The sequence below is a fragment of the Microcaecilia unicolor genome, chromosome 9 (assembly GCF_901765095.1).
Source record: "Microcaecilia unicolor chromosome 9, aMicUni1.1, whole genome shotgun sequence".
NCBI lineage: Eukaryota > Metazoa > Chordata > Amphibia > Gymnophiona > Siphonopidae > Microcaecilia > Microcaecilia unicolor.
In genome coordinates this window covers 32036174-32159545 of record NC_044039.1, presented here as the reverse complement: position 1 = coordinate 32159545, position 123372 = coordinate 32036174, and the positions used below count along the sequence as shown (strand labels likewise).

Sequence of the window (123372 nt, the reverse complement as noted above, 5' to 3'; positions counted from 1 at the left end):
CATAAATTGGTTAACTAGCTAATCAGTGCTGTTAACTGGATGCTAAGAAGCAATTATCAGCACTAATTGGCATTGAGACTTATGTGCATAACTCGCTAAGCATATTCTATAGTGTGGACGTGGTGTGCCTAATTTCTACATTGCATGGTGGAAAAGGAGGCATGGCCATTTCTACAATCTATGCGCATTATTGTAGAATACTCCCGCTCTGCGCCTAATTTAGGCATTGGGATTTACGCCAAGTAAAACACGACCTAAATGGTTGCGTTGTGAGCTGCTTGGTGTATTCTATATACCTCACGGAAATTGAAGCCAAATCTAAAAAATAGGTGGGACTATAGAGAATACGCCTAGGTGTATTTTTTTTCTGTGCGGATTTTTCAGGCGCCATATACACAATTTCCCCCTAAGTGTGATTCTACAAAAGATGCACGTACTTTATAGAATCGTGCTCAGAGCCGATTCCCACACCTAACTTTGGGCACCAGACTTACACCTAATGAAACCTGGTGTAAACACTGGCGCCCCAGTTAGGTGCACTGAGGCAGTATTCTGGAATGCCTGTGACATACGCAAGGCCCCACCCCATTTTCAGTTATGCGCTATTATTAGGACCATGATTTACAGAATAGCATGCAGCCAGACTTTAGTGGGTGCCCATTAATGTCAGTGATTAGTTGTTAGCACCCAACTAACAAATAATAACTAATGAATCAAAACTTAAAAATAATTTTTTTTTAAATTACTTAAATATTGTTTAGTATGTGCTCAGTTTTTTTGGTGTACATACAAAGACTCAGGAATTAAGATGTGAGTCAGCACCTTTTTAACATCATTGCACGCCCTACCTCCACCTGATGATAACACTCTTCAAATAATCTTTTTTTTTTTTTTAAACCGATACAAAATTAAGATAACTTTGGACTGTGAATTTATTTTTATATTTGAATTGAGACTTTCACTGATTTGCACTGAAAAAGTACTACACTGACCAGGAATTACTACTACTACTTAACATTTCTAGAGCGCTACTAGGGTTACGCAGCGCTGTACAATTTAACAAAGAGAGACAGTCCCTGCTCAAAGAGCTTACAATCTAATAGACAAGTGAACGGTCGGTCCGATAGGGGCAGTCAAATTGGGGCAGTCTGGATTCACTGAACGGTAAGGGTTAGGTGCCGAACGCAGCATTGAAGAGGTGGGCTTTAAGCAAAGACTTGAAGACGGGCAGGGAGGGGGCTTGGCGTAAGGGCTCGGGAAGGTTGTTCCAAGCATAGGGTGAGGCGAGGCAGAATGAGCGGAGCCTGGAGTTGGCGGTGGTGGAGAAGGGTACTGAGAGGAGGGATTTATCCTGTGAACGGAGGTTACGGGCGGGAACCTAAGGGGAGATGAGGGTAGAAAGATAGTGAGGGGCAGCAGACTGAGTGCATTTGTAGGTAAGGAGGAGAAGCTTGAATGCTTCACATATGCACGTCAAGCACTACTTAGCTTGAGCAGTGTGGAGTCCTGTTCATCTGCTTAATGTGCATATGTTAAAAAAAAAAAAAGATTATTTGAAGAATGTTATCAACAGGTGGAGGTAGGGCGTGCAATGATGTTAAAAAGGTGCTGACTCACATCTTAATTCCTGAGTCTTTGTATGTACACCAAAAAAACTGAGCACATACAAAACAATATTTAAGTAATTTCAAAAATTTTTTTTTTAAGTTTTGAATTATATGGATAAATAATACCTTGGTTTCTGAGTAATTATACTAATTGATATACAAAGAAACTGATCTGGTAGAACACCCAGTGTTTGAATGGTATAATGCAAATCTAGGTGCCATATGCAGAATCCGGGGGACAGTACCTTTGAAAATGAGCAGCCAGCAGACTTAGGGGTCCTTTTACTAAGGTGCGCTGAAAAATGGCCTGCGGTAGTGTAGGCATGTGTTTTGGGTGCATGCAGAATTATTTTTCAGCGCACCTACAAAAAAAATGCCTTTTTAAAATTTTTGCCAAAAATGGACGTGTGGCAAAATGAAAATTGCCGTGCGTCGATTTTGGGTCTGAAACCTTACTGCCACTAAAGTCTTGCGCAGTAATTGGGCAGTAATGACCTACGCGCATCCAATGCCACTTGATTACCGCAAGAGCCATGCGGTAGCCGGGTGGCAACTCCATTTTGGTGCACGATGGGCACTCGTACAAGCTTATGCGACTTAGTATAAGGGCCCCTTATACATTTAGTGGCTGTAGGTAAAGGTATAAGTCCTTTTTAATACTGGGCCATAGATGGAAACTTTGCAATCAAAGTTGGGCTATTTCTTTTGAAAAATGAAAATGTTCACAACTCTTCGTTATGAGGCAGATTTAGAACTCAGTCCTAAAAGCTCTGCTGATAGGCAATGGAGAGAGGGTGGGGGAGAGGGAAAGAGAGCCTGCAGAAGCGAGTGATGAAGGTGATGGGGTGGAGAACATGAGAGGGAATGAGGTGAAAGAGAGACAGACAGGGGGAATGAACTCCCCACACACCACTGACTAGAAAACTTTAACGGAAAGGGTCATTATAACAAGAAGAATCCTTCTTACATGCTGTTTGAATTCATGCCATTGTCCGTGATCTCCTTTATACTGCCAAACGAGCCTTCCTTTAATATTCAACTTTTGCAACGATGTGCTTCAAAAGAGAACAATATATATATATATATATATTCATGAATTCTGACAACCACATGCAACAATTCATTACATACTACAGGGCCTATTTACTTATAGGTCAATTTTCAGAAAAATGTCTGGAGAATAATTTGAAACGTCTAATTTATATGTTTCAAATCATTCCTATATTCAGCGGCACTATATGGGTGTACTTGTATGCTCCATCCAAACACCACCCATGAACAAGCCTCCTGCAATGTACACACCATCTTTCGCTGTTCACACCTAAGTGGCCACTAATGCATGCAAATGACTAGTATACTGTATTCGTGTCACCTAAAAGTAGGTGGCTCTTTACAGTATTACCCCAACAATATATATATATGTATTAATATTTTAAAAAGTACAGAATTGTTACATGTTATAACAGTTGAGTTCTACAGAATAAAGCTTCCTTATGGATGTCTCAGCTTTGCCTAAGAAGGTATGACATATTAATGTTATTAGATATCATAGTCTTAAAACATACTTGAGTGAATCACCCTTTGTAGCGGTGAACAATGGGCGGCGTCTTACACTTCGACGTGTTCCAGTGGCCGTGTTGACTTGAGCCATAGCTAGGAGCAGATATTTCCATGTTAATTAATTTTCCACACTAGCGAAAAAAATTGAAAATACGAGGTACATTTTGATAATTAATAATGAGAAACAAACTTGCCTGAAAAGCAGATCTTGTATTGCTTTTGACCAATGGTAAATTGATGGGATCCTTTTCTAGTTCTCTGGTAGCTTTTCTCAATGTCTTCACTGGTGACTGGTGATGGATTGCCTTTGGAATCCTTTGGGTAGGAGAAGACATGAGAATACAGCAACACAGCTTTAGAGCTGGACAGAAAGACAATGACCAATGAGGCAAAACACCAGCAGATCTCAGGGAGAGGTATGATCAGAGGTGAGCAAAACAGCAGAGGGAAGGGACAGGCACAGTGGCGGTCAAGACTCATTTCAAAGTCCAACCAGATTTACAGCAAATATGAGGCATAAGCCCTTTCAGCAAGTGCCCTGGATCAAGAATGAGATTCACTGCTGTCATTGGTCCAGAAACAAACTAGATTTAGAAACCAGCCAGATCCATGTTGCATCAGACCTAGAAAATCCAAACCACATCAGTCTTCTAGTTCAGAAGTTGCTTGCCTGAAGGGACCTACTTACTAACTCTTGCTAAGGTTCGCAATTAGCAGGCAATAATTGTCAAATTAACTGAGAGTAACGGCAAAACTTCTGCATTAACTGTTTGGGGGGGGGGGGGGGGGGTTGTCTTCCCAGCATCTTCACATTCAGTTAAAGCAGAGAAAAATTATTTACTTCATGTTCATTGCATAGCACAGGGGTAGGCAACTCCGGTCCTCGAGAGCTGCAGGCAGGTCAGGTTTTCAGGATATCCACAGTGAATATGCAGGTGATAGATTTGCATACCATGGAGGCAGTGTATGCAAATCAAGTTCATGCATATTCATTGTGGATATCCTGAAAACCTGACCTGCCTGCGGCTCTCGAGGACCGGAGTTGCCTACCCCTGGCTTAGCAGATAATGCGATGCAGTTATCAAAGTGGTTGCATTAACACCTAAAAAAGCTTAGTAAATAATATGACCACCCCACCCTAGATTCATTGTATGCTAGAAACCCTAACTTATAAAATATTTTTACCATTTAAGTTCTCAAAAGATATGCTTTAGCTGATTCGTAGATTTCGCCCTTTTTGAAAGAGGAAAAATCCATTTCTGTAGCCTAATGGTTAATGCAGTGGGCTGAGAACCGGGTTCGATTCTCAACGCAGCTCCTTGTGACTCTGGGCAAGCCACCTAAACCTCCATTGCCCCAGGTACAGAAACTTAGGCCACTAGGAACAGAGAAAACACCTGCATATAACGAATGTAAACCGCTTTGACTGTACCACAGAAAGGCGATATCCCATTACTCCCTCTTTCTAGTCTATTCTTAGGCTTATATATTGCCATATTCCATTGAAAGGGGACCCAAAGAGGTTTATGTCCTTAAAGATAGAATACATCAAAACAGCACAGTATAATACAAAGTAATTTAAACAATCCCGCGGCTTGTGATCTCAGCGGGCCTGACGGTAATACCCTGGCTCCGCCCATCTAGGAGCCGCACCCGTAATGACATCATTCCCTCCTTGCTAAATCTGCTGCTGGAGTGGCGTATCGCATATTTTGTCTTTTTGCTTTTATCTCTGTGTTTATTTTTTGTTACATTTGTACCCCACGCTTTCCCACTCATGGCAGGCTCAATGCGGCTTACATGGGGCAATGGAGGGTTAAGTGACTTGCCCAGAGTCACAAGGAGCTGCCTGTGCCTGAAGTGGGAATCGAACTCAGTTCCTCAGGACCAAAGTCCACCACCCTAACCACTAGGCCACTCCTCCACTGTTGCTACTATTTGAGATTCTACATGGAATGTTGCTATTCCTCTAGCAACATTCCATGTAGAAGTCGGCCCTTGCAGATCACCAATGTGGCCGCGCAGGCTTCTGCTTCTGTGAGTCTGACGTCCTGCACGTAAGTGCAGGACGTCAGACTCACAGAAACAGAAGCCTGCACAGCCTTCTGCATGGAATGTTGCTAGTGGAATAGCAACATTCCATGTAGAATCTCCAGTAGTAGCAACATTCCATGTAGAATCTCCAATAGTATCTATTTTATTTTTGTTACATTTGTACCCCGCGCTTTCCCACTCATGGCAGGCTCAATGCAGCTTACATGGGGCAATGGAGGGTTAAGTGACTTGCCCAGAGTCACAAGGAGCTGCCTGTGCCTGAAGTGGGAATTGAACTCAGTTCCTCAGTTCCCCAGGACCAAAGTCCACCACCCTAACCACTAGGCCACTCCTCCACTGTTGCTACTATTTGAGATTCTACATGGAATGTTGCTATTCCACTAGCAACATTCCATGTAGAAGTTGGCCCTTGCAGATCACCAATGTGGCCGCGCAGGCTTCTGCTTCTGTGAGTCTGACGTCCTGCACGTAAGTGCAGGACGTCAGACTCACAGAAACAGAAGCCTGCGCAGCCTTCTGCATGGAATGTTGCTAGTGGAATAGCAACATTCCATGTAGAATCTCCAGTAGTAGCAACATTCCATGTAGAATCTCCAATAGTATCTATTTTATTTTTGTTACATTTGTACCCCGCGCTTTCCCACTCATGGCAGGCTCAATGCGGCTTACATGGGGCAATGGAGGGTTAAGTGACTTGCCCAGAGTCACAAGGAGCTGCCTGTGCCTGAAGTGGGAATCGAACTCAGTTCCTCAGTTCCCCAGGACCAAAGTCCACCACCCTAACCACTAGGCCACTATTGATTGTGATCTGTTTATACCTTCTCTATCTTACAGACCTGTGGCTTGTGATCTCAGCATGCTTGACGGAATACCTTGAATCCACCCACCAAGGAGCCATACCGGGTAGTGACGTAATTCCTCCTTGCTAAACCTGCCACTGGAGTGACGTACTGCAGCGCGGGTGAGCACCAAAGGAGCGTGCCCAAGGAACAGGACATGCTCCTTGGGCAAGCTCCATGGGGCGACTCCTGGGCGATGACTAACCATGACTGTTTTGTTCTTTTTATGATTTTTTTTTTAAATGTTTGGTTCTCTGTCTCCTTTTTTGCCATGCCTCTGGAACATCATGCTGTTTTTAATTGTTAATTCCCCTACGTCTTGCCCCATCCTTGGCCACCTTTAAATCTAGACTGAAAACCCACCTCTTTAACATTGCTTTTGACTCGTAACCACTTGTAACCACTCGCCTCCACCTACCCTCCTCTCTTCCTTCCCGTTCACATTAATTGATTTGATTTGCTTACTTTATTTATTTTTTTGTCTATTAGATTGTAAGCTCTTTGAGCAGGGACTGTCTTTCTTCTATGTTTGTACAGCGCTGCCTATGCCTTGTAGCGCTATAGAAATGCTAAATAGTAGTAGTAGTAGTTTGATGGGGCCACCGACCAGCACCGTTTCATCATTCATATAACTCAACGAGGGTAAGTTCATTAATCCTTTATTCTTCTGGCCTTAAATCCCATAGTTTTTCTTATCATACCGTTCCCTCCTGTTCTCTCTATTCCAATTTCATTTCTGAACAGTAGGCCGTTGAAGTCACCGGCTAAATTAGCCCCCAATATTCAGTGCCGGGTCATGTCCAGGTGCCAGTGCTGAATACTGGGGGCTAAGCACGGGTGGGCAGGTTGCCAGAGCTTGTGTGGGCCCGGCTGATATTCAGCCAGGCCCGCATAAGTATACTTTTGGCTGCCTCTTTCATTTTTCAGCAAGATTTGAATAACGTTATGAAGTTTTATTTTCGTAATTGACAAGCTCTTTTTTATGGTCATAAAGTGTGGATTTATCCTGATGTCACCAAAGCCTTTTTAGCCTTAAGACGGGAAACGCTTAACCTTGGAGCAACTTTTACTTTGGTTTATCCTTGTAAATGTCTGGTACGATTTGTGGGGTGGGGGTGGGGGTCAAAATATGTTTTCTTTTTTCTCCTAAACAGTTAAAATCTTTCCTGGAACTTAAAAAGTTTACTTGAAATTGCTTATACTGGTTAGTAATTGTAAAATCTATGCAGGATTACTGTGTTAGGCCTTTTCTTTTAAGTTTTCTTCTTAGGATCTCCTTATATTCCTTTTGTATCACTCTCATCATTTTTTTTTTTGTGGTCTAAGGAATAATGGAAAAATTTTTCTTTGTAACTTTAAATAATTATGGTTGTAATTTTTCTTTCTGTTTTGCTGTAACAAGTGGATACTTGTGAGTTGTTTGTTAAAATTTTTGCATAAATTTAAAAAAAAAGCTCCCGATCCTCTTGCTGGCCTCTCTAATACCCCCTCCTACCCCCCTACTGCTATTTCCTAAGTCCCTCACCACCCACCCGAACAAACTCGTCAACCCCCTCCTGATGTCTAGGTAGGCCCCCCCTGGGCCTACCTGTCTCCCTGGTGGTCCAGCAGGGATCTTTAGGGTCAGAAGCGCAGTCCCCCCCCCCCCATTCCTGCTCCCTCGTGGCTGCCTTTTGGCTTTCTCTACAACCCATCTGCTTATTGTGTCCCAGTGGAGAAGTGTAGACGTGCTATCCCTAGATGAGATCAAGGTTAAACTAAGTACTATCTGTGACCAGTACAGGCCGACTGCCTTACATAGCCACAAATGGAAACAATTTTGAGAAATTTATTTATAACACAGTTTATAGACCGCTCTATCCTATATTCTAGGCAGTTTACAAAAATAAATCATAATAAAATTAAACAAGGCAATATCTTCCTTACAAAAAAATTACTAAAACAAAAATCTAAAATAAACAACTTTCCAGTCAACTGACACCACTCATCAGCAATTAGCCCGAGGAAAAAAAATTAGCCTTAAGCAATTTTCTAAACTGCAGATAGTTCACAACCCTTCGTAATTCAATAGGTAACTCATTCCACAAATGAGAACCTTCAATGTAAAATGTTTTAGATCTAATATCCTCCAATCTACTCTTTTTCTAAGAAGGGACAGTTAATAACAATTGATCAGCAGATCTAAGAGGTTGTGGTGGACAATAAATTCTTAAAGTTGTAGCCAAAGGGCTAAGAGCTTTATATAACTCTGAAAATCAAACTCAAAAGCTTTAAACTGAACTCTCCACTTCAACGGTAACCAATGTAATTCATTCAAACCAGAGAAATGTGGTCAAATCTAGAAACTCCTGAAATTAACCCTATGAGGAGAGGTTAAGACGGCTAGGACTCTTTAGCCTGGAGAGAAGGCGGCTGAGGGGTGATATGATAGAGGCTTACAAAATAATGAGGGGGATAGAGCGGACAGATGTGAAGTGTTTTGTATAATTATGGTACAGCCAGAGACCCCCCACTGGAATGGTGGCGGGCCCAGTCATAGAGCTCAGGCCATTACAGACCTTGGCTGAGTCAGAAATCTGATGGCTGACATAACTGGGAGCTTACTGGAAAAGTATGACCTAGTTTGTAGCCCAGATTGAGGCCTAAAAGTTAGGTAAATAGATATGGAAACAAAATGGAGGATTTCAGCACAAAATGGAAGCCCGTATCTGTTACAAAGTGGAATTTTCTCTAATGTAAGTTAGAAAAACAAGTTGAGCAATGAGTGAGTCATGCCAGGTGCAGAGAAAATAGGGAACTAGCTGTCCAAGAGAGGAGGGAGACTTTCCTGTGAGCAGGATTGTGGTCAGCTGGTGTGAGAAAGGAAAGGCGTAGCAAGATAGAAGCTACTCATTAGCATGAGCCAATCAGTGACAACCATGACATTAGCATAGATCCAATCAGGTATATCTACTGTCATATTACCCATATCCTGAGGGCACCTATAAAATCCGGGTATTTCCTGGTTTGAGTTAGAGAGAAAAGGGTTGGCACTCTCTCTCCAAGGGAAACCAATGTGTCCAGCAGAATTGACAAATTACCTAATTGCTTTCCCTTGTAAAACCTCTAATTGGTAAAAGAAATTATAAAACATTAGCAAATAATTAACACCTGTTTGCAGCTTATTATATTCCTATAATTAATTGATTGTACATGCCTGTTGTCAATCACTGATTTGACTTATACCTTAGCAAATAAACTCCTCATTCCAAATGATGATTTGTGGGCTTCACTTAATGATGAAAGGCTGTAAGTATAAATGCTTTTGCTATATCAGGCTATCTTTCGCGGCATTGTATAACTTGTAACCTAAATCCAGTTTGTCATAAGGCTGGTATCTATTCCTTGCCAGTGCTGAGAGGCGGACTAATGCGGGTCCCTTAGACCTAACGTCTCTCTCTGTGGCAATTCCTTTTAGAACCTCATAACTCCTGGATTACCCCAGTACTAGTGTTATTTAGAGATGGAGTCAGATTAAGGTCACTTCAGCCTTCTTGGGGGGGCTCGGGACCCCTAAATTCTCGACAGTTTGTTTACACTTTCTAACGATAATAAAACCAGGGGACACAAGATGAAATTAGAATGTGGTAGGTTTAAAACAAATCGGAGAAAGTTTTTCTTTACTCAGCACGTAGTTAGACTCTGGAACTCATTGCCGGAGAAGGTAGTGACGGCAGCTGGCCTTGCTGAGTTTAAAGGGGGTCTGGACAGATTTCTGAAGGAAAAGTCCATTGATTGTTATTAATTTTGGGTTTTTTGTCAGGTTCTTGGGGCCTGGATTGGCCGCTGTCGGTGACAGAGTGCTGGGCTTGATGGACCTTTGGTCTTTTCCCAGCGTGGCGGTGCTTATGTGCTAATCGGGTTGATGCATTCTGAGCTAACTGCAAAAGGTTGTAACAAATAAAGAAGTAAACCCCAAAACAACAAGTTACAGTAGTCAAATAAAGGGATCACAAGTGATTGTACAACTGTCCTGAAATTCAAACTCGAGAGCAAATCCTTTAGTTAATGCAACATTTTCAACTTATAAAATATCCTTTTCACTAACATATTAATGTGAGACTGAAATAAGGTTGAATCTAGTGTCACCCCCAAATACTTGATCTCAAGCATGATTTGAATAGTATCTCCACCTATCTTAAATTTGGGAGGAAACTCCAACAAGGAGAAGAAAGACAGAACCAAGATCTGTGTTTTTTGATATATGCAATTTCAATGTATTGGCGTTCATCCAAGAGTTCATAGTTTGCAAACGTAACTGCAGAAAATCTAAAACGTTCTCCAAAGAGCCAGAAATTGGTATAAAAAACTGAATCTCAGCAGCATAGATCACTGACAATAATTTACAGAGAGAAAGCATATTACCCAGAGACTGCCTTAACCCAAGAAGAACTATCTCGCTCCACCTGTCACTAAGAAATGACATAAACCACTTCAAAACTTGCCCCAGAATTCCCAGTGATTCTAATCTTTGAATCAAAAGGCCATGATGGACAGTATCAAAAGATGAAATATCAAGAGTCACCAGGAAATATGATTCACCCCTAACAAAACCAAATATCACGTACTGAAATCAACAAGGTTTCTGTTAAATATTTTGGCCAAAACCCAAATTGTCCTGAATCTAAAATCTGATGTTGATCCATAAAATCCTGCAACTGTTATAAAACAAACTTTTCCACCACTTTAGCTAGAAGTAAGGAGACAGGACGACAGTTCTCAACTTTACACTTGTTTAGCGATTAATTTAACAACAAGGGATGGACCACAGCTTTTTTTAAAATCAAAGTGAGGGAGTTAACTTCAACTAGGAGTATAAAGAGTGGAAGATGGGGTAGAGGGGAAGAAAGGAAATGAGGGATTTGGTGGGGGGGTTTTCAAGGGTTCTTTTTAGGCTGTTTTCAAATAATGTTACTTTTTAACCATCTTTGCCTAAGAGAGTGGATTTATTATTGTGTGTTTCTATTGATGCGCTTTGATATAGTAGAATTGGAAAAGGTGCAGCGAAGGGCGACTAAAATGAAAGCGGGGATGGGACGACTTCCCTATGAAGAAAGACTAAGGAGGCTAGGGCTATTCAGCTTGGAGAAGAGACGGCTGAGGGGAGACATGATAGAGGTATATAAAATAATGAGTGGAGTGGAACAGGTGGATGTGAAGCGTCTGTTCACGCTTTCCAAAAATACTAGGACTAGGGGGCATGCGATTAAACTACAGTGTAGTAAATTTAAAACAAATCAGAGAAAATGTTTCTTCACCCAACGTGTAATTAAACTCTGGAATTCATTGCCGGAAAATGTGGTGAAGGCGGTTAGCTTAGCAGAGTTTAAAATGGGGTTGGACGGTTTCCTAAAGGACAAGTCCATAAACCGCTACTAAACGGACTTGGAAAAATCCAAAATCCCAGGAATAACATGTATAGAATGTTTGTACGTTTGGGAAGCTTGCCAGGTGCCCTTGGCCTGGATTGGCCGCTGTTGTGGACAAGATGCTGGGCTCGATGGACCCTTGGTCTTTTCCCAGTATGGCATTACTTATGTTACTTATGTTATGATGGAAACCGTTACATAATTCCTTGTTTATCTTCAGTAAAGATACAACTATAATAATAATAAAAAAAGTCTGGACAAGCACAGATCTCTGAGGGAGAAGGGATTGTAGAGCTTGGTAGTTGGTATGGATGGATAAGTCGTATGGTGTTTATCTGTCATGAAACGCCTAGCCACCCGCCTGGGATTACCCCACGGCCACTTAGAGGGTCTATCCCCAGCACAACTCAGGTCCGCCTGCGCCTGTCACATGTCCCCGACATAAACAGGAGAACTATATGGTGGATTAAGGAGTTCAACCACTGAGCACATAGCACCTGTATTTTGTTGTACATAGATGGTTTGATGTGTTGTATTCAAGCAGTTAACGGAGCGTACGCATACACACTGTGTTTACACTCTGGAGACCAATCACCCAGCATTTTTTTTATATATAACGCGTTTACAACAGCCTAGCGGAAAGCGTGGCGCTATATGGACTACGATTATCGTGCTGGGAGGACTGATTTATGATTTTTTTGTATGACACAGGGTACAATTGGTGTAAAATATAAGTACAACCAAGGAATAACATACATTTGTTGTTTAGAATGTAATAGTGATGGGTTTACACTTATATTTAGATACAGGTGGTGCATGGTGAATGAAAGAGTGAGTGAGTGGGGTTTTAACATTAGGTAGCATTGTCGCTTGTTTTGGAGTGGCACTGCAATGCAATGTAATGCAATAAATAATCTTTTTTTGTCACACTGAAAGAATATTGGAGTCTTTTTGTAATAGATGTTAATATAGACTCTGGGGAAACAAGCATTATCCCCTAATTAGTAATAATATAATATGGAAAAATATTACAATAGAGCAAAAAAATCCCAGAAGTTTATACATGGTCCATAGCCCAGCTGATTCCAGTTCCAATTAAGTTGGCAGCCCAAAAGGAGCAGAAAACAATGTCATACCAAAAACAGTTCCTCTGGGTGTTACCTTTTTTCCAAATTTAGTCCAGTGACTGTCGCTTCGAAAATACCAAAGCCACTTGTCATTTTTCCCGGCCTTGCGTCTAACTCGGAGATTTTTCTCTAGGACTTTCATTCTGTTAAAGTCTATGCAGATTTTTCTAAAACCAAAACAAAATGATATTCTTGTCAGGATCTACATGCATTAGAATTTAAGAACACAAAATGTTGAATCACCAGTGCAGAGTAGGAATGGTCTGAAAAGAATGCTCAGCAGTGTAGGTAGAAATGCTTAGGTTAATAGTCATCCTCTGTGGTCAGAGGTTTTATAAACGTTGGCCGCAACAGTTAACTATAACATTGATATTCAATCTAAGGGGTTCCTTTACCCCTCTTATCAATCCTCTTTGTCCCCTTAAGAGGCAACCAGGGTAGTACACGTGGAGGGGCATAATCGAAAGGGACGTCCAAGTTTTGCTGAGGACGTCCTTGCAGAACATCCCGGTGGAGGGGCAGGGAAACCCGTATTATCGAAACAATCTTGACATTTAGGTCATCCTTAGAGATGGCCATCCCTAGACTTGGTCGTTTCTGATTTTCGGCGATAGTGGAAACTAAGGACACCCATCTCAGAAACGACCAAATGCAAGCCCTTTGGTCGTGGGAGCAGCCAGCATTCGTAGTGCACTGGTCCCCCTGACATGCCAAGACACCAAATGGGCACTGCAGTGGATTTCAGAAACTGCTCCCAGGTACATAGGTCCCTTACCTTGTGTGCTGAGCACCCCAAAACCCACATTTGTACACCACTACCATAGCCCTTAGGGGTGAAGGGGGGCACCTAGATGTGGGTACAGTGGGTTTCTGGTGGGTTTTGGAGGGCTCACAGTTACCACCACAAGTGTAACAGGTAGGGGGGGATGGGCCTGGGTCTGCCTGCCTGAAGTGCACTGCACCCACTGAAACTGCTCAAGGGACCTGCATACTGCTGTGATGGACCTGAGTATGACATTTGAGGCTGGCACAAAATATTTTTAAAGATGTTTTTTGAGGGTGGGAGGGGGTTAGTGACCACTGGGGTAGTAAGGGGAGGTCATCCCTGATTCTCTCAGGTGGTCATCTGGTCAGTTCAGGCACCTTTTTGTGCCTTGGTCATAAGAAAAACAGGACCAGGTAAAGTCATCCAAGTGCTCGTCAGGAACGCCCTTTTTTTTCCATTATGGGTTGAGGACGCCCATGTGTTAGGCACGCCCAGGTCCCACCTTCGCTATGCCTCCAACACGCCCCTGTGAACTTTGGTCGTTCCCGCGACGGAAAGTAGTTGGGAACGCTCAAAATCGGCTTTCGATTATACCGATTTGGGCGACCCTCTGAGAAGGACGCCCATCTTCTGATTTGTGTCGAAAGATGGGTGTCCTTCTCTTTTGAAAATGAGGCTGTTAGTGAGCATGATACCATAGTTACCACATCGGATGAAGGTTGTTTTACTGGAACGCTTCAGGTGTTGGACAGTGCTGTGCAGCATGGAGCAGGTAAGTGGTCATTTTGATATTTTGAATTTTTGTATTTCTATTAAAGTTTTAGTCATATTTTTATGCTATTTTAAGCTTGATGGTGTTGCATAACAAACGGAGCACTTATGTTGGTCTTCGGATCTGAAACAGCTGGGGCTGTAAGAGATCCTATGATCTATGTTTATTTTACCATGTTGCTGAACTTCTTTTTCCCTCTTGCATTACATGGTTGGGTAGGGTTGTCCATAACTCCCGTACATTTAGAAAATAGTTAGGTATTGTGGACCCGAAATTCAGCTGGTGGTGGGCAGTTCTTTTGCTGTACAATGCTGGCATTAAACCCAGATATTCAATGCCGGGCCCTTTTCCGGTGACTGGCATTGAATATCTGTTTTTTTTATTTAACTGCTAAAACGTTAACCGACTATGCCGATATTAATCCCTAACCAGTTAACATTTTAGCGGTTAAAGATAGGACAGCTAGGAGGAAGTGATGTCACCGGAGAGCATGGCTGCCTAACTTCTGTGCTCCCGAGTACCCGAGGTGCAAAGAGCGCTACCCGGCACTTACAATAAGCAAGGAGGGCAAAGAAAACGGCGCCACTTAAGAACGAGGAGCGGAGGAGGCCAGAGACGTCCATGCAAAGGCGGTCTACGCCGCTAAACCTGTCAAAATTCACGTATAAGAAAGGCGTGACGAAATCCAACATGGCGGCCAGAGCGAACGAAGAAATGGCGGAGCGAATGGATGCGGAATTGCAACCATCGGGAGACATGTTCGCATCGCAGACCCAGGGAGAGCCTGAGGGGGCCGGACTGCCGGAGCTATGCGCTTGGATCCAGGAAATCCGATCGGATCTAAAAGCCATGAGGTCAGAGCTGGCGACGCTGGGGGCTGACCTGAGAGGGGAGATAGCTGAGCTCGGACACCGGGTGGAGGAGGCGGAAGGCCGAATAGATGACCATTCGGAGTCCCTGGGCTCCCTTGAGAGGCAGATCGCAGATGAGCGAATAGGTCAGCAGCTTCTCTCTGAAAAACTGGAGGACCTGGAAAATAGGAGCAGGCGCCATAACATCCGCATTCGGGGCTTGCCGGAGGTTTCAAAGTATCAAAATAGCGAGCAAGTGGTCCAGCAAATTGCCAGCGATATTCTAGCGAACACAGAGGATCCGATTCCACCAGAAAAAATAAACTTGGACAGAGCACATCGGGCCCTGGGGGCTAATAGAAAGAACTTACCAAAAGATATTATAGCATGCTTCCAGGACTTCAAAGTGAAAGAGCGTGTCATGGCAGCGGCAAGACAAATAAAGGATTATAAATGGGACACCAATAGGGTGGAAATATACCAGGACTTGGCGGCTGCCACCCTGAAGAGAAGGGCTGAGTTGAAGCCGGTAACGGCAAAGTTGCGAGAACTGGATATTCGTTATCGCTGGAGATATCCGTTTGGACTAGCATTCTACAAGGATGGGAAACAGCACATGGTCAAAACCTTGGCAGAGGCGCAGAGAATACTGCAGGGAGACTATCAGATGGATATACCCTCGGCAGCGGAGCGCCCATCGATGGCAGCGGATCCCAGGACCCACCCCAGATGGCAAAGAGTGGGTCAGAGTCGACTTCAGCGCCAGAAGTCAGCGGGACGCCTCACCTGACTTTGCATGGCAACAATGGGAGATAAGATCCCACTTGTTTAACAGGATGCGCCCTTGTGGCGAGTTTACCAGGTGCCGTGGACTTGGAGAGCGGCAAGCTGGCCTGGTCGAAAGTTATTGTTGGTTATAAGGTGCAGTAGGGTAATATAGAACATTGGTTTAAACAGGGAGCAAGATAAGAGTTAAGTTAAAGATATTAATAGCTAAAAATGTGAAGGGGTACTAGTGAGTTACAACACCTCCGTGTTGCACCATCCAGAATATGGTAAAGGTGCTAAGGTTTTGGGGAAGGGAAGGGGAGACTAGGGGGGGAGGGAGAAGGAAAGGAGCGGAGGAGGGAGGGGTGGGGGAGGGAAGAAGGGTGGGAGAGATGGGTGGCTAATATTGAGATATGCTATAATGATGCTTATAACTGAAGAAGTTGTCTATCTATACAATGCTTAAATGTGTGACTATAAATGTGCGGGGCTTGAATACTCCGCAAAAACGGAAGCAGGTATTTAGGGAAATGCAACGCCAGCAAGCCGATGTAATGTTTCTCCAGGAGACCCACCTTAGAAAAGTCCATGAATACTTAATGAATAATAAGCAGTACCCATATATAAGATGTGCATCAGCCACAGAGGTTCAGAAAAAGAGGGGAGTTTTGATAGCTCTATCCCGGTCCCTACCCTGGCAGGTGCATACAACGGTCAGGGATACAGCGGGCAGATATATATTGATGGTGGTCTCCCTTGATAAGGAATATTACACACTGGTATGTGCATATGCACCCAATGAGAATCAGAGGATATTTATGCAGGAACTGGAGAGGATTTTACAAAAGCATGCTAAAGGTCATTTGGTGATAGGGGGCGACATGAACTTGACACTGGACCCGAAGCTAGATAACTCAGGGGGGGGTGGCAAAATACGCACAGGGAGATAGAGTAGCCTTCCAGTCCTGGCTGGCAAGGTGGGGGCTGACTGACTTATGGAGAGACACGCATGGGACTGAAAAAGATTTTACCCATTATGCCCCCCTCCACAAAACCTACTCGAGAATTGACTATTGGCTGGGCGATGCGATGGTGAGGAGGCAGGTTGAAAGGGTGACTATCGAGCCCTGTAGTTGGTCGGATCACTCTCTGGTGGTGCTAACGCTGAGGATGGGAAGAAGGCCTATAGGCCGTCCCCATTGGAGGCTAAACGAAGCCTTACTCCTAGAGCCACAGAATATAGCTGAATTGGAAAAGTACATAAAGGAATATATAGAGCTTAATGATAATGAAGAAGCACATCCGACCAGTATTTGGGAGGGAATTAAAGCGGTATTAAGGGGTCAGATTATAGCATGGCAGGCACACATCGTCAGGGATCGTAGGGGGAAGGAGGACACAGTTAGAAATAACATGGAGGCCAGTGAAAGACAGCATAAAGAGGATCCGTCCGACACGCAAAAATTGCAGGAAGTGCAGCAACTCCGAGCACAGCTTAATGATCTCCAGATGACGGAGATAGCAGGGCAGCTTCAGCGGGTTCGGCAGGAGCATTTTGAATTTGGAAATAGGGCTGGCCGGCTATTAGCAAATAAATTGAAAAAGCAAACCCAAAGAAATTATATTGCAGGGGTATATAATGCATCAGGTCAGTTAGTAAACAGCACAGAAGAGATACAGGAAGTGTTTCGGGATTATTATGGCCAACTATATAAGTCGGACCTGAGGGGCACAAGGGAAGAGATTGCACAATATCTACAGGGGATACAAATGCCAGGCCTATCGGAGAAGGAGGTGGAGGAGTTGTCCTCCCCCATAACGCTTGAGGAGATAGAAAGGGCAATCGCGAGTTTGCCAAATAATAAGGCGCCTGGGCCTGACGGATTCCCAGCGAGCTTCTATAAGCTGTTCTCCAAGTGGTTAGCACCATTGCTGTTAAAAGCAGTCACAGCATTTGACAACATGGGGGAAATGCCTTATTCGTGGAGGGTGGCAGAGGTAGTCTTGATACAAAAGCCGGACAAGGATCCCCTATGTTGTGGATCATATAGACCCATTTCCCTATTAAATGTGGACTATAAAATTTTCACTAAAATTCTAGCTGCGAGGGTGCAGAGGGTACTCCCGAGAGTGGTTCATGAGGATCAGGCGGGCTTCATAGAGGGCCGGCAGACGTTCGACAATATTAGGTGCCTGCTCCATGTGATTCAGCAAGCTAATGAAGAGCCAGACTCGGTTCTACTCCTCTCGGTGGATGCTGAAAAAGCGTTCGACCGGGTGGAGTGGCCTTTTCTGTTTGGGGTCCTAAAGCAGATGGGACTGGAGGGAAGAATCTTAAAATGGTTCAGCTTGCTCTATACTAATCCCCTGGCAATCATAAAGATAAATGGGGCTTATTCGGAGCCGATAGGGCTGGGTAGGGGGACGAGGCAGGGGTGTGCGGTATCGCCCCTGTTGTTCGCAATATCCATTGAACCATTAGCACAGAGGATTAGAGAACACAAGAGTATACGGGGGGTGGTTAGAGGTAAGAGGGAGCACAAGATTATGCTGTTTGCGGATGATGTATTGCTGACCTTGGCACAGCCTAAACAATCGCTACAGCAGGTTACAGAAGTGATCTTGCAGTATGGGGAGCTCTCGGGCTTTAAAATTAATACCACTAAGTCCGAAATACTTAATCTTACGGTACCGCAGAGGGAGGCCCAGGAATTGCAGAAATTATACCCATTTAAATGGGCAGCGAGGGCAATAAGGTATCTTGGGGCTATGATTACCCCAAGAATAGAGCTTTTATATCAAGAAAACTTCCCTAAGAAGGTCAGGGAGCTTTTTGAAGAACTGGATAGGTGGGAGGGCCTCACGATTTCGTGGTTGGGTAGAATACATGCGGTAAAAATGATGCTCCTGCCGAAGCTGCTTTATCTATTTATGGCGCTTCCAGTTCCCATACCGCGTACCTTTTTCCAACAGTTGACTAAAAAGGTTTTTGCATATATTTGGAGGAAGCGGCCACCCAGGGTGCGAAGAAGTGTAATGTACCAAAGGCCGAACAAAGGCGGCATGGGGGTCCCAAATGTTTTTCTCTACTACCAGGCAGCGCAACTGCGGGTATGCGCAGAATGGTACCCGACCAATACCAAAAAGTGGCTTCACTGGGAGCGAGCATGGATGGGGACTAGATACACAGGGGACGCACTCTGGAAACCGAGAAAGGAACTCTTAAAGATAATTGAGAGGGTTCCGTTGGGCTTGAGCCACATCTTACATACCTGGCTTCAATTAAGAAAGCGGGCTTTCCCAGAAAGAGAATATTTCCAACAGATGGCAATACAAGATGCACCAGGGTTCCCCTTGGGGAGGGAGGAGAGGGTATTTCAGATCTGGGCCAAGAGGGGTCTTTACCAACTGGGGCAAATTTGGGTCAACGGGGAGATGCGGTCATTTGAGGAGTTGCAAGATGAGTACGGATTGGAGGAGAGGGACTTAGTTTATTATAATTGCATCAGAAATTATATACTTAAAAGAGCTAGGGATGAATTGGAGTTGGCAGAGACGGAGGTGGAAAAGGCAATGAGACAAGGAGGGGGTAGGGGTGGCATAACGAGGATATATAGAGCTCTGCTTCTGCTCTCGTCCCCACTGGGATTCTATACTAGAAAATGGGAGGAGGAACTACAGGGTAACTATACGGAAGAGTGGTGGACACATAGCTATAGACACCTATTGAAGCCCTCCATTGCCCAGCCTCTGGCAGAGAATGGGTATAAGATCTTATACTGGTGGTACTATACCCCAGTTAGACTACAGAAATTCTGCCCACAAATGTCGACAAATTGCTGGAGGGACTGTGGAGGGAAAGGCACATTTTGGCATATATGGTGGGAATGCCCAAAGGTTCAAAAATACTGGACGGAGATCATGGACAGGGTGAAGGAAATGACTGAGATTAGCTATCCGAAAACGGCAGAGAGTTGTCTTCTGCATGTAAGACCTAGTAAGAGCCCCATACATAGTCACAAGCTGGTCATCCATGTCTTAGGAGCAGCAAAATTGGCGCTCGCTCGGGCCTGGAAGCAGCAGGAGACCCCAGCCATGCAGGTGGTGATGGGCAGGTTACATCACCTGTATCAAATGTCAAAGTTGACGGCATTGCGAAAAGGTCAGCTTCAAAAGTTTCAAAAAGTATGGGATGCATATGAACAATGGAAAGGAGTGGAATGAGGCAGGATGATGTACACCCGAGGGGGGGGGGAGGGGAGGGAGGGGGGAAGAATTGAAGGGGAAAAGAAATGAGCATATGAGCTGTACGATCTGCATTGTTTGTATGTAGTTGATGTAATAAGTTTACCAGAAGCTTGTATCAGTAGAGGTTGTTTATTTTTGAAAAACCAATAAACAAATATAAAAAAAAAAAAAGATAGGACAGCTATTTATTGGTCCTATTTCACTGCTAAACTTATCTGGTTAGGCACTGAGCGGTCGTTTTACAAAACTGCGGTAAAAAGGGCCCTGCTTTTGCCGCGCGCCAAGGCCCTTCTTACCACAGCGGGTGAAAAGCCCCTAAAAAAGACATGGCCATGCGGTAAGATTATTACAACGTAGCCATGCGAGGGGGGGGGGAGCACTTACCGCACCCACTGAGATGATGGTAAGGGCTCCCGCGGTAACCCAGCGGCTACTGGGCAGTGCACGGCGCTAGAAATGACAGAATTATTTTCCGTAGTGCCAGAAATGGCGCGTGCTCGAGGCGGAACTACCTCCAGCAGCTGTGCTGGGCTAGCAGTTGTTCCGGGTGGACACGCAGCACCCTTTTTAGTAAAAGTGCCCTTGAATAACAGTGCCTAACCGGAGAAGTCATGCAGTATAGCCAGTTATGTGCTAACTGGCAATATTTAGAGGAGATAACCGTTCATCTCCTGCTGAGTATTAAGCTGTTAGGCAAAGATATGCTGTGTAACCACTCAGTGACAATGTGTGACTAGTTAAATAGCTTTGAATATCAAGCGTATTTTATTCTTTACTGCAGAATTATACTATCTTTTTCATAGTGTGAATTCTGATCTCAACATTTTATGTAAAATGGGTTTTTAGAAATGTTCAAAAATATAAAACTGTACTTACCCATATTTAGTATTATAAATATTTATTCTTTTTGCTCCTGGTAGTGAATATTGTCCTTCGAGCAGCCAGTCATGGGCAATGTTCAGCCACTTTTCCCCATTCGATACTTGCCACTGGTATTCAGTAGATTTAGGCTGGTCTTTATCTTTTGTTTTACAGACACGAGAAAGAACGTAGGGACGTCATGAGCCGAGCTTTTCAAAACTGCCTTTTCAACATTAAACAACATTTTTCAAGAAATTCCAAGGGATTTTATTCTTTGCATATTTCAGACTGAGATAAAATCAGTAGAAGCAATTATGTTATCTAGGAAGGCTATCACATAACGTGAGATTAATATCAGAAAATGCAAATACAAAGTATTTAAGAAAATATTACCTCATTCTTTACCAATTCAGTACCACAAAGAGGAATGCAGTTTCCCGTGGAATCCCATATAGTGCAGAATGTTCATAACAGGAGTAATCTAATATAATAATTTGCTCCTCCAACATTCCAATGTGTCTCACTGGGATCGTAACCACCTGCTGACGTCACTCCTCCAACGTTCTCCGTCCCCCCTTCCTCCCAGTTCCATGGGACCCTGTAACTGGGAGGGAGGGACGGAGGGGGACACGAACTCAGAGGGGGGAGAGAGGGAGGGGGGGCCTGAAACTCGGAGGGAGGTGGAGGGGGCAGGGGAGAGATACTGCACATGGATGGATGGAGGGGGCAGGGCACAGAGGACGTTGCCTGCATATGGATGAAAGCAGGGGAGAGAGCATAATGCAGGGGAGGGAGGGGACCCTGAAACTTGGAGGGAGGCGGGGAGGGGACAACCCTGGAACTCGGAGGGAGGGAGGGAGGGAGGGGACGACCCTGGAACTCAGAGGCAGGGAGGGAGGGGGACGACCCTGGAACTCGGAGGGAGGGAGGGAGGGAAGGAGGGGGACGACGACCCTGGAACTCAAGAGGGCGGGAGTGAGGGGGATGCCCTGGCACACACTCTCATGATCACACACACGCTCTCTCTCTCACAGACACACTCACACCCAGTCTCTCTCTCTCTGTCTCACACACACACACTCGCACATTCACTCTCTCTATCTCACACAGTCACTCTCACACACACTCTCTCAAACATACACACTCCGAGGAAAACCTTTCTAGCGCCCATTTCATTTGTGTCAGAAACGGGCCTTTTTTACTAGTAGCTAATACAGGGCTTCTCCGACCTCTCCTGGTGACCCCACAATCAGTCAGGTTTTCAGGCTATCCATAATGAAGTTTCATGTCATGAGTTAAATTTTCATGCGCTGGAGACCAAGCATCTCCAAGTTTAGCTCACGTGTGCTCATTATGAAGTGGATATCCTGAAAATCTGACTGCCTGTGAGGTCAACGGCACAGGCTTGGCAATCCCTGAGCTTATATCATATGTAGTTACATGACTATATTCTACCTAAATTAGGGGTATGTTTACTAAGGTGTGTTAGGGTTTTTAACGCACCTTTAAAGTTACGGCACGTTAAACGCTAACGCGCCTATACATTTCTATGGGCACGTTAGCGTTTAATGCGTGCTAACCATGCTAATGCACCTTAGTAAACATAGGCGTTAATCTTTTGTTGTTTCCTCTTCAAGATCTTATTTTTAACATACAATGCACTTCATAGAGGTGTCCCACTGTACCTAACATCCCTACTGACCTCCTACAAACCTGTCGCCTTCACTCTTTTATGGAGCTTCTTTTATCACACCCCACTCCAACATGGGCATGTTTAGGATTCTACCTGCAACTCAGCATTGTACTTCCTTGCTGTAACCCTATGGAATTCATTTAAGCAGGTCACTCTTCCCTGTTCTGTTTTTCTCAGCTCTGGTCCCGAGCTGAGAAAAACAGAATAGGGAAGAGTGACGTGCCGAGGCTGCATGGTTTTCGCTTCTGCTGCTGCCCCGACTACGTAAAATTACTTAGAACTCAGAGGGAGGGAAGGGGATCTCGGAACTCGGAAGGGCATCTCGAAAGTCGGGAGGGAGGGAGATGGACGGACGGACCCTGGAAACGGGAGACATTCGGACAAGACGCACCAGAGCACCTAGGCTGTAGAGGAGGAAAAAGGTGCGTCATAGTCCAAAATATTTTTTTTTCCTTTTTCCCTCCTCTAAAACCTAGGTGCGTCTTATGGTCTGATGTGTCTTATAGTCCGAAAAATACGGTAATTTTCTGGTGCGCGTCAGCTATGTGGTGCGCATAGGTCATTACTGCTCAGTTACCGCGTGAGACTTTACCACTAAGTCAATGGATGGCGGTAAGGTCTCAGACCCAAAATGGACGCGTGGCAATTTTCATTTTGCCGCACGTTCATTTTCGGCAAAAATAAAAAAAGAATTTTTTTTACAGGCAAACTGAAAAATAGATTGGCACGTGCCCAAAATCCGAACCTACTCTACCACAAGCCATTTGTCAGGGCACGTTAGTAAAAAGACCCCTATATTGTCTAACATGAGTACTGACAATGCCATGATTTCTTTTCTGCTAATTTCTTCCTCCTATCCTGTCCTGTTTATTTTTTGTGTTCTTTTCCATTTCTATCAATTTATTGTGATTGTAAACTGTTTTGCTGTACCCACTAAAGGTAGTATAGTAAATATTAAGTAGACCATAAACCACTATTATGCAAATCAAATAATGCAGCTTGTGCTCTGCACGCAGTGTTATTTTCCCAGGCACCATTTTAAAGGGATTAGCTCTGTGAAAAAGGTGCATGGTTTGGAGGATCTCTTCACTGAGTGAAAATCTCCACGATATATCCAACATCCCCAGAATTCCCTTCCAGAGACATAGAAGTCCAGACCTAATGTTTAAATTTTGACCCCACTACTGTTGGCTCCCTGGACCGGCCCCCCTGGGCCCGTCTATAGTATTCATTGGTGGTTCAGGGAGGCAGGAGAGAAGTGATCCTTAGTCACTTCTGTTCCTGCTGGCTCTGGGTTTCAAAATGATACCTGTGACCTCTAGTGGTAGTCTCGTGGTACTACTGCTAGGAGTTGTAGGGCCTTTTGCTAGAGGCTGCAGCTTTTTTTTTTTAAACTGGGCTGTATTTTTATGTTCTGTTTGTAAGGGCCTACAATCAGTAAGCCTGCGGATATAGGTCGTATGAAGACAGGTGATATGTGACTATCTCTGGGAAAAGGTGACTAAAGTAAAAGATCCAAAATGTTTGGAATGGATGACTCATGTCATGGGTTCGTAAGCAGTCCAAAAATGTTACATGTTTGAACTTCTGTAACTTTTGTATTTTTTTTCACATAAAAGGATGGGGTTTGGACTGTCGTATTACAAACTGTTTGCTCTAACGGAATTCATAAAAACCTCATTTTGTTTTGTTTCTTGACACTTTTAGAGGGGCATAATTGAACGGGGCCGGCCATCCCATAAAGCGGCATACCCGACCGCATTATCGAAACAAGATGGTCAGGGCTGGCCAAATCTTAACATTTGGGCCGGTGTTACAGATGGCCGCCATCTGTTCCCGGCGATAATGGAAACTAATGGTGGCAATCTCAAACCCGGCCAAATCCAATGCATTTGGTCGTGGGAGGAGCCAGCATTTGTAGTGCACTGGTCCCCCTCACATGCCAGGACACCAACCGGACACCCTAGGGGGCACTGCAGTGGACTTCAGAAAAAGTTCCCAGGTACATAGCTCCCTTACCTTGTGTGCTGAGCCCCTCAACCCCCCCCCCCCCCAAAACCCACATCTGTGCACCACTGCCATAGCCCTTATGAGTGAAGGGGGGCACCTAGATGCGGGTACAGTGGGTTTGTTGTGGGTTTTGGAGGGCTCCCATTTACCACCACAAGTGTAACAGGTAGGGGGGGAATGGGCCTGGGTCTGCTTGCCTGAAGTGCACTGCAGTACCCACTAAAAACAGCTCCAGGGACCTGCATAGTGCTGTCAGGGAGCTGGGTATGACATTTGAGGCTGGCACAAAAATGTTTGAAATTTGTTTTTTTGGGTGGGAGGGGGTTGGTGACTACTGGGGGAGTAAGGGGAGGTCATCCCCAATTCCCTCTGGTGGTCATCTGGTCAATTGGGGCACTTTTTTGAGGCTTGGTCCTAAAAATAAATGGACCAAGTGAAGCCGGCCAAGTGCTCGTCAGAGCCGGCCTTCTTTTTTTCCCATTATCGGCCGAAGCCAGCCATCTCGTAACCACGCCCCTGTCCCGCCTTCCGTACCCTGCCGACACGCCCCCTTTAACTTTGGCCGGCTCTGCGACGGAAAGCAGTTGAAGCCGGCCAAAATCGGCTTTCGATTATACTCATTTGGCTGGGCTTAGGCGATGGCCGGCCATCTCCCGATATGTGTCAGAAGATGGCCGGCTATCTCCTTCGAAAATAAGCAGGTTAGTCACCTTTTCTCAGAGATGGTCACGTTAGGTATTGGTGTGTGAATGTATGATATGCTTTATAATTATATTTTATGTTATTTATAAACTGTCTTGCAGCTTATTGGGGGAGACAATATATGATAAATAAATACACTTCCCCTATTATCAATAAACCAGATTCACCAGGAACTTGGATTATTATTATTTTTTTAAAAACAGCCAAGGTTGAACCAATACTGGCAATACGAAACATAAACACAATGAACCATCATCCCTTAGCCTTTAAAACTATAATTATAAAATCAGCTCTGAACAATAAAAGCACAACAGTTAAATTGCCAGCTTTAAATGCGATTTACATCTTCAAGAGTATATTTAAAAAATAAAGGACTGGATTTACTAAAAGGTGCTAACGCATTGCCATGTGCTAACATGCATTAATGGATGTTTTCTACTATAGATCTCATTTTATGGAAAGAGGCCTAATTACTAACAGTGCACATTAACTCCCAAATCCTATAAACGGAGCTTAAAACTGCAAGCGTAAACTTGGATGTAGATACAATTTGCGCACAAAATTTAATTGATTAATGAGCCTATTAGAACCAATAATTGGGTGCTAACAATCAATTGGCGTTAACTGGCAAAAATCTGGATTTACGCATGCATCTTGCTAGTCACTATTCTATAAAGATGCGTAGATGTTTAAGGGGACGTGGCCATGAGAGAGGCATGGGTGGGTCAGGGGCACTCACTACAGATGCGAGACGTATTACAGAATTTGGGGGACCCACGCCTAATTTAGGTGTGAGGATTCACACCAGGTTGCAGCAGGTGTAAATCCTCACGCCTAAAATCTGGGTGCGGATCCCTGCGCTACACGCTATTCTATAAATGGTGCCCAACTTGGAGCGTCATTTATAGAATGGTGCTCAGCGTGCATTTTTTTCGGTGCCCAAATCTGGCCACCATTTACTGAATCCTGCCCTAATCGCACTGGCATGTGCTGACACGCTTTCGGAAATCTAAGCCACCATTTACTCTTTACATGCATAAATCATATGTGCCAGCTTGCACTGTGAATACTTATGGACATAATTTAATTTTATAAGACCCCATTTTCTGATTTAGTCACAAAAATATATTACAGAATTACCATCCACATGGTCAGAAGAATGTTCTGAATTTGCACTTAAGACCCTGTGATAGAGTGCCTGGAGAAGTCTGGGTTTTCTTAACAGCACTCCCTCACTGGGCCACCTTAAAGGAAGGAGAGCCAGCCTGCCCAGCCAGGAGGGCGGAGCTCAGGCTGAGAGAAAGTTAAAATCTCTAGAGTGTAATCAGAACAGGGAGGCCCAGAACAGGGAAGAAGGGTTCTCCAGGGGTTTCCAGGAAAGGCTGCAGTGTCTGAAGACAGGCCCAGGGAACTGCACCGCCATTACATGTGTGTAAGACTGCTAAAATAGGAACAGTCTTTTCCATGAAAGTCTTGATTCTGTATGTCCAGGCCAAGTTAGGTCTGGGACTGTTTAAGGCTGTCTCTGAGCTGTTGCATATTGGGTTTCAGCCTAGCCATATGCCAGCCTGTGCATTACCAGGTTTTGGTATATTTGGCTGACGCAATAAGGAGTTTTTGGTTTATCTTTATATCTCTTTGTTTGGCTGTTTCTGTGGAGGCTCAATGTTGCTGCTGTGCCCATGTTACCACAGATCAATAAAAACAGCCAAAGCGAATGACTAAAATTGAGGTTTGAAGTTCTTACCTGACTTGGAGTTCTCATTGTCAGAGTCTGAACTGTCTTCATGTCTGTATTTGCAGTGGGACCCGTACTTGCAGTTCCCACTCAGATAGTATTGGCACACATGTAGGTATTCACAGTCTGTTCCTTTCTTGCACTTTCCCTGATTGTAGTACTTGCAAGCCTGGAGAAGGAAAAAAAAAAAGATCCAGTTTACAAGTTAATGTAAGCTAAGATCTGGGCAGGGGTGATTTTTGACCAGGTCAGTGACCTGGAGCCTTTTGTACTATATAGAAATCTTTTGCAACTTGCTTCCTTTTCCTCATTGAAGCCAGACTAGAAGGTGGATCTGCCAGTGCCTCCAACCTGGTAACAATCCTTGTTTCAAAAACTTATGGTTAAAAGTAGTTTACCACAAAGAGAAGGCATCTAGTTGTTTCTCTGTCCTCTGATCTTTTTTTCCACCTATTTCTTTTCTCTTTCTCGTTACCATACACATTCTCTTGATAATCACTTTCCAGCTAGTCCTATTGAGCATTATTTCATAAAAGCCTTTTTCATGTTTATTACACATGTAAAAGCCCTTTTATAAAAAATGACCTCAGACAATGTCAAAACCACGAGTACTTTTACAGATACGGCTGTAGCCATGTTCAGGGGAGGAGTTTGGGCAGAGTGCAGGCAGATTGATGACGTATGCATATATTTTATAAAACACTAGTAAAAAAAAGGCCCGTTTCTGGAGCCAATGAAACGGGTGCTAGCAAGGCTTTCCTGTGGCCTCCCCCCCCCCCCCCCCCACCGAATGCACCTTGGTTGTTAGAGACGGCATTGCGCCGCCGTGGCCGCTGTCGATGTGTGACTGTGGCCCCCCCACCCAACGCACCTTCGTCGTCAGTGGGTGGCCCATTGCGGCGCCATGGCCGTCGTCGATGTGAGTGAATTGCTCCACCTCCGCCCTCAACGTCATAACGTTTGACGCGAGGGCGGGGCCCCGAGGCTGTGAGTTTCTTGGCTTCAGAGCTTCGAACTTACGAACCTTGGCTTCAGTGACGTCATCCGACAATAGAACGTTGAGGGTGAGTTTTATATATATAGATATGCCCATATGTTATTATAAACATTTCTGCTTACGAATAGATGTGAATGTCCGTGGTTTCAATCTTGGCATGATTTCTGCCACTTTGGCGTTAGTATTTTTTAAAGATATATATACAGGCCAATATTCAGTCCATGGCAGTTAATGATCTTAAAGGCGCTGACAGTTGCAGGAAGAAAATGACCTGGATATTCAGTGCTGGGCCTAATCCATGCATCAACACTGAAAATCCAGGCCTTAGCTGGCTGCTGGAAGTTATCTGGGTGCTGGATGATAGTCATACTGGTGCCTTGATAATTTGCTGGATAAAGTTAGCACAGCCTTTTGGTAGTGCCCTGAGGCCACTGTGAGAGGCCGCGGCAGCCATTTTGTTGAAGTAGCTGCTAAGGGCAGGAACGAATGGGGTTTGTTCCTCCTCCACTGCCCCCACTGGACCACCAGGGATCTTATGTAGGCTCGTGCACGGGGATCTACCTTGACCAGTGGGAGGGAGTGTTTGTGTGTGGGGGGTCTATTCTTGTCAGGGGGGGAGAGGGGAGGGTGAGGGGGCTGTTCTGGAGGACTGGGAGGGGATCAGAAAGGGGGATATTCTGAGGGTGGGGAGGGGTAGGAGGGGGATCAGAACGGGGGTGGGGGCAGCCTCAAGCCTTCCCTGCTGTTATCCAGAGGTTAACCAGGAACCAGCCAAAAATCAGACCAGTGTCTGGTTAACCTCAGCACATAAAAATTAAGACAGCCTTTTTTCTGTTCTATTTTTATGCAGTTACCTAGCCAGTTAGAAGACTGAATAAAGTCACTGCTCTACCCTCAGCCCACCTCTAACCTCACTGGTTAATGGGAATATTTAGCCGCTGGATATCCCCCCTTTGCCCCAGACAAGTAATTTAAACTGCCAGGAGCCTCATACAGTCCGTCGTACCAGGGGCGTATCTGGACTTCAGCGGTAGGGGGGGCCAGAGCCGAGGTGGCACATTTTAGCCCCCCCGCGCCGCCGACCTCCCCGCCGCCATCGCTGACCCCCCCCCACCTCCAACAAGTTTGACCCCCCCCCCTTGACCCGCCTGCCATCCATCGTCGTCTGTACCTTTGCTGGTGGGGGACCCAACCCCCGCCAGCCGAAGTCTTCTTCCTGCGTTTGATTTCTTCTGAGTCTGACGTCCTGCTGCACGTACAACGTGCAGGACGTCAGACTCACAGAAACAGAACGAAGCCTTGCGATCTGCAGGGCTTTATTCTGTTTCTGTGAGTCTGACGTTGTGCACGTTGTACGTGCAGCAGGACGTCAGACTCAGAAGAAACCAAACGCAGGAAGAAGACTTCGGCTGGCGGGGGTTGGGGTCCCCCACCAGCAAAGGTACAGACGGCGAAGGCGGGTTGGTGGGGGGGGGGGGGTTGAGAGGGGCGTCGGCATGGGGGTTGAGGGCCAAATTTACGGGGGCCCAGGCCCCCGTGTGGCCCCATAGCAGCTACGCCCCTGCGTCATACTATGCCATCTGGATTACTGTAATGGAGTGTATGCTGGATGTAAACAGCAACTAATTAAGAAACTGCAGACGGCCCAAAATACAGCGGCCAGATTGGTTTGTGGAAAGTCCAAGTTTGAGAGTGCCACGCCCCTCCAAAAGAAACTACATTGGCTTCCTGTCAAAGATCGTATCACCTTTAAACTCTGCTCTCTAGTTCACCAAATCCTATATGGTGAAGTACCTGGCTATATGATAGATCTCATCATCCTACCTCTTCGGAATACGTTTCGACTCTCCCGTTCATATCTTACCCTTCATTATCCAAACTGCAACGGCATCAAGTACAAGTCCACGTATGCTACCTCCTTCTCTTTCATTAGCACTCAGCTTTGGAATTCTTTGCCGAGGACCATAAAAACCATCACAGATCATCTAACTTTCAGAAAATCTCTGAAGACCATGTTATTCAGAAGTGCTTATCCCACGGCCTCTTCTTGTGTCTCCACTACTGGAAGCGTATCGATCTAGAGACATTTGGACACATCCCCCTTCCCTCAAAGTTTCCCTTCACCTTCCACCCATTCCTACTCTTCCCCATTATCTCTTACTACTACTACTACTTAACATTTCTAGAGCGCTACTAGGGTTACGCAGCGCTGTACAATTTAACAAAGAGAGACAGTCCCTGCTCAAAGAGCTTACAATCTAATAGACAAGTGAACGGTCGGTCCGATAGGGGCAGTCAAATTGGGGCAGTCTGGATTCACTGAACGGTAAGGGTTAGGTGCCAAACGCAGCATTGAAGAGGTGGACTTTAAGCAAAGACTTGAAGACGGGCAGGGAGGGGGCATGGCGTAAGGGCTCAGGAAGGTTGTTCCAAGCATAGGGTGAGACGAGGCAGAATGAGCGGAGCCTGGAGTTGGCGGTGGTGGAGAAGGGTACTGAGAGGAGGGATTTATCCTGTGAACGGAGGTTACGGGCGGGAACGTAAGGGGAGATGAGGGTAGAAAGATAGTGAGGGGCAGCAGACTGAGTGCATTTGTAGGTAAGAAGGAGAAGCTTGAATTGAATGCGGTATCTGATCGGAAGCCAGTGAAGTGACCTGAGGAGAGGGGTGATATGAGTATATCGGTTCTGGCAGAATATGAGATGTGCAGCAGAGTTCTGAACAGATTGAAGGGGGGATAGATGGCTAAGTGGGAGGCCGGTGAGGAGTAAGTTGCAGTAGTCTAGGCGAGAGGTAATGAGAGCATGGACGAGAGTTCGGGTGGTGTGTTCAGAGAGGAAAGGGCAAATTTTGCTGATGTTAAAGAGGAAGAAGCGACAGGTCTTGGCTATCTGCTGGATATGCGCAGAGAAGGAGAGAGAGGAGTCAAAGATGACTCCGAGGTTGCGGGCAGATGAGACGGGGAGGATGAGGGTGTTATCAACTGAGATAGAAATTGGAGAAAGAGGAGAAGTGGATTTTGGTGGAAAGACGATAAGCTCGGTCTTGGACATGTTCAGTTTCAGGTGGCGGTTGGACATCCAGGCAGCAATGTCGGATAAGCAGGCCGATACCTTTGCCTGAGTCTCCGCGGTGATGTCTGGTGTGGAGAGATACAGTTGGGTGTCATCAGCATAGAGATGATACTGGAAACCATGAGATGAGATCAGGGAGCCCAGGGAAGAGGTGTAGATTGAGAAGAGAAGGGGTCCAAGGACAGATCCCTGGGGAACACCAACAGATAAGGGGATGGGGGTGGAGGAAGATCCATGAGAGTGCACTTTGAAGGTGCGGTGGGAGAAATAGGAGGAGAACCAGGAGAGGACAGAGCCCTGGAACCCAAATGAGGACAGTGTGGCAAAAAGTAAGTCATGATTGACAGTGTCAAAAGCGGCGGATAGATCGAGGAGGATGAGGATGGAGTAGTGGCCTCTGGATTTGGCAAGGAACAGGTCATTACAGATTTTAGAGAGTGCTGTTTCTGTCGAGTGAAGAGGGCGAAAACCGGATTGAAGTGGATCGAGGATGACATGAGAGGAGAGAAAATCAAGGCAGCGGCTGTGGACTGCGCGCTCAAGTATCTTGGAGAGGAAGGGTAGGAGGGAGATGGGGTGGTAGTTGGAGGGACAGGTAGGGTCTAGTGATGGTTTTTTGAGGAGTGGCGTGACTACGGCATGCTTGAAGGTTTCGGGGACAGTTGCAGTGGAGAGAGAGAGGTTGAGGATATGACAGGTGGAGGGGGTGATAGTAGGAGAGATAGTGTTAAGTAAGTTGGTGGGAAAGGGATCAGAGGAACAAGTGGTGCATTTTGAGGAGGAAAGAAGACGGGCGGTTTCCTCCTCGGAGATATCAGGAAAGGAGGAGGAGGTCTGGGTTGGTTGGTTCAGGGAGAGGGTTGAAGGGTGAAGAGGAGGAGGTGGCTTGTAGGTTTTCTGCTGTATTAGCTTCATTTTACTGCATTGGCGTCTGCCTCTGTGGTGCATTGTAAGCCACATTGAGCCTGATACTATGGGGTACAAATAAGATAATAAATAAATTTAAACTTGTTGAATATTTACCCCTACAGCACCCAAATGGCACTTAAACTTATGTGACCTGTTATAAAATGGGGGGATTACTGCTGCATGTTCGCTTCTTTGTGCTGTGGATTCCCTCTTCTCTGCTGTCTTATAAGGAAAATTCAGCAGCACTATCTATATAGTGCCACTGTATATCCACAGAGAGCAGTGGCTAACGGCACTATCTGGATAACTATTGCACAATGTTTTTAGGCCTCCCCCCTCCCCCCCAAGACAAGCATCATAAGGCTTCTTTTCCTTCAAAAAATGAGCTAAGAAAATAGAAGCAATACCTCCTGCTTTGACTTCTTAGGTCCAGATCCATCGCCAGCATCATCCTCACTTTCACTCTCGTTTTCCTCTTCTGACTCGGTTAAATCCAGGTCACTCTCTGAGCTGTCTGAATTGTCTCTTCTCTCTGCATCCTCTTCGTTCCATTATGAAAGAAGAAAGCATAACAGACAGAAGAATTACAAGACGAAATAACTTTCAGGGTTTGGGAGGCTCAGCGAATGGCGCAGGGAAGCAGAGCCTTTTACTTCTAGACAGGAGTTCAGCTCAGGTCAGTGGGGGTTAGTGTTGTTGGACACAGTTTGGTTCCCTGTGAACAGATGTCTGTATCACTAACGAAATTAAAAACCTCATTACAAGTGGCATTAATTAGCGTCATTATTGTAGTTCCAGCAGAGATGTAATTTATTACTTATTTCATCTATTTAGAAGAATTTATAACTTGCATCATCTACAATCCACGAGGAGTGGCCTAGTGGTTAGGGTGGTGGACTTTGGTCCTGGGGAACTGAGTTCAATTCCCAATTCAGGCACAGGAGCAGAAGCCTGCGCAGCCACATTGGTGATCTGCAAGGACTGACTTCTACATGGAATGTTGGAATAGCAACATTCCATGTAGAATCTCAAATAGTAGCAACAGTGGAGGAATGGCCTAGTGGTTAGGGTGGTGGACTTTGGTCCTGAGGAACTGAGTTCAATTCCCACTTCAGGCACAGGCAGCTCCTTGTGACTCTGGGCAAGTCACTTAACCCTCCATTGCCCCAGGTACACATAAGTACCTATATATGTAAGCCACATTGAGCCTGCCATGAGTGGGAAAGCACGGGGTACAAAGGTAACTAAAATAAAAAAAAAAATTCTGAGCAAGGAACAACATTCATACAGGTGAAGTCCTATTTTAGATAGAATACCAAAATCAGAATTGATATGTCTAGTTTGGGATGTATACAATTCTGACACCCCTCGATTTTCAAAGCCATTTAACCAGCCAGGAGTGGCACCTACTACTACTACTACTTAACATTTCTAAAGCGCTACTAGGGTTACTCAGTGCTGTACAGTTTAACAGAGAAGGCCAGTCCCTGCTCAAGGAGCTTACAATCTAAAGGACAAATGTACCTGGCCTGTTAAATGTCACTTAACCAGCTATGTAGCAATATTCAACAGGAGATAGCTGGTTATCCACTGCTGAATATTCCCAGTTAGCGCCATGAATATTCAATTCATATCCGGCTATGTTAAGCGGCCACATCGAGCCGCTTAAATAACTGGTATATCTTTAGCCAGTTTAAAGTTAACTGCCTATCTTTGAATATCGACTTAGCTGGTTAACTTTAAACCGGCTATTCGGTGCCGATCACCGGAAATGGACTGGCATTGAATATCTGTGCTGACCGCAGGCGTTAGCTGGGCTCCCTCCCGCAGTCTGAATATCGGCCTCATAGTATTTTAGAAAAGGACCTGCCAATAAAGACTTTTCTAACAGATATGCAGATGTACACGTATTATTTGCTGCATGTGCAACAGGAACAGCCATTTTCAAAGAGAGATGGTGAAAAGCTGAATGGCAGAACTCAGCAACTTACACATGTAAGATAGGTGTATGCCTATAATTTCACAAACCCACACGTATATATTCTGCTAATTAATAACAGAGGCTGCAATCCATATTGTTATTTTGGAGGGGAAATGAAGCAATGGGGAATTAAGGGAAAGGGAAATGGGACTTGATATACTGCCTTTCTGAGGTTTTTGCAACTACATTCAAAGCGGTTTACATATATTCAGGTACTTATTTTGTACCTAGGGCAATGGAGGGTTAAGTGGCTTGCCCAGAGTCACAAGGAGCTGCAGTGGGAATCGAACTCAGTTCCCCAGGATCAAAGTCCACTGCACTAACCCCATTAATACCGCTTGTAAGGGGCTGCGCCATCCCCACCAACTTACTTAACACCATCTCTCCTACTATCACCCCCCCCCCATCTGTCATATCCTCAACCTCTCTCTCTCCACTGCAACTGTCCCTGACACCTTCAAGCATGCTGTAGTCACACCACTCCTCAAAAAAACATCACTTGACCCTACCTGTCCCTCCAACTACCGCCCCATTTCTCTCCTACCCTTCCTCTCCAAGATACTTGAACGCGCCGCCGTTCACAGCCACTGCCTTCATTTTCTCTCCTCTCATGCCATCCTCAATCCGGCTTTCGCCCCTTACACTCGACTGAGACGGCACTATCTAAAGTCTGCAATAACCTGTTCCTTGCCAAATCCAAAGGTCACTATTCCATCCTCATCCTCCTCGACCTATCCGCCGCTTTTGACACTGCCAATCACAATTTACTTCTTGCCACACTGTCCTCATTTGGGTTCCAGGGCTCTGTCCTCTCCTGGTTCACCTCTTATCTCTCCCTCCGTACCTTCAGAGCACATTCTCATGGTTCTTCCTCCACCCCTATCCCGCTCTCTGTTGGAATTCCTCAGGGATCCGTCCTTGGACCCCTTCTTTTTTTCAATCTACATCTCTTCCCTGGGCTCCCTGATCTCATCTCATGATTTCCAATACCATCTTTATGCTGACAACACCCAGCTTTCTCTCTCCACACCAGTCATCACTGCGGAAACCCAGGCCAAAGTAACGGCCTGCTTATCCGACATTGCTGCCTGGATGTCCAACCGCCACCTGAAACTGAACATGGCCAACACCAAGCTTATTGTCTTCCCACCCAAACCCACTTCTCCTCTCCCTCCACTCTCTATCTGTTGATAACACCCTCATTGTCCCCGTCTCATCTGCCTGCAACCTCGGAGTCATCTTCGACTCCTCCCTCTCCTTCTCTGCGCATATTGTTTATTTTCTCTGAATCTGCCTTTGCTAATCAAGCAGCGGAAGCAGTGGCCCGTCTCATCTTTCTCTGGGCAAAGTTACATATGCCCTCCAAATATCTAGCTTTCCCAACTTTGAATCTGCTCATGACAGGCTTACACCATCAGGCAGTATGGACTCTTGTAATTAGAAAGGAACCCAGTATGTAGTAGATATAATAAGATAGTTTATTACAATCTTACCAATGGTAATACAGGTAGGTTAAGCATTCACATAATGGAACCGCATATCATGGCACGTCCTCTCTCTCTAGCCTTCTGGAGTCTCCCTTCTCTGTTCGTCTTCTCCTCTCATCTCCTTCTTCTCGTCTCGTCTGAACTAATACTCCTCAAACTGCTGCTTATATATAATTTTGGCCCTATTCATTTCAATGGACCCCAGCTGTCTCAACTGGGCTCCTAGTCCTTATCAGTTGATCAGAATGACTTCACATATTCCCAAACCTTCCTGTAGCCCCCCCCTTTGGATGGTCCCATCTGGGGTGCAGCTGACCCAGCACTATCTCTACGTAACCATAGCAACTCTTGCTCATGACGTCTTGCAGGTGCCAATCTCAGGATTGTTTATAGAGTAGATTGCCCCCACCCTTGCCAGTTCAGCACTTGCCACAGTGAAATGTAACTGTGTCAAAGGTGATCTCTGATTTTTACAAGCTAGCTCTCTTTTGTATCAGAGATGATTCTGATTTTAAGAAGCCTAGCTCTTATTATGAGCCATTGGCCTGTATTTTACTGAGAGCAAGGGCTAGCATAACTCTTCATTCCCCTCTTGCCAGGCCCCTCAGAGGGGACTGGCACACATGACTACTAGTGGGTGTGGCCGTCCTTTCCAGAGGGCTCTTAGAGTTCTGTGGGGGGGGAATGTATAGGATTGAGGTGACATGGGTGCTCTGGCACAATAAGGAACAAGGCCATAGCAAGAGTCAGTATGTGGATACATAATTATATGCTGGATGAAATGCAGCATTAGGTTTCCCCTTTTATCATAACCAACCCAAGGGGCCCAACTTTCTTACACCCACCCCTCTAGGGCGGAGCTAGACTTGGAAACATGTGAAGTCAATTAAGTCTAGGTACCATACAATGGAATCAATAAGGTCAAGTGCATATGATTGTGATTGATTAATATATCATGATTACAAAGCTGATGTTGGAAGGCGGGGGAAAGAAAACTTTCAATATCCAGCAGATAACCAAGACCTGTCGCTTCTTCCTCTACAACATTAGCAAAATTCGCCCTTTCCTCTCTGAGCACACCACCCGAACTCTCATCCACTCTCTCATTACCTCTCGCCTTGACTACTGCAACCTACTCCTTACTGGCCTCCCACTTAGCCATCTATCCCCCCTTCAGTCCGTTCAGAACTCTGCTGCACGTCTTATCTTCCGCCTGGACCGATATACTCATATCACCCCTCAAGTCACTTCACTGGCTTCCGATCAGGTACCGCATACAGTTCAAGCTTCTCCTACTAACCTTCAAATGCACTCGATCTGCAGCCCCTCCCTACCTTTCTACCCTCATCTCCCCTTATGTTCCTACCCGCAACCTCCGCTCTCAAGACAAATCCCTCCTTTCAGTACCCTTCTTCTCCACCGCCAACTCCAGGCTCCGCCCTTTCTGCCTCGCCTCACCCCATACTTGGAATAAACTCCCTGAGCCCATACGCCAGGCCCCCTCCCTGCCCATCTTCAAATCCTTGCTCAAAGCCCACCTCTTCAACGTCACCTTCGGCACCTAACCACCATACCTCTACTCAGGAAATCTAGACTGCCCCAACTTGACATTTCATCCTTTAGATTAGAGGAGTGTGGTAACCGTGTTAGTCCACTCTTAAGGTTATCAATAGAAATCAAACAAAATAAAACATGGAAAAGAAAATAAGATGATACCTTTTTTATTGGACATAACATCCAACAGAAAGGACTTAACAAGGATCTGGGGTTCCTAGCCCATTATAAACCATAAAGCTGTATTTCTCTGTTGATCACCCTCCCCTCACCTATCCACACCTATCCTGTTAGAATATCAATGATATGCTTTGATGTCCCCATGCATACCTCCTACCCACCCCCATCCTCCCACCCTGTCAGACTGTCATAGTAATGCTTGAATGTTTTCACTTATATACACTGTCAGCTAGCACATTTGTTTATTTCTGATCTGACGAAGAAGGACAACCTTCGAAAGCTAATCAAGAAATGTATTAAGTTATGTCCAATAAAAAAGGTATCATCTTATTTTCTTTTCCATGTTTTATTTTGTTTGAGTCCTTTAGATTGTAAGCTCCTTGAGCAGGGACTGTCCTTCTTTGTTAAACTGTATAGCGCTGCGTAACCCTAGTAGCGCTTTAGAAGTGTTAAGTAGTAGTAGCAGTAGTACAGATTCAAGGCTATAAATCTCATTGTTGATATATTGAAGGATATCTACATCAAATGCAAAAGCCTCAGAAAAACTAAAAATCAACTTATGTGATACTGAAAAAACTTTTGAGACCACCTTTTCAAGACACTAATTCTCTACTATATAGAAAACATAGTGAATACAAATAAAATTGCACATCTTATTTATGTCTCAAAAATAGTTTAAATGTGCATTAAAAAAGCATTGTTAAAGGGTCCTGACATGGCTCAAGTTTTACATTGAAGTTTCTTCAGTTCAGGGAACCCAAGTTATAATACTCGAATGAGATTTTCAATCTTATTTTTTCTGGGTTAATGTTTTCTATTTATTTTCTTGTCTCTCTCCTCAGATTCTGACTGGGCCCAAGGAGTTTGCTTTGCTTACTCTTTGTTTAAATGGATTTTCTTTCAGGTTTACTGAAACTATATTCCTTTTCTTGTGGTAATTATTTTTGCGTATTTGCTATAAAATTTTTTTCTTTTTAATGACTTGTCTTCCGAGTCCCATACACGACTGGGTGCCTGCATTATTGCCTAGACTGTGTGTGCTCAAAACAACCACTTCTTTCTTCATCTTGCCATTTCTCTCTTCCCCCTTTACCCTCACTTGGGTTCTCAAGCTGTTTTCAGTTCCATTCTCTTCCCCTCTCCCCCATTTGGCTCACTTTTTCTCATTTCCTACTTTGTTTTCCTTTCTGGTTCAAGTCCAAGAACATTCCTCTAGCATGTTTAGCTGCTGTTTGAACTCTGAATATTTTTTTCCCAGTCTCAAAAGCTTTGGAACTCCTCGAAATGGAGTCAGAAGACTGCCTTAAATCAAGTGTTTCCGGCCATGATTTAAGGTGGCCTAAGGTTTAACATTTGCCTGGGGCATTGAATTCTCTTGCAACAGCCCTTTTACTAAACACCACACCACTACCCTAAGCTATTGTTTGGCAGAAGCACGGGGAAGTACAAGTGGCTTTAGTACTCAAGAGTAATAATTAATTCAACAGAAGACAGGCAGAGAAAGGGTTAACCAGAAAATAATCTGACTTCCCCGTAGATTCCGCCCAGTCACCCTCCCCCCATTCAGTTACATGTCAATGTCATGATGAATATTCATGCTATCTTGAAAAGCAGACAGAGATATAAATATTTGTACAATATTATAATATCCCCTTCCCTCTCTCCGCCCCTTGTACGTCGACCCTGGAATGCAAAAAAGGGAAAGAACTAGGGTGGGGTCCTAAGAAACTGAAAGACGTATGGGCAAAACACTCCTAACTTCACCCCCCCCCCCCGCTCTCGTTTTTATACCCTGTCCCTTGCCAAAGAGAAAATAAAGTTTATTGTTCTAGTTAGCAACATAAAACAGCTCCGTCCTAACTCTGCAAAACGTGCCTGGCAGCTAAACCTAAATGGAGTGTACGTTGCTGTATCTACTCTGGTTATTTTTTTTTCTGTCCTCATTTGGCACAGACTTATCTAACAATGAGTTAACAATAAGCTTTGATTAAAAGCATTTGCCTGTAGGAAAAACAGAATGGGCAGCCCAGAGCACCAGATCAAAACAGGAGCTGAGGGAGGAGAAAAACTGATCGATATTTTCAGAAAAAGCTTTGCCCATTCTGCATCTATAGCATAGCAAAAAGAGAGCTTTAAAAATAAGCCCACCGCCTCCCCTTGGCCCCAAACTTCTGTAGCTGTATAAAAGTCACGAAATTAAAATATGCTTGTGACTTACCAAGGAAACTGAAACCCACAAATCCCGTTCTAGGATACAGCTGTTTCAAATATAAATCCACGGACAGATATAGTTCACTGGAAGGTCCTGAAAGTTATGTTTATGGTAATGCACTATATTCAGAAAACACAAAGTCCCTTACCTGTTCCACAGTGAGCCATTTGAAAACTGAGGAGGTCTAAGCAAGCAAGGGCTGTGATCGAGGGCAACACAAGCACATCTGAACTTAACCTAGAAGGAAACAGCTACTTTCAGGCTGCGGCAAATGAAACTGAAAGTAGATTTACTGGAACTGGAAGCTAGATCTGTAAACAGGCAGCACCAGGCTCTGCCTGGAAATGTTGTACTCCAGATTTTTCATTTTGTAGGGGTTGGATAGATCTGGTGAGCTGGGAAAGCCTGCTGCCTCGGGGTCTCAAAACTGATCTATAGGACTAATTTAAAAAGAATGACACAAAGGCCCTGGGCCCTCCTCTTCTTGGGGGGGGGGGGGGGGCTCATCCTTGATAGCTAGTGGGCCTGAAGGTCTCCTCTCCCCATGCCACGAAGTGGGGCATAAAAATCTGAATCTCTCTCCCAATGAAGCCCCACCATTAAACAAATTTTTCACAATCTGCATGCTTTTTGATAACTTTGAATAGTTTTGTGTCATCTGCAAAGTTTATCACTTGTCTTTACGATTTCCAGATTATTTATGTTAGTCACCAGTTCCGGTACAGATCCCTGCTGTACTCCACTATTCATCCTCCTCCATTGAGAAAAATGGCCATTTAAGCCTACCCTCTCTTTTTTTCTGTCCAATAACCAATTCCTAATCCACAGAAGGACACTGTTTTATGGAAAAATGAGAGAGGGAGGGTGGAGAGTAAATGCCTCTCCCTATGCTTGGAACAAACTTCCTGAGCCCATACGCCAAGCCCCCTCCCTGCGGCCTGCCCATCTTCAAATCCTTGCTCAAAGCCCATATCTTCAATGTCACCTTCGGCACCTAACCATTTTACCTCTATCCAGGAAATCTGGACTGCCCCAATTTGACTGTCTCCACATGTTGTCCATTAGATTGTAAGCTCCTTTGAGCAGGGACCGGCCTTCTTTGTTAAACTGTACAGCGCTGCGTAACCCTAGTAGCGCTTTAGAAATGTTAAGTAGTAGTAGTAGTAAATCAATCTGTACATTAGCCCATATCTGGCAGTCTGACACCTAGTGGTAGTAACAGGCAGCACCATTTCTGAAATGACAGGAGTGAGTAGGGATTGTTCCTACTGCTCTCATCATCCCTTTGGACTAAAGACCTGCATGGGAAGGGGGTTTACTGGAATCCTGTGGAATCTGCAGGAGTCCTGCGGGAATCCCTCCGGAGCCACAGGATTCCTGCGGGGACTGAAGCAGTTCTGCGGGGTTCCCATGGGGACGGAAGAAGTTCCTACGCGGTTCCCATGGGGATAACAGGGTTCCCATGGGAACAGAAGCAGTTCCTAGGGGTTTCTGTGGAAGTGTAAGCTGCACCTGTGCCAGCCTCTCACCTACCAAGTACCAAGTTCTTTGAGTGCTGCCTCCTCCTCCTCCTCCTCACTTTAACAGTGCAGATGTGGAAAGTCTTCCATTCATGCTCTCTGCTCCCGGGCTGATGAGCAGGCCTCAGCTCTGACACAGGCACAAGCATCAAAGGTCACCTGGTCTACTGGCATGTGCATGTGGTGTGGCAACCTCTCAGCACACAGTGGCAGTGAATCAGAAACAAGTCATACATCTGCGCACCAGAGTGTTCCATGTTCGAGCTTCTGTTCCTTCCTTGCCTGCAGTGCTACGGCTCAAACCCGGAGACAGACTCTGAGAGCCAACCGGAATTATTTTTTAGGTACCATTAAATTCTTGTGGGGATGGGTAAGATTCCAGCGTGGATGGGTGGGGACGGGTCAGATTTCTGTCTCCATGCAACTCTCTTCTCTGGACCACTTGTGATATGTTTTGGGAGGGGAGAGGGGAAGGAAGGAGGGTTGGTCGGGCTGACCCTCAGAATGAATAGAGAGGCAAGGCTTCGTCAGAGGGAATTTCAAACCTTTATCCACTGTATCAGGAAGGGGAGGGGGTCAATCCCATTAGACACCAGGATTTGGAGAACACCTAGAATGGGGATGGGAGCATTATATTTGCCTATGAAATCAGCCTGCCACCACTCTGTGAACCAGTGGCATAGCCACAGGTGGGCCTGGGTGGGCCAGGGCCCACCCACTTAGGGTTCAGGCCCACCCAACAGTAGCACACGTTTAGTGGTAGCTGGTGGGGATCCCCAGCTCCACCAGCTGAAGACCTCCCCCTGATGGTACTGAAACCTGGCACCTGCGCATGCTCAGTCTTCAGCGCATGCCTGCTGCAGACTGCCAAGGTGGAAAGAAGCGTTTTCCCACCAGCTGAGATAATTTTTTTTTTGGTGGTGGTGCGGGGAGGGGGGGAGGGGGAGAACACTTGGTGCCCACCCACTTCTTGCCTAGGCCCACCCAAAATCTGTTGTCTGGCTACGCCCCTGCTGTGAACAGCCTATTTTGTTTTTGCAGCAGCAGAAGTTCAGGAAAAATAGCTGTATCTTCTGTATAATTATACACTTCAGAGGAGGTTTTTTTTTGTTGTTGCGAAAACAGGCGTGCAAAGGTGCTTTGAATGAATAATTTTGCATTACAGCAGCTCATTAATGGTAAATTTAAATAAACTTTTGTACAAAGGTTTGCTACCGCAGAGTGCACTTTTGTGAGGTGACTTTGCAAGGGTGATTCAGGCAAAAAAATAGAGCAAATTATCCTCCCCTGTTTACTAAGCCACACTAGCGGCTGGCGGGTGAATGGGCTATGTCGGCATTAGTGCACCACAGCCACTAGTGTGGCTTAGTAAACAAGGGATATATATGTTCATGCGTGGCTGAATATTGACAGCTGTCTCATTGTATATACAGCAATGGGAAAAATATTTACCTCCTCTCCTAATTTTCCCTGTTATTGTATATATGTCACACAGAATGGTTTCTGATCTTTAAACAAAAGGTACATAATTATTGCCATACTGGGACAGACCGAAGGTCCACCAAACCCAGCATCCTGTTTCCAACAGTGGCCAATCCAGGTTACAAGTACCTGGCAAGATCCCAAAACAGCACAATACATTTGATGCTGCTTATCCTAGAAATAAGCAGTGGAGTTTCCCCAAGTCCATTTTAATAATGGCTTATGGACTTTTCTTTTAGGAAGCTATCCAAACCTTTTTTTTAAACCCTGCTAAGCCAACTGATTTTACCACATTCTCTGGCAATGAATTGCAGAGTTTAATTACATGTTGCCTGAAGAAATATGTGTGTAAATTCTAGGATTGCCCCCCATCTGCCCATGCCCCTCCCATGGCCACACCCCTGTTCTGATCCATGTGTAAGATGTATCCAGGTGCCTAAGTATACATGTGCAAATTTCAATTAATGCCAATTAGAGCCAATAATTGATTATTTGTGCCAATTATCAGTGCTAATTGCCTTGTTAATTAAATTATGCATGCAAATTGAGTACACGCCCATATTTGCACACGCAATTTTGAGTGCTATATATAGAGCTTTGAAAATGTCTATGTTCATCACTTGATATTTGGATACTTTTAGCAAAATGTCCAAATTCGGACTTAGATGTTTTATGGAAAATGCCCATCCACACATTTTAGCACAAACATTTTACCTTTCATTAGCAAAGTGTTATTTATTTGCCTATATTATGCAGCTGGTTGAGTTGCTAGAACAAATGTTTTTTTATTTCTAACATCTCCAATACAGAAAACTGCATTTTTGACCCTAATGTGTATGGGGCTGGGGGGTGAGGGAAGGAGAAATAGGTTTCCATTATCCTGAGTGAGACTTGCAGCTAGTAATCCCCAGCTTGTGTCACGGAGCCAAGCGAAGACGAGATGGAACTTATAAATATTTAATAAACTTTGTCCCCTGCCCCTTGAGTTGGATGATAACTTGTTAATAAGCCTGAGTGGCTAGAGGTTAGGTATTGTCTCTGTTATCAGATCCATTTCCATGTCAGAAGCTCATCCCAGCTGCAGGGAAGGGGTGGAGGAAAAGATCCTTCTCAGTTAAAGCCTGGAGCAAATGGCAGGCAGGTTTAGTGAACACGCTGTGCCACAGAGACACTTTCAATAATAGATATGTACTGTAGTGGTGCATATACTGGGCACATTGTACCATAGCGGGGGCTCATTGGAAGGAATGCTATGCTGTATTTGACACTATTAATAATGGTTACACCATGCTATTATCAGAGTTTTACTAACAGGTGTTCAGTTCAAGCATTTGGATTGGGTGTCATCAGTGATTATTGGATCTAATCTATGCTACATTTATGGAAAGTGGGTATATAATGCATACTCTCACTCTCGGCAGTTACAGGAGGCTGCACCTCTTTGAAGCTCTGGACCAGCCTCTGGACCAGTCATCAGTGATTATTGGATCTAATCTATGCTACATTTATTGAAAGTGGGTATATATTGCATACCCTCACTCTCGGCAGTTACAGGAGGCTGCACCTCTATGAAGCCCTGGACCAGCCTCCAGCATCAAGCGTGTCAGCTTCCTTCAACTGTACCAACAGCATCAACAGCTGGACGGCAGTGCACTGCAAATACTAGAGCACTCCAGGCTGCCTCTGCCCAATTCTTAGCAAGACCAAGAATTTTGGAAGCTATTCGCAATTTCTTGCTGCTTTATCAAAGAACTACCTAGATTCCTACACTCCATTGGGAAATATGGCAACAAGATCACTTGATTGTTAATGAAGGATTAAAAGACTGACAGACAGACAGACAGACAGACAGACAGACAGACAGACAGACAGACAGACGATGCCTTTTGAAGGGCTCAGCTCCTTGAAAGAAAAATTCTTCGCTCCAGGGAAGGAAGGGGTAAAGAACACTGTTGGAGATTCACTAGGAAATTTGCAAAGGTAACTTCGAAGAACTGCAATTGTGGAAAAAAACATAGCTATAAAGTATTTATTTCTCTCTTTAGGTAGAAAAGACTTTGCTATAGGGTATTTCAGTAAGCACGCCGCCTGTATTTCTGAATTTGCTCTCCATAAATTAGTGTTAACTGTGATGGCAAACATAAGTGATGAGGAGTAAAACAAGCTCCGATGGCCATCATATTGAGGGACATTATAGACTGAATTTAAGAGTGTATTAAAAACTATGATGCCCTACACATGCAGGAAACAAGAAACTACTAAAAATAATTTACAACTTAAGTCTGAGCAAAGGGAAAGAGATTTACATCATGCCAAATTCTAAGGGGCCCTTTTACTAAGGTGCGTAGGTGCCCACGTATACCCAATGCGCGCTAAATTGGAGTTACTGCCTGGTTACCACGTGGCCCTTGCAGTAATTTCAATTTTGGCATGCGTCCGCTATGCACGTCTCAAAAATTTTTTTTATTTTCTGCCACGCGTAACGAATGCGCGCCAAGTGGCATCTGATGCACGTAGGTCATTACCACCCAAGTTTTTTACCTCTAGGTCTATGGCTGGCTGTAAGGTCTCAGACCCAAAATGGATGCGCGGCAATTTTGATTTTGCCGCACATCCATTTTTATTTATTTGTTACATTTGTACCCCACATTTTCCCACCTATTTGCAGGCTCAATGTGGCTTACATACTACCGTATGGCGATTGCCAAATCCGGTATGAACAAATACAAAGTGATGTTATGGTAGAGTAAGGTTCATGTGTAACAGACACATTAGGGAATCGTACAGAGAAGAGTTATTATATGTCCATTACGGGCTCTGGTTTCGTTGTGTTGCAGGGTACAGGCATTTAAGTTGGGTCGGTAGGGTATGCCTTTTTGAACAGGTTAGTTTTTAGTGATTTCCGGATGTTTAGGTGGTTGTACGTTGTTTTCACAGCTTTTGGTAATGCGTTCCAGAGTTGTGTGCTTATGTAGGAAAGCTGGATGCATAAGTTGATTTGTATTTGAGTCCTTTGCAGCTTGGGTAGTGGAGATTTAGGTATGTTCATGTTGATCCTGTTGTGTTTCTGGTTGGTAGGTCTATGAGGTCTGTCATGTATCCCGGGGCTTCGCTGTAGATCATTTTGGCAAAAAAAAGAGGCATTTTTTGCAGGTGTGCTGAAAAACGGATCTGCGCATGCCCAAAACCCGTGCCTACACTACCACAAGTCATTTTCAGCAAGCCTTTGTAAAAGGACTCCTAAGAGTCATAGAGGGGCATTTTCAATATGATGTCTAAATCAGACTTTGGATGTTTTGCTGAAAACATCCAAATATCAAGTTGTGAACATGGCCATTTTCGAACCTGAGAAAGGTCTATCTTTTTGTTTTGAAAGTGGCCCATTCCCTAGATGTTTTCTAGTCATTTTGTGCGTAGTGGGGGAGATTTTATATATGGCGCCTAAAAACTTGACACTGAAATCAGTATCAACTAAATGTATTCTATAAGCCTACAAATAGGTGGGAAAATGTGGGATATAAATGTAACAAAAAAAAAATCTAGGCTCTGATTATAGAATGCAGGGGTCTTTTTACTAAGGTGCGCTGAAAAATGGCCTGCGCTGTTGTAGGCACGTGTATTGGATGCACACAGGTCTATTTTTCAGTGTGCCTGCAAAAAGGGCCTCACTTTTTTTTGGCCAAAAATGGAAGTGCGGCAAAATAAATATTGATGTGTATCCATTTTGGGCCGGAGACCTTACCGCTACCCATTGACTTAGCGTCAAACTCTCACACGTTAACCGGATGGTCATTTTCAGCACGCATACGCTGCCAACTACCACTCTGTTAGCACCACGCGGTAGAAAATGAAAAATAATTTCTGTCACGAATATTGGATGGAATTATCACCCAGGGCTCGCAGTAGCCAAGGCAGTAGTTCCAAATTGACGCACATTGGACGCACATAGGCACCTACATGTCTTAGTAAAAGGGCCCCACACTTAGTTGATATTTCAGTCCCTAAAACTAAAAATGTGTGGAATCCCAGCATATAGATTTACAAGCAGTGGGCCATATTCTCTTAACTATACATGCAAATTTCGGAACTCCCACAAAACGTCCATTTCCCCACCCATAACCATGCCCCCTTGATACCTGCATGCGTTAGAAGTTCGGTGCACTTCGTTACAGAATACACGTAGAGAGTTGTGCGCCTAAATTCTAATCAGTGCTCATTATTGCTTGGTAGGACTAGGACTAGGGGCATGCGATGAAGCTACAATGTAGTAAATTTAAAACGAATGAGAGAAAAATTTTCTTCACTCAGCGTGTAATTAAACTCTGGAATTCTTTGCCAGAGAATGTGGTAAAGGCGGTTAGCTTAGCAGAGTTTAAAAAAGGTTTGGATGGCTTGCTAAAGGAAAAGTCCATAGACCATTATTAAATGGACTTGGGGAAAATCCACTCTTTCTGGGATAAGCAGTATAAAATGTTTTGTACATTTTTGGGACCTTGCTGGGTATTTGTGACCTGGATTGGCCACTGTTGGAAACAGGATGCTGGGCTCGATGGACCTTTGGTCTTTCCCAGTATGGCAATGCTTATGTACTTAAGTACTGTTATCAGCGCTCATTAGCTTGTTAAGTTACGTGCATTGTTATAGAATCTGCATGGATTTCAGAGCGGATCTCTAGGCATGTTATATAGAATCCCCAGGAGTGCGTCTATATTTTTAGACCATTTTTGGAAAAAAAATATACAACTGAAAAATGTATAAAATCAACCATTGAGATGTAGGAGGAGCCAGCATTCTTAGTAGACTGGCCACACAGATATCTCAGCAGAGCAGTGGGGCATCCTAGGGGGGCACTGCAGTGGACTTCACATAAAAGGTCCTAGATAGACATCTCACCCTTACCCCCTTATATGGTATTGAGCCCTCCAAAACCCACCAAAAACTTACTGTACCCAACTATATACCACTGCAATAGCCCTTATGGCTGCAGGTGTCACCTATATGTAGGTATAGTAGGTTTTTGGTGGGTTTTGGGGGGGACTGACACTTTCCATCACAAGTGTAATAGTTAGAATAGATCATAGTGCACTGTACGAACAACAAGGCTACTCCAGGGTCCTGCTTGCAGCTCTAACAGGACTGGGCATAACATCTGAAGCTGTCATAGAGGCTGGTATGTACTGTTTCGTTCACGTCTTTGGGGGTGGGAGGAGGTCAGTGACCACTGGGGGAATAAGGGGGGTGTCATTCCTTTTGTTCCTGTTGCAGTGGTCATCTGGTTATTTAGGGCACCTTTTTGTGACTTAAGTCATTATTAAAACAGGTTTTGACCAAAACGTCCAACTTTTAGCCCTGGACAGAAAAATGTCCAAGTGTTAGGAACACCCAAATCCTGCCCTTAACATGCCCCTGACATGCCCCCTTGTGATTTGGATTCACTGCAGATGAACAGCATAGAAAAACAACTAAAACGCTGGTTTCAAAAATAGCAATTTTGATGTTTTTGTGAGAAAAATGTCCATCTGCTGGTTTATGCCACATTTTGGATGTTTTTCTCTTTTGAAAATGAGCCCCAAAGTCTACCGTCCATACTTTTGCAATATATTAAGTTGTGCTGTAGATTTAATTCTTGGTGAATTCTTTTGTACCTGTGAATTTTTGTATTTTTAGAGTATTGTGTGGTCTTTATAAAATACTAACACAAATCCTGCAAGTTCTGGCAAAAATACACATTCATGTTTATCTGCTCAGGAGCAGGTGGAAATATATGCGGCTCAAGTTTATGCATAATTGGCTATTTTATGAGCTACCTGCATACTTCCTCACTCTGCCCCTGCTCTGCCCAAACTACACCTGCAAACATGCCTATACACAGGTCATGTGAAAGTATGTATGTTCTTGTCACTGCTCTCACTTTTACATGCATAGGGGAGAGCGTTATTCTGTAACAGGAGCATGAATAAGGGGTTAAGGAGGCTCTTTTTTATTTAGGAGAAAATGAGGGTGTCAGTTGTCAGAGTCACAGGGTATGGAACATGAACGCTGTGCATTATTTAGAAAGGTAAAAGGCAAACGTCAGCTCCAATCAATTATGAATGTTAACAGAAATGAAAACTTTGCTAGGTTGTTTTGGAATGCTGGGAATTTTGGTCACAGGGACGGTGGGCGCCTATTTTTCTTTTTAGAATACTAGCGCAGGTGGCAGAAAATGTATTTATATTTAAGGTGCAATCGCTTACACCAGCCCTATAGCTGGTGTAAGTGTCTGTGTCTAGATTTTAGCCAGAACAAGCTAGATTCTATATATGGTGCCTATAAAATCAGTGCCGAAAAATACCCACGTAAATGGTATTCTGTAAACCGTGCTTAAAATTCAGCAAGGTTTATAGAATTAACGCTTAAGTGGAGAGTCGCATGGTGCAAATTCCTGTGCCCAGCACCCATATTCTACAATTACACGCATAACTCGGAGCCACGCACCTGCTCCACCCCAAAATGCCCATGACCCAGATTTCCACTCCCCCTTTTTTTGGACCACGTGTTAAATTTTAGGCTCAGATCCTGCGCCTAATTTAACACATGTAGGTCCCAATTAAATCTAATTAGTACCATTAATTGCTTGTAAAAAGCCAATTATTGGCACTAATTGGCTCAGCATTCTGTTAAATTGCACACGCAAATTGGGAACACACCTAAATTTGTGCACACCATTTTTGGTGACTTTTGTAGAATCAGGGGGAACATCAGTTAATTATAATGGGGTCTTTTTACTAAGCTGTATTAAGTGCTAACATGCACTTAGGGGTCCTTTTATCAAGCTGCAGGAAAAAGAGCCTTGCGGTAGCAGTGGGAGCTGTTTTTTCTGCATGCCAGGGCCCTTTTTACGGAGGAAGGGGGACGACGACTCTGGAACTCGGAGGGAGGGAGGGAGGGAGGGAATGACCCTGGAAGTCAGAGGGAGGGAGGGAGGGGATGACCCTGGAACTCGGAGTGAGGGAGGGAGGGGGAGATGACCCTGGAACTCGGAGGAAGGGAGGGAGGTAGGGGACGACCCTGGAACTCGGAGGGAGGGAGGTAGGGAGGGGACCGAGGACCCTGGAACTCAGAGGGAGGGGACGACCCTGGACCTCGGAGGGAGGGAGGGAGGAACCTGAAACTCAGAAGGAAGGAGGTGGGAACCTGGAACTGGGAGGGAGGGATGACCCTGGAACTCGGAGGGAGGGAGGGAGGGAGGGGGATGACCCTGGAACTGTGAGGAAGGGAGGGAGGGGGACGACATCCCTGGAACTTGGAGGGAGGGGATGACCCTGGAACTCGGAGGAAGGGGGGACGACCCTGCAACTCAGAGGGACGACCCTGGAACTCGGAGGGAGGGAGGGGGACGACCCTGGAACTCAGAGAGAGGGAGGGGGACCCTGGAACTGGGAGGAAAGGAAAGAGGGAGGGGGCCCATGGCACACACTCTCATTCTCACACACACACTCGCTCTCACAGACACACTCACACCCAGTCTCACTCTCCCTCTGTCACACACACACACTCGCACATTCACTCTCTCTCTCTCTCACACAGTCACTCTCATACACACTCCGAGGAAAACCTTGCTAGCACCTGTTTCATTTGTGTCAGAAATGGGCCTTTTTTACTAGTAAAATAATAACACAGGATGGGGTGTCTTTTGCAAAAGCGTGCTAGCGTTATTAGTGTGCGCTAATCACTAGCATGTGTTAAATGCTAGAGACACCCATAGGAATATATGGGTGTCTCTAGTGTTTAGTGCATGCTTATTTTTAGTGTGCACTAAAAATACTAGCGCGCCTTTGTAAAAAGGGCCTGGGATGCGCTAAAATGTTCCATGCTAGTTTTGACATGTGCACGCGCCAAACGTGCGGTAACAACGTTTTTGTAATTGTTTTTGGGGTGGAGGCATGTCAGGGTCATAGAGGGGGCATAACCAGTTAGTGCATTTACATTACCGTGTGCTAACTGGTTAGCACACGATTAATGCAGGGTCCTTTACCATTTAACTTTCAAAAGGAGACTATGATAAAATGAGAAGAACGGTGGAAAAAAAACTTTGAAGGTCAAAAATTTACATTCAGCATGGATGCTGTTCAAAAATACCATCCTGGAAGCCCAGGCCAATTATATTCCATGTGTTAGAAGGAAGGAAGGCCATGGTTAAAAAGTGAGGTAAAGGAAGCTATTACAGCTAAAAGAAAATCCTTCAGAAAATGGAAGAAGGATTTGACTGAAAATAATAAGAAACGGCATAAGGAATGGCAAGTCAAATGCAAAGTGCTGATAAGGAAGGCAAAGAGAGACTTTGAAAAAAGATTGCGTTGGAGGCAAAAACACATAGTAAAATCTTTTTTAGACATGTTAGAAGCAATAAACTGGCAAAAGAATCAGTTAGACTGCTAGATGACCAAGGGGTAAAAGAGGCAGGGAAGTCAAAGCCATAGCAGAGAGATTAAATGGATTCTTTGCTTTAGCCTTCACCGAGGAAGATTTGGGAAAGATACTGGTGCCAGAAATTGTATTCAAAGCTGACGAGCAGGGCCGCCAAGAGACGGAGTGAACAAACATGTGGATAAAGTGAGCCGGTCGATATTGTGTATTTGGATTTTCAAAAGCCAGTTGACAAAGTACCTCATGAAAGACTCCAGAGGAAATTGGAGAGTCTTGGGATAGGAGGTAGTGTTCTATTGTGGATTAAAAACTGGTTAAAAGCTAGAAAACAGAGAGTAGGGTTAAATGGTCAGTATTCTCAATGGAGAAGGGTAGATAGTGGGGTTCCCCAGGGGTCTGTACTGGGACTGCCGCTTTTTAACATATTTATAAATGATCTAGAGGTGGGAGTAACTAGTGAGGTAATTAAATTTGCTGATGATACAAAGTTATTCAAATTGCAAGAGGATTGTGAAAAATTAGAAGAGGACCTTACAAGATTTGGCATCCAAATGGGAGATGATGTTAAATGTGAGCAAGTGCAAAGTGATGCATGTGGGAAAGAGGAATCCAAATTATAGCTACGTAATGCAAGGTTCCACATTAGGAGTCAACGACCAAGAAAGGGATCTTAGTGTCATCGTTGATGATACGTTGAAACCCTCTGCTCAGTGTGCAGTGGCGGCTAAGAAAGCAAATAGAATGTTAGTTATTATTAGGAAAGGAATAGAAAACAAAAATGAGGGCATTATAATGCCTTTGTATCACTCTATGGTGCGACCGCACCTTGAATACTGTGTGCAATTCTGGTCCCGCATCTCAAAAAAGATATAGTGGAATTAGAAAAGGTACAGAGAAGGGAGACAAAATTGATAAAGGGGATGGGACAACTTCCTTATGAGGAAAGGCTAAAGCAGCTAGTGCTCTTCAGCTTGGAGAAAAGAAGGCTGAGGGAAGATATGATAGAGGTCTATAAACTAATGAGTGGAGTGGAACGGGTAGACATGAACCACTTGTTTACTCTTTCCAAAAATACTAGGACTAGGGAGCACACAAAGAAGTTACAAAGTAGTAAATTTAAAACTAATCATAGAAAATAGTTCTTCACTCAACATGTTATTAAACTCTGGAATTCGTTGCCAGAGAATGTAGTAAAAGCAGTTAGCTTAGCAGGGTTTAAAAAAGGTTTGGATAGCTTTCTAAAAGAAAAGGCCATAAACCATTATTAAGATGGACTTGGCGAAATTTTACTGCTTATTTCTAGGATAAATAGCATAAAATGTATTGTACTGTTTTGGGATCTTGTCAGGTACTTGTAACCTGCATTGGCCAGTATTGGAAACAGGATGCTGGGCTTGACGGACTTTCGGTCTGTCCCAGTATGGCAACACTAACCCCCCCCCCCAAACCTCCTAAATAGGTGGCAGTAAGTACTTCTGTGCTAGTTTTTTTTAAATGGCTACACTCTTCTGCTAACATTAGTTCATGTACTGTATATACATCAAAAAATGTAAAATAGCCTTTTTTCATGGGCACAGTAAAAATGGCCTTTCATGTGGGAAAGACCTGCGTAAGTACACGCTAAGGCCATTTCTTACTGCAGCTTAGTAAAGGACCCCAGTATTGTATAATTTACAAGTGAGGTAAGAGCTACCACGCTAACCCAGTGATAACCGGGCATTGATTACCATTGGGTACACCCCGGTGCTACAAAAATAAATATATTTTTGTAGAGCCAGATATGACAGCGCACTGCGGTAGCCAAGTGGTACTTCCTGTTTAGCGAGCTGTAAGCCCACGTAGGGCTTACCACCACTTTGTAAAAGGGGCCCTAAGTTTGTTCCTGAGGCAATGGAGGGTTAAGTGGCTTCTTTTGGATGCGTATTGTAATCTCAGAAATGTCTGTTGTAGTTTCTCAAGATGAAAATTCCTCCCAGAGCAGTTATATCAGACATTTCTCTTCCTCTGATGTAATTTATATCATCATTTGTCTCTGACATTTGAATTTGAACATTCACCTTCAGGCCTATGGTTACAAAGTACCCCTGGGCCTTCAAACAACTCATTTTTTGGCCTGTAGTTTCTTCTTGCTCCTTTGGAGCATTAGTTCAATCAGAAATATTGATCTCTATGAAGCTACAGTCCTGTGACCCTTCATTTGCAACTATCTGAGCATTCTTACCCCAACGCACACACGAATCCAACCATTGCAGTAACAGTCCTTGACCTAGGGCTTTCAGAACTTGTTATAAGGAACCCTGAGTTTGACCAGTGGATATCGCCACTGCTCAGTGCCTGAGACTCCTTCTTCCACTAGGCCTGTATGCACACGCCTGATATTCAGCAGCCCTGCCGGTAGTTAGCAGTACCAGAGAGTGCAGGGGTGGTCTGTGGGTGGAGCAAAGGTGGGCCTCGGAGTTATCCAGTTAGTGGTAACATTCAGTCCACTAAGTGGAGAACTGCTGTCCAACTTGATCCAGTTAGCGATCCAGATAACGGGCTGAATATAGCCACTGTCTGGATAGTGCCAACCACTATCCAGGTACCAGTGCTGAAGATCTGAATTGTCTTAGCCAGGGGAGCTGGCATGTAAAGAAAATGCTGACTGCCACAGCTGGCAGTCAGGAACTAGACTCTGATCTAATTCGGATCTTCCGCAAGGCAGGCTATATAATGTTTTTAACAATTTAGTGGGTATGACCGCTGAATTTAGAACCAGCGCAACACAATAAGCATGTCAGAGAGTGCCAACGTTTGGGGGGTGGTGTGGCAGAAGGCGTGGGGGGAAGCGGAGAGCGGACTTCTGCCGGCACGCATTTTAAATGCACACATTGTGTAAAAAATAGGCGCCGGCGGAAGTCCGTATGGGGGAGCAGCCGCTCTCCTGGTGCCACCCCCCAGCTGCGCCTCTGTGGGGTGGGGGAAGGCACATCAAAAACTGCTTCAAGTACCTCTCTGCAATGTGCCAACCCTGTCTGCTGGGGATGGGCTGTCGATTGCAATGACATGGAAAATGTCAATAATATATCACATGTCATTACTCCTTAGGTATAAGGGTGCACTCTTTGCGGAGTGTGCACTCTCGATGACATAGCTCCCACAACGAATAAATGCCCAGAAAAAAATGAACAGAGTGAACATTCCCTCCTTTTTCTGTTGGGAAGAGTGGTGGAGATAGCAATGAGTGGATGGAGGGATGGGATTGGGGGTGGAGTGGCTGAAGTATACTTCATTTTGAGAGTAGAGACCCCAGCAGCATCAATTGGTCAGAAGATTTTTAATGTAAGCTCCATAGGGAGTTTCTCTTTAAAAATTGGCTTGTAGGCTCCCAGCAATCTCTACAAAGTGCCATCAAAAATACAACTGCTTGAACTCTTACTTCTTCCCCACCTAAAACTAACAAATGGTCCCCTCCGAAGGGACACCACCTTGTAGTGGTGGAAGGGCTTCTGTGTTTCAATGACTCAGAGGGCTATGCTGAAGGGTTACCCATATCAGACAGGCCTCTGAGGAGAAACCAGATAAAGAGTGTCCCAAACTGGGAGAGTGGTAAGATGGCGACCTGAAGTTCGTATGCCCAACGGCCCAGCTGCCCTCTGAAGTTTCGTCTTCTTTACGTAAATTTCCTCTGCAATTGCAGTTACCTTAACTGAGAGGAAGGGGCAACTGGTGGTCAGCTGCCGATGGCCAGCATTTTGTCCCCTGAGCAGCAAGTGCGGGACCGCTGCGCGACGAACTGCCCACAGATGAAAGGGTTGGCAAGTCCTTTGATTAGCGCCGGCGAAGGAGCGTCGATGCTCTTGGACCTGGAAAAAACAACTCCATCGCTCCCATCAACTCCATCGGAGGACGTTTACAGCAGAACCCGAATCAGCAGAACCACTCCTAAACACCTAAGAGAAATCAACTTGTAGTTTTTGGCTCCTGTGGAGGATACATTGAATACCATCTGGAAGGCGCTTTGGGACCTAACAGTGGCAGTAAAAAATTTTGTTTCAGATATAATTTTATTAGAGAGTTACATGGACAATTTAACTGAACCCCTTGAGAGTGAAAATTGATATAACAAATGATTCTACATGAGCAAGAAGCGGTTATGATCTTGAAAATGATAATAGACCAGAAACTTTGAATAATAAAATGAACATTATTATAGATGATTAATATCGAGATTATTGTTTTTCCCAGAGTTCCAGGTATGACTCCTAAAGTTTTCCTCAGAAATATTTCCTCAATTATTACTTTAAAAGGAGTGAAGCTTGTGAAAACTGGGATTACTTTAATCAGTAGGATCTGAATTAGAGACTTAAGTATATGTATTGTTAAATAACTTCTGGTTTTTAAAAGAGAGAGAATGTAATCATATCTATTATTCCTAACTAATATTGGACAATAAGTATGTTTTTAATGAAATGATTTGACTATACACCGTATTGGCCTTGAAGAAGCCAACCAGATGATCAATGTGGAATAATGAATTAGACGAGTAATATCTGGGGATAATCAGGTTAATACCACGTTTTCTTTTTCTGTTTACTGTTTAGTTGATCTCCTTGTCTTGTTTCACTCTTCCTATTTAGTGGTCTAAGGAAGAGAATAGAATTACCTGACTGAAATAATTCCTATGTATTTTTTTCTCTGTATTTCTGGCAAGTTGTTTTATCGCTTATAAAAATTTAAATGGTTATAAATAAAAAACAAACAAACAAAAAAAAACTAACAAATGGTAATTGTTTCTCTCCCGTAAGGAAAATTGATGGAACCAATGTAGAAGAAGACAACAATATTGAACTGAATGAAGATGGAAGACCAGTGCAAGCTTCTACCCAGAAACCTCCATTGTTTGACTGCTATTGCTGTGGTGTGCCCAAGCGTTACCTTATCGCTATAATGAGTGGCCTGGGCTTTTGCATTTCCTTCGGCATCAGGTGTAATCTTGGGGTAGCTATTGTAGAAATGGTCAACAACAACACAATCTATGTCAATGGGAAGCCAGAGATTCAGGTAAGTCAACATCTTCAAGCCATTTTCCTGGCCAAAAAATACTTTATTGAAATTTGAATTGGGTTGATACCTTTGATGATTCAGAAATCTTTTGGGTTGCCAACTAGAGAATGACACGGGGACGGGGAACCACAGTAATCGCAGGGATGGGGACAGGGACAGAACTCACGGGGACAGGGACAGATCCCATGGGGAAGGGCAGGGTTGGGGACAGATCCCACAGGGACAATCTTTGTCCCTGTGTCATTTTCTACTTTGAAGCCTGTTAATGAACTGGATTGTTATTTATGTTTGAGTGATGCCTACAAAGTTTACTTTTAGGTCCTCTAGAACAGTGGTTCTCAAACTGGTCTTGGGGGGTCACCAGCCAGTCAAGTTTTCAGGATACCCTTAATGAATATGCATGATAAGGATTTGCCTATAATGAAGGTAGTGGGCATGCATATTCATTGTGGATATACTGAAAACCTGACTAGCTGTTGGTCCCTCAGGACAGTTTGAGAGCCATTGCGCTAGAGCCTTCTTCTATCCAAGAGTTTGATAATGAAACTCAACAATTATAATTACTCCAATACCACCCTTCCTAAACTGAAGCTTGTAGAAATGCATAAAAGTATGCACTGATGAGTTTGTGTGGCTGTCAGGATTTATTGTTTGCTTTGATTGCGGTGACTTTTTTTGCTCCCTTTCCTTCCCCCAGAAGCTGCTGCTTCAGGTGACTAATGTTTTTAATCTTTTTTTTATTTTATGCAATTAAGTTTTACAAAGACAAAAAACAAAAATCTTTGACAGGAAACTTGCCCAAACATAGTCATGTAACATATAAAACAAAATACATTAATAAGGAAAATTAGGAAAATTTTAAACTACATTTAGTCCACAAAATGAGAGGATCCAAAATCAAACGCGATGGGAAGTTGGAGAAAGAAGAAAAGAAACAAAGAAAGAAGTTACCCTTCCTAGTTTGCGTAATGGTTAAGCTGGTCCTGAGAGATCTTACGCTATCAGAATGTGTTGCAATCTTCATACAACACTAGCATTAAGTGTTTTATAACTCTTTGATGGTAACTTTACATAGTCCCCTTCGTGTGTATATGGCAGTGTATCAGCGGCATAATCGAAAAAGAAGGGCACCCATCTTCTGACACAAATCGGGAGATGGGCGTCCTTCTCTCAGGGTCACCCAAATCAGCATAATCAAAAGCCGATTTTGGGCGTCCTCAACTGCTTTCCTCGCGGGGACGACCAAAGTTCACAGGGGTAGGGGCATGGTTAAGAGATGGGCGTCCTCGGCCGATAATGGAAAAAAGAAGGCATCCCTGACGAGCATTTGGCCGACTTGGTCCAATTCTTTTTACGACCAAGCCTCGAAAAGTTGCCCAAACTGACCAGATGACCACCGGAGGGAATGGGGGATGACCTCCCCTTACTCCCCCAGTGGTCACGAACCCCCTCCCACCCAAAAAAAATAAATTTTCCAGCCTCTATGCCAGCCTCAAATGTCATACCCATCTCCATCACAGCAGTATGCAGGTCCCTGGAGCAGTTTTTAGTGGGTGCAGTGCACTCCAGGCAGGCAGACCCTGGCTCATCCCCCCCTACTTGTTACACTTGTGGTGGTAAATTTGAGCCCTCCAAAACCCACCCCGAAACCCACTGTACCCACATGTAGGTGCCCCCCTTCACCCCTTAGGGCTATGGTAGTGGTGTACAGTTGTGAGAAGTGGGTTTTGGGGGTGTTTTGGGGGCTCAGCACCAAAGGTAAGGGAGCTATGCACCTGGGAGCAATTTGTGAAGTCCACTGCAGTGCCCCCTAGGGTGCCCGGTTGGTGTCCTGGCATGTGAGGGGGACCAGTGAACTACGAATGCTGGCTCCTCCCACTACCAAAGGGCTAGCATTTGATCGTTTTTGAAATGGGCGTCCTCCGTTTCCATTATCGTCGAAAACCGAGGTTGTCCATCTCTAAGGTCGACCATCTCAACATTTAGGTCGACCATCTCTTAGGTCGACCTAAATGTTGAGATTTGGGCATCCCCGACCATATTATCGAAGCAAAAGATGGACGCCCATCCTGTTTCGATAATACGGGATGCCCCACCCCTATGCATTTGTGCGTACCACGTGTATTTATATTTATACCTGCCACTGTGCACGGCTTCATTTCTGCAGCATTTCTAGGGGAAGTTTAATAAGAGCCTATTTATACAATTGACAAAAAGGGGGGGCGTCCACTGAAGTTCCAACTTTGGGATATTTATTAACAAATCAGAAACATGCAAAAAACACCCTAAAAGTGATCTGACGCAATCCTGTGTTTTGGTGCAGAAGGTGTCTGTTTCAGGCATCTTATAATCAGCAAAAATATCAAAATGTATAAATCACACAACTAAGAAACAAAATGTAAAAGAATAAAACAATAATAAGATTAAAATGTAAAATCATACAAACCATATAAAATACATATACATTAATAATATGTAAAATGAAAAAGTAAAAACCATCATATGAATAGTGCATACAGGGATAAATCAGTGTACCAACTTGTATGGATACCAGTATGCCCAGCTGTAATTACACCTCCCCAGATCTGTTGCTACCTACTTGTGCGACATAGCTGGTTAATGTCAATATTCATGGGCTGACCGTCTAAGTTTAGCATAAATAGCAGGTCTATTTTTGGCCGCTATAATTTAGCCAGTCAGTCAATGAATATCGGCTTAACTGGTTATGTACAAAGTGGCCCAAAGAATCCTAGAAATTCAATGTCTCTTGCTGGATACAGATGGCATTGAACTTCCGGGTTGGCCACCGACCACTGGAGTTAGCCGGGCTGCCTTCCGTGGTCTTAGTATCAGCCACTTAGTGTTTTACAAACTGAAGTGGAAAAACTTTGGAGAAAGAATTGTTGGAAATACCAATTGTGATTGGAGATCTTGGAGACATAAAAGGTAATTCTGTAACTGGGTGCATGCAGTTACATGCATCTTGCGTGTATAAGTGCACTAATGTATATGCGTTATATATTTGTTTGATTCTTGATATCCTGCTTGCACTACTCTGCCATAGTATGCAAATACAAGGGGGGCGTACACATGAGCAGAGCATGGGAGGGGCATGGGAGTGTCTCCAACTTAGGTGTGTAACTTATAGAATACTATGTTATGCCTAGGCATGGTGCACGTTAGCCACGCCCATTTATGCCTACTATTGACCTGCCAATTACCTAAATTTAGACATGCCAATTCAGGTTTATGCTAGTATTCTATAATGGCATCTTGGCACATTATAGAATTGGCGGTCAGTGCATGACAATTGGCACACTTCACTGGAGGTGCCAAGCTACAAAATTGTCCCCATAACTCCATCAGTTTTACAAAAAAACTACCTTACTCAGAACAGCATACATTCTACGTTGATATCTCTATGATTCCAAGGTCCTTGGATAAGATCCAAATTAATGGAGTTAAAAGCAGTCAACACATCATCATCATTATATAATAACAAAACAACAACGATAACAGCAATGAATGCAATAGGTAGGTTAAAAAAAAAAAAGCGAAATGCAGTGAGCCCTTCTATTACTCAGTTTCTGTTAAGTATTTATTTTCCCATCCACTGAATATATTGAAATATGGTAAAATAGAACATGGTGTTTGCATTTGCAGAAAGCCCAATTTAATTGGGATCCAGAGACAGTTGGTCTTATCCATGGCTCATTTTTCTGGGGATATATCGTGACTCAGATTCCAGGGGGTTTCATTTCTAACAAGCTGGCTGCCAACAGGTAAGCTGAACTACCCTTGCTGTTACCCACAATTGCCCGGTATGTTGACTGTGTTATAGGGTAGTTCTCTGAGCATCACTGGGCTTATAGCTGATGAAATTGCTTGCTTTAAAGATGATTTTTTTTGAATGAACAGTACATATGTAAGAATTCTTTCCACTGTAACTTAACAGCAATGGAGGCAGTGCATGCAAATAGATCTCATGCATATTCAATGTAAATATTAAACATATAGTCAGTTATACTTGAAACATTTTATTAGTCACTATTTGTATTGAAAAATTACAATGTATTTGTTTTACTCTATGATTTAATTCCCACATACACTCTCACCATGCATGCCGTCCACCAACCCTGACACATACCCTTCATACAATTCAATCCTAACTACTCGCTAAATACCCAGATCAACTACTATTTTAACCATCCATGTTGACCACTCATAATTTATATTTTGGCAAATAGTTCCATTCTGTGGTATTCCATCTACAATCACTTGGTAGTATATTGTACTCCTTTCCAAATCATATAATCAATGCGATCTTGTTTGAAGATATCTCACTCCAAATCTCCTTGTAGATCAATGAGTATTCAAACGAGTAACATATTCGCATCTTGAGTTCTCCATTACTTGTTTCAATCCACATCCACTCGAACAACACACCCCAGTCGCATTTGTTTGTATGCATATTCATTGGGGAAATTCTAAAAACCCGACTGGGTTGTGGTCCTCAAGGAATGAGGTTGCCCACCCCTGTGCTAGCTGGATAATATTTCAGTGCTCATTCCCCACCTATACCATGTCACCTCCTAGAAAAGTTCTTTAAAAAAATCACATGGTTTACCATGCGCTAACATGGAAATTACTGCAGAACACCTTAATTGGGTCTTGCTTTACCCTGATAGTGAGCATTAACTGTGTATTAAGGGCTCAACTCCCTTTAGTAAAAGGTCCCCAGCATGTGCTAATGATGTTTCTTTTATTAATAGGATTTATTTACCGCCTTTTTGAAGGAATTCACTCAAGGCGGTGTACAGTAAGAATAGATCAAACATGAGCAGTAGGCAATTAGAGCAGTAAAAATATTTGAACAACAATACAAAGTATGGCATGGTATACTACTTGCAATGACAACACAATATGTACTAGAACATTATAATTGGTAGTGAAGGGTAAGGCAAAGTTGTAACATATAGATGAGTAAGAAAGTAGGAAGAATTAGAAAGTAAGGTGATTGATTTGAAGATGTTGGCAGGCAACTATTAGTAAATGACCCCTAGAAGAATTGATGCTCATATTATCTTGTTGGACCAGTCTCACTGTTCAGTTTCTGTTTACCATTTTATAAATTATTGCATGCATTGCCACATGTCAATGTCTAACCAACCATAATGCTTGATTTTTCTCAACCATTCTACAAATATAATAGTCTAATTAACACGTTAATATATTTTGTCGACTGCAAGTAAAACAAGAACATCAACCCAAAAGTTGAGCTTCACCTATATGAGTTCCACAAACCAGCAGCGTAGGTAGGACTGAATGGGCCCTGGGCAGAAAAATTAAGGTGGGCCCGTATAACACCATTTCTCCCTAAGTGGTGGGAATTAGGGGGGGTGGGGGTCAGATTTTCCAAAGCTGGTATATTACAGTTAATAAATTAAGAAGAAAGTACTTTTTTCCCCTACCTTTGTTGTCTGAGCAACACTTTGGTCCTAGTATCTCCTGATTTTTTTCTGGTTTTTTTCTTAACTTTCTATGTCCACCATCCATCTTTCCTGTATATCCCTATCAATCCTGTCTAGCATCTCCCCTCTGTCTCCTCTGTGTCCCTGTCCCTATGCTTTCTCCTCGGCCAGCATCTCTTCTGTGGCCCTGCTTCTCTCCTCTCTCTTCCCTTCTTCGTACACTCCCCATGCTCCCTGGTATGGCATCTCTCTCTACCTCCCTCCATTGGCCCACTGTCTCTACCTCTCTCTCCCCAGTCTAGTTCTCTCTCTCTCTCTTCCCTCCCCCAAGTCCAGCATCTGCCCCCTCTCTTCTCCCTTCCCTTTGATCCAGATCTCCCTCTCTCTCTTCTATCTGTTCTCCACCCTCCTCCCTCGGTCCAAAATCTTTCCTCTCTCTTCTCTGTCCTCTTTGATCCAGGTCTTCATCTGTCTGTCTGTGTCTTCTCTCTCTCCCATCTGTTCTCCTCCCCTCCAGTCCAGCATTACTCCCTCTCTCTTCCCATTCTGCTATGCTTTCTTTGTCTCTCCCCCTCTGCTCTCCAGCATCTCTCCTACCCTCCATCCCCCCCCCAACTCTCTGGCTTCTCCCCAGTGCTGCGGCCGGTGGCCAGCAATGGCAGAGGCAGTGCTGAAAACTATCTGTCTCCGGCCAGTGGGACATTTCCTCTGCTGCATCCCAATCACATGAAGTTATATCAGAGAGATGGAATGCAAATATGTATTCTATTAGGATGTTGAGGAAGCAGCAAAATTAGTAATGGGAGACTAAATCTTTTCAATGGAACAATAACAATTAATACATTCAGCTGTCTTACATTCATATTTATGAATCATAAGTATAGTGGACCACCAAAAAGTAATGTTTAACAAAGCAGAAGATTTCCAGTTATGAAGAATCATTTTGAATATAAGTGGAATCAGAATATCAATCAGTTTGTTATACCAGAGGTTGGAGATCTCATATATAGCTAAGGACTGAAATATAATGATGTCAGATGAAAGGGGGGAGGTAATTGGTAGAATAGATTTAATAATCTCCCATACTGAGGACCAAAACCCTCTTACTCAAGGACAATTGAATAACAAATGAATTAAGTCCCCCGAGTGGAGTTCATCTAATTATTGATGGATAAAGCTTGTTAGCCAATTAAGTTGCATGCACATTTCGGGAGTGCGCCCAAATTTGAGCACCATATATAGAATCTAGGGGAATGTGGAAATCAGAACTGAGACATCCAGGCTGGGCTGTGTTAAATTTTGGTTGTATTTTAGGAAAGGATAAGCCAGTGTAGAACTTTTTCTACAATACATGCAGGAATGGACATGCATTTACTGGGTACATGCAGTAGAAGCACTGATTTTGAATCTATCAACATCTAATACATCAACGGAGGCAAATCAGCAATATACATGTCTAACAGGCTCATTTTTGAAAGAGAAGGATGCCCATCTTTCGACACAAATCGGAAGATGGGTGTCCTTCTCACAGTGTCCCCCAAATCGGTATAATCGAAAGCCGATTTTGGACGTCCCCAACTGCTTTCCGTCGCAGGGTCGGCCAAAGTTCACGGGGTGTGTCGGAGGCATAGCAAAGGCAGGACTTGGGCGTGCCTAACACATGGACGTCCTCGACCCATAATGAAAAAAAGGGCGTCCCTGACGAGCACTTGGATGACTTTACCTGATCCTATTTTTCTTACAACCAAACTGACCAGATGACCACCGGAGAGAATAGGGGATGACCTCCCCTTACTCCCCCAGTGGTCACTAACCCCCTCCCACCCTCAAAAAAATCTTTAAAAATATTTTGTGCCAGCCTTTATGCCAGGCTCAGATGCCATACTCAGCTCCATCACAGCAGTATGCAGGTCGCTGGAGCAGTTTTAGTGGGTGCAGTGCACTTCAGGCAGGCGGACCCAGGCCCATCCCCCCCTACCTGTTACACTTGTGGTGGTAAATTTGAGCCCTCCAAAACCCACCAGAAACCCACTGTACCCACATGTAGGTGCCCCCCTTCACCCGTAATGGCTATTGTAGTGGTGTACAGTTGTGGGTAATGGGTTTTGGGGGGGTGTTTGGGGGGCTCAGCACACAAGGTAAGGGAGCTATGCAACTGGAAGCAATTTATGAAGTCCACTGCAGTGCCCCCTAGGGTGCCCGGTTGGTGTCCTGACATGTGAGGGAGACCAATGCACTACGAATGCTGGCTCCTCCCATGAACAAAGGGCTTGCATTTGGTCGTTTCAGAGATGGGATTACTGAAAATCAGAAACAACAAAGTCTAGGGACGACCATCTCTAAGGACTACCTAAATTTCAAGATTTGGGCGTCCCCGACCATATTATCGAAACGAAAGATGGACGTCCATTTTGTTTCGATAATACGGGTTTCCCCGCCCCTCATCAGGACGTTTTGCGAGGACCTCCTCAGCAAAACTTGGGCGTCCCTTTCGATTATGCCCCTCCACATGTCTATATTTAAGTGGGTATTTCTGTACTTAGATGAGAATGTGTACCATTTTGGAAATCTACATCTCTACATTCTCAGGTATAGAGCCACCAATAATTGATTTTGGGGGAGGGGTGAAGCACTGGGTATCAAGGGAGTGAGCTCCTTTAATCCTTCATGTAGAGTGCTGGCCAAATTGAGCACTCTACATGAGTGCTACAAAACCTAGATTTTCTATGGGGTGTTTGTGCTTTTTGTGCCATGCCTCCAGAGTCTCTAATCACGGCTGGGCACTACTCACACAAATGCAATCCCCTCGACCCCGGTACCTTAAAAGAACCAGACAACTGGTAGCACTATTTAGACTGCAACAAAGACAAAAAGAGACCAAGGAAGCGCTTCCTGGGTTTAAACACAGGTTTATTTAATTATCCAGAGATTAGGATAAAAAAATAAGAAAATATTCAAGTATAGTCTAGTATAGAAAAGAGGAGAGAAAACATGAAAGGACAATGGAAATGATCAGGTCCGGCTCTCCATCCCCTGGCATGGGGCTGAGTGCACTAGACACTGACCAACTTCTTATCTGGCAAAGACATAATATATAGAACTTTCTTTCCCTTACAAGACAAAAATGGAGCACAAGGGGGAGGGGTTGTCACACCCCCTTAGTTAGCACCTTACAGTCAGTCAGGATCTCTAGTATCAATAAAATACACAGCATCTGTTTATATTTCCTTTTGAAGATGCATTTGGTCTGTTGTCCAAATGTTTTGGACATACATTTCTCAAACCTTTAATTTAATATCTCCCCTATTCTAAAAGAGGAGACAAAAGTTTACTGCTTCCAGTTGCTATAGAGGTGTTAGGTTTCTCTTGTCAATATAACTATTGCTTTTGACTCCAGGGACCAGGGAGATAGTGTTTGAATTGTTCTAGGCAGAGAAGGAAATAAGGTGTTACCTGATTGTGGTTGTAAAAGGGTAATTCTGTCCTGGATAGCAGCCTTACTTCATGGGAAAGAATTCTGTCTCTTGGCCATATTCAAAGGGAGAGATTCTCCCCCTTCTGCAATAATATTTTCTTATCTAGTCCTTACTACAGGATTTCTATCTCTCTCTCCTCTGTCAACCCTGCCCCCTACACCTGGAACTTCCTTTGATCTGCATCCTAAAAGTCTCTCAAAGGCTAATACACACATTCATGTGAACAGCAAATGGACAACAAATGGCAGGAGCTCATTGTCTTTCACTTGCTTGGTCAGAGGAAGGTGGGGGAAAGAGGTGGGGGTACTTGCTTCACCTGGCCTGCTTAATATCATTGTAATTTACAGAAAAAAAGAGAAATTTCCACTTCTCATCGTCTGTACATTAATTCTTAGATATCAGATACTTAGCAGCACTGAAACTGCTTGGTTCAGGCCTTCATAAGTACAATGTACACCTCCACCAACAAGGGGCAGCTATAAATCCTGATGTTGATCTTGGAGAGCACAGATGTAGATGCCCCTTCTGAAATGGGGAATACACATGTATTTTTTGGCCCTGCCCCCAACCATCCCTTTTGCCTTATATATGCATTACAGATGTTATGTGTAAACCAGGTGCCAAGACACATGCTAACTGCAAATAGGTCTTCTAAAATAATGTGTCAGGTGGTCCTACCTGTTTTTAAGCTCCTTCCAAACTGGATCAAAAGATGAAAGTTCTGCCTGTCTATCAGATATGTTCTTCTGTCACCTTCTATCTTTCTCTTGTTTTCTTCTCACTCCCCCATTTTTCACTCTGTTTCCTTTGCACCCTCCCAGCTTCCTTTGCTCATGGTCTCTCTGATGCTCCTGCCAGTGTTGTATAATAACTAAGCAAATGTAACTAGTTACTGTACTTAAGTAAGTTACTTTTATTTGCAAAGAAGTACGGGATAACATTTGTTACTTTTACTTTTACCGAAGTAATAATTTTAACAATTTTTACTACTTTTACCTAGTTACTTCTGATGCTTGCAGTTAAAAGTAAAAAGTAAAAATGGCAGAGAGACCTAAATGATGGTTCCTCAGTAAACCAAATAAAACAGCAAAACCTGGAACATGATTTTGCAATTGCAAACCTCATCACACAAATAATGGCTCATCTCATCTTGAATTTTGCCATTCAGGGAATATAGCCTTTGAGAACAGTAGAGTTGCCTGTACTTTTTGAACTGGTTACTAGTCTCCAGCCAAACAGAACAGCAATGAGTTTGGTCACTTTGAAGTGGAGATGAAGCTGAAGCTGGTTGCAGTTCTTGGTGAACAGACATATGTCTCTATCGCAACAGACTGCTGGATATCCCATAGAAAATTTTACATTGGCGTGACAGTCCACTGGATTGATAGTCTGCTTATCTGGCCTTAAGACTGAAGAGTTTCCATACATATGACATTCTTGCATCAGTTCTTGAACATATTCAGATTTGCCATCAGATGAAATATAGTTAGGACAACAAAAGGCAATGATTTCAACTTTGTGAAAGCCTTCTCTGTAATTGGACAGCATGACAATGATTAATAACAATGAATATGAAGATGCACGTGATGAATTAGCACTACTACTAGTGCTATATGACCAGGGCTGGTCTTAGCAAGTGCGGGGCCCTGTGCAGACCAATTTGATGGGGCCCCAACCTAGCCCTGCCCCACCTTAGCTCCACCCCACCGAGCTCCAGGGCCCCACTCCCTCTGAACTCCAGAGCCGGCCACCCCTCCCTCCAAGCTCCCTCCGAGCTCCATGGCCATCCCCTCCGAGCTCCAGGACCATCCCCCTCCCTCCGAGGCCCCCCTCCCTCTGAGCTCCAGGGCCCCCTCCCTCCCTCCGAGCTCCAGGGTCCCTCCCTCCTTCCCAGCGCCAAGGCCCACCCTCCAAGGCCCCCCATCCCAGCTCCAGGGCAGCTCCAAGGCCCCCCTCCGTCCCTCCCTCCCAGCTCCAAGGCTCCCCTCCTTCTGAGGCCTCCCTCCCTCCGAGGCCTCCCTCCGAGCTCCAGGGGCCTCCTGGCCTCCCTCCGAGCTCCAGTCCCCCTCCCTCTGAATTCTAAATGTCATCTTACCTCGTCGGGTTACAGCGGCAGGCAGCAGCAGTGAAAAGTGTGCGAGCTCGGCGCTACAGGAGCCTTCCTTTTTCTCTCTCAGCTCTGGTCCCGTCCTCATTTCCTGTTTCTGCAAGGTCAGGAGGGCGGGACCAGAGCTGAGAGAGGGAAGGGAAGGCTCCTGAGGCGCCGAGCAGCTCGCACGCTTTTCACTGCTGCCGCCTGTCGCCATAACCCCGACGAGGTAACTTAGATGACTCGGTCGCCTCGCCCTAAGACTGGCCCTGTAGATGACAATGATGATGAAAAAAAGCATTCTTTGCTATAAGGAAGTTAAATGTTTCAGACAGAGATTCCTTTGATCAATACCTGCAGACCTAGTTAAAAGGCATTAGTAATATTGTGGCCTGGCCTGATTTGAAGGAACTTTTTTATCAGACTGAACTATCTGCTTCCTGATAGTGTGGTTGTTGAACACCCTTTTAGCTGTGGTGGATTAAAGACTCACAAGCGCACTCACATGAGTGGCAGCCATTTTCAAAATTTAGCTTTACTAAAAGTGAAGCAGACTGACTTATAGAGCAATAAAATAGTTGGGATAAAAATGTTAACAATTGTTGCATTCACTGTAGTTACGGTACTTTTACTTTTTACACAAAAAGTATTATATTAGGCAGTAACCTTTTTACTTTCACTTAAGTACATGTTTAAAAAAATATTTTTATTAGGTTTTTTACATGCAAACAATTCGCTTCCAACATATTCTTAAAGCAAAATTTTTTAAAACCTCTTTGATAACATCATTTACCCTACTTCCCTCCCTCCTACCCACCCCCATTGTTTATCTTATTGCTAATAGCCATCCTTTCTTTGCTTTACATTTTGTTTTCTCTATATCCACATTACGTAGCCGTTATCAGTCTGGGCGCATCCAAGTCTACGCCATCTAGGTTTCTCCACGCTACATATTTGTCCCATTGCTGATAGAAGTGTACAATCCGTCCTGTTTGCATTGCAGACATTTTAGACATTTGATAAAAGTAATCCATTTTATGCACCACCCTTATCAATGGCGGTGTCAAAGGCTGTTTCCATGTTTTCTTCATTATACTTTTACTTAAGTATTACAATATACATTTATTTTTCATTTATTTAAGTACCTTGACCCAGTACTTTGAACAACACTGGCTCCTGCAGACTGCTGGATGCAGGGCCGTGCCGATGCGGTAAGCGAGGTAAGCGCCGCAGGGGGGCGCCCACCTCTGGAGGGCGCCGCCACGGTGCTTACCCTCGCCCCGGCGCCCCAGCCCAATCGTGGACTTCGGACGTCCCTGCTGCCCTCACAAGCGTAGCGCTTTTGCGAGGCAGCTCGGGCTCTCCCTCCTTCCTTCCTTAGTTCCCGCTCTGGCTCCCCGATCAGCAGCCCCTCCCCCCCCCCGCGTGTTTTAACCTTTACGCGATGTCAATCAATGAAGAATGCACACCAGACTCGTTTCCAGCTTCTCTCTTCAGACAGTGTCCCGCCTTCAGCGTCAGCGATGATGCATTTCCTGTTCCCGCGAGGGCGGGACACTGTGTGAAGAGAGAAGCTGGAAACGAGTCTGTTGTGCGTTCTTCATTGATTGACATCGCGTAAAGGTTAAAACACGCGGGGGGGGGGGGGGCTGCTGATCGGGGAGCCAGAGCGGGAACCAAGGAAGGAAGGAAGGAGGGAGAGCCAGAGCTGCCTCGCAAAAACGCTGCAGCCTGCCACATGTAGGGGGGAGGGCAGGGGAGAGGAGAATTGTTGGCCATGTATGGATGCAGGGCAGGGAGAGAGAAGAAATCACTGGACAGGAGGGGAGAGGGCAGAGCAGGGGAGAGAATTGCTGACAGGCATGGATGGGAGGGCATGGATGGGAGGGCAGAGAGGCATGGATGGGAGGGCAGCAGCAGGGCCCAGGGAGAGGACAACTTGCTGGAAGGGGAGGGGAGAGAGGAGGATTGCTAGCTATGGATGCAGCAGGGAAGGGCAGAGAGGGACAAGGATGGACATGGGGACCCAGGGAGAGTACAATTTGCTGGAAATGGAGGGGAGGGGAGAGAGGAGGATTGCTGGCTATGGATGGAGGAGGGAAGGGCAGAGAGGGACAAGGATGGACATGGGGGCCCAGGGAGAGGACAAATTGCTGGAAATGGAGGGGAGGAGGATTGCTGGCTATGGATGGAGGAGGAGGGAAGGGTAGAGAGGGACAAGGATGGACATGGGGGCCCAGGGAGAGGACAATTTGCTGGAAATGGAGGGGAGGAGGATTGCTGGCTATGGATGGAGGAGGAGGAAAGCGCAGAGAGGGACAAGGATGGACATGGGGGCCCAGGGAGAGGACAATTTGCTGGAAATGGAGGGGAGGGGAGGGGAGAGAGGAGGATTGCTGGCTATGGATGGAGGAGGGAAGGGCAGAGAGGGACAAGAATGGACATGGATGGGAGGGCAGGACCCAGGGAGAGAGAAGAAATTGCTGGAAATGGATATAGAGCAAGAAATGAAGAAGAAAGGAGGAAAGTAAAGAAATAAATGGAAAGGAAGCCCTGGAAATGGAGTTAAGAGGACAGATAGCAGCAGACTCAGATACTGGGCCAGCATGATCGGAAAAAGAAAGTCACCAGACAACAAAGGTAAAAAAAAATAATTTTATTTTCATTTTAGCGTTTGGAATATGTCCACTTTGAGAATTTACATCTGCTATCTTATTTTGCAATGTATAGCAATTTGTTTCTAAGAATATTGCTGACAGTTCCTGTCAGTGTGGCAAGTGGTGAGCGATCATTTTCACCGGGGGGGGGGGGGGGGGGGGGGGCGCCAGAGACCCTAGGCACGGCCCTGGCTGGATGGATGCAACTCTAGGCTACTCTGAGCTGGGTGGTGTTGTACTCCCATGTGATCATTACAAGAAAGCTTCTTGAGGGCCTCACTTAGCCGTAAATTGTCAGGAGAATGCTGTGGCACCTGAAGGAAACTTGTAGGCAAAGCCGTGAATCCGGAACAGAAGTGGAGATGGGAATGGGTCCATTATCAATTCTCTGGCAGTTTGTGAATCAGTTCTGGGTAGCGCCCTGGCATTTAAAAACCACATTCATAATTTTTAGGAGATTGGTATGTGCCGTGTAGTATACAAATATTTTTATTACAGCAGATAACTATGACTCATCTGCTAAATATCCACAGTAGCATTTTTTGTTTTCCTAAATTCTGTGCAATTGTATGTGCAAAGAGCAAATACTCAAAAAACTCCAGACAGCCCAGAACACGGCAGCCAGATTAATATTCGGCAAACCAAAATATGAAAGCGCGAAACCTCTACAAGAGAAACGACACTGGCTCCCACTTAAAGAACGCATCACGTTCAAACTTTGTACTCTAGTCCATAAAATCATCCATGGAGATGCCCCAGCCTACATGTCAGACCTAATTGAACTACCACCCAGGAATGCAATAAAATCTTCTCGCACATTCCTCAACCTTCATCCTCCCAACTGTAAAGGTCTGAAATACAAATGAATGCACGCATCTACCTTTTCCTATTTGAGCACGCAGCTCTGGAACACGTTACCACGCAACCTGAAGACGGTCTATGAATTGACCAATTTCCGTAAACTATTGAAAACCTATCTCTTCGACAAGATATATCACAAAGACCAGCACGTGTAACTGTATATTCTTTAATATACCCAGAAATGTCTTATAATGTCTTTTACTTTAAAACTATTATGTATTTCAACACCATGTAACCAATACCCTCTGTAAACCAAATGTATATTCTCTTCAATTTCCAATTTCCATGATGAATTGTAAGCCACATTGAGCCTGCAAAAAGGTGGGATAATGTGGGATACAAATGCAATAAATAAATAAAAAAATAAAATCTTGTTTAATTCTTTTTGTTAATACCATGTTTTTTTTTTTTTACCACAGGGTATTTGGAGCAGCTATTTTCTTAACATCAACTCTTAACATGCTAATTCCATCTGCAGCCAGAGTGCATTATGGGTGTGTTATGTTTGTAAGAATTCTACAAGGTCTTGTAGAGGTAAGGACAAAACCTTTCACGATTGGTTCATGAATTGATCCGCTGATTAACAGACATACACTTATCATTTCTTAACTACTGGCTACTTCTCTATATTATGGAATATATTATAGACCCAATTAAATCTTTTCTAATCAGAGCATCCTGGATTTTGAAGGACCTATGTTGACTCTTGGAATGGGGCCAGTGTTAGGGGGTGGCAACCACAGCAATTGCCCTGGGCCCCTCATGCAACAAGGGCCCCAAGCCGGCCTCAATCTGAAGGAGGCAGAGCCTGAAGGTAGGGTTTGGGCCCCCTCCCCAGCAGGACCGTGCCTAGGGTCTCTGGTGCCCCCCTGCAGACCATCAGTTGGTGCCCCCCTACAGACTATCAGTTGGCGCGTGCCCCCTCCCAGACCTGCCTGGCTCCAAGGCGCGTCGAAGAGCTGGGCGGTGCCAAAGAGCCGAGCGCTGCTCCCCCAAGCTGCCGTCTGGGGCGCGATGGAGGAAATGGCTGGGTTTGGCCTGCAGAAGAGGCTCTGAGCATACTTCTCATTCAGCCTGAGCCTCCTCCGCTCCATCCCCGATTCCCCAGCACTTTAAATTTATCTCTCTCCGCCTCCGGCTCCGATGTCTGTGCAGCGTCAGTGAAAGCGCTGCCTGTCTGACGTCTCTCCAGTCCACCAGCCTTCCCTTCGCTCGTTCGTTCTCTCTGTGTCCCGCCTTCTTCTGACATCATTTCCTTGAGGGAGGGACACAGAGGGAATGAACGAGCGAAGGGAAGGCTGGTGGAGAGACGTCAGACAGGCAGCGCTTTCACTGACGCTGCGCAGAATTCGGAGGTGGAGCGAAGTAAATTTAAAGCGCTGGGGAATCGGGGATGGAGCGGAGGAGTAAGGTTTTATTTTAAAAAATACAACTCGACGGCACGGCGCCCTTGAAGGCAGGCGCCCCCCTGCGGCGCTTACCGTCTTGGCACGGCCCTGCTCCCCAGTTTCTGTCTTGTTTTCCTATTTGTCTAACACCTGTCTTGTTTGTGAACAAGAAGGTTTTTCAAAAGAACTTGAATTATGTATTGTTTGCTTAGATCCTCAACAAAAATTGTCATAGTATATGCCAGCTGCAGTCCTTCAGAGTCACAAATCTGCCTTATTTCTGGAATATTCCTAAGGAATATTGTTTACATACAATTGAAGCCACATATGCAAATGTATCTTATTTATATTCATTAGGTATATCTTGAAAACTAGGCCAGTTTGTAGGCCTTAGTGATTGTGAGTTAGTATTCCTGTGTTACTCACGTTGGTTTTGAGTCACCCCAGGCTTTTGGCCAAAACTCTGGAGTAACTCAAAAACGAACAGGCTGGCAAGGGAATGACTTTCAGTTGTTCTACAGACTGGTTTTCAGGATAGCCACAATGAGAAATCAGGAGATGTATTTGGATTTTGATCTTAGCACATTTCCAAACCTGTGACAAGGCAAATACAATTCATATACAGTAGGTACTTTAGAGACTTAAAATACATGCAAATCTATCTCATGCATATTTATTATCGGTAGCCTGAAGACTAGATTGGTGACGTTCCCCAGAATGGAGTTGAGAAGTAGGACCTATATCTGTATAAGGTCCACAGAGCAGAATCGTTCATTCTGGAGAAGAACTCTCAGGGAAATGTGATGGGAGATTTCTTATTACTACTATTTGGGGGAGGGGGATCAGAGGGGGTCAGGGTGAGTAGAGTGATATTCTTAGGGTAGTTCAATTTGTGATCAGGGGTTTGGGTTGTGATCAGAGAGTTTATTTTGTGATGGGTGGAGGTGGGGCTTAGAGTGGTTTCCATTATTATTTTTTTATTTGGGCAGTTGCTCCAGTCATCTCTTAATTAACAACATTGCCCTGAGAAAAGCCCCAAAGTCATTAACAATCCTCAGGAGGGTAAGACATCAAATACCCCTATGGAAAGGGAAAAAAGGGTAATATCTGGAATGCCTTACATACCAACGCCCATAGTATGGTAAACAAACACCTAGATCTAGAGGCTGCAATGTTAGAAGCCAACTTGGATATAGTGGTGGTCACGGAGACATGGTTCTCGGAGAACCATGACTGGGATATAGTTATACCTGGCTATAATCTATTCAGGAAGGACAGGGTAGGAAAAAAGGATGGAGGAGTGGCATTATATGTTAAGAATAATATCAAAGTGGCAGAACTGCAGGATGTATGGGGTAAGGAAGAAGCGCAGTAGGTTAAACTGGTAAGAGGAAAAGCAAAATGTATTTACGATGGTGCAATATACAGGTCACCTTTAGAGTCAGAAGAAATGGACAGAAACTTAATTGAAGATATCCACAAGATAGCTAGGATACTGATAGGTGATTTTAATATGCCTGACGTCGACTGAGTGCCCTTGGTATGGGACATAAAGTGACTGACTGGGTTAAAAACTGGTTAAATGGGAGGAAACAGAGGGTAGTGGTAAATGGAGCATGCTCTGAGGAAAGGGTTGTTATCAGTGGTGTACCACAGGGATTGGTCCTCGGGAGTTGTTATCAGTGGTGTACCACAGTGGTCCTTGGGCCGGCCCTTTTTAACATCTTTGTGAGTGATATTGCGGAAGGGCTGTTTGGTAAGGTTTGTCTCTTTGCGGATGATACCAAACTTTGCAATAGGGTGGACACCTCAGAGGGTGTGGATGGCATGAGGAAGGATCTAGCGAAGTATGAAGAATGGTCTGAAAATTGGCAACTAAGATTTAATGCTAAGAAATGTAGGGTCATGCACTTGAGTTACAACAATCCAAGGGAACGATACAGTATAGGGGGAGAAGTGCTTCTGGGTACGAAAGAAGATCGGGACTTGGGGGTGATTGTGTGCGAAGACCTTAAGGTGACCAAGGAGGTAGAAAAGATGGTTAAAGCCAGAAGGATGCTTGGGTGCATAAGGAGAGGGAGGACCAGCAGGAAAAAAAGAGGTGAAAGTGCCCTTGTATAAGTCTCTGGTGAGGCCCCATTTGGAGTACTGCATGCAATTCTGGAGACCACACCTACAGAAAGATATAAACAGGATGGAGTCGGTCCAGAGGATGGCTACCAAATTGGTAAACAGTCTCTGCCATAAAACATATAGGGACAGGCTTATGGATCTCAACTTGTATACGCTGGAAGAGAGACGGGAGAGAAGGGATATGATAGAGATGTTTAAATACCTCAGTGGTGTTAATGTAAATGAGGTGAGCCTTTTCCAAATGAAATAAAACTCTGGAATGAGAGGGCATAGGATGAAGTTAAGAGGAAATAGGCTTACGAGGAATGTAAGAAAATACTACTTCAAGAAAAGGGTGGTGAATACGTGGAAAGGCCTCCTGGTGGAGGTCATGGAAATGAGAACTGTGTTGGAATTTAAGAAAGCGTGGGACAGGGATGTGGGATCCCTTAGGAAAAGGAGGAGCTAGTGGTTACTGAGGAAGGGCAGACTGGATGGGCCATTTGGCCCTTATCTGCCGTCATGATTCTATGTTTCTAAAATGAAACTGTATAAAAATGACACAAAACAAAATGAAAAGCCTGCAAATGACACAGGAAACTAATTTTAAAAAATGGACCCTTTTACTAAGCCACGGCAAAATCTGGGCTTAGACTATGTACTAAGCCAAGATTTACCATGACAGTATATAAAGGAATTTTTTTTGCAGATCCTGCGCTAATTTTTCAATTAGCATTCGGGACTTGCACAAAAATAAATAAATAAATAATATGGGAGCACTTAGCTATTTAGGAGGCACTAATGCACTAAGTCTATTTGCTAATCACAGCATGTTAGCTGGATAACACTTCCATGCCCAATCTCCACCCATGACATGTCCCATCCCCCCCCTAAAATATATAAAAAATAGCGCATAATTAGTGTTTTGGAATAGCGAAGAGGCATTTTGCAGTAGACCTTTTTTCCGCATTAAAGTGTGCATTAGCACTTAACACAGTTTAGTAAAAGGGCTTCTGTTTTTTTTTTGCATGCCCCTAATATCTAGTGGCTATATTTAGTGGCCTGATTGCAGTCTAAGCTGTGGAAAAATCTTCAGGTGGTTGCAAGTGAAGATTCATATCTCAGCCCTTATTCTAATTCAGGGGTGTCCAACCTCGGCCCTTACCAGGTTGGGTTTTCAGGATTTTTCCAATGACTATGCATGCGATCTATTTTCATATAATGGAGGCAGTGCATACAAACAGATCTCATGCATATTCATTGCTAAAAATCTTTACTGAGTTCCCAAATTCCAATCTGATTACACTTTATTATCTACTTACTTAAGTAATCACTTGTGTCAATATATATTGTATCAAACTACTTTATTAGACATACATCAAAATACATATAATTTATACCATGTAGATATTCTTTAAAATTCTAATATCCTAACCTCATCTCATTCATTCAATACATGCACTACATTGTACTCAGTTGTCTCACTTAATGCTCTTTGTTATCCGCCTCAAGTTTGTACTTGAGACAATGGAGGGTTAAGTGACTTGCCCAATGTCACAAGAGCCTGCAGTGGGATTTGAACCAGGCAAATGAATATTCATGGTTTATGGTTTACTTTGTTTGATATACCATCTTTCCTTTGACAATAACACGGTGGGGGGTTTTTTTTTTCATAAAATAGGTTTTTGTGATTGGGTGGTGGAACCGGTGGTGGGAGGCGGGGCTAGTGCTGGGCAGACTTCTATGGTCTGTGCCCTGAAAATGACAGATACAAATCAAGGTAAAGTATACACATATAAAAGTAGCACATATGAGTTTATCTTGTTGGGCAGACTGGATGGACCGTGCAGGTCTTTTTCTGCCGTCATCTACTATGTTACCACATTACTATGTTGTGCATTGGAGGTAGTATGCAGGCAGATCTATCTTGTACATATTCATTACATCAAAATAAATAACTAATGATTATGCTACCACATCATATTTATATTAATTATAGAATAGAGATAAAAGCAATTTTGTAGTATATATTTTAATGTGGTTAATATAATCATTAGTGATAAATTATTATTGACTAATTTAAATAAATACAGCCCAATATATGGTTTAGGAATGCATGTTCATTAGGGATATCCTGAAAACCTAATCTGTCTGTGACCCCGGAGGACTGCACTTGTGCTCCCTTGACTTACACAGTGCTGGGGAAGTTTGTGTTAATATGCATTAGCCATAAATTACATCCCACAATCTATTGTAAGACCATCAGGTGGCACTGTGCTTTTATGGGATTCGCGAAAGAAAAGGAATCCTGAAAAGCTGACTTGTTTGTGATCTCTGAAGACTGCACTTATACATTTCTGACTTAGGGACCTTTTACTAAGGTGCGCTGAAAAATGGCCTGCGCTGGTGTAGATGCGTGTATTGAACGCATGCAGGTCCATTTTTCAGCTCACCTGCAAAAAAGGCCTTTTCTTTTTGCCGAAAATAGACGTGCGGCAAAATAAAAATCAGCGCGCTGCCATTTTGGGCCTTAGACCTTACCGCCACCCATTGACTTAGCAATAAGGTCTCACGCGTCAACTGGGCGGTAATCATCAGCGCATGCACACTGCTGATTACCGCCCAGTTAGCGCCACGCGGTAGAAAATAGAAACTATTTTCTGCCGAACGTTTTGGACGCGTGTAGAAATTAGAATTATCGCCCGGGGCATGCAGTAGCTGGGCGGTAGTTCTAATTTGACGTATGTTGTACGTGCATAGGTGCCCTCACGTCTTAGTAAAAGGGCCCCTAAGCCAGTTAGTGTCTGCAATCTATTGTAAGGCCATCAGGTGGCACTGCAAGTTTTATGGGATTTAAGAAAGCGTGGGACAGGGATGTGGGATCCCTTAGGAAAAGGAGGAGCTAGTGGTTACTGAGGAAGGGCAGACTGGGTGGGCCATTTGGCCCTTATCTGCCGTCATGATTCTATGTTTCTAAAATGAAAATGTATAAAAATGACACAAAACAAAATGAAAAACCTGCAAATGACACAGGAAACTAATTAAAAAAATGGACCCTTTTACTAAGCCATGGCAAAATCTGGGCTTAGACTACGTGCTAAGCCAAGATTTACCATGACAGTATATAAAGGAAATTTTTGCAGATCCTGCACTAATTTTTCAATTAGCATTCGGGACTTGCAAAAAAAATAATATGGGAGCACTTAGCTAGGGATTCGAGTAAGAAGAGAAACATGTTTTCTAGTATTGCTCGTCCTCTGTATTGTGTGTTAGTTGCTTTTTGTTCAAATTCCAATTTTATTGATTTTGTGTGAACAGATTCTATTCATTTGCTGTCTCATCCCAGTCCTCTAGACTCAGTCAGTCTGGTTTTTAGGACATCCACAATTAATATGCATGAGATAGATTTGTATACACTATGGACTAGATTCAGTAAATGGTGCCCAAATTTGGGTGCTGGGGAAAAAGAACTACGTGGAGCACTATTCTATAAATGGTACTCCGAGTTGCGCACCATTTAGAGAATAGTACTTAGAGCCGATTTCTGCGCCACACTTTCTGAAGCCTGGTGTAAATCCTGGCACGCGAGTTAGGTGAGGATCCTGGTATTCTATAGTACTGTGCTCATCTTTAGTGAGCCGCCTGTGCCCCTCCCATGGCCATGTCCCCTTTTAAGTTGCACGCTAAAGATTTTCATATGGATCTTTACAGAATAGCACATAGCAAGATGCATGTGCAAATCCAAATTGTTGCCAATTAGCACCATTCTGGGGAAGGGGGAGCCTATTCCGAAAGGATGGGCTCCATCTTAACCAGAGTGGGACCAGGCTGCTGGCATCGGCGTTTAAGAAGGAGATAGAGCAGCTTTTAAACTAGAAATGGGGGGAAGGCCGACAGTCGCTCAAAAGAGCATGGTTCGGGATAAGGTATCTTTCAAAGATATCACCATAACAGGGAAGATAGAGTATCCTGATAGTGAGGTTGCAAAAGAGATTGTAGTAGATCGGGTATCTTTAAATAACAATAAAAATCAGACAAAAGATTGCCAATTAATACTGTCAAGTACTAAGCATGATGTACTTAGGAACAACAAACATAGTTTGAAATGTCTATATGCGAATGCCAGGAGCCTAAGAAATAAGATGGGGGAGTTAGAATATATTGCACTAAATGAAAAATTAGATATAATAGGCATCTCTGAGACCTGGTGGAAGGAGGATAACCAGTGGGACACTGTCATACCGGGGTACAAATTATATCGTAGTGATAGGGTGAATCGGATTGGTGGAGGGGTAGCATTGTATATTAACGAGAGCCTTGAATCAAATAGATTGAAAATTCTGCAGGAAGCAAAACACTCCTTGGAATCACTGTGGATTGAAATTCCATGTGCAAAGGGGAAAAGGATAGTGATAGGAGTGTACTACCGTCCGCCTGGCCAGGACGAACAGACGGATGCGGAAATGTTAAAGGAAATCAGGGACGCAAACAAACTGGGCAACACAATAATAATGGGGGATTTCAATTACCCGCATATAGACTGGGGTAATGTAACATCTGTACACGCAAGGGACATAAGATTTCTTGATGAAATCAAGGACAGCTTCATGGAACAGCTAGTTCAGGAGCCGACAAGAGAAGGAAAAATACTAGACTTAGTCCTTAGTGGTGCTCATGATCTAGTGCAGGGGGTAACGATACGAGGGCCGCTTGATAACAGTGATCATAATATGATCGGTTTTGATATTGGCATTGAAGGAAGTGAAACTAGGAAATCAAGTACGCTAGCGTTTAACTATAGAAAGGGTGATTACGACAAAATGAGAAAAATGGTGAAAAAAAGACTGAAAGGAGCAGCTCGCAGAGTAAAAAACTTGCATCAGGCGTGGATGCTGTTTAAAAACACCATCCTGGAGGTTCAGGACAAATATATTCCACGTATTAGAAAAAAGGGAAAAAAGACTAAACGTCAGCCGGCGTGGCTAAACAGTAAGATAAAGGAAATCATTAGAGCCAAAAAACAATCCTTCAGAAAGTGGAGAAGAGAACCAACTGAAAGTAACAGGATAGATCATAAGGAATGCCAAGCCAAATGCAAAGCGGAGATAAGGAGGGCAAAAAAGGACTTTGAGAAGAAATTAGCGTTGGAAGCAAAAATACATAGTAAAAACTTTTTAGATACATTAAAAGCAGGAAACCGGCCAAAGAGTCGGTTGGGCCGCTGGACGAAAATGGTGTTAAAGGGGCGATCAAGGAGGACAAAGCCGTAGCGGAGAAATTAAATGAATTCTTTGCTTCGGTCTTCACCGAGGAGGATTTGGGGGGGACACCGGTGCCGGAAAGAATATTTGAAGCGGGGGAGTCGGAGAAACTAAACAAATTCTCTGTAACCTTGGAGGATGTAATGGGTCAGTTCAGCAAGCTGAAGAGTAGTAAATCACCGGGACCTGATGGTATTCATCCCAGAGTATTAATAGAACTAAAAAATGAACTTGCGGAGCTACTGTTAGAAATATGCAATCTGTCCCTAAAATCGAGTGTAATACCGGAAGACTGGAGGGTAGCCAATGTTACTCCGATTTTTAAGAAAGGTTCCAGAGGAGATCCGGGAAATTATAGACCGGTGAGTCTGACGTCGGTGCCGGGCAAGATGGTGGAGGCTATTATTAAGAATAAAATTGCAGAGCATATACAAAAACATGGACTGATGAGACAAAGTCAGCACGGATTTAGTGAAGGGAAGTCTTGCCTCACCAATCTAATGCATTTTTTTGAGGGGGTAAGCAAACATGTGGACAATGGGGAGCCGGTTGATATTGTATATCTGGATTTTCAGAAGGCGTTTGACAAAGTGCCGCACGAAAGACTCCTGAAGAAATTGCAGAGTCATGGAATCGGAGGTAGGGTATTATTATGGATTAAGAACTGGTTGAAAGATAGGAAGCAGAGAGTAGGATTGCGTGGCCAGTATTCTCAGTGGAGGAGGGTAGTTAGTGGGGTCCCGCAGGGGTCTCTGCTGGGTCCGTTGCTTTTTAATGTATTTATAAATGACCTAGAGATGGGAATAACTAGTGAGGTAATTAAATTCGCCGATGACACAAAATTATTCAGGGTCGTCAAGTCGCAGGAGGAATGTGAACGATTACAGGAGGACCTTGCGAGACTGGGAGAATGGGCGTACAAGTGGCAGATGAAGTTCAATGTTGACAAGTGCAAAGTGATGCATGTGGGTAAGAGGAACCCGAATTATAGCTACGTCTTGCAAGGTTCCGCGTTAGGAGTTACGGATCAAGAAAGGGATCTGGGTGTCGTCGTCGATGATACGCTGAAACCTTCTGCTCAGTGTGCTGCTGCGGCTAGGAAAGCGAATAGAATGTTGGGTGTTATTAAGAAGGGTATGGAGTCCAGGTGTGCGGATGTTATAATGCCGTTGTATCGCTCCATGGTGCGACCGCACCTGGAGTATTGTGTTCAGTACTGGTCTCCGTATCTCAAAAAAGATATAGTAGAATTGGAAAAGGTACAGCGAAGGGCGACGAAAATGATAGTGGGGATGGGACGACTTTCCTATGAAGAGAGGCTGAGAAGGCTAGGGCTTTTCAGCTTGGAGAAGAGACGGCTGAGGGGAGATATGATAGAAGTGTATAAAATAATGAGTGGAATGGATCGGGTGGATGTGAAGCGACTGTTCACGCTATCCAAAAATACTAGGACTAGAGGGCATGAGTTGAAGCTACAGTGTGGTAAATTTAAAACGAATCGGAGAAAATTTTTCTTCACCCAACGTGTAATTAGACTCTGGAATTCATTGCCGGAGAACGTGGTACGGGCGGTTAGCTTGACGGAGTTTAAAAAGGGGTTAGATAGATTCCTAAAGGACAAGTCCATAGACCGCTATTAAATGGACTGGAAAAATTCCTCATTTTTAGGTATAACTTGTCTGGAATGTTTTTACGTTTGGGGAGCGTGCCAGGTGCCCTTGACCTGGATTGGCCACTGTCGGTGACAGGATGCTGGGCTAGATGGACCTTTGGTCTTTCCCAGTATGGCACTACTTATGTACTTATGTACTTATGTACTAATTATTGGTGCTAATTGGCTCGTTATCCAATTTTGTTGCATGCATACATTTGAGCACCATCAGGGCTGCCGAGGGGGTTGGGGGATGACAAAATTTCCCCGGGCCCGGACTCCAAGGGGGAGGGGGCCGGCACCATTAACCTTCTTCCTGCCTGCCTGATTCAGGGTCTATCTCTCTCCTGCTCCTGTGTGCCAGAATCCAGATGATTGTGTTAACATGATAACCCAGTTACCGCATTATTGCAATCATTCGTGTCCTGGCACACAGGAGCAGGAGACGACAGACAGAGGGAGGAGCAGTAAGACACAGGACGGTAAGGAGGCGGGTGGGGGCGAGGGCAGCCCGAATGTGTGTGTGTGGGGGGGTGGGGGCAGCAGGGATGAGGGGGGCCTGAATGTAGGGTGTGGTCTGACTGGGGGGAGCAGGGCATAGTTCGGTGTGGCGGCAGCCCAGGCGGGGGGAGGCGGTTAGTGGTCCTGCCCTGGGCCTGGCTGTGTCTCTCAGCATCCCTGGGCACCATTTATAGAATTGCCCTTTATCTGCATGAAATGCAAATCTCATGGACATTGTTTGGGGATACCTTGAACACTAGAGTGGCTGGAGGTGTCTCCAGGACTGGGTTGAGAATCACTGCTGTAAAAAGATGAAAAACTATATATACTAAATAATCCCATTTCACTCTTGCTGTGTTTTATTCTTGAATATATTGGAATAAGTCTGAGTCCCTTATAGCAAGCTCTGAATTCGGAATGCTACCTCTTGTACAGCAAGAAAACTGAACTGAACCAGACCTAATAATGCACTGATCTGCTGTGTGTGACGATAATGTTCCATCTTTTGAGCCTATGATTAAAATTAGTAATGGATTAAAGTCCTCTACTGCTCTTCAGCCTTCCTGAGAAAGTTAAAAGCAAATGACAGAAATTGCAGTCAGACACAGGCGTGGAGACTCTATGGAAGCAAATGAAATGGTACTAAACCAAGTAATGATGTGAAACATATTTACCAGGGTGTCACCTATCCAGCCTGCCATGGTATGTGGAGCAAGTGGGCCCCACCACTGGAAAGAAGCAGACTAGTCACCACATCTTTTTGTGGTAAGTGCCCTGCAGAAAGCATGTCATATATCTTATTTATATCCAATGTTTAAAAAAATGTGCGCAGTGGTTGTCTAAGCATAATATAGCAACATTTTAACACTCCAACTCAGCTTAGAAACTGGGGGTCCTTTTACTAAGCCATGGTAAAAAATGGCCTTTGGTAGTGTAGGTGCATGTATTGGGTGCGCGTCAGGCCATTTTTTACTGTATCTACAAAAAGGGCTTAAAAAAAAAAAACGGGACAGGAAAAGGCCTGCGTTAAAAATGAAACCAGCGCGCCCAAAACCGGCCTGAGCCCTTAATGCCACCAATTGATCTAGCAATAAAGGCTCATGCTCTACACGAGTGGCCGGTTGGCGTGCACCGAGTGCCGATTACCGCCGGAACCGACACACGTAAGAGGAAATAAATAAATAATTCCTCCACGCATTATGGACATGTGCCAAATCTGAAATTACCACCAGGAGGGTGTGCTGGCCTGACGGTAGTCTCATTTGGGCGCACGCCGCACGCGCGTAGAGCCTACCGCAGGCTTAGTAAAAGGGCCTCTAAGCGCTGAATATCGTACGTAACTGACTATGTGTTAGCCAGCTCCACAAACCCAGAAATGTAGGGGGTCTTTTACATAGGCGGTCGGTGGCCCAACTGTTTGGGGAGGCTAAAGGGGGCAGGGTTAGGGGTGGGCCAGGGGTGGAGCTTAAATCCATAATTGTCTGATAACACACAGAAAAAAAATAAAAATAAAAGTCACAATTAATATCTTTTATTAAATTTAGATATTAGATATGTATCATATGTCAAAGAATAAAGTGGTTGCTCAAAGCATGTACTAACCACAATCGCTCAACTGCAAAACACTATGCACAACTTTGTGCAAAAACACACTCAGAACCTTACTGTACCATACATATTACACTGGGCAGAACTTAATACACCAATATACCACCCATACGGAAAATGCAGACCGTCAACAATATGAAACAAGGGATCACAATATCACAATTCTCATGTACAGCTACAAAACACCCTAATTCATGTTTAATGTGGGATAAAATGCCATAAATAACTACCGTATTTTTCGGACTATAAGACGCACCGGACCATAAGACGCACCTAGGTTTTAGAGGAGGGAAATAGGAAAAAAAAATTTTTCCTCTTTCCCTCCTCTAAAACCTAGGTGCTCCGGTGCGTCTTGTCCGGGTTTTGGACCTCCGTCACGTACTTACAGGATTCCGTGTTCCCTGGTGGTCTAGTGACGTCGGGGCAGGAAAGAGCCCCCTCTTTCCTGCCCATCGCGCTGCTCTCCGTGCTTCTCAATGCTTTCCGACGGTCTCGGTGATATTCAAAATGGCCGCCGAGATTCTCGGCGGCCATTTTGAATCTCGCCGAGACCGTCGGAAAGCATTGAGAAGCACGGAGAGCAGCGCGATGGGCAGGAAAGAGGGGGCTCTTTCCTGCCCCGACGTCACTAGACCACCAGGGAACATGGAATCCTGTAAGTACGGAACGGAGGTCAAAAAACGCTACCTTCGGACTATAAGACGCACCCCCCATTTTCCTCCCAAATTTTTGGGGAAAAAAGTGCGTCTTATAGTCCGAAAAATACGGTAAATAAAGAAATATAAACTTTTAATGTTGAGCACCTGATTCTCAAAGTGGACATATTCCAAACACTATAATGAAAATAAAATTATCTTTTTTACCTTTGTTGTCTGGTGACTTTGTTTTTCTGATCATGCTGGCCCAGTATCCGATTCTGCTGCTATCTGTCCTCTTAACTCCATTTCCAGGGCTTCCTTTCCATTTATTTCTTTACTTTCCGCCTTTCTTCTTCATTTCTTGCTCTATATCCATAAGTAAAAGCTGGGTCCTCCGCAGACTTGACTGTCCAGTGGATCCAGCTTCTGCCTATTTTCTCCATCCATGTGCAGTTTTTCTTCTCTTTTCCTTTTCCCTCATCTCATCTCCGTCATCTCTCTTCCCTCCCCTCTCCTCTATGTTCAGTCCTCCCATCCATGCCCACCCATGCTCCTGTCTCCCCTGCCCCCCTCCATTCACCCATATTCAGCAATTCCCCTCTTTCCCTGAGCCCTGCCATCCCATCCATTCTCCTCTCTCCCCTGCCCCAACTGCCCACCCTCTTCTCCCCCCAAGATCCCTTTACTTTTTTTTTCTTTCAAATTTACCTCCAGTCCGGCAGCGCAGCGACAGACAGCATCAGTGAAAGCGCTCCCAGTAAAAGCGCTTCTCTTCGCTCAGTGCCCCGCCTTCTTCTGACGTCATGACGTCAGAAGAAGGCGGGGCACTGAGCAAAGAGAAGCGCTTTTACTGGGAGCACTTTCACTGATGCTGTCTGTTGCTGCGCTGCCGGACTGAAGGTAAATTTTTAAAAAAAGGAAACGGATCTTGGGGGAAAGAGGGCGGGCAGTTGGGACGAGCGTCGTCATCGTCGTCATCAGGATCCGATCTTCGACTAAGCCTCCCCAAGCCTCCGATACCGGGCGCCTATGGTCTTTTACAAAGGTGCGGTAGAGTATTTAGCATGCACAAAACGCTAGAGATGTCCATAGGAATATATGGGCGCCTCTAACATTTAGCACAACTTTGTAAAAGGCCCACTCAGTGCTGGTGCCCGGACAGGGCCCGGAATTGAATTTCCAGATTTAGCACCGGTGGCAGTGGTCAGCAAAACCCTGATTACCATTGGCTGAATATTGAACCCATTGTTTGTATTTGTAAGTTAACAAATAGTGAGGGAATGATCAGCTCATGGTGGTAAGTGGCTTGAAAGTCCCTTCCAGCATGGGCTGACCTAATCCCTGTGTTGTTCCCGGCATTGAGTATCCAGGTATCTCTACTGACCTTTAAGTTAACTTTGCACTGGCCATTATTCAGACCAGTGCCGGTTATCTCAGTGCATAAAGTTAGGACAACTGTTTTGCTGTTCTAACTTTGAGGCCCTTTAACTAAGCCACGGTAGAGCACTGTTTTGAGACGCGCTGAGGCGTGGTAATTTGGCCATCAGTGCATGCTACTCCCACATTAAAAAATATCTTTTTTATTGAGGGCAGAGAATAGACATGCCCTGTGCAGGAATACCGTGGGAGCCCGTACCCCCTGCTAAAGAGGTGGTAGTCAGGGCTCCCGCGGTAATGTCCATGCGCTAATTGGGAACTTAGCACATGGCCATTACAAAAAAATATGGAAAGGCGGCCATTTTACCACTACACTAAAAGTGGGCACAGCGCATGGATAGCCCATTCGCTGACACTAGCGCCGGTCACTTTTTAGCGTGACTTGGTAATAGGACTTCTTTATGCGGTTACTTAGTCAGTTAATGGACTGAACATCTTTGCTAAGTTTCTGCTGCCCCCTATCTCTGCCCCCAGCCCACCCCTAATCTAGCTGGCTTGAGGATGACTGGTTAGTGGAGGTATTCAGTGTCACTAATTGGTTACATGTACTGAATACCGGCCTCAATGAAAATAAATCCCTGAAATACAAAGAATTTACAAATTTTTTTTGTGAAAGTGCTGATGTATATTATGAGATTGTTTCAGCATCACTTCTATTGTGCACTGGCAGTCTCATTTGTCATAGCACTTGGATATTTAAAAAGCTATAATATTGAACTCATTCACATGCAAAAAATATTTTATCTTATTCACATGCAACAGTGTTTATCATCTTATTTGCATGCAAAATGTTTCCCTTATTTCCATACAAATTCTTTTCCAATGTGAATATCACACAGTCATATTTTTATGTTAAATGCAGTCTCTGTTATAGAACCTTTTAATTTGGAAGTGCTAGTACCCTTAACTTTAAAAAGTCCTATGGATAGACATGTGCAACCCAAACCCCCTGAGATTCAAAAGCATTTACCTGGCCAAGATCGACACCTGGCCAATTAAATCCCCATAACTGGGTATCCGGCAATATTCAGCAGGGGATAGCTGGCCATCTCCCTCTGAATATCACCGGTTAGCAGCTAGCCGGTTATATTGGCCTACATAACCGGCTCTCCACCAATTTTCAGCCCCACCGTAGTGACCAATTTGTTTGCGTGAATTTGTGGGATATCTTTGGCCGGTTAGAAGATAACCGGCTAAGTCAGAATATCGACTTAGCTGGTTATATTCTAACTGGCTAAAAATAAACCAGATATTGAATGTCAGTCACTGGAAATGGCCTGCCATTGAATATCTGGGTTTAGTGGTGACTGCTGGAGTTAGCCGGGCTAACTCCCATGGCCTGAATGTCGGCCCCAAAGCATCTTCTTCTGTTTTTGAGGAGTCATCTGCTTCTGGTGCCTCTTTGAGTATGGGTTTCATTAAACTCCAACTTTTTTCACTCGGGGGGGGGGGGGGGGGGGGACATCTTCCCAAGTTGGTGTTACTCCCCAAGGTCTGATATCTACTGATTCAATGGGACCTTCTTCTACAGTATCCCAACATCTTCTTCTAGATACCGACAGCTGTGGTTTGCCCTAATTTAACAAGGGTGGAAGAACATCAGCAAGAGATTACTCTGAAAGACATTTGGAAGTTTGTAGCTAGGACTAAATCTACAATTCCACAATTATGTTTCTTTTCTCAGCAGACAGTAGACAAATTTGTTGATTTGGACACTAAAATTTCATGGACTACAAACTGTCTCAGACTCATTCTTTAGGTAGTAATTTGCAGTCAGCTTTTGTCAGACACATATAACATGGTCTTACGTAGGCAGTTAGAATTTCTTGAGAATCAATTGTGTGCTAAGACTATACGTAGATTACATTTTCCTTTGTTTCACCTCCTATCTCCTGAGATATTATTATGTAGACGTTTGATAAAGTGGAGGATATGATTTTTTCTGATTGTCGTTATGCTTCTGTACCTCTAGCTGGAACAGCTGAAGGAGGCCAAGGTGGGGCAGCCAATAATATAGATTCCTTAGATTTGACAGCCTTTTTGGAAAGCTCTCAGGATGAAATTCCTACTAGGGCTACCCTCTTGGTTACTCTTTTAATTGAACAGGAAAAAAATTAGGATTCTTAAGACTTATTTCCGTAGAAGAGATGTTCAGTTTTGTGACCAACCAGTACCGAGTCAAAATAGCCCTATCAAAAAAGTCTCAAGACAAAAGATCCCAGACCAAAAAAAAACATACAAAAAAAACTAACCGAACAGCCCAATCACATAATGGCCCCCGACATATTAGCCCCTGACAAAATGGCCCAACATATTAGCCACTCCCCGACAAAATGTCCCACTTACCTATTTTTAATCTGTCCTTTCTGCTATTTTTCACGCATGCACTGTGTTTTGGTGCCGAACATATACCACATATAGGTGGTGGGATGCCGGAGAAGGAAAGGGGAATGAGATGGATTCTGATAGCTTTTCTTTGTTGAGATGCCTCAAAGTTGTTCACTTTCTCTGCTCTTAGTTGCCCTTTTCATTGATCCTCTTGGGGTCTGATTTGGAACTCTCTGCATCTTAAATGAAGGCAGTAGAGCAATGAATTGCTTTGTATGCAGACAATGTGTTGTAATATATAGCAGACCTGAATAACTTACTTCCTGCTTTCTTCGGCATCTTAAATATGTTTGGGGTGGTATTGGGATATAAATTGAAACTGGCAAAATCCAAGATTATGCCCCTGAAGAGGAGGGATTTATGGTTATTGAAGGCCTAATTAGTGTGTCTGTTTCAGTGGGATAATAAGGTGCTCTGCTATCTTGACGTCTTGCTGTTGGTGCAAATGAGTGAACTAGCGAAGTGAAGAAACTAAATGTCACGACACGGGTTCCCTGTTTTGCTTAAGTTGTATCAGGAGAAAGTTCCACATGTCCTTATCTCATATGTTTTATTGTTACCCACTCTGAACAAATGAACTTTTTGGACTAGGAGGATATAAAAGTATTCAATAAATAAAATGGACCATTATTCTATGAGACGCTGGAATGAATATCTCCTGTTCTTTCTAACTTGTTTTGCCTTTAGGTTCTTATGCTGGGGCAGTGATCGCCATGCCACTGGCAGGGGTATTGGTACAGTATATTGGCTGGCCTTCAGTCTTTTACATTTATGGTGAGTTTATTTATGAACTGTGTTATTTGGTGACTTCTGTTGTTAAACAGTTCGACTCTTTCATCTAGTGGATGCAGTACTGAGCCCACAAATTAGGAAAAATTCTGGGATATGGGCCCAAATCCTCTGCAGCTGACAGATCAATCTCATGACTTTGCACACTTCCTGCTATAACTTTTTCAGGTATAAGTAGCAATGGTGATAACCCCATCCCCCCCCCCCCCCCCCCAATATTCAAAGCTAATTTTTAACCGGCCAGGCACGGTCACTAACTAGTTAAATAGCTTATCAGCACCTAATTGCTAATATTCAGTGGGCGATAACTGGTTATCTCTGCTGAATATTGCAGGTTAGTGCCTAGCACATGACCAAGCCTTGAAAAGGTGCCCAAACTGACCAGATGACCACCGGTGGGAATCGGGGATCACTTCCCCTTAGTCCCCCAGTGGTCACCAACCCCCTCCCACACACACAAAAAAATTAAAACACATTTTTTTGCCAGCCTCTATGCCAGCCTCAAATGTCATACCCAGCTCCATCACAGCACTATGCAGGTCCCTGGAGCAGTTTTTAGTGGGTACTGCAGTGCACTTCAGGCAGGCGGACCCAAGCCCATCCCCCCCCCCCCCATCTGTTACACTTGTGGTGGTAAATGGGAGTCCTCCAAAACCCACTGTACCCACATCTAGGTGCCCCCCTTCATCCCTAAGGGCTATGGTAGTGTTGTACAGTTGCTGCAGAGTCCATGCCTGTTGCCTTTGCACCAATTTTCAAAAGGAATGTATACACAATCATTATATACATATAAAAAAATGGCTTGGCTTGAGGACATCCATATTCAGTCTGGGTGATGTTCATTTGTGATCCAACGACCACTAGAAAGGAGCATGTCGATCGCACTAGGGCAAGATCTGTTTGAGGATTTGAGGGTTGAGGGGTCCTTTTACAAAGCCTCAGCAAAAAGTGGCCTGTGGTAGTGTGGGCTCGCCTTTTTGGCTCGCGCTGGGCCACTTTTTACCACGGCTGGGAAGAAGGCCATTTTTTAATGGGCCGGGAAATGGGTGTGCAAAAAAATTAAAACTAGCGTGCGCCTATTTATGACCTGAGCCCTTACCACCAGCCATTGACCTAGCGGTAAGGGCTCATGTGCTACCCATGTAGTAAACACGCCGCATGCACCAATGTGGCCGCGCGTCCAGTTACCGCCGTAAATGCTCCCCATGGTAGAAAATAGAAAAATATTTTCTACCGCGGGATTCGGCATGCACCAAACTTGAAATTACTACCAGGCACATGCGCTACTCCGGCGGTAGTGCCGATTTGGTGCATGCTACCCATGCGTTAACCCTCCTGCGGCTTTGTAAAAGGGCCCCTGAATCAGGTTGTGCAGTAGTCATCTTGCTGGGTAAGGAATACTTTTCTGCAGATGCAGTTCGGAGGACAGTCCCAGCTGGGGATCTAAACCATTGTATTTTTTAAGGTAGGTTTTAAACAACAAACTAAACAAATGTATCATTTTCTTGTGGAGCTGGTTCCCTAAAAGTTTTACTGTGGTTGCAGCCTCATCTGTTTGGCATCACCTTCTAAGCTTCAGTTATTCACGCCTCATTTATTTATTTTCATTTTATTTCAAAAATTTATAATGCACTTCATGCCAAAGCAATCAGAGCATGGTACAAATAAAGTATTAATGAAATCACTTATGAAATCAGAACAAAAGAACCACAGTGATCAGCATATATCAACTGAACGCCAGCCTGGGTTTGTGATATGGATCAGCACGTTGGCATCATGATTAATTAAATTTATGATGGGCAGAAGGTCTAATGAAGAGGACTTTTCCACAAACATTAAACTCTGCTGTCTCCTCAGAAACAAAACCTGATATTTGGATTAAAAAAAACTGGATTTTAACAATTTATTGAAAAAATTTTTTTGCTTGTCCTGCTGCCATGACAAGAAAGAATCTCAGATAAGTGTCTGTGTATGTGTCAGTGTTTTGTATGTATGTTTATAAGTGATGTTAGTGTGTTTGCCATTTAAGTAAAATATTGAAAAAACATTAGGAAGGAAAAACGTTTCAAGGAATTAGCCAAACAAGACGTGTTTTTCATTGTCCAAGAAGAGTACAGGATGACACAAAATAATGACCAGCCGTAGGGAAGGATCAAAGTTCACTCTTTATTGAAAGCACCAGTCACAAAGAGTGAGCTTTGATCCATCCCTACGGCTGGTTGTCATTTGTGTCACCCTCTACAATTCTTGAACTTTGTTGTGTTGACGTGAGATATTTTTCATTGTAACAGGAATCTTTGGGATGCTGTGGTATATTTTCTGGCTGCTACAGGCCTATGAGAGCCCCGCTGTGCATCCAACCATTACAACAGAAGAACGAACATATATTGAAACGAGTATAGGAGAGGGAGCCAACCTTGTCGCTGCTGGCGTATGTAAAACTTAATTTTCAATACATGGAGAACATATTTTCATTTGACACCTTGTGACTAGTAACAAGTCTTTTTTTATAAGGTTGTAAAGGCTATAGATAAAATGATTTGTAGTCTTCGGGGGCTCTTGGGGTAGAGCCCAGTTTGAAGTGGCTAGAGGATGGCACTCCACACCCTTGACCCTTGAAGCTACATTGGGCAGGGGGAAAGGTAGCTTTCAAGACTCAACCCTTGTGGCCTTTTTTTCTTATACCCTCTTCTTCAGCAGGCAACACAGGCACCCTTGAAAAAATTCACTATACAGTCTGAATAGCTGCTCAGTTATTAAGGGCTGTTCAGATATTAAGGGGTCACTGCTGAGATGAATGGGAAGTGAGTTCCAGGTAGCCGGGGAAAGAAAGAAAAAAAGGAGTATTTCAAGTGGATTCATAGTGAACATTCTTAGGACTGGGAAGAACGAGACGGTTATTAGGGTAACTGATACAGTGGTGGAAATAAGTATTTGATCCCTTGCTGATTTTGTAAGTTTGCCCACTGACAAAGACATGAGCAGCCCATAATTGAAGGGTAGGTTATTGGTAACAGTGAGAGATAGCACATCACAAATTAAATCCGGAAAATCACATTGTGGAAAGTATATGAATTTATTTGCATTCTGCAGAGGGAAATAAGTATTTAATCCCTCTGGCAAACAAGACCTAATACTTGGTGGCAAAACCCTTGTTGGCAAGCACAGCGGTCAGACGTCTTCTGTAGTTGATGATGAGGTTTGCACACATGTCAGGAGGAATTTTGGTCCACTCCTCTTTGCAGATCATCTCTAAATCATTAAGAGTTCTGGGCTGTCGCTTGGCAACTCGCAGCTTCAGCTCCCTCCATAAGTTTTCAATGGGATTAAGGTCTGGTGACTGGCTAGGCCACTCCATGACCCTAATGTGCTTCTTCCTGAGCCACTCCTTTGTTGCCTTGGCTGTATGTTTTGGGTCATTGTCGTGCTGGAAGACCCAGCCACGACCCATTTTTAAGGCCCTGGCGGAGGGAAGGAGGTTGTCACTCAGAATTGTACGGTACATGGCCCCATCCATTCTCCCATTGATGCGGTGAAGTAGTCCTGTGCCCTTAGCAGAGAAACACCCCCAAAACATAACATTTCCACCTCCATGCTTGACAGTGGGGACGGTGTTCTTTGGGTCATAGGCAGCATTTCTCTTTCTCCAAACACGGCGAGTTGAGTTCATGCCAAAGAGCTCAATTTTTGTCTCATCTGACCACAGCACCTTCTCCCAATCACTCTCGGCATCATCCAGGTGTTCACTGGCAAACTTCAGACGGGCCGTCACATGTGCCTTCCGGAGCAGGGGGACCTTGCGGACACTGCAGGATTGCAATCCGTTATGTCGTAATGTGTTACCAATGGTTTTCGTGGTGACAGTGGTCCCAGCTGCCTTGAGATCATTGACAAGTTCCCCCCTTGTAGTTGTAGGCTGATTTCTAACCTTCCTCATGATCAAGGATACCCCACGAGGTGAGATTTTGCGTGGAGCCCCAGATCTTTGTCGATTGACAGTCATTTTGTACTTCTTCCATTTTCTTACTATGGCACCAACAGTTGTCTCCTTCTCGCCCAGCGTCTTACTGATGGTTTTGTAGCCCATTCCAGCCTTGTGCAGGTGTATGATCTTGTCCCTGACATCCTTAGACAGCTCCTTGCTCTTGGCCATTTTGTAGAGGTTAGAGTCTGACTGATTCACTGAGTCTGTGGACAGTTGTCTTTCATACAGGTGACCATTGCCGACAGCTGTCTGTCATGCAGGTAACGAGTTGATTTGGAGCATCTACCTGGTCTGTAGGGGCCAGATCTCTTACTGGTTGGTGGGGGATCAAATACTTATTTCCCTCTGCAGAATGCAAATAAATTCATATACTTTCCACAATGTTATTTTCCGGATTTAATTTGTGATGTGCTATCTCTCACTGTTACCAATAACCTACCCTTCAATTATGGGCTGCTCATGTCTTTGTCAGTGGGCAAACTTACAAAATCAGCAAGGGATCAAATACTTATTTCCACCACTGTAGTATTCTATAACCTGTCTGCATAAGTGCTAGGCATGCTTCTGACCTGCCCATGCCCCTCTCAGGTTCACACTCCTTTGCAGCTGTGCATTATGGATTGCCCATGCTCAGTTAATAGAAAACCGACCAAGGGGAGTTACACATATAACTGCAAATTAGTACCAATTAACACGGATTATAGACAATTATTGGTTGATAGAATAGAGGTTTAGTACCACGGCTGCTCTCACAAGTTGCTCTCTGCTGGACTTCAAACACAGACAATCTCCTTTCTAGCCATTTTTCTCCTTTTGCCCTGCACTTGCTTTCCTGAAACCCCTGTGCAAGAAAAATCTTTGATCTTCAAAACAGGGTTTCCAATGATTCCCTCCAACCTTTGTCAGACTAAGGAGCAGAAAGGGGACATAGGAATCCCACCCAAGCCACTCTCACAGCAGGGTCGAGTTTTATTGTGTACATACTCAAAAGTTACGTTGAAGCTTCTGGGCTGCTCACATAACAAAGGGGTCCTTTTATAAAGCTGCGATAAAAAGTAGCCTGCAGTAGTGTGGGCACGTCTTATAGGCGTGCACTGGGCCATTATTTACCGCAGCTAGGAAAAAGGCTTTTTTTTTTTAATGGGTCGGGAAATGGGTCTGTGCTAATATTAAAACTAGTGCGTGCCTATTTATGGCCTGAGCCCTTACTGCCACCCATTGATCTAGCACTAAGGGCTCAAGCGCTGTCCACTTGGTAACCTTTCAATGTGTGTAAATGTGGGAACGCTGCTGGTTACCGCCTAGAACACCCCCCATGGTAGAAAATAGAAAATTATTTTCTACTGTGGGATTCAGTGCATACCAAACTCAAAATTACCACCAGGTGCATGCACTACCCCGGCAGTAGTGCTGATTGGGTGTGCTCTACCCAAGTGTTAGCCCTCCCGCGCCTTTGTAAAAGGACCTCAAAGTAATTTTACTAAGGGAGGCAGATACGTGCAGTATCTGTATTAAGACACTGATTTAAAGTAAAATATAGGAGAATAAACCACAAGGACATAAATTTCAGGGACTGTATTCCCCTTAAAAGTGTGCTTCCCTATAGTACTCATCCTATATAATAATTCTCACCTCCAACGTTCTTACTTGCCTGGGACCGTGGCTCATTCCGAGTTGGTCTGCTAGGCTCCGTAGATCAGGCTGACATCACCGTAGCCATTATGATGTCAACTTCAGAACCCGGGGAGAAAAAAACATGCCTCACAGCTGATCCATGTCCAGAGGAGGGTCGCTGGACATGGGTGCCTGGAGGGGGGCAGGGGAGAGAGGAGGGTCGCTGGACATGGGTGGCTGGAGGGGGGCAGGGGAGAGAGGAGGGTCACTGGACATGGGTGGCTGGAGGGGGGCAGGGGGTCGCTGGACATGGGTGGCTGGAGGGGGGCAGGGGAGAGAGGAGGGTCGCTGGACATGGGTGACAGGAGGGGGGGCAGGGGAGAGAGGAGGTTCGCTGGACATGGGTGGCTGCAGTGGGTGCAGGGGGAGAGGAGGGTCATTGGACATGGGCGGCTGCAGGGGGAGAGGAGGGTCGCTGGACATGGGTGGCTGCAGGGGAGCCGAAGAAAACCTTGCTAGCGCCCGTTTCATTTATGCCAGAAACGGGCCTTTTTTACTAGTAAACCATAAAACCATAAAAAATGATCTACAGTTCCATTTTGAGTATGGTGATATTTTCCTATGCTAATAAATGTCAGCATGGTATGATTCTATTTAGAATAATAATACACCCTATAGCAGGGGTGGGCAACCTTGGTCCTTTTGGGCTGCAACCCAGTTTGGTTTTCAGGATTTCCCCAATGAATATGCATAAGATCTATTTGCATACACTGCCTCCATATTTATGCAAATAGATCTCATGCATATTCATTGCCACCCTTACTTTTATGAGATCTCTATTTTTCAATCTAGTTACTCCCTATATACTCCTTCTACACAGTAACTACAAATTAAATATATCACCATCCATTTTTTTATTTTAATACTCTTCAAACTCTGTTGTCTAAATGAATAAACATAAATACTCCATCGCATTTTACTCAGTTTTCCTATTATTGCATCATTCATACATTCCCATTCATACTATACAACCTAACTGTCACAGCTTAACATTTGTAACATGATACAGAGATATTCCCCACTTTAGAATACTAAACAAAATTGTTTCCCCTTCTCTGGGTCACGTAAAGCTTATTCCTTTCCCTTTATGGATCCATAACACATAGATAAACAGTTCGTCTTTTACGAAGGAGTTCAGTCTCTTCGCATATTGAAACCACGTGCTCATATTAAACTCTATTAGTTCATTGCTGATCATCGCTGATCCATAAACCACTTAAGACAACTTCGTGATGTATTACTGTCCTTATTCTTCTGTGTTCTTTTCTCTGTATTCCTCATAAGAGTCCTGTATTTTTAATATCCTCAAGCAAGCTGTAGACTCTCTTTTCCTTCCATCACATATTGAACCAATCTGTAGTGTTCCCTTGTTCAATCCAAGTTAAACCCTACGCATTCTAATGCGTTTCGCTCGTGGCATCTTCAGGGGTTCAACTAAACAAAAATATGCAATTAGAATATAGGAAAATCTACTCTTTTCCCTCTTAACTACTTAAACCCTTTTCAAACTTTTATATTACATACCTTATAACGTGATATCGACTACTTAAACAGGGTGGGACTCCACCAGGCGTCCGAATCAATGGCACTAAAAACCTTTAAATGCCAGAGCATGTGCACTGCTTTTTATTCACTTTCTGATGACATCATAGCTAACTTGCAAGTTAGCATTTATATTTATTCATTTAGAAAACAGTGTTTGAAGAGTATTAAAATAAAAAAAATGGATGGTGATATATTAAAGATGCATATTCATTGGGGGTATCCTGAAAACCTGACTTGGTCGTGACCCTTGAGGACCGAGGTTGCCCACCCCTGTCCTATAGGGTTTGAGGCAGCTTGTTGCCCCTTGTCCTTCAGAGTCCACTGCAAAAGCCACTGTACTAATATACTAATATTTGAAAGATGAACCAATGCAGTTGGGGTAATGCATCCTAAGATTATCTCCAGGTGACTAAAAGCCCCATAATCAACGTACAATTCAACCTAGTGAGCAATTACATAGTGTTACAAGTGCAACAGCTGGTGCAGGTTCTGTATGTGGTCTTGCCTACAAATGTGTCCTTCACTTGTCCCTTGTAGAGGTTTAAAACCCCATGGAGCAGATTCTTCACTTCAATGCCAGTTTATGCAATCATCGTGGCAAACTTTTGTAGAAGCTGGACTTTCTATTTGCTGCTCATAAGCCAACCAGCTTACTTTGAAGAGGTCTTTGAATTTCCTATAAGCAAGGTACTATAAACTTGGAAGCATGATTTTTTTTGTGTGCATTTGGTGGCACTTTTAGCATGTTTCAAATTTTAGAAATGCACTGTTACTTTTGGTGTATCTCAGGGGCGTAGTTATCATTGTGGGCTATCATTAAGATGTGCTATTTTATCACTAACTCATGCTATTGTAGCACAGGTCTTATTTTATGCAATGAGACCAAGTTACTAAGAACTAGAGTTATCAGTTAAATATGTTGTAATGGTAGCCCACCTTGATAACAATGCCCCTCAAGTTTGCCAGTAAGTCACAGGAGCTGTCCAGAAAATGGTGCTGAATAGCATTGAAATGCAGATTTTGGGGTGTGTGGGGGGGGGGGGGGGGGGGGGGGAAGTCCCAAGAGTTTCCTCTTGCTTCCTTGGGCTCTCAGCTCAATTGAAACCAGGACTGGGATCTTGCACCAAAAGCTTCTCATTAGCAACAACCCAGTCATTGCAGCAATCTCTGTTGGCTGGGGGCTATGTACCAGAATCCTGCAATCATGAGTCTGAAATTCAGCTACTAGGTGTTGTTATTATGAAATTCGAATAGCAACGGCTCCCAGTTTCCAGGGACTATGAATCCTACATTCCCAGCATACTTCCTCCTTTCAGCCAACCCAGGATGCCAATGAGAGTCGCTGGGCCAGCTCTTGTCAGCACAAAGGCTATCACTTACTAGTTCTACTCAGCTACCTGCCATTACTTAAAGGGTCACAGTTATGCATATTGATGGTCATAATATCATGATTATCTGGTGGACCCACTATCAGTAATGTTAAATCATATTTTCTTGTGGTTTTTTATAGGTAGCAGAGGCAATTACATGTGGGAAAAACATTTACATATGTAAACTAGTACATATGTATAAAAATCAATTTTAGAAAGTGTGCTACGTGTGCAGCTGAAGAATGCCCTTTTTCATTTGTTCACCTTTATTTCTATACATTCAAGTATACTAATGGCAATCCCCCGACTAAGCCATTTATTTGAACAACAGTGGCATTTAGGAATCCTGTTTAGAAGGAATGGATCTATGGAATCTTAGCAGACATTGGGTGGGGACGCCGGTATTTGGAGAATAAAACCAGTGCAGGGGGGGACTTCTACGGTCTGTGCCCTGAGAAAGGCAGGGATCAAATCAAACTCGGATATACATATAAAGTATTACATACCATGTAAAATTAGTTTATCTTGTTTGGCAGACTGGATGGACCGTTCAGGTCTTTATCTGCCGTCATTTACTATGTTACTATATTTATCCAGATAAATGGCTTTGCTTATTGCTTCATTTATTATTTTTTAGCAAAAAAAATCCCATCAAACTTCTCAGTCATATCCCCTTTCTTTCTTGATCTAAGGTTGGGTTTTTGTCTGCGGTTCCACATATGGTTATGACAATTATTGTACCCATTGGGGGACAGCTGGCTGATTTTTTACGAAGCAGAAAGATTTTGTCCACAACCACGGTCAGGAAGATCATGAATTGTGGAGGTAATGTTTACATTCGACAAACAGTCTTCTAGTAAATAACCGAATTTCAGCACTTGTGTCCACTTAGGGCTTGATTCAGCAAACTTGTCTTAGACAAATAATTGGAAAACGCTATAGTGGATCAGATTCTAAGGGGTATGGGGGCCTTTTTATTAAGCTGTGTAGGCACGTATACACATCCTATGTGCATCAGTTTTGAACTACTGCATGGCTACCACATGGCCCGGGTGGTAATTTCATTTTTACACGCATCCGCTACGCGTGCCGGAAACTTTTCCAGCGTGAGGCGCTAACTGGGCGGTAATCAGCATTGTACTTGTGCTGACAATTACCAACCAGTTAACACGTGAGATCTTACCACTAAGTGAATGGGGTTGGCGGTAAGGTCTCAGGCCCAAAATAGACGCGCGCCAATTTTTATTTTGAGGCACATCCATTTTCAACCAAAAAAAGGCCTTTTTTGCAGGTGCGCTGAAAAATGGACCTGCATGCATCCAATGCACATGTCTACACCAGCGCAGGCCATTTTTTGGCACACCTTAGTAAAAGGACCCCATAGATATTAAAGCGGCTTATGATTAAGACATTTTATTTTACCATTAACTCATGCTATTTTAGCACAGGCCCTATTTTATGCTATGAGACCTACCCACGATATTCAAAACCATTTAACTGTCCAGGAACAGCACCTGGCTCATTAAATGGTACTTTGCTGGCTATCCGGCAATATTCAGCGGGAGATAGCCGGTTGTCTCCCGCTGAATATTGCTGATTAGCACCTAGCAGATAGCTGGTTATATCTTACAATATAACTGGCTCTCTGCCGATTTTTGGCGCATCATTGGCTAAGTTTGGCAGCTATATTTGGCCACCAAAATAGCAGGTATATCTTTGGCCAGTTTGAACATAACTGATCAGATCTGAATATTGGCATGGCCAGTTATGTTTAAACTGGCCAAAAATAAACCGGAAATGGCCCGGCATTGAATATCTGGGGTCAGCACTGACCGCAGGAGGCAGCCCAACTACCTCCCGCATTCTGAATATCAGGCCCCTAGTTACTAAAAACTGGGGTTAACAGTAAAACAACATATCTTAATGGTAGCTCATGTTGATAACTTCCCCACTTGATTTAATAGAAATGTCTCTAGAAATCAAAATCACTGCTATATGTAATAAGAGTGAGCCAAGTGTAGGACAGTCAAGCCATTGTGACATCACTGAGGAAATTGGCTCTTAGGTATTGGTAGAATGAGGCATTATGACATCACAATATCAGCTCTGTTTATCAAAGACTGAAACCCTTCACTCTAAGGGGAAAGTTATCAATGTGGGCTACTGTTAAGAGGCATTATTTTATCACTAAATTGAACTATTTTAGCACAGATCCCATATCTTAACACTAGACTTCAGTGGGAGGGGGGTCCAGAGCCTGAGGTGAGGGGCACATTTTAGCCCCCTCCACCGCTGCCGACCCCCCCGCCGCCACCACCGCCACCGCCACCGCCACCACCAACTTTGACCCCCCCATGCCGATGACCCTCTCGACCCCCCCCCGCCACCAACCCTCCCCCGCCGTCGCCTACCTTTGCTGGTGGGGGACCCCAACCCCCGCCAGCCGAGGTCCTCTTCCAGCCACATTGCTGGCTGATCTGCAAGGCTTTGCTTTGTTTCTGTGAGTCTGACGTCCTGCCCGTACAATGTGCAGGATGTCAGACTCACAGAAACAGAACGAAGCCATGTGCCGGAAGAAGAGGACCTTGGCTGGTGGGGGTTGGGGTCCCCCGCCAGTAAAGGTAGGTGACGGTGGCAGCAGGTAGGGTTGGAGGCAGGAGGGGGGTCGAGAGGGTCGTCGGCACGGGGGGAGGGGGGGAAATTGGTGGTGGTGGCGGTGGCGGCGGCGGTGGGTCGGCAATGGTGGAGGGGGCCACGGGGGGGGGGGGCTAAAATGTGCCCCCTCACCTCGGGCTCTGGACCCCCCTCCGCCGAAGTCTGGCTACGCCCCTGGCGCAAACACTTATGCCGGTTCTATGGCTGGTTTACGTGCTCGAGCCTAAATTATAGCTGTGTATTTTTGTTGTTAATCTAGTATTCTATAAAGGAAAGTAGGTGTCTACATTCCTTTATAGAATAGGCTTCACTTAGGTACCTTCTGGGTGCTGATTTATAATAGTTATAGAACTATCTCCGTAGTGCCTCAGCACAGGTTACAGTGGCTCTGGAATCTCAATTGTGGAGAAACATGAGCCAGGCCAAAGTCTCCCTGCCCCCTCGTCCTACTTGTAAGTGCTACTGTTGTAATTACAGTGATCTTTGAAGATAAAATATACCTTGCTAACAAACTTCATTACAAATATATGTATCACTAGAGATGACATTGTTTATGTTTGTTTTCCATTTGCAGGTTTTGGCATGGAAGCAACTTTGCTTTTGGTGGTTGGCTATTCTCATACAAAAGGCATGGCTATCTCTTTCTTGATTCTAGCAGTAGGATTTAGCGGCTTTGCTATTTCAGGTAAAATTATCTCAAAAGTCAACAATACACTTTTAAAATTCTGTTCTGTGTGCAGTGCAGTTCATGCATGCTAATTGTATTTCACTCTGCAAACTGCATGGGCAGGTGCTGGGAGCACCCCTAACACTTATACGAGGCTGTGCAGTTACTACATGGTAATTTTGTCAATTATTCTGTGGTGACTGCAAAAACTTGTCACGTTTTAATTAAAAAAAACCCTCTTTTTGATCACTTTGGAAGATAAAACAACACTGTACAGACAAGAGCACGAAGTTTGGGTCAGAACTTTCAGTGACATGAACACGACTGTGCCCACGGACCTCACAAAGGCATGCGTCGAAAAGACTCCTTACTCTGTCAGAGTCCTCAGTACATCCTGCAAATCTAGTGCAAACAGGATGAGTTATTAGGGACACACACACACTCATACATACATACACCTGCCCACCCACACACACGTGCATATATCCATGTGCACATGTACACCTACACTCCCTGCATATGTGTGCACACTCATAGCTCGATATGCAAACATATACACACACGTGCACAAACACAGACCTACCCACCCACCCACACATGTATGCATACACACACATACATACACACTCACACACACACACACACGTATGGGTACACACACCCACACATATACATACACCCACATCCCCAAATGCATGCATACACACATACACACACACACAATTCATTGCTGGATGGCAGTGAACAGTCTAAAGTTACATGTTAACAAAACACAAATCTTTAATGCTAACCACCCACTCTTCTCTGATGTACCTGTAGTTTTTCATTTTGACATTGATGATATTTGTATAGTGTAAAAACTGCGTAGAGGTTATTGTAGATGAGGGTTTAACAATGAGAGCTCATACCCAGAAAATTATTAGAGATGTATTTTGTAAATTGAGATTAGTAAGACGATTGAAACAATTGTTGAAACCATGCAATATTCAAACAGTTGTGCACAGCTTGTAACCCCCTGGTTTGATTATTCAATGCACTATTATTAGGGATTCAGAAAACTCAAAGAAAAGCATTACAAATGGTTCAGAAATTGGTTGCAAGGATTTTAGAATGTGGTATGTTGATAGTTTTTATGTGTTTATAATTTGTGATCTGCCAAGAACTTTGAATTGCATGGAATATACGTTTTTAAATAAATAAAATAAGTAAAAAAGTAAATAAATAAAAATAATGCATTCACATGCATGCACACACAGACATCCCCCACACAAATACGCATACATGTGCATGCATAAATACATCCCTTCCCACAAAAACATGTATGCACACACCCCCACACCTCCCATGCATGCATGTACACACACACACACACACCAAAACAGTCCTCTGCATCCAGTAGCGTAAAAGGTCAGTCTTTATTAAGCACCACAGCTGTCAACAGACCTGTAATGGGTTGACATGCTGTAAGCTCGGAGAACGACACGCTGAGATTTTTTAACGAGAATACCCCGTGTGATACCACTCGTTTTTTCTGTGTGGTTTTTGTATCTCTCTGCATCGTCTGGAGAGCAGCACTGTACAGTTGTTGTGACCCCTGAAGCAAGCGGTATTTCCACCAAAACATGGCCCCGTGTTGGCATTCAATAAAGACTGACTTGTTACCCTACTGGCCGCAGAGTACTTTGAGTCCATCCCTACTTCCTTGTTTTGCTGCTGTTCGTCTATATTAGGTGTTTTTTCCTTTTTTGTTCTGTCCATACACACACACACACACACACACACACACACACACACACACACACACACACACACACACACACACACACGCATGCATGCATATAACCACACACAGACATACAAACACTTTCTTTCTCTTCTGAAAGTAGATAGGCTTCTTTTTCATGTATGAACACTGTGCATCTAAGTTTCAGTGGCTGTGGCCACTGGATAAAGTAATGCACCAGTGCTGTAATTTATTCAGATATTTAGCAGTGCCAGCTATTTGAACGATGTTGCTGAAAGTATGTTTAAACAGCAAATGCGTTGCTGCTTCTCAGCATGTTAGGCCTGTTTTCTGCTGGCCTAACTTATGTATAGAAATTTTAAGTAATGTGGCTGAATTGTTTAAGTACATTGCCTGCTCCAAACCTCACCTCCTGGTCTACACATAAATGTTATGCATTGAACCTGCAATGGCATGATCTGCACATGAAACTATGTATGGAAAGAGAGCATATTAAGAAAAAAAAAGATTTCTGTGGTCAGCATTGCTGTAAACTAAATAATAGCAAGCTGTGTATTTCTGCCTGTATAGATCTGCATACATTTTGGGTCATTCTTCATAGCCCTAGGAATACTTGTGGTTTCAAAGATTTTAAGTGGTCCTTTTACTAAGGTGCACTGAAACATGGCCTGCACTAGTGTAGGCGCATGTTTTGGATGCGCACAAATCCATTTTTTAGCGCACCTGTAAAAAACGCCTTTTTAAAACTTTGGTTGAAAATGGACGTGTGGCAAAATGAAAAGTGGTGTGCATCTATTTTGGGTCTGAGACCTTACCGCCACCCATTGACTTAGCGGTAAGGTCTCATGCGTTAACCGGGCAGTAATGGTCTATGCGCGTGGAATGCCTTTTACCGCCTGGTTAGCGCCACGCACCAGAAAATAAAAATTACTTTCCGTCACGCGTAGCGGACGCACGAAAAAATGAAAATTAACGCCCGGGCCATGTGGTAGCCGGCAGTAATTCCAAATTGATGCTCGTTGGGCGTGTGTAGGTGCCCACATGGCTTAGTGAAAGGGCCCCTAAATGTGCTAACTGATCTCCGTCGCAACCTGTAACAGGAATAAAACATATTTTTGGAGGATCCAAGGCCATCCACATCATCACCCCTAGCATTGGAACTCCACCAGACCTGGAAATGAAATCTGGGTGTTCCACAGGAAAAGTGATAGTGCAGCTTCAAATTTATTTATTTATTTATTTATCACATTTGTATCCCACCTTTTCCCACTGATTGCAGGCTCAAAGTGGCTTACTGTAGTAAAGTTACAATGCAAGAATTATAATTTTTGCAAATTGATAGTAGAATAGAAATAACAGTTGAACAGCGAATGGTATTGAAATAAGAGAATTAATCAGTAGTGAATAAGAAGATAATAAGGTGTAATTAGAGTCCATTGGATCATATAATAGTAAGGGATAGTTCTGATTATGTTGAGCGTGAGGAATAAGCCTTCTTAAACAATATTGTTTTCAATGATTCCCTAAAGTTTAGGTAGTTCTGGGTAGTTTTTGTTAATTTGGGTAAGGCGTTCCACAGTTGAGTGCCAATGTAAGTGAAGTTTGAGGCGTAAATTGATTTATATTTTAAGCCATTACAGTCTGGGTAGTGTAAGTTCAGATATGATCGTGAGGAATTAGTTCTGTTTCTGGGTGGTAAGTCAACCAATTCGAGCATATATTCAGGTACCTCACCGTAGATTATTCTGTGAATTAATGTACGTATTTTAAAGGCTATTTGTTCTTTTATAGGGAGCCAGTGCAGAATTTCTCTGAACGGTTTTGCAGATTCGAATTTAGGTTTAATTCACTGAGCCAGCCCCATATCTAACATTATACAATTTAATTAAATATGATTTTTTAGAAGATTTCCTGAATAAAGTCCCTTTGTGTGGAACATCTTATGTTACAGTTAAATACTATTCAGAGTCCCCTATTCCACTCCCCCGCCCTGCTCTCGGTACACTGCTGACACACCCACTTGAACTTTCGCCGGCTCCGTGATGGAAAGCAGTTGAAGCCGGCCAAAATCAGCTTTCGATTATACCGATTTGGCCGGGTTTAGGAGATGGCCGGCCATCTTCCGATTTGTGTCGGAAGATGGACGGCCTTCTTGTTCGAAAATGAGCTGGACAATAGCCACCCAGTTCTACTACTTCTACTACTAATCATTTCTATAGTGCTACTAGACATACACAGTGCTGTACACATTATCCCCCGGATTCTATATAGTGCGCTGAGATTTAGGTGCCGAAATTGGCGTGGATTCTATAACAACGCATGCAACTTAATTGATTTAACAAGCTAATGAGCACCGATATGAGCACTAATTAGCACTGATTAGAATTTAGGTGCACAACTTGCTAAGCATATTCTGTAAAGGTGTGCGCCAAACCTTTAACGCATGCAGGAGTTCCTCTGGGGAATATTGGAAGAACAAGTTATTTAAGGATTGCACTAATTGATGGAGGGTTTATGCAGTTGGAATGTTCCTGTGGTTTCAAGTTGATGAATAAACTGAGTTTTAAGCTACTGACTGCTGAGTGGTCGTTTGGATTAAAAGGTGTACAATTGTCTTCCAACAGACAGCCTTTCTTAATTGCCAGCCTTGTTTCCCACAGGGATTCGGATCTTAACTTTTGGGCTCCTGGGGGAGAAGAGGGTAATCCCACCCGCTAATACATCTTTCCCCAGGTGAAGGCATCGCGCGCAGGGTCAGACGGAGTCTGCCCTTCACAGGGGATCCAGCCCACTCACACCCCGGACCCAGAAGTGCCCAGGCAAAGGGGTGTTACACACAGTTACATTTCCGTAGTCCTTTGAATGAAGCATTATACTTTGCAGAAGATTAATGTATTTCCTGGATGTAAAAAACAATGAAACAAATGCTAATAGGGTGAGACCTTCCTTTTTATGTGTATTTTTATTTTTTACCAATCACAGGTTTTAATGTCAATCACTTAGACATTGCACCAAGGTACGCCAGCATTCTCATGGGAATATCTAATGGTGTCGGCACCTTGTCGGGAATGGTATGTCCACTCATTGTCGGGGCAATGACACGGCATAAGGTAAAAGTCTACTTTATATTATGGCAGCACTAAAATGATTAACCACCAACTTGATTCAGAATGGAACACAGTACTTATACCTATTTTCCCTCACCTTATTAAATCTAAAACCAGTTTACTGGAAAAAGAATGCAATAAGAACTAAATTATCAAAGAAAGTTACCAAATTAAGGGGCTCTTATATCACCTGGTGATAAGTCTACTGCTGGGTTTGTGCACAACTAATCGGCCCTACCACCGGACTCGCCCAGGTGCCTGGCAGTAGTTCCTTCTTTCCCGCATGCCATGTCCGGCACTAGACAATACTTTGGGATTTTCTAGCGCCAGGGGTGTGCCTGATTACCACCAGGTTACTGCCGGAGCCCTCACTGCTACTCCAGTAGTAAATGACCGTGCGGTGATTTTTAGATTACCATATGGCCATTTACCGGCCCTTTTAAAAAAAGACCTTTTACCGGCAGCGGTAAAAGGTGGCCTCGATGTGCGGTGATCCCGCGTGCCGACACACTGTGGGCCACCTTTTACTGCCGTTTGGAAAAAGGGCCTCTAAAAGACTCTGGGGCAATATTCAGCCAGCTGTGGTCAAGGTTTAAAAAAAATATGTTTATTGGTCAAGCCAACAGAATACAAACATAAGTGAACCATAACCAGTGGGGGATCCACAAATAGTGGGGCATGGGAGAAATGAGGTAAAGGAGACAAGTGGGGATGGGAAAATGGGGTATGGGTGGGAACAGGGAAAATCACAAAAATGGTATGAGCCAGCAGAGTGCAAGCAAATCTGGTCACTTCTGGTTGAAATGTGCCTGGATATTAATGCTGCCACCTATCCGGGTATCAGCACAGAATATCTGGGCAATCAGTGGTATCCAGATAGTTACCTAGTTAACTTAGAATAGCCTTTTTTCTGTCCTAAGTTAAGCAGAAAGTCAGTGTACTACCACTGGATATCAGCAGTACCTGGGTATCTCTTGGCTCTGCCCTAACTTTGTCTCCTGGACCACATTGGATAATGCAGTGGTGGACTCCCTAGACGTTCAGTGGTACTATTTGGTTTTGTGAAGCTATTTTGAAGGACACATGGAGGGGCATTTTCGAAAGGAACATCTAAGTTGGAATTTGGACGTCTTCGTAAAACGTCCAAATTCGGAGGCGGGGAAAAGGTCATTTTTGAAAAAAGATGGACGTCCATCTTTGGTTTCGAAAATACCAAGGATTTGGACGTCTCTGATTTTCGGCGATTTTCGAACGCAAAGACGTCCAAGTCTAAAACATCCAAATTCAAGCCATTTGGACATGGGAGGAGCCAGCATTTGTAGTACACTGGTCTCCCTGACATGCCAGGACAGCAGTCGGGCACCCTAGGGGGCACTGCAGTGGACTTCATAAAATGCTCCCAGGTACACATCTCACCATTGCTCCCTTACCTTGTCTGCTGAGCCCCCCAACCCCACTACCCCCAACTGTACACCACTATCATAGCCCTTACGGGTGAAGGGGGCACCTATATGTGGGTACAGAGGGTTTCTGGTGGGTTTTTGAGGGCTTGCTGTTTCCTCCACAAATGTAACAGATAGGGGGAGTATGGGCCTGGGTCCACCTGTCTGAAGTGCACTGCACCCACTAAAACTGCTCCAGGGACCTATGCGCTGTCATGGACCTGAATATGACATCTGAGGCTGGCAAGTAATATTTTTAATCATGTTTTTTGAGGGTGGGAGGGTGTTAGTGACCACTGGGGGAGTAACGGAGTTCATCCCTGATTCCCTCCAGTGGTCATCTGGTCATTTCAGGCACCTTTTTGTGCCTTATTCATAATAAAAACAGGTCCGGGTGAAAACGTCCAAGTTTTAGTGCTGGATGTCTTTGCTTTTTTCCATTATGGCTCAAAGACGTCCAAATCTTAGGAACGCCCAAGTCCTTCCTTGACCACGCCTCCGGTACGCCCCCTTGAGAGTTGGATGTCCTTGTGATGGACTTCCGATAAAGATTATACCGATTTGGACGTCTCTGGAGATGTACTTCCAAGTGCTGATTTATGTTGAAAGATGGGCGTCCATCTCTTTCGAAAATGAGCCTGATGGGCACTTAGGGGTCTTCATGGAATAACCTCAGCATAGACACCCTATTTAGGTTCCCAACCCAGATGATCTCTTCTAAAATTACCTCCCACCTGTGTAAGCATATTTTATAATGGCAATACATGTATGCTTTGGCACTTTCACCAGCTGACATTTACACCTGCTCCATATCATGCCTACCCACCAACTAAACAGTTTTTTTGGACCTGTTGAGGAGTGCTCGATGGTGGATATTTGCTAATTTTTCTTCATACAAAATTTTATTTTCTGAAGCAGGTTATCTCCTTCACAGCTATTTGTGCACTTTTTAGAACTCTGACATCTTCTTGCGTATGTTGTTGATGATTATAAAATAGATTTACATACACATATTCCCTCGGATTCTATATAGTGAGCCTAGTGTTCTATAACAGAGTGTGTAACTTAATTGACTTAACAAGCTAATCAGTGTTGATAACAGCACTTCACAATCAATAATGAGCACCAATGGGCAATAATTAGAATTTACGCACACAACTTGCTAAGCATGTTCTGTAACACTCTGCGCCTAACTTCTAATGCATGTAGGCAAAAAAAGGGCATGGTTATGGGCAGAGAAATGGGCATTTCATGGGCTTTCTGAAATTTACACTCATAGTTATAGAATATGGCCCAGTGCATCTAAACTATGTGTCAGGATTTATGCCATGATTTCATTGGCGTAAATGGACTCGCATAGTTGTAGGTGCTGGAGTATCAACTAAGCGTATTCTATATACCACATTTAAATCTAGGTGCTGCTTATAGAATGCACTTAGGCAGAATTGTTTTCCACATGGAATTTATAGGCGCCATAAATAGAATTCCTGCGTTACCTCTAATTCTATAAAGTCACAAAAATTGCATGGAATTGTGTGCGCAAATTTGGGCATGTGCCCAATTTACATGAGCAATTTAATTGAATAACGAGCTAATTAGCAAAGATAAATGGCTTGTTAGCAACCAATTATTGGCAATAACTAGATTTAATTGAAATATACATGTGTTAATTTAGCCAAAGGGTACATGCCTAAATTTTATGCTTGACTTCAAATCTAACTATTTAGCTTTTTGAAAAAAACTTGACACTTTTTTATTCTCTTAGGGGGTCTTTTGGAAAGTGGCAGTAAGCCCAACGTGAGCTTACCGCACGCTAATCTGGCGCTACCGCCAGCCCAATGCGAATTCTGGCTGTAGTTCAAGGCCCACCCATTCTTGCCTCAGGCCTACCCAGTCTAGTGGCCCCCAAAATATCTCATTGGCAATGCCTCACTCCTCTCTCTCTCTTTACCACTGGCGGCACGGCAGCTGCCTGTCTCTCTCTGAACCCCTTCCCCTGTCTACCTTTGAGCAGTTGCCTGCAGCAATTCCTAAAGACAACCAGTGTTAGCCTTGAGGGCTTCCCTCTACCGCAATCCCACCCTCGATGATGTCACTTCCTGTTTCTTCACTGGCATGGCGGGGATGCGATAGAGAGAAGCCTGCACAGCGGACACAGGTTGCTTACAGGAATCGCTGCTTGGAGATAGACTAGGGAGGGAGGGTTTTCAGAGAGAGAGACAGGAAGATTCCAGGCAGGAAGGAGAGAGGGGCAGATGCTGGGCAGGGGAGGCTGGGGGGGTGGAGAGGAGCAGATGCTGGGCATGGGAGGCTGGGGGGGGAGGGTGGAGAGGAGCAGATGCTGGGTGGAAGGGGAGAAAGATGATGAAATGTATGTATGGGGGTGGGATGGAAGGGCCCATCTGGGTTAATGGGGCCCACCCAAAATAGCAGGTCTGACTACGCTCCTGGTGCATAGCACTACATATTGTGAGTGGTTCTATACATAATTTATAAAAGGTGCGCTGGCCTAGTTCTACATGAGTGAACTTACACACCTATTTCTCCACTTAACCAACATATACTAAGTTATCCTCTCTAACTTTGTTCTTGTCTTATTGTCTGCGTTGTAGTTCTAACTATGATTATGTTTGTCAATTGTTGCATCTAGACCCGAGAAGAATGGCAGAATGTATTTCTGATAGCCGCAATAGTGCACTACAGTGGGGTAATATTCTATGGTATCTTCGCCTCTGGGGAGAAGCAGGAATGGGCAGATCCAGAAAACCTTGGCGAAGATAAATGTGGAATCCTAGATCAAGATGAATTAGCTGAAGAGACTGAACTGAACAGCGATTCTTTTGTTAGTCCACAGAAGAAAATGTCTTATGGTGCTACCGTTCACAGCAGTGAGGAGCGAAAGAAAAACTGGAGAAAACACAAGGGAGTGACGCAGGACTTAGAGGTGGAAAACCCACTTTACCATTATGAAAATGGCAATTTTCAAGATACGTCGTAATACTGGGGAGTGACTAGTATGGTAATCAGCGGTCAGTCAATATCCGCATCGACAGGCATTTCCTGGTATGCTCATGCTGGCCATGTTAACCATTCTAGTTCAGAAAACAGGCTGAGGATATTATTTTCCTTTATTTTTTAACCTGGAAGTTTCTTCATGCTCTTTCGTACTTCCAGCTTAATTGGAACCAGGACTTGGATCTACCTTGTGAATCTCTCTACTCCATTTGATATCTTTCTTTCCTTCTCCCCCACCATATGTATTGGTCATTGCAGTGACTCTTGGGCAAGAGAACAGGAATACTGCCACTTATGTGTCATCCTTAAGCAGAGAGTATGATCTGCTCCCTGTCAGGGGTTGTAAATGTTTCCTTTGCAGCATGACCCTGCTGATGAAGGGAGCAGAAAATCTGAATGGGGTATTCAACCAGGGAACTTCTGCAAGAGCCTGCCCACTAATGAGGACATTACGCAATGTATTACAGCTCTAATGAGCTTGCTTGTAAGGTATACAAAACTTGAGATTCACTTGGACTTTCAGAGGAGGAAATGTACTACGTATTTTGCATAATGCAAAATGGGTGACGCCTCTTAGTACACTACATCTGGCCTCAGTCATAATTGAGAGAGAACACAGTTATCATAAAACATATGAGCATGGGTGGAATATGAGAATGACCCTATTTATGTCTTCTTATTGGGTTTGTTGACGAAAACCCGTCTAACCAGTTTTCCTCAATGTATTTTCATATCTTGTTTCACTCTGTACTGGAACTTACACTGCAATCAATTTCATTGAGCTTCTGGTCAGAAATCTGACATTTGGATTCATATTGTAGGATTGAAGCTTAGTTCAGGTTCAGGTTTATTTCATTTGATTAACCACATAGTGAAAATGTGATATAATCATCAGCATTTTTATTGCAAGTTGTATCCACGCTAACAGGAGACCATCATAAAACAACCCAAGGGTCACAATCTAATGAAAACACATATCTTTGATAAATTACACATCCTTCACAAAACTTCCTTGACCGAGCTTCAAATATCCTCAGCTTTCTAAAAGAACTGAGACAGAAATCTCAGAAGACAGGTAAGGTTTTTCTTTTATCATTTAAGAAACAGAAAAAAAACCCAAGAAAAGTATGCTTCCTTGGTAAGATGCTCATTCACTCTTAAAACATAAAGCAAGGTATGAGGAATTAGGCAGTTTATAAAATAATAGCAGCTAAGCTCAGAACAATTTGTTTGGTCATCCCATTTTGTTCTGAGAGACTTTCCTCTAATTCAGCAGAGTGTAGCTGTGTGCTGAACCTTTAGGATGGATAAAGTGGTAGCTCTTGACATTGCACAGAGAGATGAATCCAGAAGGGGTAGCAGATGAAATTTGAGAAAAGCTATGAGTTGAATGTAAATTTAATACTGTCATTTTATGTTAATGTTAACTGATTTGGGTTTATTTATTGTTTTGCATTAACACTTGTTTGTTTATTTTATTGTAAACCACTTTAAAACCTTGGTTGTATTAAACGGTATATTAAGTAAACAAATTATATTATGAATTGGAAAACCATCTGGCTCCTAGCTTTATTTACTGAAGTGCCAGGAGCTGGGAAAGAGTAACATCTTTTTTCCACTGCAGATCACCTAGAGGGGCATAATCGAACGGCACCGGCCATCTAGATGGCGGCCCATCTAGATGGCCGGCGCTGCAAAAGGCGGTCTAGAACCGTATTATCGAAAAAGATGGCCAGCCATCTTTTGTTTCAATAATACGGTTGGGGAAGGCCAAATCTCAGAGATGGCTGGGTTTCAGATGTCTGGCATCGGTTTTCGCCGATAATGGAAACCGAGGCCAGCCATCTCAAACCCGGCCAGGTCCAAGGCATTTGGTCATGGGAGGAGCCAGCATTTGTAGTGCACTGGTCCCCCTGACATGCCAGGACACCAACCGGGCACCCTAGGGGGCACTTCTAAAAAAAAAAATTTAAAATAGCTCCCAGGTGCATGGCTCCCTTACATTGGGTGCTGCTGAGCCCCCCAAATCCCCCCAAAACCCACTCCCCACAACTCTACACCATTACCATAGCCCTTATGGGTGAAGGGGGGCACCTACATGTGGGTACAGTGGTTTTTGGGGGGGTTGGAGGGCTCCCATTTACCACCACAAGTATAGGGGGGAGGTGGGCCTGGGTCCACCTGCCTGAAGTGCACTGTACCCACTAAAAACTGCTCCAGGGACCTGCATACTGCTGTCAGGGAGCAGGGTATGAAATTTCAGGCTGGCATAGAGGCTTGCAAAAAAGATTTAAAAAATTTTTTTTTGGGTGGGAGGGGGTTGGTGACCACTGGGGGAGTAAGGGGAGGTGATCCCCGATTCCTTCCGGTGGTCATCAGGTCAATTGGGGCACTTTTTTGAGACTTGGTCCTAAAAATAAATGGACCAAGTGAAGCCGGCGAAATGCTCCTCAGAGCAGGCCTTCTTTTTTCCATTATCGGCTGAAGCCGGCCATGTCTTACAATGCCCCTGTCCCACCTTCCATACCCTTCCGAAACGTCCCCTTTAACTTTGGCTGGCTCTGCGACAGAAAGCAATTGGAGCCGGCCAAAGTCGGCTTTCCATTATACTGATTTGGCCAGCTTCATGAGATGGCCGGCCATCTCCCGATTTGTGTCAGAAGATGGCCGGCGATCTCCTTCGGGAAAATAAGCTGGCTAGTATTCTCAGGCCAGTGCAGAGGTATTAGATGTCCTAGGTGAAATTTCAGTCTTGCGTTCCTTCCCCTCATTTATCTAGACTTCCTTCAGATTTTCACAATTCAATTCAATAATTATTATTATCCCATCACCTGTCCCAGAGGAATGGTATAAAATCACATAGATGAACTTTGTTTTGTATTTACCTATATAATAAAAACAATTGAAATAAAAAAGAGTGGGAAATAGACTGGGCTGACCAGAGACAAACAAGGAGACTTCAGTCGATTGTAGATAATTTATTGGGGCAAAATTAAATGACTCTTTAAATTTGAAAATTATCTTCCCAGAGGCAGTGAATGCTGTTTCCACAGCACTCCCAGCTGGACTGACAATTTATTTATTTACTAGTAAAAAAGGCCCATTTCTGACACAAATGAAACGGGCGTTAGCAAGGTTTTCCTCGGAGTGTGTATGTTTGAGAGAGTGTATGTGAGAGTGACTGTGTGTGTGAGAGAGAGTGAATGTGCGAGTGTGTGTGTGTGAGAGAGAGAGTGAGTCTGGGTGCGAGAGTGTGTGTGAGAACGAGAGTGTGTGCAAGTGCATATGTGAGACACAGTGTGAGAGAGAGAGTGTGTGTTTCACACAAATACAGTGTGTGCGAGAGAGTGTGTGTGAGACAGGGCTCTCCGTGAGACTGAGTGTATGAGACCAAGAGAGTGTGTGAGTGACTGTGTGACACATAGAGAGTGAATGTGATAGTGTGTGAGAGACAGTGTGTGAGAGTGAGAGAGAGAGAAAGAAAGACATTGACTGTGTGAGAGAGAGAGAGTGTATGTGTGACAGAGATACCTCCCCCCCTCTGGTGTCAGGCCCTCCCCCCTCTCTCTCTGGTGTATGAGTGTTACTGTGCAGGACGCTGAGCTCTGGCTGTGCTTCAAGGAACTGACCAATCCTATTTAATAGAATGCACCTCCAACATTCTGAAGCCGAGAAACCTCGTGTGATTGGTCACTTCTGCTTGTGACAAACCCGGAAGTACCTGATGTCAATTCAGGAGATGGATACAGAGAGCAGGAATGCCTCAGCCATGCAGTCAGCTTCAGAATGTTGGAGGTGCGTTTTATTATATAGGATTATGATTTTTTTAAACTGACTTTTTGATGGAATTCACTCAAGGTGGTGTACAGTAAGAATAAATCAAATATTAGCTATAGACAAATACAGCAGTAAAAATATTCAAATAACAATACAATGTATGGCACAGCATACTACTTACAACGTCAACAGAATACGTAATAGAACATTTTAATTGATAGTGAAGGGTAAAGCAAAGATGTAACATATAGACAGATAAGAGAGTAAGATGAGTTTGAAAATAAGGTGACTAATTTAGCAAAAGGTGCACATGAGGTCACAGAGATGGTTAAATATTATCTCAGCTAGGGTAGGAGTGAATAAACATGTCCTGCTGCAGTATGTGCAGCCTGTGTCACTCCTTGTGTGTGTGAGTGAGACTAACAAGTTAGTTACTTCTTCCATTAAAGGCTTGGTTGAAGAGCCAAGCTTTCACCTGCTTCCTGAAGTAGAGATAGTCTTGTGTTAAGCAGAGCCCTGAGCTAGGAATTGAACCACGATTCCTCCATGTGACACAGTACTGCCACTGGGTCAGCCCTGTGGCATTTGCATATAATGGAGGATCAGTACTAAAGAGATGCAGGTTGAAAGAATACAGCTGGCCCATGCAGCTGATCTACTGCTATGTCTCTATGTGCCCTGTTTACAAAGGTGCCAGGGGCGTAGCCAGACCTCACGGTGGGAGGGGGCCAGAGCCCAAGGTTGGGGACACATTTTGAGTGCTGCTCCGCTGTCCCCCCACTGCCACGCCTCGCCTCACCTCACCTCACCTCCTCACCCCCCCACCGCCTTGCCTCCTCGTCCCCCCACCGTCTCGCCTCCTCGCCCCCCCACCGCCTCGCCTCCTTGTCCCCCCACCGCCTCGCCTCCTCGCCCCCTCGCCCCCTCACTAACAAATACCTTTGCTGGCGGGGGTCCCCAACCCCCGCCAGCTAAAGCCTTCTTCAGCACAGTCTCCGGCGCAGCCGCGTTCGCTGCCTGCCCCCTGCTCTTCTTTCTTCTTGCTGTCAGCGTGCACAGGAGGAACAGGAAGAAAGAAGAGCAGGGGGAAGGCTGCGAATGCGGCTGTGCTGGAGACCGCGCTGAAGGAGGCTTCAGCTGGTGGGGGTTGGGGACCCAAGCCAGCCAAACCAGGGGCCCGGGTGAAATTTGCAGGGGCCCAGGCCCCCATGGCCCCCTATAGCTACACCCCTGAAAGGCGTACTAGCATTTGTAGGACTATAGAAATACTATAGGAATCTACATGTTTAGTGTGCAGTAAAAATGCTAGCGTGCCTTTGTAAACAGGGCCCTATGACTTTAATTTGCATATTTTTGCTGCTGTACCAGTTGTAAATAAATGCCAGTGATAATCATAAGTACATAAGTACATAAGTAGTGCCATACTGGGAAAGACCAAAGGTCCATCTAGCCCAGCATCCTGTCACCGACAGTGGCCAATCCAGGTCAAGGGCACCTGGCACGCTCCCCAAACGTAAAAACATTCCAGACAAGTTATACCTAAAAATGCGGAATTTTTCCAAGTCCATTTAATAGCGGTCTATGGACTTGTCCTTTAGGAATCTATCTAACCCCTTTTTAAACTCCGTCAAGCTAACCGCCCGTACCACGTTCTCCGGCAACGAATTCCAGAGTCTAATTACACGTTGGGTGAAGAAAAATTTTCTCCGATTCGTTTTAAATTTACCACACTGTAGCTTCAACTCATGCCCTCTAGTCCTAGTATTTTTGGATAGCGTGAACAGTCGCTTCACATCCACCCGATCCATTCCACTCATTATTTTATACACTTCTATCATATCTCCCCTCAACCCTGTCTGATCTCCTCTTAAGGAAGTGGTTCCCAAACCTGATCCTGGCAGCACCCCATCCAATCAGGTTTTGAGGATATCCATAATGAATATTTATGAGGTAGATTTGTATGAGGTGGAGTATTCTGTAATACTGTTTCTGAATAAAGAATGTCGAAAAAAAACCCTGTGCTGTCAATGCTTGTATGAAATTTATGCTTTCCAGGAAAAGCACAGGCAGTTCAGCTGTAATTTCTATCATATCACAATGCATTCTGTTCTGTGCAGCACTGGAAGCGATTTTGCACCTTATTTAAAAAGGACTTTGCCTCATTCTCTGGAAAATAAAAATCTTTATTGAATAAGGTTCCATATGATGTGAGGCCACATTCAGACATGAATAGGGTAACTGTCAAACTCTTTTATGTGAGTAAACAGTGATGTACACATATGAAAAGCACTGCTGAAAGTTGTCCACCCCCCACCCCCCTGGAGGTAAAATAACCCATGTAGTACATAGTGCAAGTATTCTTACAAGTGACAAAAATGAAAGCGACCATGGGGCTTTCATTCAAAAGTGTATTCTTAGGAGGTAATTCTCTGCAGGTCACTAGAGAATTGCACGGGGACAGAAATCTAACCCAGCCTAGCCCGGCCCCACTGGAATCTAAACCATCCCCACCGGTCCATGCTGGAATCTTTACCCATCCCCACCCATTCCCGCGAGAATTTAACCCATTCCTACCCATCCCTGCAAGAATTTAACCCGTCCCCACAAGAATTTAATGGTTAGCTCTCTGTGTCTCTCTGGGTTTGAGCCACAGCACTGCAGACAAGGAAGGAACAGAAGTTCAAACTCTGGTGCGCACATGTAAGACATCAGATTTGCTGGCACTGTGTGCTGAGAGGTTGCCACATGCACACATCAGTAGATCAGGTGACCTCTGATGCTAGTGCTTGTGTCAGAGTTGAGGTCTTCCATCAGCCTGGGAACAGAGAGGATTAATGGAAGACTTTCTGCATCTGCACTGTTAAAGTGAGGAGGAGGAGGAGGAGGTGGCATTCAAAGGACTTGGTACTTGGTAGGTAAGAGGCTGACACAGGTGCAGCTTATAGTTCCACAGGAACCCTGCAGGAACTGCTTCCATCCCTACGGGAATCCCGCAGCCACGGAGGGGATTTCCACAGGATTCCCGCAGATTTTGCATGATACCCGCAATCCTCATTCCTGTGAACGTCTCTACAGGCCACTTAAAGTCAGGTGCTGAGATGGTGCCAGTCAAGTGCAAATTCTATATTGGCATTTATTTATTTTGTCAAATTTGAAATACTGCCATGCAGTTTATGGAATACGCCAAATGCCCATCCATGCGACTAAATTTAGGCACGGACAGTTACACCAAGTAAAACTTGATGTAAATGCCAGCGCCTAAATTAGTCACAGACTGGGTGTATTCCATAACAAAACGTAGATTTTAGACAAATCCACAACCTGCCCATTCCATGCCCATGGCCGCACCCCGTTTTCAACAATGCAACTTAAAATTTACATGCATCACGTTAGCTTAGACAGTTGTGCTCATAAATTCTAATTAATGTCAATTAGTGTCAATTGTTAATTGGCAACTATAAGTGCTAATTGGCATATTAACTTATTAAATTGTGCATGCAAATCCAGAATATGACTGGATTTGCACACGCAGCTTAGATTGCGCTATATAGTATCCAGGGGATAATGGACTAGATTGTATAAATGGCGCCTAGAAAAAAAATTGGTGCTGAAAAAAATAGCTGAAAAAAATAGTTAGCACTATTCTATAAACTGCGCTTAAAGTTAGGTGTGTTTTGTAGAATAGCGCTTAGCTTCGGGAACCATGACTACATTTTGGTGCAACCATTTACACCAATGAAAACCTGGTGAAAATACCTGTACATAAATTATGTGCAGATCTCCCTAATTGTATAATAATGCACACAAATTGCATACTCCTCCCATGGCCACACGCCCTTTTAGAGTCTGCACACTAGAATTTACGCGCATCTCTTTATAGAATATGCCTAAAAAGATATACGTGTAAATTATAATTATTGCCAATTAGTGCTGATAACTGCTTGTTACTGCCCATTTTATCGGCGCTGATTGGCTTGTTATTCAATTAAGGTGCGCACATGCACACATTTACATGCGCAACTCAAAGTGCCATATATAGAATCTGGAGGAATGTGCTAATTTACAGAATACTGTAGGTTATGCATGTTTGTTGCATTTACACAAATGCAGTTATGCCAGTGGCTGGTGCCGATAGTGGGTTACTCTAAATTCTACAATGGAATCTGGACATCTACAGTAGATGCAATTATAGAATAGGTTCTTCCTGTGTGTTCTCAGGACCTAAATGGAGGTACCCAGTTATAGAATTACCTTCTCAAGGGGCCCATTTTATCAAGCTGCGCAAGTGTCTATGCGCGCCTGTTACAAGAAGTGATTTATCTTAGGGGAAAGAGCTCTAGAGCACTCGCTAATATTTCTCCACCACTTACCTATAAGGTAAGAATGATTTACAATTGCAAGAATAACAGAAATTATTTATTGGATTACATTAACCTGCATTAGCAGGTTTAAGAAAGAACAGGAACACTATATATTTAGATTCAATAGGGTTTATTAAGTTACAATTTTAGCAATTAATGTTGCAGCAGCGAGAGATGAGTCTTAAGAGATCTTATAGAGAATCTGTGCAAGCAGGGTAACAAATCTAGATCAAAAGTTATAACTTACAGAACAGTCTTTGTTTGTAGAACATGCTGTAGTCCAGTGAAGAGCCATGAGGCAGAGGCAGGTCCTCACAGCAGGCAGGTGGGCTACAGGTTTCCAGAGCAGCAGATCCCAAGAAGAAGCAGGTCCCAAGAGGCTGAGCTGGGCTGTTTCCAGGCCTTTTATAATGTTCCCTGAGTCCTGGATATTGAAGCTTTCAGAGGATCTTGGGTATTGTAGTTTGCAAGGGGTCACATGCCATCAGCCCTTTGTCTTTACATGTGCTGAAGTCTTATCTGAAGGGGGGAGCACTGAGTCCTCTGTGGCAAGTGGTTTATGGCTTCCTGTTTATTCTTTCATTCTGAGTCAATAGCTGGAGTTATACCTTCCCAGACCCTCTGTTTGCAATTGTGTTTTGATGTTGGTGAGCCTTCAGGTACCCACCTTAGTCATGCTTTTGTTACCAGTCCTTCAAGTGGGAGGAGAAGGAAGTTTTATATCTCTGTGAAGCAGCACTTTTGTCTCTGTTAAGTGTTCCCAAAGGGAGGGGGAAGAGGGGCTTGAACTGAAAGCCAGTTTCTGCTGCAGTTTCAAATATATTTTTAAAGCTGTATTTTTGTATTGCTATATATATTTGTATCTGATACAGCACAATTCTACATATTTCAATAATTCTGCTGCATATTTAATTCTGACAATCGAACTGACATCATGTTACACGCCCAACATGCGCCAAAATGGAGTTACCACCTGGCTACGCGTGGCTCTTGTGGTAATTTCATTTTTTGGCATGCGTCCGATATGCGCATCCAAATTTCAGATGTGCGTATCGGGCACACGCCAAGTGGCATTTGCCGCACGTAGGTCATTACCGCGTGAGACTTTACCGCTAAGTCAATGGCTGGTGGTAAGGTCTCAGACCCAAAAGGGACGTGCGCCAGTTTTTATTTTGATGCACGTCCATTTTCAGCACAAATAAAAAAGGGCCTGTTTTACAGGCGCGCTGAAAAATGGACCGGCGCGTGCCCGAAACCCACGCCTACACTACCGCAAGCCATTTTTTTAGTGCACCTTAGTAAAAGGACCCCCTAGTGACCAGGTTCAGGGTGTGCTTGCATCAGGTTCTTGAGGGAGCTGCAGTCTGTGGCCACAGGCTAAGGACGGCTAATGCAATGCCTGGGTTAGGCAGGAAGGAGACAGAGGAGGACTACAGAAGAGGGTAGACTCTAGGTGACAGTGAATTTTATTTTTATTTATTTTTGTTACATTTGTACCCCGTGCTTTCCCACTCATGGCAGGCTCAATGTGGCTTACATGGGGCAATGGAGGGTTAAGTGACTTGCCCAGAGTCACAAGGAGCTGCCTGTGCCTGAAGTGGGAATCGAACTCAATTCCCCAGGACCAAAGTCCACCACCCTGACCACTAGGCCACTCCTCCACTGTTGCTACTGTTTGAGATTCTACATAGAATGTTGAGATTCTGTTGCTACTATTGGAGATTCTACACAGAATGTTGCTATTCCACTAGCAACATTCCATGTAGAGGTCAGCCCTTGCAGATCACCAATGTGGCCACGCAGGCTTCTGCTTCTGTGAGTCTGACGTCAGACTCACAGAAACAGAAGCCTGCGCAGCCTTCTACTTGGAATGTTGCTAGTGGAATAGCAACATTCCATGTAGAATCTCCAATAGTAGCAACATTCCATGTAGAATCTCCAATAGTATCTATTTTATTTTTGTTACATTTGTACCCTGCGCTTTCCCACTCATGGCAGGCTCAATGCGGCTTACATGGGGCAATGGAGGGTTAAGTGACTTGCCCAGAGTTACAAGGAGCTGCCTGTGCCTGAAGTGGGAATCGAACTCAGTTCCTCAGTTCCCCAGGACCAAAGTCCACCACCCTAACCACTAGGCCACTCCTCCACTCATGAGCCCAAGAAAAGTGGGAAGTTAATTCATAGTATTACAAAACCACGATCTGTGTACACAATGGAGGTCTTCAAATATAGTACTTTATAGTAAGCAGGTCAAAGGTTTCTGTTTCCAAACCAAGGGGCAGATTTACATAAAAACCTGATGTAGCAGTGAGTGACAAAGGTTTTATTTATTTCATATTATTATCTGTTGACTTTTAAATGACTTTAAGCACTGAAGGCCAACTGATGGAGCAATGCTTAGGCAATGATTAAGCAGCTCCTCTTGACAGATCTTTTATGGCACAACTGTAAAAATGTGAAGCAGATGACTAATATTTTAAGTGTCTTAAGCAACAAGATTGCACAATTTGGAAATCTTTATTGAACTTCCTGAATTGTAGCTGGTAGGTAATCCAAAGGCTTAATGCGATTTTTTTTTTAAGAGACTTGAATTTTTCTAAATGTTTATTTTATACATCTTTGAAATTGTTCCTAGTTCCCCGGATGCCATACGTGCTCTCTTTTCCAAGTAATGTGATTGCAGTCTGTAATTTTCTGTGTGTTTTAACATCAACAGACTTCAGTGGACAGGGAAGGGTTTAATGAGTTACTTAGGTAAGGTTTGCTATTCAGTTTTTCTGGACTGAGAGTTCCTAAGTGTTGGAGATGTCAGGGTTAGATGAAAATTGTGAACTGGGGTCATAGGGTGCTTGATTATTTGCGGTACAAGTTTATCAATAGAAATCAAACAAAATAAAACATGGAAAAGAAAATAAGATGATACCTTTTTTATTGGACATAATACATTTCTTGATTAGCTTTCGAAGGTTGCCCTTCTTCGTCAGATCGGAAATAAGCAAATGTGCTAGCTGACAGTGTATATAAGTGAAAACATTCAAGCATTACTATGACAGTCTGACAGGGTGGGAGGATGGGGGTGGGTAGGAGGTATGCAATGGGGACATCAAAGCATATCATTGATATTCTAACAGGATGAGTGTGGATAGGTGAGGGGTGAATGACATTGGATGGATGCTTCAGAAGTTAGTAAAGGGACAGACAAAGAGAAAATTTTACAAGGCCGTTTCCCCAATAGTTAACAAAGCTAAACATGGAGAAAAGCCACTCATTTGATTTAAGAACTTGATCTACTACTACTACTTATCATTTCTAAAGCGCTACTAGACGTACGCAGCGCTGTACACTTGAACATGAAGAGACTGTCCCTGCTCGACAGAGCTTACGATCAGACAGACAAACAGGACAAATAAGGGATAAGGACAAAGAGTAGCAAGATTCCGGAATTCCATGCGGAATCCCAAACAGTAGCAAGATTCTGGAATCCCAAAGACTACTACTACTACTAATCATTTTTAAAGCGCTTCTAGACGTAGGCAGCGCTGTACACTTCAACATGAAGAGACAGTCCCTGCTCGACAGAGCTTACGATCTAATTAGGACAGACAAACAGAACAAACAAGAGATAAGGGAATATCTAATCACTATCAATTTACATAACCATGAAATAGACATTTAAGGAGGGGGGGGGGGGGGGTACTTATCAATGTGAATAAGACAGATTAATTTACTACTAACTCGTGCTATTTTAGCCCAGGTCCCATTTTATGCAATGAGACCTAATTAGTAATAACCCAGGTTAACCATAAAATAACCCATCTTAACAGTAGCCCATGTTGATAACTTCCCCCCTAAATCATCTAAATAAACATCAGTTTATATTCTAAGACATAAATAGGAAAATACTAATTGATCCCACTTCCAGAACTCCGGGGCCATTTTACTAAGCTGTGTAAGTGTCTACATGAACCCAACATGCGCAAACATGGAGTTACCGCATGGCTCCTGCATGGCTCTTGTGGTAATTTCGTTTTTGCCGTGCGTTTGATACGCGCATCAAAAAATCATTTTTATTTTCTGCTGCACATATCGGATGCGCGCCAAGTGGCATTTGGCGCGTGTAGGTCGTTATCGCCAAGTTACCACATGAGACTTTACCGCTAGGTCAATGGCTGGCAGTAAGGTCTTAGACCTAAAATGGACGCAGGGCAATTTTCATTTTGCCACACGTCCATTTTCGGCAAAAAAATAAAAAAGGCCTTTTTTACAGGTGTGCTGAAAAATGACTCTGCGCGCACCCAAAACCTACGTTACCGCAGGCCATTTTTCAGCGCACCTTAGTAAAAGGACCCCATCCTGATTTACTTGTTTTTCCCTCTGAATGCCACAGTTCAAACTCATAAATTGAAAGAACAGGTTTATTTTATCCTGTTAAGTTACTTCTGCATGAGCAATGGCTGAGTTCCTTTTGCTTCACATTGCATCTTTACTGCTGCATCAAAATAGCAGGACTTGTTCAATGGCTTCCTCCTTGCATTGGCTTGGGTAACAGTTCTACAGTATGTGTGAGCAATATTCTCCAAGGTTGACATAGATATATTCAGAAAGCTTGGCCAGCGATTGGCAAATTTGCTGTGGAAAGTTCCTAATGGAATCAGATATTTCTGGCCTTGATACTCCACCCATACCCTGGCAGTATTCTGTACACTCAAGGTCTAAGCTTTGTCAGCAGTTATCCAACGAGATGTGGGCATTAGTTCATGAAATCAAAGCAATTTACGATCACTGAACTTTCAGGTGGTTCATTTTAAAAATACTTTTTTTTTTTCAAAAGAATGATGCAAATGTCCTATCAGGACTGACAGATGATTTATTTAGTGGGGAAGTTGTCAACATGGACTATCATTAAGATGGGTTTTCTTTACCACTAAGAAGGAAGATATGATAGAGGGGAGATATGAGAGCGGTTTATAAAATAATGAGTGGAGTGGAACAGGTAGACAGACATGAATCGCTTGTTTACTCTTTCCAAAAATACTAGGACTAGGGGGTACGCAATGAAGCTACAAAGTAGTAAATTTAAAATGAATCAGAGAAAATTTTTCTTCACTCAATGTGTAATTAAACTCAGGAATTCGTTGCCAGAGAATGCGGTAAAAGTGGTTATCTTAGCGGGGTTTAAAAAGGTTTGGATGGCTTCCTAAAGGGAAAGTCCATAGATCATTATTAAAATGGACTTGGGGAAAATCCACTTCTTATTTCTAGGATAAGCAGCATAAAACGTATTGTACTTTTTTGGGATCTTGCCAAGTACTTGTGATCTGGATTGGCCACTATTGGAAACAGGATGCTGGGCTTGATGGACCTTCGGTCTATCCCAGTATGGCAATACTTATGTACTTATGTAAGGGAAGCTCTCAACATAGGCCACGTAGCGGCTGCCACACAGCAATGCCGAATGGGCTGTGTCGGCATTAGCACATGGTAGCCGCTAGCGCGGCTTAGTAAACGGGGGAGGTCTCATAGCTAAAATAGCACGAATTAGTGGTAAAATAACACATCTTAACAGTAGCCCACATTGATAACTTCCTCTGTCCCGTGTACTCAATTTATGGATTGTAAGCCTAAAGTTATTTACAAAAATAATAAAGACAATTAAATCACATCAAAATAAAATACAAAAGACAGCAGGCAAAAGGCCAAATTTATTTAACAGTGGTTTCTGCAGATGCCCTGTGGCAGACACACCGTCAGAAGATTTCTTAATGACCAAAACTACAGAAACCCAACTGATGAATTACTAACAATTCAGGAAGAGCATGACAGCAACGTGTTAAAGGAAGTCCAACA

At 44.0% G+C, this 123372-nt stretch overlaps 1 protein-coding gene across 1 annotated transcript; it reads left to right on the top strand.

Annotated features, from left to right (window-relative positions):
- Positions 1-6650: 6650 nt before the first annotated feature.
- Positions 6651-110818, top strand: SLC17A8 (solute carrier family 17 member 8; the record flags this gene model as incomplete). Its single annotated transcript, XM_030214893.1, has 12 exons — positions 6651-6703; positions 55598-55853; positions 59520-59638; positions 70830-70944; positions 82001-82088; positions 88082-88168; positions 90475-90614; positions 95925-96074; positions 97450-97582; positions 99987-100097; positions 104806-104933; positions 109023-110818. Coding segments are annotated over 12 exons (1728 nt in total), but the record flags the coding sequence as incomplete, so codon positions are not given.
- Positions 110819-123372: the final 12554 nt, after the last annotated feature.